A 121,253-nucleotide genomic window follows, 5' to 3' on the forward strand; every position below is an offset into this window, starting at 1 on the left:
GTTCAGTACCCTTGTTCAGTTCATGTTTTGTTTTCTCCAGCAATAAAGTTGAGGTTTTAAGTTACAATTTTGTGTTCGAGTCCTGCATTTGGATCCTCATCTCTGCCTGCCCGCACACAAAGCCCTGACATTTCCAGCATAGAAGCATTCACAGTCATTACACTGTATGTACACTATATGTTGAAAAAAAGAAGAAAAACAGAAAGCCAAATAAGAAATACTTCTAAGCAGTAGAAGGTTGTTGACAGTAGCAAGCTACAGGTCTCTCAATATCTTACTGTTTAACTTTTGTGTTAACTAGATTGACATTATTGAAGTCAAGGTTAAATTTTAGTAATGGTGGTTTCAAAAATAGTTTCAATGCACTGAAAGGTGATCCAGAAGTAGAAGAGTCATCAGTGAATAATGAAACTGGAGATGTCACTTCTAGAGCAGGACATCTGACTTAAGTCTAATGAACCACGTGCCATTCATTCTTCTTAAATATTTATTACAGTAGTTCATTAAAGAAAACCCGAGAGTGCGAGAGAGAGAGAATATGAACTTAAATTAAATAAATGACTCCAATAAGTAAGAAAGGAAACATTCTAAAGTCTCATTGTACTGTCGCCTCTGTCAGTGCGCCCTAGGGTGGCTGTGGCTACAATGTAGCTTGCCATCACCAGTGTGTGAATGTGTGTGTGAATGGGTGGATGACTGGATATGGAAAGCGCTTTGGGGTCCTTAGGGACTAGTAAAGCGCTATACAAATACAGGCCATTTACCATTTTTTGCATCGCACAGTTACTTTTTTTGTGACGCAATTGTGAGTAACTGTGCGTCACAATACAATATTATATGACGTAATTTTTAAAAAGTAGAACGATACAGTCCTTTTGAGTTACAGAGTTGGAACGCTTTTCTTGGTTCCGGTCGTACGGACGTTTTAGAGTGCGACACAAAGGAGTCACGCTTGCACGATATCAACACTGACAGTTGGTACAGGTTTTTGTGTGTTTGCTGTTAAGCAGTGGAGTAAACCATGGAGGTCCTGGGAGGACAGTTTAGCGACATGACCCCACTGGAGCTGGCGGCTCCTGTCAACACTGTAGCTGTGAGTATGAAGACCGGAAAGGACCGAAAGTCTAGCAGCACGAGCACAGAGATGCTAACGCTAGCGTGGAGGTTGTTAGCTCATATAGATGCAGAGTGAAGGGGAACGACCTGTGTCCCAGTTTGTTGTTTCTGATAGATATTGTTTCTAGTGTACAATTTGGAGAAAGTGCATAAGTATGGACACAGTTCGAATAGTTTTCGCGTTATGAATAAAAACGGACTTGTTGTTTATTTGCTCGTTTTCCCTTTTTAACAGGAAAAATGGAAGTTGTTACCAGCCTTCCTGAAGGTAACAGAACACAACAGCCCTTACACACTTTTACTAAATTTTAATGCTGCTTGATTAAAATATGTTTAAAGTATGGTAGAAACTATAATAGTGTGCTGTCATGTTTATAAAAACAGTTTGAGGTGAGCTGAGCTCTGTGAGATGGTGCGTTACCCTGCTGGAAGCAGCCATACTGTGGTTAGCACTAATGCTTAGCAAGCCTTGGTGTTTAAATGGTGCTTAGTCAACTGGGGACCGAAGTGTGAGAAGATAATGTCCCCCAACCCATTTATACCACCACAACCAGCAGCCCCATGCTTTCATGATTTTCACACCAAATTCTGAAATCAAAACTCATTAGACCAGAAAACCTTTTTCCAATCTTATATTGCTGAGTCTGTGCAAAATGTAGCCTCAGTTTCGTGTAGTGGTGTAGTAGTAATTTGACTTACTGTTTCCTTCCTATCACTCCAAAGCAGTCAGACAATAACAAGGACATCTTTATTTAAATAGTACAGGTCATTACATAGAATAGAATTCAACTTTATTGTCACTGGTCAAAGGAGCTTGCAAAGAAAAGCGTCTGGACTTCTTTAAGTTGCTTGAAGACGTTTCACCTCTCATCCGAGAAGCTTCTTCAGTTCTAAGGTCAAATGGTGGAGAGTCCCAGATATAAACCTAGTGGGAGTAACCCCCCACAGAGGGACAAAAGGACCCCCTGATGATACTCTAATCGCCTGAGCCAAGGTGTGAAACTGGGCGTGGGTCCCAATCAGCCAGGGTTTCGGGTGAGCTCATTGTGAAACCTGGCCCCACCTTATCATGCGAATTCCTGAGGTCAGATGGCCCAGGATGTGAGTGGGCGTTAAGGCGCCTGGGAAGGGATCTCAAAACTGGATTATATAAACTGGATTGTGAATTGGCTGTTTGGTCTCTCCAAACAGCCACTTCACAAGCGCATGGCACAACACAGAAGAGCCACCTCCACAGGACAAGACTCAGCAGTCCATCTGCATCTTAAGGATAAAGGACACTCTTTCAAGGATACCAATGTTCACATTTTGGACAGAGAGGACAGATGGTCTGAAAGAGGAGTGAAAGAGGAGTGAAAGAAGCCATCTATGTCCACTGTGAGCGACCATCTTTGAACAGAGGCGGGGGTTTACGACACCAACTCTCTGCCATCTATAATCCAGTTTTGAGATCCCTTCCCAGACGCCTTAACGCCCACTCACATTGGGCCATCTGACCTCAGGAATTCGCATGATAAGGTGGGGCCAGGTTTCACAATGAACACACCCGAAACTCTGGCCGATTGGGACCCACGCCCAGTTTCCCACCTTGGCTCAGGCGATTAGAGTATCATCAGGGGGTCCTTTTGTCCCTCTGTGGGGGGTTACTCCCACTAGGTTTATATCTGGGACTCTCCACCATTTGACCTTAGAACTGAAGAAGCTTCTTGGATGAGAGGTAAAACGTCTTCAAGCAACTTAAAGAAGTCCAGACGCTTTTCTTTGCAAGCTCCTTTGACTACGATGACCTGGATGACTGAGAAATTATCGTATTTTACAGAATGATTATTTATACAGAATTACATGACAGCTGAAAAAAACCCTTTGTAGGTTTATGATGTCTTAAGGCATTAGAAACAATAAAATAAAACAACAGCATCTATTAGCTGTGGGCCTGTGTGGCTAAAAAGGTTTTGAGTCTGTTTTTCAATGTACACTGAGATGTAACTGATCTTAGGTCAGCAGCGTGCTCCAAGGAACAGAGCCAGAATATCTGAAAGTACCCTCAACACACTAAGATATGATTTTGAGAACAGATCTGAAACTGATGACCTGAGATGTCTGTACTGGGTACCAAATCATCAAAAGCTTTGTGATTTCTGTGTACCTGTAAGGATTCCAAGGCTAGATTTTAAATGAGTAAGGGAAATCCAACTGATGATTTGGGGAGTCCTGAAACTAGAGCACTGCAATAAACTAACCTTCCTTGACGTCCAATTTCTCAGTCAGTTTGAGATAGGGATTTTCTAACCTTTTTTTAAGTTACATAAAGCAGTTTTGGTAAGCTTATTGATGTGGTTATTTGGTCATTTTTCTTCTGATTCCTTAGCAAGATATTTTTGGCCAAAGAAAAACATTTAGTAAAAAGTGAAACATTTGAGTCCAGTATGGCCATGAAATAATGAAATATTGCCATAATGACCAAATATACCGCATACAGCGTGTCTTGTTCTTTTACCCTGTTAAAGTTTTAAGTCATGGACCTTCTTTAAATTACTTTTTTTTTTGGTCATCAAATATCAAAGTATCCTCCTGTGTAATGATGAGAGAACAGTTGGTGGGTCTACATCTGTGTGAGTAATATTATTTGGGAGAGTAAACATGTATATCACGTTGTGTGTTTTGCAGGTGAAAGGTTTGGTAAAGCAGCACATCGACTCATTCAACTATTTCATTAATGTAGAGGTAAAACACGAGCATGTCTTTGTCCGTTGCTGCTTTTTCATGTACATTTGGATTTTGAGCATCGATGTCTCATTTGTTCTGCTTCTAGATCAAAAAAATTATGAAGGCAAATGAGAAAATCACAAGTGATGCTGATCCAATGTGGTACCTCAAGTAAGTCACTGTGTGCATCTACCATCACTGACTTTAACACTGCAGACATGCACAACAAGTTGTTTTTTTTATTTTTATTTATTTTTATTAAAAGAGGAAATAATGGATTTTTAAATATTTGCAGATACCTCAATATCTATGTTGGCATGCCGGATGTGGAAGAAAGTTTCAATGTGACCAGACCAGTCTCTCCCCACGAGGTGAGAGTAGTCTGTGTTTCTGCTGTTAAGTATGAACCATTGTTTACTGTGCTTTAATTAAAGTTGAATAAAGCTTTAGAGTAATCAAATACACAGCTTTAAATTAGTTAAAATAAGTAAATTAAATAAATAAATAAATAAATAAATAAATATATATATATTTATTTTGCACATTAATTCTCTACACTTTGGACAGATAATCACACATTAAATACAGAGGGAACATGTGTCACTCAGGCATCTCTAGACTCAGTTGGCATTTAGTTGTAGCCCTCATAGAGGTATTTCTTAATTAATTATTTTTGTTACTTATATTTGAATGCCTACACCTCCAATACTTTCCTTTAAAGATGATGAGATATAGCTGAGAGTCATCTGTTTCATCCCAAAGTGTCGTCTCAGAGATATGACCTACTCTGCGCCCATCACGGTGGATATAGAGTACACCCGTGGCAGTCAGAGGATAATTCGCAATGCGCTGCCCATCGGAAGGTATCTTTTTTTTTTTTCCCCCTCCCCTGATACAGACATATTTATGTTACATCTATATCAAATCTACAAATTTAAAACCTCTCCAGCAAAGCTCAGTAAGCCAACAAGTGCTAAAAAAAGATTTAGCTTTTGTGATTTTTAAGCTTTGTTTGCTGATAAACTGACCTCCTTCACTCATTTGTGCTGACGCATTCTGCTTTATAACAACACTGAAGCAATATTCATATTTTATTAATGAAGATAACTCTGCTTTTCTCAGGATGCCCATCATGCTGCGAAGCTCGAATTGCGTTCTCACGGGAAAGACGCCCATGGAGTTTTCAAAACTCAACGAATGTCCCCTGGATCCAGGCACGTAACCATAGCACTCTCATTTTAACTCTTTCCCCCTGAAGGGCCTCACCTGAACCCTTAATGATGAGTTTTGGCATCTCAGTATATATATATCAGTAAAATGTTTGATGACCATTTAGGGCTCTAGAGTGCGACTAATTTGGTCGCAAATATGACCAAATTTTTCAGTGGTGTGACTAAAAAAAATATTTAGTCGCACCAGTGCGACCAACTGTTCGGGTAACAAAAAAAAAATCGGCAACTCTCCGTGTGGTCAACAACAGACACACAGTATGCCCCTATCGTGGACTAAACCAATCAGAGATAGTCAGGGGCGGGACCTCTCTGATTGGCCGTGGTCCAGTTGAAAGTGCAGGTGGAAGTGGGAGGTGAGTAGCTTGAATAAAACGATATCGATTCATTAAATCCTGAATCGACTTTTAAATAGAACTGTGTTTTGCCAGAAACGCCAGATTCTCCGATTAAAGCCCACAAAACTAATTCAACAACCACCAAACAGCAAATGAGAGCAGGTACATGGATTCCACACAAAGACGTAAACACAGAGCGGACTCGACGCATCAGAATCAGCTTTCTCTTTCTTGGCTTTCTCACCTGATGGCCCGAACACGGACACACTGTCGGAGCTCACCGATTCTGATGCGTTGGGTCCGCTCTGTGTTTACGTCTTTTTGCGCTGATTCTGAGCTGCAGGTTTTGTTTTGAACCGAGCCAGCAGCAAAAGAAGCAGCAAACTACGCTTCACATTTGATAAATGTCGTCATGAATTCCCTCTTTTCACTTAAATGACCTCGGACAAGAAAGCCTAATTTCTGCTGTTCAATACTGAAGAAACTAAAACTTTTTAAAATTATGCAAAATTGCAGAATATTTTTAAGGTTATCTGCTATAAAAATCCAGGCAGAAAAATCTCCTTCATGTTTTTCTGTTTTATTCTCAGTTACTTTGACACAAAGGCATCTGCTGTGATGTTCACAATTCTGATGAAGTCTCACATGTATCAGTACTGATAAATGATCAGAATTATAATATTTCTGACTGTCTGAGGCTAAATTGAATCAAATCAGGACTTTGAGAACCAGAATCGAATGGATTATAGAAATCAGTGATGATACCCAGCCCTAGTGAGTAGCCTAGGCCTGACAGAATAATAATAATACATTTTATTTAAAAATGGCGCCTTTCAAAGCACCCAAGGACACTGTACAACAGATAAAAACACAAAAACTGGAAATATACACAATGATAAGAATAACAGATAAAAGTTAAGAGCATACAGAGGTTTAAACATAAGCAATTTTAAACAGATGAGATTTGAGGGTGGACTTAAAAAGAGGGAATGAACTAATATTTCTGAGGTCAGGGGGTAAGGAATTCCAAAGTCAAGGGGCAGAGCAACTAAAAGCCCTGCCCCCCAATGTAATCAGACGAGCGGAAGGAACAGAGAGAGAAAGAGAAGATGAAGATCTGAGGCACCAGGATGGGAAGTTCATCTGTACTAAATCGGAGAGGTATGGTGGAGAGAGAGAATGAACAGCCTTAAATGTATAAAGGATTATTTTAAAATGGATGCGAAATTTAACCGGGAGCCAGTGTAGCTGCTTCAGGATTGGGGAGATGTGGTGGGTAGAGGAAGTCCTAGTAATAATACGGGCAGCAGAATTCTGGACACGTTGGAGCTTGTTAATGGATTTTTGTGTAAGGCCAAATAATCGTGAGTTACAGTAATCAATTCGAGAGATAACAAGATTATGGACGAGAATGGCAGTGGCATGAGGAGTGAGGAAAGGGCGGAGGCGATTGATATTACAGAGTTGAAAATATGCTGCACGTGTGACATTATTGATATGTGAATTAAAAGATAATGTGCTATCAAGAATGACACCCAAGCTTTTCACAGAGAAAGAGATAGGGACCAACGAATTATTGATAGTGAGAGAGAAATTGTTAATTCTGGATAGCAATCGTTTAGTGCCGACCAGGAGAAGTTCTGATTTATTGCTGTTGAGTTTAAGAAAGTTGGAGGAGAACCAGGAATTGAGTTCAGCTAAGCAGAGGGTGAGGGAGGGTGGAGGAAGAGTAGAATCGGGTTTGGTAGAGAGGTAAAGCTGGGTGTCATCGGCATAGCAGTGGAACTGAATGTTATATTTACGAAAAATATGTCAGAGTGGAAGAAGGTAAATGATGAAAGGAAGGGGCCCGAGGACAGATCCCTGGGGCACCTCAGTAGATAGAGGAGAAGGCTGAGAAGTGAAGGATTTTAATTGAATGAACTGAGTGCGGTCAGACAGGTATAAATGGTAAATGGCCTGTATTTGTATAGCGCTTTACTAGTCCCTAAGGACCCCAAAGCGCTTTACACAACCTGTCATCCACCCATTCACACACACATTCACACACTGGTGATGGCAAGCTACATTGTAGCCACAGCCACCCTGGGGCGCACTGACAGAGGCGAGGCTGCCGGACGCTGGCGCCACCGGGCCCTCTGACCACCACCAGTAGGTAACGGGTGAAGTGTCTCGCCCAAGGACACAACGACCGAGACTGTCCAAGCCGGGGCTCGAACCGGCAACCTTCCGATTACAAGGCAAACTCCCAACTCTTGAGCCACGATCGCCCCTTAAAGGTATGATTTAAACCAGGCTAATGGAGTATGAGAGAGACCAATAGAAGCTAATCTGCTAAGAAGAATGGTGTCAAAGGCTGCACTCAGATCAAGGAGAATAAGGATGGAGAAGAGACCAGAATCAGCTGCCATAAGAAGATCGTTTGTTATTTTTATAAGAGCAGTTTCGGTGCTATGCAGAGGACGGAAACCAGACTGGAACTGTTCGTAAAGGTTATTATCAGTAAGGTGTAGATGGACTTGTGAAGCAACTATTTTTTTCAAGAATTTTTGAGAGGAATGGTAGATGGGGTTAGGGGTTAGGGCTGTACAGGCAGTGATCACCCTCACTAATGTCTGATGCACATTCAGAAAAGTTGTACTATAAGCAGGTCTGAAATATGACAGAAACGGCTCATTACTGAAAAGTTTCAAGGAGTAAAGAATTAAAACTTCCTTTACACACTCTGAGAGTAATTAAGTAAAAGAAAATGACTTGTCATCAGGTTCTCCAGTTAAATTGATCCGTGTCCCTTGTTTTGTTTTGTTTTCTCCACAGGGGGTTATTTCATTGTAAAAGGTCAGGAGAAAGTCATTCTGATCCAAGAACAGCTGTCCAAGAACCGAATCATTGTGGAGCAGGACAGGAAGGGTGCAGTTGGAGCATCAGTTACCAGGTACTGTAACAACCTATCCATTAGCAGCTGTTCATCCATGATTTTAAAGTCGCCTTCTTGGCAGACATGTAAAGAAAAAATCAGCTGTTTCTTTTCAGTAGCTGTCTTGTTTGACCATCTTAACCTTTTCCTTTTATTGGCTTCTTCTTTGCGATTCTGCCCAGAAGCGCAGAAGTGTGGAGACGACTCAACAGCGTGGGTGCTGTGACTGGTGCTTGGTGGAAACCATAAAGTGAAGCTGCTAATTTAAGACCTGTGAAACTCTGATATATTCGTGGTCATTCCAGTTCATCAAATCTAAAAGGAAAAAATTTCCACCAGGACTGTGATCATCAGTCTTTCTTGAATTAATTCCAGGGAAAGATGCACTAATTACTAGGAATTATGCAACATTATCCTTGGAATGTTTTAGGGGAAATCCCTGGTATCTCAGGAGTGTAGCTTATGATAACATAGACTGATGGATGCTTAAAGGTCAGAAAATATTTGAGTGTCCTGTCTGTGATAGCAGATGTTGGAGGCCACGATTCTGCAGACTGGCACTTAGTTTACAGATTCTCGTACACAAGGTTCGTGGCATTATTTAAGTATGATTTAAAATAAAAGTTTAAATCACGGCAATTGTTTTATAGACATTAAAGCTTTAATAAGGAACAGCACTGTTTTATCTGGCTGTAGTGTCCTATTTCAAATCTCAGATGGTCACGTGGGAGACATTTGATGACCTGACACTGAATGACCCTTACACCCTTGCTCAGTTGCGCACTCGGTTCTCCAACTTTGCACTTCTCTTTTCTAAATGAAAAGAATACATCACTGTAGATGTTGGCTGGAGTTAAATATAAACCTTTGTTTTTTGTTTTGTTGTTGTTGTTTTTAAGATTATGCAAGAAGTAGATCTATGTATAGCTTAAGCTTTTAGTCTTATATTAGTGGATCCATCTAATTTCTGACTCATTTTCCAATTTGGGGTTGTGTTGGAGCCGGCTGTCATAGGGTGAGCTCTGCTCAGGTTCCCAGATCAGCAGAGAAAACCATTCACACCTTTGACCAGTTAATTATCACCAGTTAAGTTTTTGGACTGTGGGAGGAAGTCTGAGTATGCAGAGAGACCTCACACAGTTATAAGGTGAACATGCAAAAGAACAAGAACCTGACACTAAACATGCTCGTGTTTGCTCTGCTCTTTGTGTCCTCTCCAGCTCCACTCATGAAAAGAAAAGCAGAACTAATATTATTGTTAAACAAGGCCGTTTCTACTTGAGACACAACACGCTGTCAGAGGATGCCCCCATTGCAATCATATTTAAGGTAGGGGTGATTTTTTTTTTTTTTTTCTCTTTATGAGTCTGCTGAAATAAGTCCAGTAGGTGGTGCTATAGCACAGGTAAATGGTCAGAGATGAAGATGTTTGTGATGTTATTGCCTTACAGATTGAAGCAAAGACTTGAGTGTTTCCAAACTCTGTCTTTGTTTTTGCTACAGCTTGAAGTTGTTCCAAAGCTTAAGTTACATATATAGAGAAGTGTTTTTATATGAGATCGTGAATAGTTTTAGAACTCTAGTTTCATTAGTTGCTCGACTGATTACATTTCTTACACCACCTCAGAATGAAAATGTTAGCTGACAGCTGGTATCATGAACTTCTTTGCCCTCTGAGGAGAGACCTCTTCAAACATGTTACCTTATGATGCTGCATGCTCGCTGTGTTTTCACTGCACATGTTTGCCGGGTAACGTCTTCCCCAGCCCTCCCTCTGTTTGGCAGCGGCTGCAGAGACGATCTGGAATCAGTTCCCACAGCTTCACATTTCCATAAGCAAATGTCAGGCAACATTATGACTCCCTCCTCACCTCACCCCTCCCTGTGAACACTCCCTGTCTCATGTACTCCCCCTTCCCGGTTAAGCTTTTATCTAAATATAACAAGATTTTTATTTTTTGTAGTTGTACAAATATTTTACACACACCGTTTACATGTCATCCACACAGGGGATGGGTGTGGAGAGTGACCAGGAGATAGTTCAGATGATCGGCACAGAGGAGAGTGTCATGGCCAGCTTCGCCCCGAGCCTGGAGGAGTGCCAGAAAGCGCAAATCTTCACACAGACTCAGGTATTTTATCAATCCAAGAGAACCAGAGCAGGCCGGTGTTATTTCAAGCTTAAACAAACACTCTGGTCAGTTTAGCCCCATTTACTCGATGTTAGATTGAAGCTTTAATTATCTTTGAATTTTGATTTCCAAAGACAATATACTGGTAATATAAGGGAAAAAAGTAATATTACAAAACTGAAGGAGCACTAAAAAGCACTGAAAGTACAGTGCTAATGTTTATGCTATAAAAGAACTACAGTTCTAAGGGTTATAAGACTTGAACTTCACCACCACTAACAAGAGAGATGTCGTAACATGCATGGGATGTACATCTTGGTTAAATCTGTGCTGTAGGTATGCTGTAACCGTAGACTATTCTCTCACCTTAACCTTAGCACAGACATGGTCCTAGCACCACCAAAGATGACCAATTGGTCACGTAGCCCAGAACCTCAGCCTGTTGTTTGTTCCCGGCTGGTTTTTGTAAATAAGCTCCCCACCTTCATATTTACAGATGTGACAAGTTAAAATCACCCAATAAAAATAAACTGTTGTTGAAAACGACACCTTTTCATGCACATCTAGAGTGGAAGTTAATTTTCTGACTGTTTATTAAACAGAAATGTTCCTCGTGCTCAAGTGAATGAAATCCTGATTCAAAAAACTGTTTAGAAAATAATAATTTTTGGGTGAGAGCACGTAAAAGTCAGTGTGAATTGCTTGGCATCTCTAATGTGCGATCATTAGCTGCGGATGTGTGCAGAGCAGGATGTTGTTTCTGTTTCTATTGGCTGTCTGCTGTCAGAAGGTATTTTCTTTGTCTCTTTGAGATCAGATGACGAAGGTTTTGTCTTACCAGCCAGTTAAGTAATGCTTTTCATGGGGATTTCATGAGGCCCACGTGTTTTTCTTTGACATCGACAGATGAATGCAATCGGCCAATTTGTTTTTCATAAAGATTATGTTGTTAGAGGAACCGCTGATGCATTGATGAGTCCACATTTGCTTCCTAGCAACCGGTCGCCACAGCTCTCGTGTTCCTCTGTCTGCCAGCCTCCGTGATGTCTTTTCATGGTATTCATTGGGTCATTGTATTGTGCACAATGAGGCCTAAATCTATATAATTAAAGGCAGATAAGGCTTAAGAAACATTGTTATCAGATTATGATAAATAATCTGGCAAAACCAAATTTGACTGTCATCTTCTTTTCTTTTTTTGAATCCGGACACTGTTGATTACATCTGATTTCTTTTTTTAAAATTTCTCTAAATTAAACAGATTTTTTTTTTTTACCTTTACCTTAAAGAAATATTAACAATAATTATTTTTATTTTTTATGCAGTTTTGAGGGCAAGTTGGGTGGTCCATCCTTATTAACCTTTGACCTTTGCTATAATTCTGTTGAGGACTCCAGCTGGGCGCTTACTCAGGTGTGGGTGATGTGCACATTGTTCCCTTTGTGGTTCACTTGACCTACCAAGAGTCTGATACACGATTCTCCGTTCTCTGTTTAAAAATTCAGAATGTTGATCTTTTACACAAAATATCTCCTCGAGACTGTAACATTAATTTATATTAATATTAGTGCTGTCAATAGATTAAAAAAAATTAACTAACTAATCTCACAATTTTCTGTTATTAATTGCGATTAATCTCAATTACTTTATTAATAGCCTGGCTCCAATTACATTTTTTTATTCTTTATATTTTAAGTAATTATCGTTGTTCACCGAAGTCCAGTGGTCTCCGGTGAGAGCGACATTCCTTACTTGCACAAGCTTGCTGGACTGCTGAGCCCTCTGGTCCCCATACAAAGTGTGCAGTCTCGACACAATGGTTCCTCTCGAGGGCAGATTGTAACACTCATCTCCTGATGCAGCACGAATGACTTCTCTCAGTCCATCATCTTCTACTATGCTAACTGGTCGGCAGTTTTTAGCTATCCAAACAACCAAGGAATTGGTTACCTTTTCTCTCACATTTTTTGTTATTCGTCCACAAGCACCATACTCCTGAAGCGTAGACTGGCGAGGTCCCGTAGAGGTGGATTCAGTTGGGTGTTTTGCTCTCAGGTGATACGCCAGTGATGAACTGCTTCTGTGGTACTTGAATTCAGCGTTGCAAATTGTGCATCTTACTCTCGTTTTGTCCAACAAGCCATCAGGCAACTTCTTAAAGAGAAACTTTCCACCCAAAAGTCCGCCCTCGTCCATGCTTGCGTGTGTTAGCTAGTGTTAGCTAGATAGTAGCATGGTGTCACTTCTTCTTCTTCTTCTAATCATTTCTGTCAGGCCAAACGCCAGCATAGCACACTGTTGCCCCCTCCTCCAGAGGTGCTCATGAATTTAAAGGTCTTAGATTACAGGAAATTAATAAAAAAACAAAATCAGCGTTAAATTTTTTTAATGCATTAAACATTTCGCGTTGATCTTAACAATTAACGCGATAATTTTGACAGCACTAATTAATATTTATTTATATTTGTTGTTTTGGACATTTTTGTTGGTTGGAAAATTAACTGATTCTCATGGTGCGTTCCTTGTCTGACTGACAGTTGATGTAACATATACACACAGCTTTATTAGGAACACCTGCTCAACTGCTTGTTAACACAATATGGCAACAAATCAGTGAATTTAGGTTTTTAGACTTGTTCAGAATGGCTGGCTGAAGTTCAAACTGAGGATCAGAATGGGGATGAAAGTTGATTTAAGTTCCTTTGAACATGCCATGGTTGCTGGTGCCTGATGGGCTGATCTGAGTATTTCAGAAAATGCTGATCTGCTGGGATTTCTCCACACAACCATCTGTATGTATCTGAAACAATCCAGTCAGCCGCAGTTCAAGCGGCTGACTTGAACTTCTTCAAGCTGGTAGGTAGCAGTACTCAAATAACCATTCTTTATACCTAAGGTACCAGAAGAGTATGAGTGCTGCGAACTACAGCAGCTGAAGACCACACCTACTGTCAGCCAAGAACAGGAAACTAAGGCTACAGTTCACATAAGAGTCATTAGAACTCGACAATAGAAGATTAGAAAAATGTTGCCTCATTAGGCTCTCTTCCACAGTGTGTCCTTGTCCTCCTCCTGTCTTCCTCACCCCCAAATTAGTCATGTTGGTAAAAATATTTATGTTCCTCAAAAGGTTGAATCAAATGTTGTTTGGCTGCTCTGTTTCAGGCCCTGAGGTATCTTGGGAATAAAGTGCGCAGACAGCGGATGTGGGGAGGCCCCAAGAAAACAAAGATGGAAGAGGCCAGAGAGCTGTTAGCATCTCTCATTCTCACACATGTGCCTGTATGTAAACAGAATGCTCATCACGATAACTGGCATTCACACTAAAAGGTTACTCGAGAAAATGTAAAGACTGTATAACTTGTGTCCAGGTGAAAGAGTTTAACTTTCGGGCTAAGTGTATTTACCTGGCCGTGATGGTCCGGCGGGTGATCCTGGCTCAAGGGGACAACAAGGTGGATGACAGAGATTACTATGGCAACAAACGTCTTGAGCTGGCTGGACAGGTAAGCTTCTGTGCATCTGTCATCCTTGAGGTTTTAATGCACTGCCTTTATTTAATGCTGCATTCAGTTCTGTTTTTGTTCTTTGACTTTAAAACCAAATGAGCCAGAGTTCAGTTCAGACTATAAAGTTTTATTTAAATGATTATTGATTTTTTTTTTTCATGTTTGTGAGCTGAAAGGTGTTTACTTCCTTTTCTTTACTCATAAAACAACTAGAAACAAAACATGCCTGATGCTTATTAATACCATACGAGCAGAAACACACCAACACTCTCGTGCTTCAGTGTGAAGGGATCACAGCACTACACCAGAGGACAGCGCCGGCTCCAGGCCTGATCTCTCACCTGCACCTTTGTTCCTGCCACCTTCTTTTAATAAGACTCTCATTATTTTCCCTCAGCTTTGTTTTTCCCTGTTTTGTTTTTGAACCCCCCTCCTTTCCCCCACTAGTATTTCAGCCTGGCTTTGTCGGGAGAGAGATATGCGGTGGCACCAAAATCCTGAGGCTGTGGAAGCATGGGGATTTTTCAGCACCGTGACAATAGAAATGCTGCCTTGACTGGAGCGATTGAGCTAATCCGCAGGCCCGGCTCTGATAATGTAATTACTGCTGTCTTAAGGCCTTTAATTTCCCCCCCCCCAACCTGCTCTGTATAAGGAGCAGGAGATGGAGGGATCGAGGGAGGGGGGAGCACAGAGCCCTGTTTCAATAAGGGGCTTACATACTAACAACGCCAGCAATCTCCTCACTCTCCAATTATGGTTCCCTGACATTCAACTAATTGGCCTGGCTGCGCAATGGAAGCTTAATTTCTTTATTAATTTCAAGCAGTGCTGCCTGTTTGTTTGGATGTATGCTAATGCACAGGTTGGGTGGGGGTTGTAAGAGAAGTTGCCTCCTGTAGACCGGACAGAGGACCACAGGGACCTGGCTTACTTGTGAGCTGGCACACCTGGCTATTACATCTGGCAGTAGATGCACGTGAACTGACACTGCGTGCCAGGAGACCTGAGATTTAAAAAAGCAAACAAAAAACATCTGCATTTTTTTGCTTCTTTTTAGCTCCTGTCTCTGCTGTTTGAAGATCTCTTTAAGAAGTTTAATGCCGAATTGAAGAAAATCGCAGACCAGATCATCCCCAAGCAGAGAGCAGCTCAGTTTGATGTGGTCAAGCACATGCGGCAGGATCAGATCACCAACGGCATGGTCAATGCGATATCCACGGTGAGAAAGTCATGGCTGCTATAGCTCAGGAGGTCGTTCCATCTCAAACAACATTTTGGAAAGTTTTCTGCTCAACCGTCTGCATGTTGCATCAAAATTTTATGGTCCAAAATTTTTGCGTATATAATGAGAATTTTAGCTTCATATGTCAGACACTTTTAAGATACATAATTTTAGAAAAGGTTCATCGCTGTCAAACCTTTTTTAATGTTTATTTATTTTTATGTTTAAATATAAATAGCTGAAAACTATTAAAGATAAAATCTTGACATTTTCCAAGTTACAGATCCTCTAATTTGCCTGCATCCAAAAATGTCTGTTCATTGGCTAGTTAAAGTTTAAAGAACAAAAAATCCCATATTTGAGTATGCACTAATAAAAACAAACAATAAAAACCTTTAAATAGGCTATTAGTGATCATTTTAAAATGATATATAGTTAAATTTCACAGCACTGTAATACAAAACAAGTGTACATGAAATTCTTTGTCACAAAAATGGACCAAATTCATTTTCATTCATCTTTTATTTTGGGTTGATCAAATATTGAACATAAAAAACTAAAATATCAGTATTAATGGTGTCCTGGTCGGCTGAGCTGTATTGCTTGCTGGCTGGACTCTCTTTAAAGTCAGTATCTGACATCAAACAGCTTGCAAAACAGTCTTGATGGATAAATAGAGCTGCAGGCCAAAAGAAACAGACGTGCAGGGGAAATGTTCATTTAACATATCAAAATGTTTATTACATTTATTAAAGATCCTTATGATAGCTAAAAAAAAAACAAAACAATCAAAAACTATCAGGCGTACCGACATCATCAACCGTAGTGCCTCCAATTAAGTAGAGGTTCAGTTTGTGTTCCTATGTGAGTGTTAACTTAAAATTTTCTCATGCTGTACTTGTAATAGAAGAATAAAGTGGTCACTGATCAAACAAAAATTAGAAAGCAGGAGTTACTTAGATGGAGATTTATAGATTTATATTAAAACAACATTAAGAGTGAAATCCTGCTTCCGCTTTCAGAATTTAAGCCAGAAATGTCTCTTTCTTAATTTGGAGTCATTGCATGAATTTTTGTAATATTAAAATGAAACATGCACCACTTATGAATAGTTGCTAATACTGGCACACTCTAGCTTCCATTTCTGGATGCTTATCAGTCATTAAAATGCATTAATGAGCAATAAAGTGTTGTGTACTAAGTAATATTTACTATGCAGTATGTAATTATTGGTGTTGATGTTTTCTTGCAACAGGGTAACTGGTCTCTGAAGAGATTCAAGATGGACCGTCAGGGAGTCACCCAGGTCCTGTCTCGTCTCTCCTACATTTCAGCTCTCGGCATGATGACCAGGATCTCCTCCCAGTTTGAGAAGACGAGGAAAGTCAGCGGACCGCGCTCCCTGCAGCCGTCACAGTGGGGAATGCTGTGTCCATCTGACACCCCTGAGGGCGAGGTGAGTGTGCTGCGGCAGCCACACCTGATGGCCCAGGAGGTTTCTCAAAGGCTAATATGCTGTGGCACATGTACTGCTATATATAGGAATCATGGTCAGCAATTTCTTTCTCACTTTAATGAGTTATTCTCATGTTATAACACTCCCTGTGATGGTTAGACAATGATCTACCTCTAAATGGGGATTGGAGGGGAGGTTACTGACACTGAGACTCTTAGAAAAACTCTTGTCTCTGTGTTTTTATGTATTTCCACAAGGATAATATTGGATTATATATGTGTATCTGTAGGCCTGTGGTCTGGTGAAGAACTTGGCTCTGATGACGCACATCACCACCGACATGGAGGACGGTCCCATCATCAAGCTGGCCTTCAACCTCGGGGTGGAAGATGTGAACCTGTTGTGTGGAGAGGAGCTCTCCTACCCGAGCGTGTTTCTCGTCTTCCTCAATGGTAAACCTCCTCCTCCGCAGTGGAGCCTAATTAATAAATAAACACAGAGAGAATTAACACCGGAGGCTTTTGCTTTAGATCGTTTGAAAAGAAAGTCTTAATCCTCCCTGTTTTGAATGTGTTGCTTATGAACATGAAGGGAAAAATATTCTGTTTAGTTTACAGAAGGTAATTTTGCATTTCACTGTGAGGCTGATAATTCATTCATTTCACGACAGCAGCAGGTATTATTCTTGAGTCAAAACTTGGCCCCTTAATTACTGTATATGTTTGTCTCGCCACTGATAACTGTCAAATTATATTAGCTGCCATACCATTTAATTAGTTGGTAGCAGCAGGTGTCAAAGCCCTTCAGATTGTGTTCAGTGCAAATGTGTCCTCACACAGAGGCAGAGCACAGTGTCTCCTCTGTTCTCCAGTCATTTGTCTGTCAGACTTGATATGAACACACCCCTACAGGCAGTTAGAGCTCCGTTTCTTCCAGAGTAAGCTGCGGTGTCTTACAAATGCCGCCTTCACTCCTCCTTTGCATTTAAAGTTTGAATTTTAACCAAAATCAGCTGATGAATAATTTGTCGTGGCTTTTTTGTGTAAAAATCCCATAAATGTCCTGTTTTAGCCTCTTAGATGTCAAATGTGTCCATGTTTCTTGTTTTATATAATGGAGCTCTTCAGACAGGTGTTTATTGTACTGTGGCCATTGTTATATGGTTTACTATTCTTTGGCATTTTACTGATAATTTGACTAACTGAGAAAACAACTGGTAAATTATTGGATAAGCAAAATCCATGTGTTTATTAATGTGAACTCTAAATGTTAAACAAATGTGATGCAGCAGGTTAAACAGCTTCACACACAAACAACCAAGCAGTGATGCAATCAAGAACAATCCTACTGTCCCTAATGTGAACTGCAATATCTGTCAAAACTATGTCAAAAGATGTTGTTATTGAACAGTCTCTAATGCATAAACTACATTTAACAGTGCACTCTTTTTAGCGGGTTTACATCCAGCAAACATCTCTGCTGTGAGGGCAAAACCTTCACTCATCACAGCCACACACCTACAGACGCTACCTGGCTCGTCAGAGAGTGAAATGTAGCTCCTCAATGATGCTGGCAACTTTTCTGTCTCTACGCTGTGACAATAGTGTTGTATGCATTGTGATCCATCAGATGTTTTCAACATTGACAAACGTGCTACAAGTGACTGTGACATGAATTTGAAATAATGAAGTGAAAAAGTCACATAAAATAATCAAAGGAAGATCAATATAATGTGTTCTTCTTATCAAAGGGTTTTGTAACATCAATAAATTAAAAAAATTGGTCTTAGCCTGTTTTGGCGTGCTGTATCACAATTGCGTAACAATTGTTTGGTTGCTCTTAAAGATTACTGAATACGCAAAGTCAGAATGTGTTTAGCTCAGCACATCAGTCTTCTAACCCAAAAATATGTTTAATATTTAATGTCTATCCTCTTTATCTGTATCATGTCCACAGGTAACATCCTCGGTGTGATCCGAGACCATCAGAAGCTGATCAACACTTTCAGGTTGATGCGCAGGGCGGGTTTCATCAATGAGTTTGTGTCCATTTCCACAAACCTGAGCGACCGCTGCGTCTACATCTCATCTGATGGAGGACGACTCTGCAGGTGCGGAAGTTTAGAAAAAATAGCATAATGTGGAAATAAATGTTTGCTGAAGATCGTTACACACCAGTGTGTTTGCTTAGCGTAACATTGAGTTCTTTAGTTGTAAGAATGTTTTTCACACAGCTTTGTTTTGTTGTGTTTCCCTCTGCAGACCATACATCATCGTAAAGAAGGGAGTTCCAATGGTGAAAAACAAGCACATCGAAGACCTGTCTCAGGGCTACAGGTGAGGGTAGGAGTGCAGAGAGTGACTGCTGTTATTAAAGAAGCAGCTCTTTAAGTTACTGTTTTGTTTTTTAAACTCGCCACTTTGGCTTATTTGCTAACTTAATAAACATCAATTATACAACTGCTTGAAAAACAAAAGCCACTGGTTAGTATCGTGCATATTTGTGAAATTATGAGTGTATCCTCACACCACAATCACACCATACAGGCACTTCCCAAACAGTAGATTTTTATTAATAGTTTCTGTACTTTACTTCAGAACTTTTGAGGATTTCCTACATGAAGGCCTGGTGGAGTATCTGGATGTCAACGAGGAGAACGACTGTCAGATTGCCCTTTATGAATACATGATTAACAAGTCAGTGGCACATGATAAGCTGATTTCAGTAAAATGAAAAGATCATTCAGGTTTATGTCAAGTAAGTTATACCTGTTTTTTTGGGTTTTTTTAAACCTCTCTAGAGACACAACACACTTGGAGATCGAGCCCTTCACACTGCTCGGGGTGTGTGCCGGCCTCATTCCCTACCCCCACCACAACCAGTCACCCAGGAACACATACCAGTGTGCTATGGGCAAGCAGGCAATGGGTAAGAGTGGGCTGAGCAGCTAGCACACAGGTCATCAAACTGCAAGGATCTCGAATCCTTTCTCAAACATCCTCCCCACAGCTGCATGTGCACACACAAACACGGCCTCTTACAGTAATTTAATCTTACATGAACACATGAACAGTGTTCCTAAGCCTCCTAAATCTGCCGGTTCAGAGTTTGCACTTTTATTTGCACAAGTTAAAATCATACAAAAGGGCATTAGAATAACAAATGGTATAGATACAAGCAGCCTGCTGGTTCGTCTCCCCCAAAACTCCACTCCTGCACCACTTCTTGTCAGAATGCATTTGTATGTGTGATTAAGTGTCTCATGTGTGTGTGTGAGTGTGTGAGCATGAACATCAAACATGGGGAGCTTGCGTAGGTTTTCTTTTGTGCTGTGTGTGCAGAGGCCCTTTCCCTGCCAGTCACCCAGAGTGTCATTAGCAATTCATTGTGTCTGCTCTGGCTGTGCTCGGGGGGTCAGTGTGCTCAGCTGCAAAAGACCACTGAGTGTGCACCCGGAGCTCCTTGGTAACCAGAACTTCCCCAAACGGCCCTGCTAACATTCATAAGGACTGCGGTCGCCCCCACCCCTCCACTTTACCTTCATCCGTTCCTTCCTCCCCGCCCTCCCAGTCTTTACAAAAACACTGACTGGAACTATATTTGGCCCAATATTCTCTGCCTTGTCTATTTTGTATGGACGGCTCTCATACATGTGCAAATCTGGCTGTGTGGCCCGGCCCTGTTATCACACGCAGTTTAATTGTGAAGCAGTATCATCTGACAAGTGTCAAAACCACACGGAGGCCAGACTTTAGGCCATAATATAAGAGAGGTCTAATCAGGAGGAAGTAACATCTATAATCCTCTAAAAATGGATTTATTGACAATTTTATATATTTTCTTATAGATGCCCTAAATCACTAGATTACAGACACACAGTGAGTTACATATAAGTTTTTATTAAAAATTCAGTTCTTTTTTTTAAAATTCGTGATTCTTCTCTCCAGGGACTATCGGCTACAACCAGAGAAACCGCATCGACACCCTGATGTACCTGCTGGCCTATCCTCAAAGGCCGATGGTCAAAACAAAAACCATTGAGCTGATTGATTTTGAGAAGCTGCCGGCTGGTCAGAACGCCACCGTGGCTGTGATGAGCTACAGTGGCTATGATATTGAGGACGCTCTGGTCCTCAACAAAGCCTCACTGGACAGAGGTGTGAGATCTGTCCAACTTAAAGAATTGCATAGTCGTTTTTAAGCAACAAAATACCAGAATAAGAGGTAGAAAATCTAATGTAACAGTAAATGTGTCTCCAAACAGGATTTGGACGGTGCCTTGTCTACAAAAATACAAAATGCATACTGCGGCGTTACACCAATCAGACTTTCGACAAGGTGATGGGCCCCATGTTGGATGCTGCAACACGAAAACCCATCTGGAGGCACAGCATCCTGGATGCTGATGGTATCTGCTCCCCTGGTGAGTACCAGCAGGACTGGAGCAAATCCAGCATGGTTCGCTGCTCCTTAACAGCCTCTTCTGTGGCATTCATTTTATGAGCATTATCTGTGTCATTAATAGTGGTCAGGAGTTTGTTTTTACTGATGTTTCACTCAGAGAGAAGTGAAGCCTATTTTGCAATATTTACACACACACACCACTTCTTACATATCTCCATAGTTTTTCATCGATTGGAACAGTTAGAAATGTGTTATCAATATTATTAGTATGAAGAAGAAGAAAATAGGATCATACAGTACAAGTGTGGATTAATCAGGCATCTCACGTATGCCTGATTACAAGCCAGTCCATTTCATGCATGCACAGTAGCGCAGGAAAATAGTTGCTCACACACTCGCTGTGGCCATTATTGAGCTCTTCACTGTGAGTGAACACACAGTTCCCAGAGTAAATCCTGGTGGAACCACCACAAAATCGTTTTTTACAACAAACCAAATCTGGCACCTAAATCACCCTCACCAAGCTCAATATGGACATTTTAAAGGAGTTAACAAAGAGAAAGTGCCTAAAGCTGAAGCTGTCCAGAGCTTATAGCCGGCCTGCAGCCATGAGATGCATTGTAAGCCTCGGTATGAGCAAAGTATCAAAGCAGTTACAAAAAAAATTGTAGAGACAAGTGAAAAGAAACGAAGGTCCTGTTGTCTGGTGACATTATAAACATGCTGAAAAATGATGTAAGTAACTGACGTTTGTTTTGTAATGTAAATCTGTTGCATCTGCTTTTGTTTCGTTATTATGTAAAGGTGGGTGTACAGAAACTTATTTTCAATTAATCATTTGTACCTCATGTGGCAGACCCCTTTAAAAGCATCCTGTGACTTACTGCTTTTATTATGAAAATAATATTTAAGATTCAAAAAGTTGATTTTTGTTTGTATATCCTGTATTAGCAACAGAGCCCAACTTATATAAAGCTCCTATTTGCTGATATATTAATTTTCATTTGTCAGGCAATAAATTAACAGTAAAGAAGAAACAGAAAAAAACACCCTTCAACCATGTTATCGGTGTTGACTTTGCATAGTTTGTCCACTAGAGGGCACTCTGCTACTTCCCTGTTGGCAACATGCTACAAACAAAACAGCCAGTTGATCTGAGCAGAGTCAGATGGATAATGAATAAGTAAAACAAACTTATTTTTAAACCTGCATTGTAACATTATGTTGGTAAGGACACATAAGTTACTGCACATAACAAGTATGAGTATTGCTATCTGATTTTTAAGTCTGCAAATTTCAGTATCAATTCCAGTATTGGTCGGGCTCTAGCGTGCGGATCGCTTCTCAGTCGGATCCACTCCTCGTTCATCATATTTAGTTTTAAAAAAATAGCACAGGAGACCACAAACCTTGGGGGGGGGGCATGGACATCAAAGAGCTTGTTTCTATCTTTCATATACAGTTTATGGTTTTAGTAGCGATTCAAAGTCATTACCAGAACAGTAGAGACATTTTTGAAGAAAGCAGATGTAAACAAAGCTAGCAAAAACAAAACGGGTAACAAGCAATTTAAAACTGTGTTAAATACAGTTTTAAATTGAGAGCCCACATGTGAGAGCCCACATGTGTGAGCTCAAATAAGTCTGAAAACAAACTTATTTGTTTTCGTTCTTTTGCTTTTGGTCAAAGATTTGACGTTAGCACAAGTTAAAGAGAACTTAATGGCCTTTAGTCTATGTAGGCCAGTCTGTCTAAGACTCTTTGATGTGTTTTGTGTGCTTCAGGTGAGAGAGTGGAGAACAAGCAGGTGCTGGTGAACAAATCTATGCCGACTGTCACGCAGACACCACTGGAGGGCAGTACCCAGCCAGGCCAGCCCCAGTACAGAGACGTGCCCATCAGGTGAGTCAGCTCCCAGCACCACGCCCACACACATCACTGTGGAACTATTTTTTTCAGCTCTTACATCTATGTAGAGGGAAAAACGGGACTCAGTTTGAATTCTCTTGTTTTCAGTTATAAGGGGTCAACGGACTCGTACATTGAAAAGGTCTTGATCTCGTCCAATGCTGAAGACGCCTTCCTCATCAAGATCCTCCTGAGGCAGACCAGGAGACCTGAAATAGGCGACAAATTCAGCAGTCGACACGGACAGAAAGGTGCCGACCCCATGACAGCCACAATGCCTGCTCTGTGAGACCAGAGCCTAAAGATTTTGAGCTCAAAGCTGGAGGGAGAGTACAGAGGGTTAGGGTTTTCAACCTGTTGCGAGAGATTTGTAAATGCCTGGACAAAAAGAGGAAAATCTTTCACTGTGCTTGAGCATTTGTTGAGTCAAGTCCCACTAGCTGCTGTTCTGTCACTGCCCCCCTGTTCTCATCTTTCAAGAGCCTTTTCAATTAATTGGCTCTTTGTCCTGTGCCAGACTATGCAAATTTATTACACCCCAGCAGTATTCTGGTGCTACTGGGGGGAAAAAAGTGTTTATAGCCTCTATTGTTTTGCAGCGCCTCCCCTATAGAGGGCTAGTATGATGTTTTAATCAAAAAGCTAACTGGCGCCATGCATAATTTACTCTCTTCATTAACATGGTGGGCACTGGGCGGTCAGCTCGGGATGGGACAATGTCTTCTGTCTCAGATAGTGACAAGGAGAGAGGTCAGTGTGGGGTTAGCTGGAGGAGTTTTGGATGGAGACACCCAGATGTGCAGCTGATGTGGAGCTAGTTTTAATCACAATTGCCTCAAAGAGGAAAAGTAAACCTTTTTATCTACATTTTTGCTTCACTGTGGTCATCTCTCTGTAAAAACAACCATTTATTTCTTCTCTGATGAGTAATTTGAAAGGAACAAACTCATTATTTCTTCATCAATATATAAAAGTGTTTAATTAGAAGTGAATTTGGCTGCAGTGATGGATCTCCCAGCTTCTCATGACTACTCTCATAAGTCCTGGTCAGCAGAGCAGAATAAGTTAATTATTTACCGGTCACACACACATACACAGCTGTGTAGGTGGGGGAGGCGGCGGACGGGCTGTTAGTAGTAGGGGCCTATTGTGTGAGCCGCCACTGTGGAGCTGTATGAGCTGTGATGGAGGGCTCTGGACCCTTGCTGTTGTCTTGCCTTTCTCTGCTGATTTCATGCCTCTTTTATCATTTACTTTCACACAAAACAAACAACACCCAAGGATGTCTGCTGTTGGTAGTGTCTCTGTGGTGCTTTCCACCGTTTTCCAACTTCATTCTTCCTCCTCTCACTCCTCTTTTGGAGTACTTTTAACCTGATAATCAGCCTTTTTCTTAATGCCTTTTCTCTCTTTATGCTTTCTTCTGGCCCTGCCTTACCCGCCTTTTCTCTTTTCTTTTCACCTTCTTCCTGCCGTTGGATGACTTTCCTGTTAATCGCCGTACTTGTTCCTAGTCAACATCCTGTTGCAACATCCTGTAAGGCATCAGCAGTCAGCTGCGTCGCTGACTGGTCGGCTAATAGTGAATTTTTCCCACGTGCACTGATTCGTTTTCTCCTCTCGAGTTGATCCCCTCCACTTCCTCTGACTTGAACTGAAAATCATGGGTGTGTAATCCCAGTCTCCCTGTCCAGCTAAGCACCTTTCTCCACTTCCTGCTCTCCTTCACTTCACTCCTTTTTCCTTTTTTTCTTCGTTTTTTCATTTGCAAATGGACCTACAATCTGTTTACCATGGCCAAGGAAGAGTGCTTCGGCCCCTCAGTAAACATTTGCACTCACACTTAAACTCCTGGCTACCAGGGGTGCTTGTCCCCCCACATCATGCGAGTCAAAAGAGGTCCCTGTCTGTCCACATGAGTATGGAAATGTCATGCTCTGCCAGTGGTCCACACAGAGCCCCCACAGCACAAACACTATTAAGTTTGCTGAACTGGTGCTTGCAGTTAAGTCAGAAAGTCAGATTTTTTTGTCCTTAAAACCACATTAAAACTGCAGCCTACTTTTAAAACTTATCACTTTTATTTAACATTTTCTATTCAAAATATTATAAAAAGCCTATTACACATTCTGTGCAGCCAAAGTGATGTGTTAACACTAGGGATGGGTACCGGTGTCGGTTCTGACATAAACGGTAGTAACCAGACCGAAAAGCAGCGCACATTTCGGTGCTTTTTTTTCCTGAGCTGTGATACACTTCTAGCCAATCATTTTACGTTTCCGAGGATAGTAGGCGGGTCCAGGTACGTGCGTTCTTTTAGAGCAGAGCTACAGATTAAAAATGCCCAAGGTGAAGCGGTCAAAAGTCTGGCTATACTTCACAGCAAAAGATGCAAACTCAGCAGCCTGCAACAAGTGCTTTAAGCTGATACTGTGATACTGTCAAAGGAGGTAACACCTCAAATCCGATGAAACACCTGGCGACGCATAGCGTTTTCTTTTTAAAAGCCGAGAAATGCGCCGTATTTGATAGCTTGCTGCGAGACCTCACACCGAGCACATCTACTGCGGGTGTGGTGCCTGTTATCGGACCCAGATTTAGCAACATCCCCAAAAACCCGAAGAGGAGAGTCCTGGCCCCTAGCTCTGCCAGTGTAGCAGAAATGATGAGGATGATGATGCAGCAGCAGCCGTTCTTCTCTGCGTGAGTAGCTTAATGTTGTTCGTGTGTAATTTACGTTGAGTAGGCTAACCACGTTATTACATTAATGCATGTAAGGTGAACTAGCAAACATCATCATAGCTACATGCAGCTGTCTTCTTGTTTGATGGCAGATACTCCCTTCACCCTGGCCAAAAAGGCTAAAATGACCAAAGAAAAAGTGGAAAACTGCTGAACATGAGAGGTTTTTGGACAAAGTTTGTGTTTTTTCCATTGTTTAAGCACTGCTTCCAGCCAAGAGTGATACCATATATGCCCCATAGCTGCAGAAAAGGCTAACATTGTTATCTTTTTACAAAAAACCAGCTGAACATGAGAGGTTTTTGGACCAATTTTGTGTTCTCCATTCTTTAAGCACCGGTTTGAGCACCGTTTAAGCACCGGCACCGTTTCAAAAGTACCGATTTGGCACCGGTATCGGATAAAACCTAAACGATACCCATCCCTAGTTAACACTGCTGTAAAGTTAAAGTACAGCCTCGGATCCTCACATGTGGGAAGCTGATTGGTTTTCTCTTTGCCATATGTGTGCATTAATGTTTTTTGTGTGTGTGTTTGTGTGTTTCAGGTGTTTGTGGCCTCATCGTCCCACAGGAGGACATGCCGTTCTGTGACACAGGGATCTGTCCAGATATCATCATGAACCCTCATGGATATCCCTCCAGAATGACGGTGCGACACTTCACAGCTGTGGAAACTCAAATTCTGCAACATTTTTCTCTGTTGATTCATATGCCAAGTATTTTTTGCATTTTTTTCCATTGTTTTGTTCAGAAATAAACCAAAGGGGAAGAAATTTAAAAAATTAAACAGTAAACAACCATAATGTCAAAAAACGGTGTGAAATATAATCTGCAGATAACGAAACGGTTGCTAAACAGTTGATTAAACGATTATTTTCTCAAAAGTTTTAAAAGACCCCAAAGGCAAAAAAGTGATACCTTTAAACATCTTGGAAGATCCAATCATTAATGATCAACCCATTCGCTGGAGCTAGAACTTATAATATATTATTCATGGTATTTTTAGGGCTATTAATTCATCACTGGCTTTGTCATTTCTGCTCCGATGTTGTAACATTTGTCAGGGAGGTTAAGTTTTCTTTTCTCTTGGTGAAAAGCTGGTTATTTGCCGTCTAATTTGAGGACGTGCTTCTGGTTTTTATTTGTGGGTTGTTGTTTTTTTTGTTTTTGTTCTTTTTGCTACGACTGGAGTCTGAGTCACGTAGGATGCTGTGGCTGTCGCTCTTTATAGGTTTGTGCCGGCTCTCCTGAGACAAAACCCTCATTATCCCCACTCCTCTTCTCTCTGGGTTATCATTGGCTTCCAGAGCACACGTCCATTGACGCCGTTAAGCAGCAATCTCACTGTTCACAAACAGATATTTGTTGCTGCGGAGACAGCTGCCAGTGAGGCCACCGCCTGTAGCGGTGTGTGTGGAAGTTTTATAAAACGTGGCCAGTACATGTGAACTGTAGGATGGTGATGAATGTGAATGACATGAGACTTGGCTCTGTTTCATACACTGTAAAAACCTGAATGATCTTTACTGCTGCTCACTCTGGTTTCCATGGAAAAGGCTCAGAAATGCTTGGCTCCAGAGGATGTTTCTGTGGCCTGGGAGTGATATGAGAGTAGGTGTTTCCCTTTGTGTGTCGGGGTCAGGGGTCCTCAGAGTGCGATCTTAGTGGAATTGTTGAACTCAGCCATCCTTGGACTGCTGTCACCAACCCTGAGGAGTACATGTGTAATCTAATCTCACCCTTAATATACACATTTAGTGCCAGGAGAGGATGTAAAGCACAAAAAGATTTGTGTAATGAACAGAGCTGCTGTTCTTTTCCTGAACTTCGTCAGGTGGGAAAGTTGATTGAACTCTTGGCTGGGAAGGCGGGGGTCCTGGATGGGCGCTTCCACTATGGCACAGCCTTCGGAGGCAGCAAGGTGAAGGATGTGTGTGAGGATCTCATCCGTTATGGATACAACTACCAGGGCAAAGACTACGTCACTTCAGGCATCACTGGGTAATTAATAGAGGATGTTTTAGGTTAATAGCCACACACAACACAATGCTGCTACACAAGTGTTTGCATTGCTACTCATGACTGTTTACAAGTCTTATTTCTCTTAATGCTGTGAAAAATTTCTCAGAGTGATGTTAACATTTTCTCACCACAATATTAGTTCTTAACTCATTCACTGCCAGGGTTTTTGAGCATTTTTACTCATTTTTGAAGAGCCACAGAAAACTGTGTGTTATGATCATATAAATGCTGAACCTACCAAAATGAAGAACAGACTCTCTTCTTTCATCCAAAAAAAAAAAGCTTGTTTCTACCATTTTCCATTCTTTAGTAATCAGCTGTAGAAGAGAGGTGGGTTCCACCAAAAATGCCTGTTTTGACCAAAAAAAGGGAGAAAACGAGCTTTTTGTGAAAAATACATTTCAAGCAGTCTGATATTCACTGACAAGCTGCCCGAGGTTGTATTCTAGCCCCTCCCATTGGAAAACGTAATTGACGTCTATAGACGTCAATGGCAGTGAATGAGTTAAACAGTAGCTTGAATGTTTTCATTATGCAGAAATTGCATATTGGCATAGTGGCCTCGTTAGTGCCTGTCCATCCGGCACCAGCTGTGTATAAACAGTACATTTAATTTCTGTGTAAAATCTGCCGTCTGAAGGCAAGGATCACGTGTACAAATCTTTCATTGTTAGTATTTCTTTATTCAAATTTATGGACCAGCAGTCCAAAAAGAAGGCAGATTTTTGTTGGAATCATCTCATGCTCTGCTTATCCACTATTTTATTACAAAAAATGATAGATTTTATATGCTTATGTAATGTATGTGTTAGCCTGATGTGCACACAATTCCTGACCCCTGCTTTTCCCTCAGAGAACCTCTGGAGGCTTATATCTACTTTGGACCTGTGTATTACCAGAAACTGAAGCACATGGTTCTTGACAAGATGCACGCCAGAGCCCGAGGCCCCAGAGCCGTTCTCACCAGGTAGTTTCTCATCTGTGGTGACGTTGAGATTCGATTAGTGCCTATAAGTGTTGAATTAAATTCTCCGTATCCAACTGTCCTGATAACAGGCAGCCCACGGAGGGTCGCTCCAGAGATGGAGGTCTGCGTTTGGGTGAGATGGAACGTGACTGTCTGATCGGCTACGGAGCGAGCATGTTGCTCCTGGAGCGCCTCATGATTTCCAGCGACGCTTTCGAGGTGGACGTGTGTGGGCAGTGCGGGCTGTTGGGATACTCTGGGTGGTAAGCTGTTTCTGCTGGTGAAACATGTTAGGGGGCATCACAAGATCTGGTGCACATTGATACGAACTGAAAGAAGGGGAAATATTTAAGTTTACACAGTGACTAAAAAAGCTTGGTAGCTGTGTAATCCGGGTGGTCCATAAACGTCTGTTCTGTTTCCGTGTTTCAGGTGTCATTACTGTAAGTCGTCCTGCCACGTCTCCTCCCTGCGTATCCCCTACGCCTGCAAACTCCTCTTCCAGGAGCTGCAGTCCATGAATATCATCCCTCGACTCAAGCTGTCACGCTACAACGAGTGAGCAGGACAGAGACGGGACGTGTGAGTCACAGGTTTAGAGCAAGAGTTATAAGTTGATTTGTGAATGTTTGATCGAGCGACAAACAAGCAGAAAGAAGCTGAAACAGGACTATTTTTGTTGTTGGTTAAAATCTGAAAACTTTTTTCCTGTTTCTTTTTTTTAATGTTTCTTTTTTCTCTGTTTGTGTACATAATAAATAAGTTGATGTTTTTTCTTTAACTTTGACTTCTTTCATTACAAATATCAAAAGGTTGCCCTTTGAGGGCAAAATCTCCAGGATGTCACCAACTTTAAATTGTTTGTCCTGAAACATGTTTTGACCGCAAGATCTTTTGAACATCCTGACCTGGGTCATATTTCCCCACTTTTTTTTTCTGTCTGCTTTTCTCCTGTCTAATAAATGTTAAGTAGGATTTTGAAGCTGGAAACTTTGAGATCGGCTGTAGCAGTGCAGTGTGAAGAAAACATACCCTAGAGTCAAAGAGGTCCCATAATAACTTCTTTTCAGTAGATTCACTCTTCACTGCTGATTTAATCACTTAAATTCAAAAAGATAAAAGCAGGTGCGTGCAGCTACATGCCAGATATCCAACCCAAGGACGCTATAAAGCTAAATGGTAGAATTAAGTGAGTGAATCTAATCAGTATCGTCACCTTAAATATAAACTGATCTTTGTTACCCACGAACAGTGTCCTGTATGGCTGTAAACTTTGTCACTTACTGCAAATTAACCAGTGTAACCTGCCCCAGCGTTTTCATGCAACCTTTGAATAACATGAAATTAGCACACGCATTTGTTTTTCAAGGTCTTTCTCAAAGATATCATTCAAAAGCACATCATGTATAGATCCACTATCAGATAAATATACGAAATAATAGGACAGTACATTTGAGATTTAGTTTTCTAGTGTATAAAATATCAGCAGTCGTCCCCTTTGTGCTAACTTCTTTCTCAAGTCTTTCTCTACATTTCTTGACACCAGTTTAGTTCAGAAACCGTTTCTGTGTTTTCTGATATTTGCTGAGCCGTTTGAAAAGTATTTGACCCAACACGTAAAAAAGCATTACTTCTCTAATGCTGAATTACTGTGACTGCAACTTTACACCTGCACCGTGAACACATGTGTGTGTGTAAGGGGGCCATGGGATGTCATTGTTTTTTATTACCTGAATTAACAAATTCTGTTGTGTTATGCTTTAACCTGCCTTAACTTTAAAATTAATTAACTAGGAATCAACTAAAACTAGATGTGAAAACATTTTAGTTACCTAAAATAAAAAACTTAGTTATTTGTTTTTCAAAACTTTAATGAAACAATGTTGTGAAATTAGGAGATTAACTGAAAAAAAACCCCAAAACAACAAATTTAGATGACAATTTTGTATATGTTAGTTTTGTGAGATTTATTCTCACAGCTTGTCTGATGAGGCTTTGATGGATGTATTTATTGAGGCTTCAGATGTCTACAACACTGTGAGACTTTTTTTCCGTAAATCTTACCTCTGGTATATGTCATAAATACGATACTTAGGACAAAAACTACCCTGAAAATAATTTTTAATAACTGCTTATTTTTAGTTGTAAACAATAAAATCTGAACTGAAATGAGCAAACCCGCTCAGGAAACGAAATCAAACTAAACTGGATTAAAATGAAAAACACAATTAAAAACTCCTTAGAAAATTCAAAGTAATAATAATAATATTATTATAAAGTTGCTCTGTGGGAATCGTACTGAGTCTGAGAATTACCTGCCCAGGTGGCGGCCATGCAAACTCAAAACACATTAAAAATGCAACAACAAAAAATACAACGTCAGTAACATGTTATACTATACACAAACACCCTTACCTAGTGTTGCTTTAAAGATAAAGAAAGGGCTGTTTTCTGCAAGTGGTGACCACCATCCTGTCAAATCATAAAGAATCTGTAATAAAACAGAGAGATGCCTGAAATAAAAGTGAATGCACTGCATCACTGTAAATAATGTTTTCGTTATGAATTTAACCCAAGAAGTAATGAAAACAAAATAGTGTGCATTTAACACTTTGTGCATTTATACTGAGGTGTGTTGTCAAGTCTTTTTTTTTTATTTGGGAAGGAGTTAAAGTACAATTTTAAGACATGTATTAACCTTTTAGAATTTACAGGTGTGAATAGTGATTACTCACAAAGCATCAGCTGATGCTTGTGTTAGTTAAACGTATAAATGAGAATCAGAGCACAGTTTTATAGTTATCAATGCAGAAATCCTGATGATTTAAAGCCTTTTCGTAGAAAGAGCAAATAGTTTGTGCTCTGATATCAGTGCATCTTTATGCAGCTGATACACGCACAGAAAATGAGCATTCAAATGTTCTAGAATTCATCTCATGGAACAAGAAGTATCTTTTTATTATTATATATAATCAGCAGTGTACAGTTAATTTTTTCACATTTTTAACTGATTTTTGGAAGATTAATTTTGTTTGATCACAATCAAAAACACGAGTGACTGAAGTCTCTCGGTAGAGAGAGCAGGATGTCTCCTGTTTGAATTCAATACGAGTGGACAGCTGGATGCTCGATGCAGCAGCTTTGTTGACGTTACCAGGGAGAGAGCAGCTTTAAGTCATATGATTTCCTCTTTAAAGTGAAGCCCTAATGCCACCAACTTGTCGTATGTGGCGTAACCACATACCCCCTACTCCCACGTGCACACACAACTCTATTGGGGCCTTTTCACTAAACAAAGCAGAGCACATCCGTTTGTGCGGGCAGAGTGTGTGAGAATGGGATTGGTGGAAAAGGGCTCTTTTTTAGTGGCTGCACCTGTCCTATTTTACGAGGCACTAATAAGCAGATAACAGTCACTAGGCTGGGAAAAAATGAGTGAGAGCCATTGAAATTAGGCTGAAATTAATTAGGTCCTCCTCTGAAGTCCTGACTTTGTGGGCCAGCATCTAGAGCTTTGAGAGTTGAGTCAAAAATTAGATTTCCCTGACCTTTCACCCAATCCAGCAGCTCTTTCCTTCCTGTTTGAGCCCGATTTGATGCTCACCCCTGTCCTAACTAAGCGTGGCCCTGTGTCCGTCACCCTGTCCTGTGCGTCGCTGAGTGTCAGCAGTGGTGTCCACGCCTGCGCACTGCGAGTGAAAGTCCTTCTTTGCGCTCCATGGTGTGGTGAGTAATTCAGCCATAATCCGCCTTTCTCCTCTCCCCTCTTCTTTCCCCTCTCCTCTCCCCCTCTCCTGCGGTTCCATTCATATTCTAATCACAGCTTTCCCTTCTCCAGCTCTCAGGCACTCCATCAGAGCCCTCCCAGCCTCGGGTTTTGCACTTTTACTTCCCCCCCTTTGTGACCGTTCCCTCTTCTCAGAGGCATACCAAAAATAAGGTTGCAAAAAAAAAAAGAGGTGAGAACTCCACCAAAACATTCACACTGGTGCAGTTTCATCATTTATGGATGTGTGTTGCGCCGCAGCTCTGGAAAAGTTACCACAATAGTGCTTTGGGTGGTTTGAATGAGGAGCAGCACAAATGCAGGCAACAAGTGTGTGAGGGATGTGAAGTGGGAGTTAAAACCAGAAGGAAAGGCAAGAGTGGTGGTTGTGTAGAGATGTATGTTTATTCGGAGCTCGGGGGTGTATAAAAACGTATTAAATGCCATAATGGAAGACGGGGAGGCCACAGTGTTAGGACTGCGTAGATCTAAGCCTCTTTTTTTTTTTTTTTTTCTCTTTTTTTTTTCGTTGGGAGGGAGCTTTTCTTATTCAAAACAGCCCCACAAAAGACTTCCAGTGAGCCTTGCCACATCCCCATCTGACTTGGGGCCATTCATCAGCCCTCCAAGCCTATCAATGACATGTCCCCATCAGGGCTCCTATAAAATCAGCCCCTTTCCCATGAAACATCAGCAAACATTTTGACGGGTCTGGCTTTCCCCCCGCTGGATTTCTGGAGTCTCTACCCCCCCGCCCCACACCCTCACCCCCTTCCTTTCCACCCTCATTCCCACCTCCCCTCCTCTCCTCCGCCAACACCACCCCTCTCTTGGGCGAACCTCAGATCCTCAACATCTCCTGTGACGGGCAGCGGTCACGGAAACACAGAGCTAGACGAGGGGAGAGCCACTGAGGAGGGAGAAACGTGCGCTAAGCCATTTTCTTGGAGGAGTCAGTGTCGTTGATGGGAAGAGGATGCATTGCGGGCTGCTGGAGGAGCCTGACATGGATTCCACAGGTCAGTCCTGTTAAACTCTGCCTGCCTTGGATATGTTGAGGAAACCCAGCTTCTATTCACATTGTATGAGTTTTCTGCTGCGCTTATGCAAGTCTGGAACTTTCTCTGCAGGCATTCGGGTGAACTGTCCGGATGCTCATTAGCTTTTTAAATTTCTGAAATTACTTACGAGGGAGTGTTTTCGGTCACACTCGCTTACGGGAAGATGCAGGAGACACTTGATTAGAGAAAAGCAGGAAATGGACCTTCAGTCTCCACAATTGGTTTCTTGCTGTTATTTTTTAAAGTCAAACTAGAGAACTTGTAATTATGAGAGCAGCATTTAAAAACACAAGTGTACATCACAGTGCACCTGCTTTTTAAAAAGGTTATTTACTAGGTACAAAACTGCTAAAGCAAGACATTTTTTCAGCTTTGAAACAGGTTTTTACTAAGAATTTATCACCAAATTAATTTTCTTATGGTAAGAAACTGAGTTTCTTATGGTAAAACTGAGTCCTCTCTGCAACGTTAATGACAAATCTAATTATACACACTTTCAGGCAATTTGGTTTGTTTTTTTTATGTGAGTCCTTAATTGTCATTTAGCATAGTTTTCAGGATGATGCAGTTTAGTCCCAAATGTGTGCTCATAAATGAGTGAACATCCATTTTCACTTGTTGATCAAATTTAATCCAATTATTTAGATCCCCAACTTATCTGTTCTTGTGGCAAATGAAGCTTGAGATCCGAGCCTCTGTGGAGAATTAGCTCCACTTCAGAAGATTCTCTTTTTCATTTCCAGGGTTTTTTTTTAAGCTAGAGAAAGAAGCCAGTGCAGACGGGAACTGATGAGACACGATGAGGACCTGGAAATGATGTAATTTCTGTGTGATGCTATTTACCATCTGTCAGTGCTACAGTGTTATAACACTGTTAAAGAGTAAGCTATAAATATTTACGTACCAAAAAATCTTTCTCCTCTGGAGTTTTTAGTTGTTGTTTTTTTCTAGACAGGATTTTAAGAGCAGTCACTCCTTTTTTTTTTTTTTTTTTTTTTTTCTCTAGACAGGACGTGCTGAAGATTGAAGTATCCACTCTTCATCGAATCTTAACTTTTAAAAGTTTTTATTATCTTCCTCGATGCCGTGCTCAGACAGCACCAGCAGCTGGTGCTGTGAATGTTGTCACTTGCAAATGAAAAAAGGTTCAATAACTTTAATGTGGAAGGATTTCCATTTGTTGCAGAGCCTAAAAGTTTGGTTTAGTTTTGCATAAATATGTCGGTGACTTTTTCCTGATCACATCTTCGTTTTTATGCTTATAATTCAGATTCTCTGTTTACGACATGCAGTTTAGCTCTAAACTTCCTGGTAGAGAAAAAGCTGTAGCTTAAAATCCAAGCAATTTTTACACCGAATTAAAGTAAAAGAATTTTGTGAATGCCTCTCATAAAAATAGTTAAAGAATTCGATTTTTTTCCACTCTACTCGGCTGTTTCTATATGAAAGCCTTGGTGTTTTGCTGCTGCTCGCTCACAGAAAGCACACCAGTTGAGCTATTTCTAAGTAGAAATTAAAACAGGACAATGGCTTCTATTCCCCCAGACTGCTTCAGTAATGTGCACAGGCTCTTTTAAGCAAGTGTGTATGCTCGTAGTCTCCTGAGAACAATGCTGGATTCCTGCCGTCCTGGTGAAAACATGTCAAATAGAGCCAGGGCTGCGCTGCTGCCCATACAATCGATTGTTGTCAGCTCACCCTGTCACATTAGCGACATTTAAAGTGTCCTGTATAGCCAGTGATTTGCAGTGTTTATGCAAATACAGCTTTGGCTCTGTTCCACTGCAGGATGACATTAGTCACTTCACAAAAAGGGATTTTTAAATATGTGGGTTTTCTTTAGTTAAATTAAAAGTTAATTTAAAAAACAAAGAACAAAACTGAATGAAAATGTAAACTAAACATTTTTTTAAAACTTATTTGTCATTTTTTAATTTTTTAAAGTCATTTCTAAGAGCTGATCTTTGGTCTTTTTTATAGAGAGCTGGATTGAAAGATGCCTTAATGAGAGTGAGAGTAAGCGATACTCCAGCCACACGTCTCTGGGGAACATGTCCAATGATGAACGTAAGCAGGACCGACTGTACTTGCACTGAATCCTCTGTCTGCACGTAGCTTTTAAACCTCAGAAAATGTCATTTAGCCAGAGAAGAAATGATAAGTGTATGTTTGTGCCACACTTCTGTCATTTTGCTGTAATTACTTAATTAAGCCCTACGTGTGCTGTTTATTCCAGATGAAGAAAAAGAAAATAACAGAGCCTCGAAACCACATTCGACACCGGCTACGCTGGAATGGTAAGTTATTAAAAAAAATTTTCTTTTATCATTTAAAGAGAAAAGCTGCAACATGTCAAAACACAACAGCCTATTTAAAATATTAAATATATTCTCAAATTAATGTAAAACTGATGTAACCAGTCCTTTAAATCAACCACTCACAAAAGAGTCTGTTTTATTCTTTTTAAAAATTAAATAATGTGCACATCAGAGCACTTTTTTTCATTGTTTTAATCCTGTGTTGTCTTCATCCTGCAGATTCTGTTATTATTTTCAGTAAATTTGATTGATTTAGTTAATTTAAATTGTCTTAAATGTCACCCGTACACACAGATGATAAGTTTCTCTGCACATTTTAGGGAAATTTACTTTATATCTGCTAGGGAGCAACAAATAATTGCACCTGCAGCCTCAACATGCACCACAATTCATTCATATCATGTATATATACATGGAATACCAACTCCAATTGTGACAAGTCTGTTTAAAATTAGAGAATTAAAAGAGAATAATTTTATACATCAAATATCCTGTAATAATAATGAACTTTTTTTTTTTACTTTTCAAAGTGAGTCTCTTTTTATTTTGTGTCATAAGTAAATTGTTGATTTAAACAGAAGAAAATCAGTCTAAAAATGTTATAATATATACTGTATGCTCTATTAGGAAATTATCAGCAAATAGTTCTTATGCAGCTAAGTAGGTAGGGTGTTGAATCAAGAGTAAATAATCTGTCCAGCATTAGTTATGCTTGTATATTTGTAATTAAAGAACAATTTTTTAACCTAAAATAATATATTGGGTCACGTGACTGATCACAGTTTGATTGTCAGAAGACTTAAATGTAGCTGTTTTACCGAAAAGCAGTAAAAATGGATCCAATTCAAAAAACAGTTTCTAAGTAAATGAACATTTATCTTAGTTCTTACTCAGCTTCACTGAAACAGACAATCAGCCAATGCAGAGGTCTACATGCAGTACCCAGACACATACAGTACGGTATGGCATATTACCCAGCATTAAAGTGCATTTAAGAGGTAATTATTTGGAGTAATAAATGAGGTCTCAGAAGCTTGGAAAACCATGGGAAACATTAATGTTTCAGGCTAATAATGAAACTTTTGTTCTGTAAATAATAATAAAAGTAATTGCAGCAGTTTCAGGATTTAACGTGTAGTTCAACCGTTTGAAAGGTCAAATTTACTTGTACTTAATCAGTCTGTTGCGTCTTAATGGTGTTTTTTTTATACAAAGTGGAAATAGTGCTTTCTTCTTCTGATTGTTGTTAATGAGTTACAGACATCACATTTAAGCGATTTGTTTGACGGCTGCACCAAAAACAGGATTTCTTAGGGACAGTTTTTACAAACGTGAAAAAAAAATCAGGCTGACATTGTTACCGACATTCATACCACATTCATACCGCTCTTTTTGCTTAATTCCTGCGTCCTCTGTAAACACATAGAAGATTAGCAATTAAGTGCTAATCTTATTGGTTAATTTAAAAATCTTTTCTAGATTAAAGAGAATAATACAGGGGCTGTGAAAAATTCCACTGCAATATAAAAGTGAACTAAAAAAAGGTGAACTACAAACAGAAAACAATAAAAACTACTAATTGTGATGCTGGTGTACCTCAAGGCTTAGTTTTAGGTCGTTTTGTATTTATCGTATTACCTTTTTCTTAAGTTGTTAGATTTACACAAATAATATGAGGGATGAAATGTAAAAATGCACATGAGTTGTGATGTGCATTTCTTAAAAATGAGTGACTCATTCAGATATTTGAGTTCGGAAAAGCAACGCTGAAGTATTGAAGTCATTGCTTTGTTGAGCCACTGGGGGCAGAATACTTGAAACCATCTCTGAAATGCTAATTACGTCAGAAGTGTTCATGTCTCCTGTGTTGGCAAACAGTTAAGAGCACAAATGCTGCTTGTGTAAATAAGGGCAAATATTTCAATGTGAATCATTTAGAAATTATGACGTGCTCATTGTCGACGATCAAAGATTGATGAAATATGACGTCCAGTATTGGGAACACTGATAAACAGCTGTTCTGCTTTAATGTGAATTTGTCCACTGCAGCTGTTAGTGAGACGAGGTTGCAGGAAAAATGGATGTTGCAACTCCCGAGGGAGTAGCTGTTGTCTTTGTTGATGCGTTGTCATGTCTTGCATGACAACCCAATGCATGGCTGTTCCGTGAAACAGTTAGCTCTGCTGGGATGCAACAGACAGTTTGCTTTATAATAAACACTGCTACAGTGTTGTTACACTGGAAGTAAGATAATGATTACCATGATGTAGCTCTTTAATTTATATTGTGTCTTACTTCTTTCTTCTCATCTTTGAACTGAATTTGAGGCGGTACCCTAATGGCATATCTGCTTTAATCTGTCCTCTTAATAACATAAACTCTAACATCGTGCAGTTTAATATCAGATCACGGTAATTTTTAAACGCCCTGTTCGTCATAAAACCATACACGAGCTTCCAAATGTCCACCTGACATTTCCCCCTTTGTTATTCACAGGCTAGAAGAAAACTACGAGATAGCCGAAGGTGTGTGCATCCCCCGAAGTGCCCTCTATATGCATTACCTAGACTTCAGCGAAAAGCACGACACGCAGCCTGTGAACGCAGCCAGCTTTGGAAAGGTGAAATGCAAACTTGAGTAGTGATGAAGATCAGACAGTGTGGAGAGTCAACAGTCACATCTATTGTAGCTTGGGAGGAGTGTTTAATTTGTGAAATGCCTTTTCACAATTATTACTACTTTCTTTTAGTTTTTAGTGTTTTTAATATTCAGGTACGAAGTTAAAACTTATAGCTGATGTTGCAGATGCACCACAAATCGAGGCGGTCTTCTGCTCAGTCAGCCGCGAGCGTTACGCTGGGGCCGTTGCACGCCTGGGTCGGTTTTTGTGCGGCTGTGTTGAAGTTATATCAGATCAAAACTCAGTGTGAAGCAAAGCTCTCGCTGAACACATAATCTAGAGCCAAAGGAGATGTGCTTTGGTCTGTTCCCACAACCCCAAGAAGTTCCTCAGCCTTCCTACCCCCAGCCATCCCCTGTACCCTGGACTCCAGCCCCAACCCCCAACCCGGGCCTACCCCCGCCCCTCCACAGCTCCTGTCGGAAGATATTGAAAAAGAGAAGGGGCCTGGATTAATGTGTAATTAAAGGAAATTTGGAAGGGTGAGATGTTGCGGAATGTTAGATCAGTGGCTGGAGCAGTGTGGGGTGTCCTTTAGGAAGGCTTCATTGATTCAGGACAAAAAAACGAGAGAGGGCCCGGACTGCCTCCCTGTCTGCTCATTTATCAAGCGGGGCCTGACAGAAACTTCACAGCTTGGCCTCTTTTTTCATCCCACACAATGGAGAGCTACACTGTTTGCTAAAGTTTCTGCACCAGGAGCTGGACCGAGGAGCCAATCTCTTTGGACAAAAAAAAGAGAGAAAGAGAAAGAGAGAGGAAAGGTGGAAAGGAGGGAGTGGAAAAGGTAAAGAGGGAGAGAAGGAGTCAGGATGGGTGGGTGGAAAGATGCAGGGAGGCTGTAGATATGGGGGTAAGGGAGGGGGAGTAATACCCATGGATGTCATAAATACATAGACTCTGGAAGCTTTTCTTCTGCACGGCGCTCCCTGTGGATATGACTGCAAGACCAACTTTATTAAACACTCTCTCACCAAGAGCTAAAAATGAAGTGCAGCGTATTCTGTTGACTTCTGCGTGCTGTAAAGCCATATTGTACAATAATAACAAGTAAAATGCACACACCTGCGACATAAGGTGCTTCCTTATGTCGCCTCTTTACACCATCTTTTCTTTTTCTTTTGGTTTTATCCAACGCAGACAAAAACACATAAATATTTTGAATCTATACTTGCTAACAGTATTTCTCTCACAATAAACAGATCATAAGGCAGCAGTTTCCAGCACTGACTACCAGACGACTGGGAACAAGAGGGCAGTCAAAGTAAGATGTTTCAGGGTTTTTATGTTAGAGAAGCTGAGTCAGTTCCTCAGCTTAAAAACATTTAACCCTTGTATGGTGTTCGGGTCTGTGAGACCCGTGTTCAGTTTTTTTCAAAAGAAAAATTAAACAATTAATTATTTTTTCACGTGTAAATGTGTTGTGTCTTTCCACTCACTCCACTTGATTATAACTGATTTATTTATAACATTTTATATAAAAGAAAAACGAGAAGCACATTAATTCATAAATGTGATCTAACAAAGGTAAAGGGAAAAAATTAACCATGTTTGCTGTTCATATGTCTTGTAATTGGGATGAAGTAAACATCTGTTGAGTAATTTAACATAAAATTGTTTGATAGTGTTAATTTGGAAAGCCAAAACTCTAGCGGGTCCACCAGACCCATGAACACTGGCTGAGTAACAAAAATACGAACACCACACAAGGGTTAAAAACCACATGTTTAGACTGCATTTTGTGCTTTGCTGACATCAGTGCGCCCCAGGGTGGCTGCGGCTACAATGTAGCTGCCATCACCAGTGTGTGAATGGGTGGATGACTGGATATGTAAAGCGCTTTGGGGTCCTTAGGGACTAGTAAAGCGCTATATAAATACAGGCCATTTACCATTTATCTTATGTTCCTGTAGTTTTCCTTTTTAAAAAATATTTTTTTGTCATGTTCTTCCTGCACAACAACCTGTAATGATTTGTTCACATGCTTTTTTAAATTAGTGGATATATTTATTTGTAAATTGTCTTTGAAAAGCAATATGAAAGAACTTATTGCTTTTCTGATAACGTACTTTTGGAAATATTCACCTAAAAAATAAAAAAACAAAAGACATGTATTCAAAAAGCAAAATTAAAATTAATCAATAAAAAAAATTAAATCACACTTTGAGTATTATTATTATTTTGTAAATAACATTTATTTAAAAAAAGACATTAGAATTTTCAAACAATATTTTATTTTATTATATATCAGCCAAGTGATCCTCAAACGTCCTTGCCATTGATCTGTCCGTCGTCTCTGCTCCTCAGGTATCACTACTATGGAATAGCGGTGAAGGAGACCTCCCAGTATTATGATGTGATGTACTCCAAAAAGGGAGCGGCGTGGGTGAACGAGACGGGGAAGAAAGAGGCCACGAAGCAGACAGTGGCGTATTCACCGCGCTCCAAACTGGGGACGCTCCTGCCAGAGTTTCCAAATGTCAAAGACCTAAATTTGCCTGCCAGCCTGCCAGAAGAAAGGGTAAACAGGAGTTTTAAAAGTCCATCCTTCCAGCGCCCCCCTCAGCCCCCTCCTCCCTTCGCCGTTGCTTGCCATCTCACCAGCTCTGCGCCCCCTCTGGCTCTTTTATCTGCCCCGGGAGCTTCAGTGGGTTTGCGTTTAGAGAAGGACCTTGAGGATTTATATGCTGGCTCCTCTCTAACTCTTAATCTTTTGGAGGAGATAATAAGATCTAGCTGTGGACAAAAGGACAGGCACTAGCTGTCCGGCTTTTAAAGGGGGGCCATGATTTTAAATGGTTTGTGTTTTGCTGATCTCTAAAGCTCGTTTTATATTACTCCGCTCAAGCCTAGGCCTGTAACATCTATTTATTGGCTCCCATGCTTTGTTCAAGATTTATCTTCTTGTTTTTGCAGCATTTTTTTTTCCCAAAGAGAAAAAAAAGCTATTAAGTTTGTTATGCAATTAGATTAATACCCTGCTGTTGCCCACAGGTGTCAACCTTCATCATGATGTACAGAACACACTGTCAGAGGATACTGGACACCGTTATTCGGGCCAACTTTGATGAGGCGAGTCCTTTTCTGTTTAAAATGACCACTTTAAAGTCTGTTTGAGCACATTCGGTGTTTGCCGCTTGTATGTTTGTAATATCACGTCGTGTGCAACGGCCACAGGTCCAGAGCTTCCTGCTGCACTTCTGGCAGGGCATGCCGCCCCACATGCTTCCTGTCCTCGGCTCCCCCACGGTGGTGAACATCGTCGGTGTCTGTGACTCCATCCTCTACAAGGCCATCTCAGGGGTGCTGATGCCCACCGTCCTGCAAGCACTGCCTGATAGGTGAGAGTGTCCCTCTACTGCAGCTCAGAGTTCACAGTAATATCCTGATTTAACCTCTCTTTTTGTGGTTTTAATATCTTGTGCACAGCTTATGCAGCTACACTTTTACAGTGTGTGTCTTGTAGGGTCACGTCATTCCATCTCCGATGATTTGCAGGCACATCTTCAGTTTTAAAGTTATCAGCTGTTTGGAAACACAATTAATTTATTTACCGTGATGTGTAAAGGCGGGGTGGCTCGTTTTCTAAAGCTTCAAAGTTTCAAGTAAAGTCTCATCTGGAAGACAAAACAAGAAAGACGTGCTGAAAAAATTAAATTTGAGTCTTTTGTGAAAAAACAAATTGAACAGTCTTACTGAGGATCAGTGCTCAATCCTGAGCTCCGAAATGGTTTTGAACTCATGGTCTGCTCTTTATGTTTCGTTTTTATGGCTCTAACAGTTAATTAGTTCTTTAGTTGTGACCCTTATTAAATAAAATCACGTGTTTTGTCTCAGGTACTAAATGTGCTTCATTTTCTCCTCATCTGCACAGTTTAACTCAGGTCATTCGAAAATTTGCCAAACAGCTCGATGAGTGGCTTAAAATAGCACTTCATGACCTTCCAGAAAACCTGAGGAATATCAAATTTGAACGTAAGCATAAAATATGCCAAAGTGATTGTTTGCTTCTTAAGCACGTATGGATTTTATAGGGTAACTTCTCAGGGATTTATTGTATTTTCTTCTCCTTTTGTATTTCAGTATCGAGGAGATTTTCGCAGATCCTAAAGCGGCAAACATCACTAAACCATCTATGTCAGGTGCCTATCGTGGTCTGAATGTTTTTAATAAAATCCATATGAAAGAACAAAGCTGATAAGGGATGTGGGTATGCTTAGATTTGTCATATTGTTGACTTATCTGTCCCAAGGCATCGCGGACTGTGATAAACAGCGCCGACATCACCTTTCAAATGCTAGAGGACTGGAGGAACGTGGACTTGAACAGCATCACCAAGCAGACACTTTACACCATGGAGGACTCGCAGGAGGAGCACAGGCAGCTTATTATCCACTGTAAGTCGCCCTGACTCACCCGGACGGGCACTTTACTATGACGTGAACGACTCGCCGAGGGACGGTCATTCCCACGGCCGGCAGAGTCAGAGCGTTAATGACGGAGAGCAAAAGGTTAAACAAGTTCAATCTGCTCTCAAACACCCTGCGGAGCATTTCCAATTCCCTGCACCCTCGCGCCTCTGCATTGGCCCGGAAGGGGTCAGAGGTCACACATACGTAGAAGCTGCTGTGTGAAGGTGAAGGTGCTGTTTGTGTTCTATGTAACGCTCCCTTCTCTCACAGTGTATCAGGAGTTTGATCGTCTGCTGGAGGAGCAGTCGCCGATCGAGGCTTACATCGAGTGGCTGGACTCGATGGTGGATCGCTGCGTCGTCAAGGTCAGACAGCTAACAGGCATTATCCCCTGTTTTTGTGTGGTTGTTTAGACACTTCAGTGTAAGCTGCACAGGTGAAAAGTGCATATTTTTTTATAATCCTCCCCTCACTGAGACACCTGTGGCTGAAAGCCCTCTTCCCTCTCTTCCCTGCAACTCTCTCTTAAACCGAGTCACTTAGGTTGCGATCCTCCCAGTTAATGATGTCTTCAAGCTTCCCATTTGCGTCCATTATGTGCCAGATATTGCCTTGTAAAATTTCCGTCTCCCCGGCAACGTCTTGGACTGCTCAGACAATAGTTCAATGGGAAGGCGTGTCCCCGGGGGCAAATTAAATAGTTGACTTGTTGACATGTTTTTCGTTCCTGAGGGTTAAGCCCCAATACGGACCCGGAGGTTAATTCTACCCCGGCGTCCCCACCCTTCCCCCCTCTTTTCTCATGGAAATGTTCTCTCTAGGTGGCGGGGAAGAGGCCCGGGAGCCTGAAGAAGGTGGCCCAGCAGTTCCTGCTTATGTGGTCGTGTTTTGGTACCAGAGTCATCCGGGATATGACCCTGCACAGCGCGCCCAGCTTCGGTGAGCTCCTCCTGCTTTTCATGCAACAGAAAACACACAGCGTTGACAGTCGTTTTATTTACTGTGTCATCCATGTAAACTGCTGAAAATGGCTCCACTAATAATATCTTTAGTGAAATTTGAGGGTTTTTTAAGTATAAGTTTAGAGTTTCCCTCACTTGCTCATGATTTTCACATTTAAAAGCTAATATGAGCCAAATCAAACTGATATAAAGAGATGAAATGTCTCTTAATTGGGGCTAAATGCTCATTTAATGATTCCTCTGCTTGCTTAGCTTCGACTTTGAGACGAGGAGAGAGTAGGCACGAGTGAAATGGCTGCTGCTTTAACAGCTTACTGTTTGTGGTAAGCGACAAGCAGTAAAAATTAAAGAAAAGAAAATGGCTTTTCTCTCCCCTCCTCTGTCCCTGTCTGTGAATATCAAAGACACAGCTGGTTGCAGTGTTTTGATAAAGCAGGTCTCTGTGCACAAACAGCTAATTAACAAAGGTCGCCCCTCCCCTCTCCCCGATGCGTTTGCCTGTCTTTTCCCATTTTATGACCGGTCAGTGTTACACCCGGCTCCCCTCAATGGCCACAAGTGTTTATTATGCACACGGCGGCGGCAGAAGCGGCCGGCACAATGACACAATTGTGACACTCCCTCACATGCTCATCTTTCGTGCGACCCCCGGGGTCAGCTGACATATTTCTGGCACTGACTCGGTACACGGAAACAAGCGCGCTCGCTCCTTTTTAATAACAGCGGCCCTCCTGTCATGCCTGCAGGATGTGATGTCATCATCTCAATGGTTGTAATCAGTTACATGCTGGACAGATGTTTGTTTGGTTTCAGCGACTCACTGGAACTGTGCCACTCTAACTCCAGATAAATGCTTCTACTGTCTGATTGGGCTTTCTTGTATACGTCTGCAGGCTCCTTCCACCTGATCCATCTCATGTTTGACGACTATGTGCTTTACCTGCTGGAGTCCCTGCACTGCCAGGAGAGAGCCAACGACCTCATGAGGGCCATGAAAGGCGAGGGCAGCACAGGTGAGCGCTCCAGCTGTAGGTGCAGGTGGTAACCAGCAGCACAGCTGTTTGGTAAGGTGACTACATCAGTGGACATTTCCAAAACCCTGAACTTAACTTTGACTGATTGGATGATCCATAACCCTTGATGGCAAAAATCTTCCTTCAGCTAAATGATAGAAAAGCTGAAGTTGGCTTACTTTCCTCCGATTCCAATCCCTACAAATACCCAAACAAAGGCACGTTTTTATATACAGATCTCTGACTTTTAACAATCAGATCAGTGGTGTTTTTAGTTTATGCCACACCTACATCACCTCTCAGTGATGCACCTCTGCAACTTCCTCTGTAAAGGATCGTCCAATTTCACTTTTCCTCGATTGCAGATGCTTCAAAACACAGTTGGTGCACATAAAAGACAGCACGTCGCTCCTGTTTTAGCTCAGTTTCTACCTCCGAAACACAGAGTTGATTTTAAATGGTTTTCATTTGGTTTTAAAGCCCTCCAGGTCGGGCCTTTGCTGTTCTTGTCCCCAGGCTCTGCAGTAGTCTGCCATCCCACATAAATCCTCTCCAACCAACGTTTTCATGATTTTTTTATTGTTGTTTCTAATATCAGGTTTAAGTTACAGGTGTTTAATTTTACACTATTTGATTTATTTCTCATATTTTGGTCATTAGTGTCATTTTTTTGCCTGGAAAACACTCTGGTTCTTTTAAATGTTCTACATAAATACAATTAACTTGAATTTAAAAAATCTGTTGAATATCTGTTAAATGAAAAAAGAACTGTTTTATTTATTTATTATTCTTAACTTCCAGCATAATTGATTTGTTTTATGTGAGAGCCACTTTTGGGTCATTTATTATGTATTATACTTTTTTTTAAACAAATGAGAATAAATTAATTTAACACTTGTTAGTCAACACTCAACATTATTATCAAGTAATATAAGGAAGCTTGTTTTCACAACTGGAAAAAAAGAAATTGTTATCATCCATAAGTAAAAATTTCCATCTGTTATCTCAAAAATTTTGACTTATTCTCAAGTTTGACTCTAGAAGTTGAACTTGAAATTTTGACATAGCTTTGCCTGGAAACCTTAGACATACGTTTGCGCGTACCCAGGGAGATTTGCACCCTAAATGTTGTGGTGACTGTCCAGAAAAGCCTCCGAAACACCCGCAGAGGTAGTTTATTCTTACCTGTCCAGGAATTCACTGTTGTAAGGTGTTCCTGTTCATTTCTCTCAATTTTAAATGTTTTTTTTTAATCTTATATATTATAGAATAAAATGTATACACTTGTTTGCAGTGACCTTGTATTGATGAATCTTTTAGAATGAGCCTGTTTTCTGCCACACAAAAAGACTTTGTTGTCTAACTGAAGATTTGTTCTGGCTCTTTAACATAGCATCCCTCTTTGCATTAAACTGTCTAACCGCCTGTTTCCTCCCGACACCTTCAGCAGAGAGAGAGGAGGAATTTACGCTGACAGAAACCGCCCCTGCCTCGCCGTCTCCGGGATCCTACTCTCCCGCTCGGTCAGTCCACTCTGTGGGCGTCTCCTCGGCCAGCTCCCCCACAGCAGCCGTGTCCCCGGAGTACACCGGAGTACCTGCCACGACAGGTGAGACAGGACTCGCGTACAAAAAGCCCAGAATAAGCAGAGTTTAACGTAGTTCCTCTGCGCCAAAGCGTCTGTCTCTGTGTCTATATATGTGTCTACCAGGCGCTGTTCAGTCATATACCTGGTCCCTTACATACACAGTGACAACAGCAGGCGGAGCCGCTCCAGAGGCCGGGCAGCAGCTGTCCTGTATGAGGAGCAGCGCTCCCGTACCCCCTCCATCTTCTGCCCACAGGATGCCAGTCTACAGGGAGGAGCATGGGTGATTACAAAACTATTGAGCATTGCAGTATTAAAATACATTCTCAATTTATTTTTTGGATTCATTATATTTACTAAATTTCAACTGTTTAACTCCATTTTAGGTACACTGGTAGCTACAACTATGGCAGTTACGCCAACCAGCATCCTCACTCCATCCAGAGCCAGTACCCGAGTTTGGCCCACGAGCCGACGATCCCAGCCCCGCTGCACTACTCCGCCTACCACCGTACATCTGCACAGGTCAGGCTCTGATGCTCAGGAATGGGGTGTGGTAGCAGATCAGATGAATTCAGGTTTTATATTAATCTAAGGACCTGTTAATGCTAAATAATAAAAGTATTAGGTTTTAATAATGAAAGAAAATAAATGAAACACTTGGGAAGACATTTGTTAGATTCCAAAGATTAAAAAAAACCCTCTGACTGTTGGATGATCTGAAATCCTGGATTGCATCTATGCAGTGATAGGACACTTTTAGACTTTCACAGCGTGGAGGTAAAACTATGATTTAAACTGTATAAAGTAACTCAAGTAAGTAGCTAAGTAAGTCATAAGTATCAGTATGAAAATACTGGGGTTTAATACCTTGTGTGATGCCTAACTGCTACTTAAACTTTATGCATTATATGAGGCTGATACTACGTGTTAAAAAATATGTAGCATCTGATAAACTAAATGTGAGGATGAACTGACTGAGTTGTCCTTTTAGGGGAATAAATAGATTTAAATATGATGCTATTTTAAAAAAAAAAGAAAAAGAAAAGAAAGGTTATTAGAATGAGATTGAGCCGCTGATGTTACCGAGTGAGTTTTACTCTTTTGGTGGCAATTTCCTGTCAAGGGTCCTCCAGCCTCTGCTGCCTTTATAGAGGGAGGAGATCAGCTGGGCCTCAGCGCTCGCAGTGTTTCTAAAAGTCCCTGAATCACCCTCTCCACACAGCGGAAGCAGACAGTGAAAGGTGGCTCGGCCGGGGCCAAGGGGGGGGCCTTGCTCTGTTACTTCTCTTTCCAGCTCTCAATAGTCTCTTCATCTGTCTGAGCCAGTGGCCACGGAGCAGGGCAAGGGGGCGTTTATTAAAATATTGTTATTCAATGGTCTCTTTTCTGCTTGTGAACAAGAGGCAGCTGAGCCGCCTGTTCTGCACTGACTGTCTTTTTCCATGCCGTGATCCCTCATAATGGCTTCGACTGTCGTGTTTATATTTAGTTAAAAAAAGGGGAAAGGGTCTACTTCCACATTTTTTTTTTTTTTAGCCCCGTCTGAGCTTAAATAGGGCACAATGCCTGCACTTTGTCACTGCGAGAGGTTGGACATGGAGCTGAAACGGTCTGAAAACTTTGCCGGATCCCCATCTGTCCAAAATATTTTTGTCAACAGGCAGATTTGGTCTGTTTGAGGTCAGTCACCACAGGCAACAGATCACACACATGCACGCACACACAAGGAGGGAGAGAGAAAAAGCACTTTTTTGGGTGAAACCCTCATTTTCTTAAGTGGCTTAATTTTCTATTTTGACCACTGTGCCACAACTTGTGAAGCAATTTCCCATGACAGGAAATTACCAGCAGCAGGGTCAGTTCAAACCCAATATTTTATGCTTAATACAGCATCAAATGAGATATCGGCCGGGTCGTGGTCACCTTTCAGGACCACGAGACCTGTGGAAAAGGGAATTTTAAGGTTCGTATCACTCTGGCAGCGCAAAGAGGGCAGCATTTAAATGACTTGCTGTCAGGAAGAGAGTTAGATCAGGTATCCTAACATAAAGGATGGAAAAAGATAAAATCCACGCAACAGCTCCTCTAATGCTCGCCATCACTTGGGGTTGACTGATATAGTTTACCAGTTAGAAGATTGGTGGTCTTCTTCGGGCCTTGGACAAGATACCAAACCCTGAGTTGCCCCTGATGGTTCCAGCGAAGAGTGACTAACTAGAAAAAAGCACTTTGAATAGCAGTCAAAGCCGAACAGCACCATAGAAGTACTGCTCCATCTTCTACTTAACTTATCCCCCTCCTTTTCCTCTCCACAGTACCAGCTCAACAGCCAGATGTCCCGAATGGAGCCGTGCCTGATGGGCAGCACTCCTCGGTTGCACCCCACGCCTGTTGCCCCCCGGTGGCCAGATGTGTCACCAGGTAACAGCTGTTACACCAGCCCGCCTATGCATTCGTCCCGCTATGCCACCTCTGGGGATATGTACTCACCTCTGGGCCCACGCAGGAACTCAGAGTACGAACACTCGCAACATTTCCCCGGCTTTGCCTACATCAACGGGGAGGCCACCACCGGCTGGGCCAAATAGCCTTAAATCTGAGAGCTGTGAACACTTTCCAATCAAGCGCATGAAAAAAAAAAAGGGAACGGAGAGTAAAATGCGCCAGCGTAAGGTAAAACGAATCACGGCGTGGATGTTCTGACAATTTTAAAACACGCATTACATCAATCACATCCAATGATTGGCTGCAACTTGTGGGGAGGTTTATTAAAGTTTCTTCAGCAGTCGACAGAAGAAAAACAAAATAAGATTGCAGCAAAATCATTATGAGAGTGCAATGCTGCTGCCAAGCTGTGCCTTCGATTTAAGGAATGTACACCTCTGCCAGAGTTTCCCTCATCCACGAGGTCGGGCGCACACACGGTCCCACCAACCCGCCCGCCCCTCCGTCAGTGATGTCCAGCGACTGACGGCTCTGCGTGCTCTAAGCTGTACAATCTCAGTCTCCTCTTGTTGCTCAGCAGTATCCTGTCGTGAGCCCTCTGCAGCAGATGCTTGCACTGCAGCTCGATGATGATGATGGACTGCACTGCCTTAACGTTCTCCTGGGATACTTAACATCACAGGTGACCGATACAAACTCAAGAAAGACCTTGGTTAAGGTTTCTTCATCTTGGATACTTTTTAAAAAAAAATGATGAACAATGTGACTTAGAAAGAAAAAGTGTATTCTGTCGCAAGCCTTTTTGCTGTTTTTCTGTGACTATATATCTATACACACACACACACAAACACACACATATATATAAATATATATATATAGTATGTATTTTCTGTAACTTTGTAACATGGTGTATCCTTTATTTTCGATGTTACAATTGGTACTTTGTTCTCTGTTTTGTATCGCTAGTAAAGACGCATTAACCTAGGGTTGTGTGTTCTATATAATGCACTCAAAGCTACTGAGGACCTATTACCCTATGGGTATTTATAAAAAGGGAAAAATATCAAAGTGTACAGTAACATGAAGTCTAGTCACTTTTCTGTAAATAAAAGCACTGGAAACCATCCGTGGTGACTGTTAGACTATCACAGTTAAAACTGGTGTGTATGTGTGAAATATGTTGACACATAAATTTAAAACCATGAGACATTCTTGTCAAATGTCTTTTTTTTTTTTTTTTTTTTTTAATCTCTTTTTTTCTGGAGGGAAGGGGGGTGGGGGGTGTCAATGCATTGTGGTACCTACTGAACGATCACAGCATCAGCGCTGGAGTAAAGTCTCGAGTTAGCCTCTTTCTAAACTGTTTTACATCGTATTCATTTAAATTAAATCATCTCCTGCCCAAATACATTAATCTTGTAACTGCTATTGTGTTGTTTTTGAAATTCCCTCATTCCTCTTTATCCATATGTCACATTTCTAATCCGTGTGCTGCTGCAGAAGTAGAAATGTTTCCTGAATTGGATTTTCCTTCTCGCTGTCCATGCACCGACACAGTGGGGGGCTGGGCGAGTAGCAGAAAGGCCACACTGCAGAATGGGTTACATTTCTAAGGACTGAATGTCCCTGCTGTGCTGGGGTCATTGCACTTCAGTCCCGTAACCTTTGACCTCTGACCCCTGTCCAGTTTGTATTTATTAGGGCGTAGATCCTCTGTGTTATATCTGATTCCCAACAAGAAACTTTGAATAAAGAAAACTTCTTTAAAGACACAAAAACAAAAACCACCAAATATAAATATATAAATATATAAATATATATATATCATCAATTTAATCAGCTGACCTGAGTGTCAATATCAATATCCGCTGGAAATTTCAGACTGAGATCTGTGATCCTATCAGCTGTGAGAAATGTGCTGCCACAGGAGGTTTCATCTTTGATATCACCAAAGCACCACTTACACAGTTATTATAGCAACCACATCCCGTTTTGTTTTTAGAAATACATGAAAATTAGTTCCTTGCATAAACCACATTAGACTTCTTATGCAGTCCAACAGTTTGTGTGAAACTCAATCGGGAATACTGTATTATAATTAGAAAAAAAACAGCTAATGAGGAGAGAGTCTATGGAGCCGATGCTGGAGACAAGGCATGCTTTAAACTGAGGTGCACAGTCTCAAAGCAACACAGACTACACATAATAATAATGAAATATAATTTTAAAAAGTGAAACAAACACAGTTGCCAGGCACTTTACTGAGTACGCCTGTTCAACTGCTTGTTAAATGCCTGGTTGTTGGTGCCAGAAAGCGCTGGTAAGAGTATTTCAGAAACAGATTATCTGCTGGGAAAACCACACAACCATCTCTTAGGTGTGGAGAAAATGGTCCAAAAGTTTGAAAATAACGATCAGCAGTTCTCTGAGTGAAAATGTTTTGATTGCATCAGAGGTCAGACTGCTTCAAGTTACATGAAAGCAACAGTAACTCAAATAAACACTCTTTTAAATCAGGGTATGCAGAAAAGCATCTTCTGCATACGAGGGGCAGCAGAAGACCACTGATGCCACTCCTGTAAGCTACAAACAGGAAACTGAGACTACAGATGACATGGGCTCACAAAATTTGGATGATAGAGGACTGAAAAAAAATGTTGGCTCATCTGATGAGTCTTGATTTCTGCAGCAAAATATGGATGGTAGCATCAGACTTTGGTGTATTCAACATGAAAGCATGGATCTATCCTGCCTTGGATCAGTGTTTCGGGTAGCTGGCGATGTAATGGTGTAAGGCACACTTTAGACCCTTTAGTGCCAGCTATCATATGTGGGTATTGTCACTTATCCGTTATGACCACAGTCTATCTATTGATGTTACAGTTAGACCTAAAATTAAAATAAAATAACTGAGATGACTTTGTGAACTGAAAAAATATTTTAAAAATTAATTGATTGCAACCCTGATGAGGTACTGATGAACATGTTTCACTGATGAGCAGTAAAACCAATAAAATTAATCTAAAACAAGAAAAACTACTTTGGAAACTAAAATTAAATAAAATTAATAATATCAAAACCCGAAAATGACCAAAATGAGAACGAATTTTTCCTCGTTATTATTTCGATGGGAGAAAACATGACTTGAAAATAAAATGTCAGAGACAGAGTCCGGTTTTATGGGGGTTTATTGGTCAGTAAACTGATATTTTTCCAGATCCGACACACTTTGATTGATCAAAATTTGTTTTCACAAATTCCAAATGAATTTAAGAATTTCACGGGGTTTTTTTTAGGTTTTTTTTTTAGTTTTTCCAGTTTTCTAAATGTTTATTAAAGTTACTTGGATTCATTCATTCTACACGTCTTTGTTTATACGCAAAATACACGTCATGTATCCTGCCAGATAAACTGCGGCTCTCCCTATGACACATTTTGCCATCATCGGACTGTTTACTGGAATATGTGAATAGATAAAGTGGGAGCAGGTCTCTGCTGCAGCTGATGGAGGCAGTCAGGGGAGTTTCCCTGTTGACAGTAGCAGCCCTGAAACAAGTTAGCCTGTCATCCAGCTAGCTGTGGCTGCACATCACTCACCGGTAACTCTCCGAGCTTTTCAGGTAGCCCCCATGGATCTGAATAATATTTTATCTCAGCTTGAAACTGCCAGCGAAGAGGACATCGAGAAGCTCTTGCAGCAATATAATGTAGAGGTGAGTCGCGCGTTTGCTCGTTTTTCTTCAACCAAAACAAACGCCCGTGCTAACGTTAGCTAGCCACCTAGCCAGACAGCTAGCTCTGGGTGACATGAACATCTTTCTGGGCTGCTGAGCCGAAATGTTTGGCTCCGTCAAATGAAACTTGGTTTCGCATTAGCAGAGAAAAAAGAACACACACATTGAGCGAAGCAAAAGTATGCAATATGGCCTTATTTACAGCGCAAAGAGTAGAGCTAAAAATGCTAATCATGCATCATCCGTGAAAACTTTGCATGTTTCTCTGAGGTTTCCAACTTTAAATCCGTTTCATAGCTTCTAATATGTGATAGTGCACGCTTGACACGAGTCGATCTTGTTTGCTGTCGACACTGAGCATCCTTTCTGTTGCAGAACACCCAAACCTTCACTTTTGACCCAAAGGAGGAAACCCTGCGGAGTGTGAGTACCATCTAGCCCAGCAGCTTCTTATTACATGAAATGTGTGATAGTGACGGTGTGTGTGTGTCTCTGTGCGTCCTTGCAGAAGCTGTGCCACGGTGTGCTCACAGTCCTCGGGAGACAGGTGCAGCCCAGCTGTCAGAAGACATGCTTGGAGACCCTCCGCATCATGTCCAGAGATAAGCGTGTCCTGGCTCCTGTAGCCACCAAGGAAGGCATGTTGACCCTGGCAGGGATGGCGAGGCTGCGGGCTGGAGAGGAACAGGATGCTGACAAGAAAAGCTCTCAGGAACAGACACTGTCAGAGGAGAACAAGAGGGTGGTGGTGGAGGCCCTAAAGTGCCTTTGCAACGTTGTATATAACAGCCCTGCGGCTCAGCAGGTCTGCGTGGATGTGCAGCTGGTTCGTGGTCTGTGTGCCAGCCTGGCCACGGCCCGTACGTGGTCCCATGAGGTGGGCCTGTTCACACTGCGCCTTCTCTTCCTGCTGTCTGCCCTCCAACCTGCCGTGAGGGGGCTTTTGAGGAGAGAGTGGCATGCTGTTAGACTGCTGACAGAGGTGTTGGAGCACACGCTGGATGTGCGCTGGGTTGGTCCGTATGAAGCTGCCCGTCCAGATCCGCAAGCTGTGTCCATGCCTGCAGAGAATAATGAGCGAGCGATGGAAGCACTCAAAGCCATGTTCAACCTCACACTGTCTGAAACTGGTGGTGAGGTGAGTATGCGGTGGTTATACAAAACAATGTTACAGTAAAGGCTCACTCGGTGCTAATCGTTTGTGACTAATTGCACTACAGTCTTAATCTGAACTACAAAGATCATATATGCTGTTCCCAAGAGCAGCCAAATTGCATCTGTCATGAACTGCTGGTTCTCAGGAAGTCGCTCTTCCTCTCAGTGATTTACTGTGAGTGTGTAACCACATTAACTCAGAGTAAAAAAAAAAAAAAAAAAAAAAAATCAGTAAGAATGGCTTTTATGCAAAGCTCCTCTGGTAGCTTTGCATGATTCTCAGTCAGAATAATCCTTATTTATCTCAGGTGCAGCACTACAACAGAGAATGTGTTCATTCACTGTGTGAAACAAGCTGCCCATCCGTTATGCCTGATTTAGACCTTTGCAGGAAATCTATACCATAACTTAAGAAGTAACTGGAAACCCCTTTTAACCCAGTGCTATTGGCCAGTTAAGCCCCGTCGAATCCTCCTGTGCATTCCCAGCTTATTTTTGCCACAGTTTTTGACATTATCAATGAGAGAATAATGGTCATCAACTCGGTATAAGCAATAATAATCATAGCATAAATATAATTACTCACAAAGTTTAGCAGATTCCTGTAAGGAGACTACGAAACTATAAAAATGGATGTGAGGGAATATGCGAAGAAGTGGAAAAACCTGAAGGATAAATATGTTTGCCTCTGTAAAAAAATCTCCCCAAAAACTGATCACAGCTATGAAACATTGTTACATGATCACAGTCTAAAACGGCCCTTAAAGACCATAGTTCTAAAATTGCACAGCAATGTTAAGTCAATATGTTTTCTGATGATTTTGCCCTGACCTTCAAATAAATTTGAGCTGGAATAATATTATATATTAAAGATGTTAACGCCTGATAAAAATCTTATTGGCTTTAAAAGTGAAGCCTATCAGAAAAAGTTTGAGGCTGCCACTTTGACCATCATTAAGGAAAATTTGTCCTGCTGTGTTTAGACCAGTCTGAAGTTAGGCTCATTGCTCCTTTATTACAAAATCAGTAAGTCCTTCCACCCACACACACACAGGCCACTCAGTATGAACATGACTTGAAAAAAGGATGATACTTGGTACACATGCTTTTCATTCATGATGTACTTATTGTATGATAATTTTTGCATCTGATTCACTGTCAAACTTGGTCGTCTTCTCTGAGGAGGCATTTCAAAGGAGAAACGCGACTGCAAAGGCAGCACCTGAGGCAGTGTAAGTCCTGCTGACGCTACGTTTAGTTTTAAGATTCCCATTTGGCCCTGCTCTCCTCTTAGAAATCCAAACTTCCTCTTCCTCAGTCTCACCACAGCCTCTCTGCTCCTGTCACTATTAGACCAGTAACAACTCCTCGCGTACTCCTGAGTTCTCAGGTTACTTTTTGTTGTTAAACTAGTTTTTTACTTTCAGCCTAGATACTTGCAGCTCTGCGCTGAGCTGAGAATCACCCCATTCTCATATTCAAAATATCATCAGCAAAAGTACCAACACAGCAATTTCTTACTTATTTTCTTGATGTATTGGTGTCAATCTTGATATTTATATTTAGGCACTTTTAACTGCCCTCCCTAATTTGTCACTTAGTGACGTGAATAAAAGTTAATTAAGGAAATAAAGAAGAAACTTGCGGGAGCTAAATGGTAGATGGTGCTGATAGGAGGGAGAAACAAATGAAAATGACACACATAGTGACCCCTTCATGCCTTTTTATTTTATTCCTACTCAGTTACACAATGGCAGCATATCCCGGTAGTTATAGCAGTAGCTACTTTAATATTAGAATAAAAATAGCCACTTTATTCCGTACCACTGATGCGTACTTGCACGGATGATTGATTAACTGAAGGTTTTAGCCTTTGCTTCCAGCCTCATGCCCTTGTAGCGTAGGTATTTTTACCGTACTGCTTTGCTGTGCATAAACAAAACCCCTGGTTGGACTCGGTGTTTTTGTGTGCTCGGCTCGACAGGAAGACGATCACCAGCTCCGGCTCATTGCTGCCATCCTGCGTCATCTCCTGATGCTGAAGACCGAGACCGAGGAGAAAACGGAGGAAGCACACAGGTGGGAATCTGTTCCTCGCTGATCTTCATATGTTAATAATTTATTGTAGCGGACTGCACCTTCGTATTTGATTTAAACCAATATACTTGTTTGGACCTCTTAAACACAAAGAGGCTCAGTCCCTTTGTGTATCCGTGTCCTGTAGCTTTCATGTGTGAATGAGTTATAGCCTCAGACATGACTTGAAAGTGATTTACATAGAAAAGCAGACTGCATCGCCGTGTCTGTGTAGGAAAATCACCTTGTGAGATTTGCGTGTGTCGATAGCAAAGTGCTGTGTAGTTGTATTTTATATTATCTATGAGCTTTTTTCTGTCATTGTGCGACAGCAGTGTTTCTCATGGTAATTTCACACAAGAATGCCAAGAATGTGTGGTCTTAGCCTGAAATTTAAACAGTGTCATGTAAAAGTGAGTGATGATCCTCTTGACCTGTCAGATTGGTGGCTGAATCAGTCGTGGGAGGTTGACCCATTGACCGACCCAGCTGTAATTTGAATGCAGTGTAACACAGAGCTAATTTGAATAGAAAAGGGTAGCACGAAGGAGAGAGTTAGTTTTAAGCCAAGCTGGCAGGCGTTTTAAAGTTTGTTAGTCGGATGATCGTCAGACTAACACATAAATATTTTCAAATGTAGAGTGTTTTGGTGCTACGCGTTTATGACTGACGGACTTCTGGTATCAGACTCAGTAATTCCTACATCTGTGCTCCCTGGTTACGCCATAAAACTGTTGTCTTTTTAAACTAACCGGCTCAAGGATCACCTCATTTCCAGAACTACTCTTACTATTTTTTTTTCTTTTATTCCTACTTTTATCTCTTTGGGTACCAGTAATTGTAAGTATTGCTAACTTGAGAAAAATAAAGTATTTTAGATGATCTCTGGTGAATCTCTAGTTTAGGAGGTGTAGATGTTAAAATGCAAACTTACCACATGACAGAGACACGATTTGTCATATTTTTATTCCATGTGCTCTTTTTGAGCTCCTAGTGATTTTTCTCTCCTTCTGGTCTCAAACTGGAAAGCATTAATAACAACAAATGCGAAGAAAGCAGAAACGTATCAGAAAACAAACAGGAAAAAACTCCTTTATCTGTCTATTGCTGTTCCTCCTGGGTATAGGTCAGATTTGAGTGAAACTTGATTACAAAGATCACTAAACGATGCTTCAACCAAATTATCATTTTTGCTGTTCCATTTTACCAGCATAACCTTTCTGGAGACGACTTACAATCTCGCCAATCGCTTGCTCCTGATACACTGAACAATATTCAGTTTCAACAAATTGGCAAAGACAGTTTACTCCAATTCAATTCAAATCAACTTTATTTATATCGTGCCAAATCACAACAGCTGCTCTATATTGTAAGGTAAAGACGCCACAATAGTAGAGAGAATACCCCAATCACTTGGCGACAGTGGGAAGAAAAAACTTCCTTTTAACAGGAAGAAACCGTTGGCAGAACCAGGCTCAGGGAGGTGCAGGCATCTGCTGTGACCGGTTGGGTGTGAAGGGACGGAGAGAGGACAAAAAACAGACTGTGGAAGAGAGCGAGATATAATAACTAACGATTAAATGCAGAGTGGTGTATAAACAGAGTGCAAAGAGGTGTGAGAAGATGAAATGCATCATGGGAAGCTTCCGGCTGCCTAGGTCTATTCCCATTTAACTAGCGGAGGGTTCATACTCATCTGGACCAGCCCTCACTAGAAGCTTTGTCAAAAAGGAAATGTTTAAGCCCAATCTGAAAGTCGTGACATAAGATTCACACGTTTAAGAAGAAAGAACTTTAGAAAGTACCAAATGATAGGAAAGGTTGAACTATTGCATTGCTATGCATTTCACTTATATATCATTAGACTGTGATGATTTCATTGGTGGGGATTAAGACGGAAGGGGTCCTGTGGGTTAACAGTGCCATGACATGCGGGTGCACTCACATATTTTCATGGTTTCTGCTGAGCATGTCGTCTTAATTCTCCCGAACTCTGACACATTCATTTGGTAGTGAACTACAGTGACCTGTCCCAGATGTTGTTATTTAATACAGCCAATGAGTGAGAAGAAAACATGTCACTTTCTTTGTGTGCTTTGCACCTGTGAATTGTGGTGAATCCTGAGCAAAACCTGGTATGTCTTTTCAAAAGTGTTTTAACCTTTTTGTATTTCGATTTTATTCTCCAAATACCCTAAAACCTCTGGATAATTAAAAAAATATAATGTTTTTAAATGTTTGCAGCCATGCCGTGAACCTGCTGAACAACCTGCCCGTGTCCTATCTGGATGTTTTAATTGACGTCCCCGTGCAGGGAGGGCAGGAGAAATATGCCGGAAAAAACATGGACGCGATCGAGGTGTTGCTGGACTTCATGGAGAAAAGAATCGACAAGGTAAAATTCAACTTCTGTCACGATGACGATGACGCGAGAATAACGGTTTAGCATCCATAAAGGTGTTCTAACGCCACCTGGATGTTTTTGTTTTTATTTATGATTAGAAGGAGAAGAAAGCCTGAATAAAGGTCATGTCCCTCAGGTTCTCCTCTGTTATTCAGTGTCTCCGTCATCTTATTTCTATTAGCTGCGTGCTTGTGTGTTAAGGATATCTATCCAGCCCCTGAGTTTGTGGAGACAGTGAAGTTTTTGTGGTCTGTCACTCCAAGCAGGGGTCCAATTACAAAGAGGGTTTGACTCCAGTACTCAGCCTTTTGACTGAAGGATCCAGACACCACAGGGAGATCCGCAGATATATCAAAGCTCAGGTAATCACGGTTTGTGGGCTCAGCTTTAGAGGCGTGTTAAAATAGAAATATTGATGCACTATTAAGCCTTATATCCTTTTTTTTTTTTTTGTTTTGTTTTTTTAAGGTACTTCCCCCACTGAAAGATGTGAAGAGCAGGCCAGAGATTGGCACCACCATCAGAAACAAGCTGGTTCGCCTCATGACACATGTGGACATGGGCGTGAAGCAGACAGCTGCAGAGTTCCTGTTCGTCCTCTGCAAAGAAAGCGGTGAGTGATTTAAAATGGAGAAGAAGGGGACGAAAAATGTGGCCTTTTCGGTTGAGTGCAGTTTATGAGAATAATTACCTTAACACATCAGGATTTATGTGTAGCAATACCACCTTTTAGTAAATGTGTTGTCTTGCAGTGGACAACCTGTTGAAGTACACGGGGTACGGAAACGCAGCAGGACTTCTTGCGGCTCGAGGACTTCTTGGAGGAGGGAGAGGAGAGACTCAGTACTCTGATGATGAGGACTCAGACACAGAAGAATACAAATCTGCCAAACCTTTGTGAGTCCTCCACACTGGGATTACAATAAGGTGTCACATATTTAACTGTTGTGTGTACTACATTTGTGCTGCACCGATTCAAAAACTGCTGGTCTAGTAGCTGATGTTGATCCTCCCTCTCTCTTTTAAAAAAAAAAAAAATTATTTCCTTTTATTCTCGTGGAACAAACTCCAGTAATTTAATCCCAGATATAACAAATAGCTGCCATTAGTTGAATTCACTTTGCAGCTATACATTCAGCGTTCTCATCTATTTCTTTTTTTCAGCATCAACCCCATCACCGGTCACGTCGAGGAGCCGATGCCGAACCCCGTCGAAGAGATGACCGAGGAGCAGAAGGAGTACGAAGCCGAGAAGCTGGCCAACATGTTCGACAAGTTGTCAAGGTAATAAACTAGAGAGCTCGCTAACTAGTAGTGAGGCATGCTTCAAAATCTACAATGTGCTGTTTACAACACTTAGAAAAGTACCAGAGGATTTTCAGTTGCAAAGTTTTTGGACCGAAAACAGCTGTGTGTGTTCTGACTTCACCGCAGTTTCTGATGGACTGAAAAAGGTTTAGAGGTCATTTCATGCTCTGCCTCAAAGCGCAAATATATAAAGCAATCTGCTGTCTGGGAATTTGCTTTTTCATATTTTAGATTAGCTTTGGATGCATGAATGTGTTTAAAAAAAAGTCTGTGTAAAATGGAAAATTCAGTATGATAGATGCCTCAGAAGTCTTGTCGAAATATTTTTTTTCTTTTACCACGCCTGCTCAAAATATAAATACACAGTTTCCCGAGCAAAGGGTCGTGCTGTGTTTGTGTTGACCTTTCCTCAGCGAGCGCAGAGGCCAACGTTAGTTTGCACAGCGCCTGCACAAAAGTAACACTGAGCCCGCTCCCTGCCAACCGAGTCATCGTTGGAAGAATCTCTTGCCTTTTAGGTGTAGCTTCAATTAGGACTGGACTTTGTGCACGCCGCGTCATTCAGCCGGTGTAAATGGGGGAGCTGCTGCCACAACGCACCAGCGGCATCATTACCTCCGCTCCTTAATTATCACCTAATTGGCTCACACAGTCGACTTGTCGTTTCCCTGTTCCTTTATTCTGGTTTTTAATAACACACGTCCTGACTTTATTCTTCTTTTTATTTGACAAGCAAGCCGGTGGTCAGACAAGGAGTGGACTGAGACAGAAGCACAGCTAGACAAAGCTATTTGGGTGGAACGTGGATCAAGAGACGTAGGTGGATAAATGCGCAGGCATAAGAAAGCCGTCCTCGCCTTTGTTGAGCCAAAAGAGGGCGTTGAGCTGTAATGAGGCACGTGCACCCAGAAGAGGAAGATTCCTTTCCGAGGCCGCATCCCCTTTCTTCTCTTCCTCTGCAATGAAGGAGAGGTGGTCCCTTGATGCCGACTCTAAGGAGATCGGTCAGGTCCTTGCAAGAATGTGCCCCTCTAACTGTTTAACTGGTGCTCCAATTAGCACATACTCTGCACCCCCACCCCACCCCTTACACCTGCCAGACTCCCCCCGCCCAGCCCTCTGTCACTCCCGAGGAGGAAGGAAGACATTTTTCGCCCTCTCTAATTGGAAGAGATGATGCCACATGTTTTTGTTTGTTTTGTCACGCTGGTCTGTATTGTAAATGAGCCAGTGATACCGGGTCACGAGATTCTGGTTCTCTTTAAAGAACTTTAACCTTTAAGAATTAAATGATATTTAATTCTAGGAATCAGAAGGAATTACATGGCCATTTGTGTTTGAGTCTGTCAAATCTTTTGACCGATAATTCTCTGATAAATCATCTCGGAGGGAGTGGTGACACACGGTGCAGGTATAATTGGATTAGGGTGAAGGGGCAGCCGTGGCTTTGAGGAGATTAGGCTGAGTACTGATCCTGTAATTAAACTGCCACTGCAAAGGAGGGGAGGGAGGATGGCCAGACAGGGGCGAGTGTCCATGAAAGGAGGGGAGGGAGTTGTTGAGTGAGGGTCCTTGAGTTGTGTATGCAGAACGTGCAGACGCATGCAATTGAAAAGCCCTTTTTAAAAAGAAAAATGTTCTTCCAGCTTTCCTTTAGCATCCATCCAGCACGTCATATCTGATATCTACTTCTTTGTGTCCGCAGGCAGCACGTGATTCGACCGATGGGCGTCAAACCCGACGGGACGTTGGCACCTTTGGAAGAAACTCTCTGCAGTCCACCTGAGGAAAACTCGGACTCAGACTCGGACTAGTGCTGCTGAATATCTCAGCCACGTTTTCCAGACTAAGCCCGATGGGCCCCACCCCCAACAAATCTCGAGCTGTGATTATTGAAGGTGGGTTCTGTAGCTGGGCTTGAATTTGTGCCTCCATCCTGAATGAGCTGCTGCTGAGTGTAGAGCTGTGTCCAAAAACTTCAGGTGCTGGATGGGAAAGTCCCATTTATCACCTCGGGGGCTGTAACTGGGACAAGTGGTAGTGATTAACAGAAAGCTGAACAAATGGTGATGGTGAAAAATAAAATATTTATGTGTAAGTTTATATCAGGCTTTTATTGCGCTTTGCAGGGCAATCAGCTCCTCTTTGGTTTTTCTTAGTGATATTGACTGACGGCCACTTAAATGCAAATAAAGTGTTATTTTGCAATCATGGACTGGACTCTTAGCAAAATCTTAGCCTCTTTTTTTTTTTCAAATAGGACAGGCACTTGCTGTAATAAATGAAATCAAACCAGTCCTGAAGTAGAACGCAGCTAAACATTTCACAGCAGGCTCCAGAGGCTGTCTCGCGCTGAAGCGGAGTCGTGCGTGGCAGGAAGACTGCCGAGGAGGAGTTCACAGTTACTGCTGCATCTTTTGCTTTAGTGCTCCCTGTGGGGAAAGAATATACTTTCTGCTGAGTTTTGCTTCTTGCTGGAAACACTGTTTTGTTTAAAGTGTAGTTTTGGGTGTGAATAAACATTCCTTCACTTCTCTTTTTTAAAAATATATACATATAAAAAATATATGACTAGAAGGTGCACAATTTTAACACGAATCATAGTAAACACTGTTAGCGGTAAAGCTGCTGGTACTGCTGGAGCACAGGACTGATGTGTTTGTGGACGGTTTAAACCTGCAGCTCACTTTGTGTAATCAGTTTTTACCATGGACAAAAGACAAATGTTAGTGGTAGTTCACTTTTTTCTCTCTGGTACTCGATGACGTTATGGAGAAAAGAAAACAAGTTTCATTAAATTTAAGACTTGAGGCAATGCAGCATTCTCCACAGGTCGATGGTGGTTTTTGCCTGTTCGGGCTCTTGACAATGAAATGTGTGAACTACGATGATTGTTTTCTAATCTCTGTTCCTTTTGTCATCTGCATGATGTTGAATCAAAAAAAAGAAACCTATGAAAATGTTGTTTATTTGACACTAAATGTGTGACTTTATATAAACAAAGTAATATATTTTCTGTGTCTTGGTATAATTTAATTCTATGCAGATCTCACATGCTTGGCCGGTTATACCCATAATTTAACTGCTTGTTACATCAGCGTTTCTCATTGTTAATCAAATTTGTGCAAGTTGACTTTACTCTTTTCGATTTGCCAAAGTTGGTTATCATTTGCTGGGTTTCTCATGTCTGTATTTTTCCCCGCATCGCTGTAGATTTGTTTTGTGCTCACTTGTAAACAATTATTCCACCACATTCAAGTTTTCTGTTCGTGTTTTTCTAAGTGGAAAGCATTTATGAACTGGCATCATATCATTTCCACAAAAGTTAATAGACTGAAGAATAAATGTCTTTTTTTGGACAAAGTGCAAATTACACAATACTTTTATTAAATACGCTCTCAAAGACAGTGTTATACTGATTATAAAACATTAACACATTACACTGACTTAAAACACCTTAAAATTAATATTTTTGATACAAGGCTCGAATGTCTACTAGTGTTCTTGATGGGTGCTGTTTGAACTTGATTAACCTTTTGACGCGTTCATATAACCATGATACAAACATCACATACTGGCTCTTAGATGAAGAGGTAAGACTCTAATCTGATTAGAGGTTACAGTTAACAGAACAGTCTGCCATGTGAACTATGGATAGTGGAAACTTCAAAATCCTTCAAGTGTCGTAATATTTAGTTGCTTAGGGTGGACGATGCAGAGCTCTTGCTGTCTGTCTCAGAATCTGTCTCCTCGCCACCGCTGCCTGCTGCTCTCTGAGCTCCTGGTATGGACCTGGATGTCTCCGTCCTGCCTTGAGGCTCTGCTGTTGCTCTGATCGGACATGTCTGTGATGGCGGACTGCTTACCAACGCTGGGATGGTCTGCAGAAAGAAATGAAAACCACTGAGTGCCACAGGACTGTGTAACAATCATTCTGCAGCTTTTTTCCTTTTTAACTGAGACATGTATGACCTGTGAGAGCTTTTAGAACCCACCAGTGTTTCCTGGTTCCTCATCAGCTCTTCGATCTCGTTGTTCCAGCCGAGCATTTCGGCAAACTTCCGCACAGTATCCTCCAGGTTTCCTAGCTCCATGTGGTCCCCTCGCCGGAGCGGGACCTTCTCAAAGGGACCCACAGCATGTCGGTTCAGGAGGAGACGTGGCACAGTGGAGCGCACCGTGTTCACCAAGCTGGCAAATGGCTCAATCTGAAACATTTTATTTAACATTTAATGGAATGTGCCTTTACACAAACAACCTGTTTTTACTATGATATCATATTAAATTTTAATGTTTACCTGCAAAGACGTGCCCATAATGATGAGCAGGTCAGCTTTTGGGAAATCTTTAGTGTGCAGGAAATACTTCTGAGGAAGGTCCTCTCCGAAAAACACAACATCCGGTTTGACCGTTGCGGCACAAAATGTGCATATGGGGACGTTGTCATTCATTATCGCCCGCTGTTAGACAAAAAACACGCAGGAAAGATTAACGTGGCATCAAGCGCATGGGATTCATATATAATATAAAGAGGCATACGAACCTTGGCCTCCTCAGCGGGGTAAGGAGTGTAGCACAGGTGACACGAAGCAGTGGCAAAACTTCCATGAGCTTCTACGAGTTTTTCATCAGGGATGCCACACACTGAAGGTTTTCAAATATGATCACATTAGGAGCGAAACAGGAGCATTAATGCAAACAATCTGAGTTTGTCCTATTTGACTTTTATTAAAGTCAGACAATAATGAGGGGGAATAAAAATCTTACTCTAGCTCCCTCAAGACAAATCTTAACATCAGGCGTGCTGACTGAAATCTTTTACATAACAAGATATTCCACATAGTGAGGGTTTATAATTATTGTTAATTAATTGTATTTTTGGTGGGTTTTTAGGGGGATATCTAAAAGCTGTTTTTTTAAGCACAGTGTTGCATTTTGCCCAGATGTCTCTGTGGATTTCTGCTTCTAAACTTCTTTAAAAAACAAAAAAAGAAACTAATTATAACATTGATTTTAACTGCTAAATATACTTTTAGGCCAAGGAATTCAATAACAGCAACAAATTAGCTTGAACCGACTATGACACAGGAGAACGGAGAACAGGCAGCCAGCTTTGGGTCCTGCAGAGCAGCTGTCACCAGTACCTTTGTTTGAATATGAACTCTCAAAATGTGCTGCTTTAGAGCAGTGACGGACTGAGTTCTCACCTTCTTCTGCATTCAGCTACAGAAAAGATGCCATTGCAGTTGAGGGTTGTCTTAATGTTGATACGCTGCTTGTAAAGAGAAAGCCAGTGTTGATGGCGTTTCTTCGATCGCTTATATAAAATCATCCACAGAGCACAGATAACATCACTTGCTGTACGGGGGAAACCTGTTTTTCCTGCACTGGATTCCTTGGCCTTGAAAAAGTAGATTTAGCTAAACTCAATTTTTTTTTTAGCTGCAGCCACTTTGTAAAACCCGAGATAGCCGCTACATTGACAAATCCCCCACCAAAAAGGTAAATTAAATTACACATCTTCTCTGACTAATGCACTGAAGAACTCACAGATAGCGAAGTACACTGAAAAATGAAAGCTACCAAACAGCAGTGGACAGGGAGCCCCTTCAAAGACACCTTATTGTTAAATCGTCAAACAACAACCCTTTACAATTCATCCCTGCTGGCAGATGCTTCAATAAAAAAAGGCAGCCAAATCTTCCAATCCTGTAGCTGGGTTTTTCAAAAAGTCACATTAATGGTAATGAGGCATCTCGAGCTTAAGTCAATGCACAAACCACTGGGCAGCTTCAAAACAACACTGATGCTGTAGCCCAACTGTTTCTCACTCACATTTCTCCAGCCCGTCGATGTTCTGGGTGTACAATCGGAGCAGGAGGCCTTTGTGATGAAGCATGCGGATGAAGTAGTGTATGTAGTTTGGACGATGGCTGCCAGGATACAGAGCCTTAGCCAAGGAGAAGAACGGCTGCGGGTCATTGGAGAAGTAGTCGATGTTGAAAATGGCTTCTGGGTATGGGATGTTATACTTTTCCAAGTTTGCGTAAAGACCTGTTCCTGGAGTCCTGAAAAATTGGTACATTGGTACATTCTGAAACACTGATTTTCTGAGGTTCAAGTAATGCAGATAAAAGTGAGCCAGTGGTGGATTGCTTCTTATGGACAAGAAGGTTGAGCTGCTACACAGCTTTCACAGTGAAAATCTGCAGATTGGTGAGGTTTTAGACACCAACCTAAAGTCTGGGATCCCACTTGCTGTGCTGATTCCTGCTCCAGCCACCACCACTACGTTCTTACAGCGGCCGAGCTTCACCAGCCGAGCCACAGATGCCAGGCCTCCCTGGGATGATGACTTAACAGCGGGCGAAGATGGAGCAGTCTGATCAGATCTTGGTGCAGAGGGCTGAGGTGCCGGCACAGAATCACTGCTGGCTTTGGGAACCTTTCCTTTACTGGAGAAAAAGACAGTGTGTGCTTTACTTTGCAGCTTTCATTATTTCTTTTTATAGTCTCGTGTCACATGGACCACACCAACATTACTTTAGACAGTTATCAGTCAGGCCATACCGCCAAGGAGGTATAATCTGCCCCAAATTCATTATGTTTCCGCTCATTGTTGCAGGACTCTCTTCAGCACTGTGAGTCCTAAACTCCTCATGAAGTCCGTGTGTCATTTTTGTTTCATAAAACAGTGCTGAACTTCAGTAAGTGCATGTGATGCAAACACTGGCTGTTAAATCTTTCACCTGGTGGCTCAAATAATAGAGCAGTATGTAATAGTAATGCAGTGACTTCACAGCTAGTGAATGGTCCTACATCCTGCATGTTCTACTCAAAGACCACAGGCACCTCAACCAAAAGGAATCTCAAACAGATCTGTGATCTTCAGCACAAATCCAGCATCCATCAATATTTTATTACAATTATACCTGTCTGAGAAGGCCAGCACGCCTCAGAATGTTAACACTAGGGCTGGGTCATATTATAACGTTCACGGTAATACCGGTATAATGTTAGGCGACGATAGGAAAATGAAATATCGCGATAGAATATGAGTAAAACGCGCACGCGCAGTGCCTTTGTTTTCATACGCACATGGCCGATTGTTGAGTGAAACAGATGAACCAGAATTGGTTTGTAAAAATGGTGCAACTTCCGTGATGTGGAACTGGTTTGGTGTTTGTCCGTCAGATACACAACAAAGCACATTTTTTGCAGAACATGCAAGCGGCCGTCGTTATTGTCGTATTTGTCGGACTAAGATGCTCTTAAATCTGGGAGTAATCTGGGTCCTAAACTCCGTACTTTCAGGTCAAGCAAACACTGCAGCATCACTGAGAGTTAAACTGTCTAAATTCTTTCATCTTTAATAAAACGATCAGCATTGCTGCTTTACCAGGTGTAACTATGAAGTTTAACTTCCAGGCATCCATGAAAACAAAACTAACGGAGTTAGAAGTTAGCAGGAAGCTAGCGGAAGTAAGCTCGCTAGTTTCGCTAGTTGCCTAAGCATGATATTGCATGTTCTGACTGAGAGATTTCTGGAAAAATTCAAAGGTACAGCTCTGCTATCACTTCCAACATAAATGAAGACAAACTACACAGCAGTGAGGTTTGTAGGGTTACTGAAGTTGGGCTAGCTGGTATATAATGATGTGCTACGTTATCGCTAGCGACACAGCTATGTTAGCATAACATAAACAGTGAAGCTGGAGGACGAACACTAACACTTTTCCACTTATAAAAGTTAACGTGAAGGTTCCTCATGGTTAGAGACAAATGCAATCGCATGGCAGGATGCTGTAACAACAACATGGGAATAGAGCAGCTGCCAGAGAATTCAACATTAATGAATCAATGGTAGAGAAGTGGAGGAAGCAAGAAGAATGAGTTTAATAAAGTTTGATTTATCTGACTGCTTTGTTTCGCGTAATGTGCCTTATAATCCTGTGCACCTCATGGTCCGAAAAATACGTACTGCACACTGCAGTTTAATGTTGCAAAGCACCTCTTTTTAACTTCAGTGAATATTATACATGGTTATGCTCAGTATATGTCAGCCCATTTCTACTGGAAATGCCTTTTGGTTAAACTTTCAGCAAGGAATTTGCATTTGCACTGTTACATTTTTATAAAGCTTTAATGTACATAAAAACCAGCTTCTTGTTTAAGTGAAAATAAATGGAAGGTTGTCTTTTTGCGCTAGTAATGTTGTGGAGTTGTATTTTGTCTCGCATCAATTATATCGTCGGTTATATCGTTATCGCAAATTTTCAAATATATATCGTGATAAATATTTTTGGCCATATCGCCCTGCTCTAGTTAACACATCTTTAAATGACAAAATATTCATAATTTCATCTCTGTCACGTTTCCCAAATGTTAACCAACAGTAAAACCCACAGAATCAAACAAAAGGATTTAAAACTGAGTGTAAAGAAACCAAGACTCAAGACATTTTGGTGGGCGTGGGCTGAAGCATACTTTTAAAAATAATAATTAGTTCATAGGCAACCATTTCACTGCTAGACAAAAATACTTGATATGAACACTTCTGTACATAATGATGATGATCATGCTTCAGTTTTAAAGCATATTAAGGCCACACTGCTGCAACACTTGCACTCCAATTTCTTGATCATATTATGTTTTTAAAACCTGATTATTTTTATTTAGTGCTCATAGCATAGTGACATTTCTATGTATATATTAGTAAATGAGGGCCATTGTCTTGATGTTTCCTGATGTTCCTGTGGAAAAATGGCTTGAGAGAGCCAAAAGTTCTCCAAGACACTGAACATTTTCCTATTAATTAATACACTGCTGTACTGGACTTGTGTGATGTTAAGTGGTTTTCTTTATACAGGATCACTGTTACATGTCCTTACCCTGTAAACAAAGCATCCTGTCCACTCACACTCATCTGACTGAGGTTCTGAGCCAATGCCGAATCAGTTTGCTTCCTCCTTTGTTTTCCATACAGGCTCGGCCCGGAGTCCGGGGGCTCTATGTGGTTGGTGTGCCTGGCCTGAGAGCTGCGGGTTATCCTGGTGACTGAAGCTTGGGAGGTCTTTTTATCCCAGCTGGACCTGGACCTGTTCATTCCAACACCTGTTGGCGAAAACAATACACAAATTAAACTTCAGTGACTGTTCATGAGCTGTAATTCAAATTTCTTCCCTCTGTCTTATTTGTATGAGATTTGTCTGTGTACTGATAGCACAATGGACATTTTTTTTTAAAGAGGCAATTCATAAGCTTGTTTTTTTTTTCCAATGCACGTTTTCCTTTCAATTCACATCTTTTTCTGCTAATTAGTTATGAATGTGTATTCTCTGATTTTCCTTCCTTCTCCTCCCATATTTAAAAAGCTGTTACACTCAAATCATAGGGGCATCCTTTTCTCTTCAGTTCCTCTACACACTGAGAAGCTGAAATGTTTTAAAACTGTCAACTCTTGAACAAAAGGTAATGACTGCAATATATTTACCCCCCCAGCAGCTATGCCAATACAACCCACAGCTGTGGCAGCTTTACTGTTCAGTCAAAGCAGAGAGAGGAGCTGCGAGGTGGGGGGTGAGAGTTAAAAAGAGGGGGAGCAGAGGTGAAAGAGAAGCGTAGGTTGACTGTGTGTCAACAAACCCAGCTGGGAGAGAAAAGAGGATGCCCCCTAACAGCCCCCACAAATGGGCAGACAGGGGTGAGGGGGTGTTCAGAGATAAATGATACAGAAGCAGGATTCAATAAAAGGTAGCAGAGGAGAAGAAGAGGACAGAAGGGAGGAGGGGGCTTCTCCTCAAAGCTATTCTAGGCCTTCAAAGAACTTCCACGAGGAATGACCACAGAGAGGTTGTGAACAAGAAAACAAAAGATGTACAACCCATAAAACAAGTCCATTTCAGAAAGCAATGGGAGCAGCAGGGAGATACGATGCACCCTCCTCCAGAAGCTCTTTATCACCCTCCAGAGGTGAGAGGAGAAGAGACACCTCTGCAGGACACTACTTTGCTAAAACTACTTTAACATTTAAAGGCTTGAAGCAAAAAATAAACAATAAAAATTGAGAAAAAAAAATGCAACTTTTTTCCCCTCTTAAAATAATGCATTAGTGATAAAGAACATGTTAAAGTTCACATTCATCAACCTGCTTTATATTTTAGACACATTCTTTCCCTCCATAAAAGACTGAAGCTCCCACATTACCTAAAGAACTATTAAAAACAGCAGGAGGCCGAGGGTCTTGGCTTTGTCTGGCCCCCTCTCAAAAAGACACTGCTGAGTACAGGCAATATATCACCAGCCCAATTATTAAGATCTCGCACAGACCGTGTTGTGTTGCAGCACTCAACTCAACAACATGATATTAACTCTTGTAGCAGAATCACATCTGGAGATGCTGCACAAACTGCTGTAGTGAATCTTAAGTTGAGCAAATGACTCTGACCTCTAAACTTCAGAAACAACTCTGCCACAAAAGGTCCACAAAGTCATTTTTTATGACATCACCACCACCACCATCACGCTGACTTTGACTTAAATGTTGATTTTAATTTCCCCCCCCCCAAATCTAGCAAAAAGTCTAAACGTTCCACAGATGCCGTTATCACTCTTTAATGACAAATAAATCCCTGAATAAATGACAAAAGGCTTAAAACGGATTTGAGTGCCCCCTTCTCTTTGCTTGGCCTTTCACTCTGCTTGTTCTCACTCTCCCTAGTTGAAAATCTGAGCCCAGAGAGTCCCACTACCAGACCACCAGGCCTGTAGCTGCTCATATGAGGGTTACAGTCATCTAACTAGAAAGTGCATTTTCTGAAGAAACTGCAGTGTGAATGCTTGAATCTGAATGTATGCACTGAAATGAATTAATTGCTGAATTTTGAGTTAAAAATATTGAATGAAATTAAAAAAAAAACAAAAAAAAAAACAACCAAATTTAACCTGAAAACAAAGGTGCTGAACTGCTAAAAGCTGAAGGTTACACAGAAGCAGAAGTTGGAAAAAAGCTGAAAATGTTTTAAATGTAAATTAGAAAACCCTAAGAAATGAGAAAAGAACATTTAGAGTCAGAAAACATCTGAATGAATATTAAAAGTTCATATTCTTTGAATCACTGAATGAAGAAAATGTGATCCCTCCACTTTGATCCACACAGTTTAAAAAGTTTAAATGTCTGAGCTTTGAAAGACACTGTGTTGGAAAGAGAACAATAATGGCGACGTTTTGAGGGTAAAATGATGGCTTTAACACTGTGGACACAGCAGCAGTTGAAAGAGAAGTGCTTAAGATGAATCTTGGTACAGTGGCAGGCAGAGCTCGTTAAGCAGGCAGGTGTGAGCCTGGTTGCTATAGTGACTGCACCCAATGGCTCCATACACACGTACACAGACATGCGCCTCACTTTTGCTCCTTAAAATGAACAGAAAAGTCAGGCCGAAACAAATCGTTCCCAAATGAAAAGTATAGGTCGTATTGACAAAATTCTTTCACTGTGAGCGACAGCAATGTCTAGTCTACCAAATTCTCAGTTTTCATGCCTGTGGAGTTTATTATATGGACGTGGTGACAGTGGAAAGACACCATGCTCTTCTGATTTTCAAACGAACCTTCTGAGCCATTTTAACATTAGAGTCTATGGAAGAGTTGGAGGGAGGAGGCTGTGCATTGGTGACATTTATGAGAGAACCGTAACACCTAGGACAATAGTAAACACATTGGATGAAAGAGGACAGCCATGGCTACGTTTTGAGGGTAAAATCATACCTGTAGAGCAAACGCTGCGGACACAGCAGCAGTTTTAAAAAAGATTTTAAGATTAATTTTTTTGCTCCTCTCACTCTAGCAGTTGAGCTGCCTCACTCTAGCCCCAACATTCCGTCCCATACACACCCATTATAAACTCTGAAACGGGTGAAAAAACATCATGAAACTTAAACTGGAACTGAAGAAAAAGTATAATAGATATTGAAAAGATAAATGCAAGTTGAATAGTTGAATGTCTTGTCTTCGTTTTAAAGTTTGAATGGTGGCTCTATGTCAATGTATGTGGAAGTAGTAAGAGTTTAAAAATGAGTAAGTTGAATGAGGATTTGAAGGGTCTCCCCATTGAAATACATTATAAATTTTTGTTGAATAAAGTTGAATAAAATTAAAAATATAAATGTTAAAAATATGAAAAATGGAAGCAGTGTTGTCCAAAAGAATAGGAATCTAACGGTGTTGGAATGGTTTTTCTAAGTTGAACGGTTTTGAAGGAGTAGGATTACAAAAAACGTACGGAATACAGAATAAAATATAATAATAACTAGAAAGTGCATTTTCTGAAGAAACTGCAGTGTGAATGCTTGAATCTGAATGTATGCACTGAAATGAATTAATTGCTGAATTTTGAGTTAAAAATATTGAATGAGATTAAAAAAAAACAAAAAAAAAAACGAATTTAACCTGAAAACAAAGGTGCTGAACTGCTAAAAGCTGAAGGTTACACAGAAGAAGGAGTTGGAAAAAAACTGAAAATGTTTTAAATGTAAATTAGAAAACCCTAAGAAATGAGAAAAGAACATTTAGAGTCAGAAAACATCTGAAAGAATATTAAAAGGTCATATTCTTTGAATCACTGAATGACTCAAATGTTATCCCTCCACTTTGATCCACACAGTTTAAAAAGTTTAAGCTTTGAAAGACACAGTGTTGGGAAGAGAACAATGATGGTGACGTTTTGAGGGTAAAATGATGGCTGTAACACTGTGGACACAGCAGCAGTTAAAAGAGAAGTGTTTAAGATGAATCTTGGCACAGAGTGAGAGAGAGCTCGTTAAGCAGGCAGGTGTGAGCCTGGTTGCTATAGTGACCGCACCCAATGGCTCCATACACACGGCACAGACATGCGCCTCACTTTTGCTGCTTAAAATGAACAGAAAAGTCAGGCCGAAACAAATCGTTCCCATATGAAAAGTACAAGTCGTATTGACGAAATTCTTTCACCGTGAGCGACAGCAGCTTCTAGTCTACTGAATTCTCAGTTTTCATGCCTGTGGAGTTTATTATATGGACGTGGTGACAGTGTAAAGACACCATGCTCTTCTGATTTTCAAACGAACCTTCTGAGCCATTTTAACATTAGAGTCTATGGAAGAGTTGGAGGGAGGAGGCTGTGCATTGGTGACATTTATGAAAGAACCATAACACCTAGGCCAATAGTAAACACATTGGATGAAAGAGGACAGCGATGGCTACGTTTTGAGGGTAAAATCATACCTGTAGAGCAAACGCTGCAGACACAGCAGCAGTTTTAAAAAAGATTTTAAGATTAATTTTTTTGCTCCTCTCACTCTAGCAGTTGAGCTGCCTCACTCTAGCCCCAACATTCCGTCCCATACACACCCATTATAAACTCTGAAACGGGTGAAAAAACATCATGAAACTTAAACTGGAACTGAAGAAAAAGTATAATAGATATTGAAAAGATAAATACAAGTTGAATAGTTGAATGTCTTGTCTTCGTTTTAAAGTTTGAATGGTGGCTCTATGTCAATGTATGTGGAAGTAGTAAGAGTTTAAAAATGAGTAAGTTGAATGAGAATTTGAAGGGTCTCCCCATTGAAATACATGGGAAATTTTTGTTGAATAAAGTTGAATAAAATTAAAAATATAAATGTTAAAAATGAGAAAAATACAAGCAATCATGTCCAAAAGAATAGGAATCTAATGGTGTTTGAATGGTTTTTCTAAGTTGAACGGTTTTGAAGGAGTAGGCTTTCAAAAAACGTACGGAATAGATAATAAAATATAAGAATAAAGATTAGAAGAACAATACTGTGAATGCTTTTCAAGCATTCACACTAATAATAACTAGAAAGTGCATTTTCTGAAGAAACTGCAGTGTGAATGCTTGAATCTGAATGTATGCATTGAAATGAAATAATTACTGAATTTAAGTTAAAAATTTTGAATGAGATAAAAAAAAAAAACCCGAATTTAACCTGAAAACAAAAGTGCTGAACTGCTAAAAGCTGAAGGTTACACAGAAGAAGAAGTTGGAAAAAAGCTGAAAATGTTTTAATTGTAAATTAGAAAAACCTAAGAAATGAGAAAAGAACATTTAGAGTCAGAAAACATCTGAAAGAATATTAAAAGGTCATATTCTTTGAATCACTGAATGACTCAAATGTGATCCCTCCACTTGGACCCACACAGTTTAAAAAGTTTACATCTCTGAGCTTTGAAAGACAAGATGTTGGAAAAAGAACAACGATGGCGACGTTTTGAGGGTAAAATGATGGCTGTAACACTGTGGACACAGCAGCAGTTGAAAGAGAAGTGTTTAAGATGAATTTTGGCAGAGTGGCAGAGAGAGCTCGTTAAGCAGGCAGGTGTGAGCCTGGTTGCTATAGTGACCGCACCCAATGGCTCCATACACACGGACACAGACATGCACCTCACTTTTGCTGCTTAAAATGAACAGAAAAGTCAGGCCCAAACAAATCGCTCCCAAATGAAAAGTAAAAGTCGTATTGACAAAATTCTTTCACTGTGAGCGACAGCAATGTCTAGTCTACCAAATTCTCAGTTTTCATGTCTGTGGAGTTTATTATATGGACGTGGTGACAGTGGAAAGACACCATGCTCTTCTGATTTTCAAACGAACCTTCTGAGCCATTTTAACATTAGAGTCTATGGAAGAGTTGGAGGGAGGAGGCTGTGCATTGGTGACATTTATGAAAGAACCATAACACCTAGTACAATAGTAAACACATTGGATGAAAGAGGACAGCCATGGCTACGTTTTGAGGGTAAAATCATACCTGTAGAGCAAACGCTGCGGACACAGCAGCAGTTTTAAAAAAGATTTTAAGATTATTTTTTTTGCTCCTCTCACTCTAGCAGTTGAGCTGCCTCACTCTAGCCCCAACATTCCGTCCCATACACACCCATTATAAACTCTGAAACGGGTGAAAAAACATCATGAAACTTAAACTGGAACTGAAGAAAAAGTATAATAGATATTGAAAAGATAAATGCAAGTTGAATAGTTGAATGTCTTGTCTTCGTTTTAAAGTTTGAATGGTGGCTCTATGTCAATGTATGTGGAAGTAGTAAGAGTTTAAAAATGAGTAAGTTGAATGAGGATTTGAAGGGTCTCCCCATTGAAATACATTATAAATTTTTGTTGAATAAAGTTGAATAAAATTAAAAATATAAATGTTAAAAATATGAAAAATGGAAGCAGTGTTGTCCAAAAGAATAGGAATCTAACGGTGTTGGAATGGTTTTTCTAAGTTGAACGGTTTTGAAGGAGTAGGATTACAAAAAACGTACGGAATACAGAATAAAATATAATAATAATAATAAAGATTACAACAACAATACTGTGAATGCTTTTCAAGCATTCACACTAATTAGGTTTGAGGACACCTCACTGATCACCACGAAACCCCCCTAAAAGAAAGTTAGGCTGATTGATAATCCTTTTAACATATAAGAGACTGAGAGCAAAGGCCAAATGCCAACCAAGAAGTTTGTATAAAGGGAACAAAGGCAACAGCATCCCCACGATATTTACTGATCAGTAGGTAAACAAGTTCTACCTAAATACTGTGTTAAAAAGGAACACAAATAGAGATAAATCAAAGGAATAGTAGAGTAATTTATATTTTAAAAATAAAAAACAGCAAACATTTCCATAAGGAACAGGATTAAGAGTGTTAGTTTCGTGTTTAGTTTTGACATTCACAGTGCAATAATGTTAAAGCTGCTTAGGTATGTTTTTATGATTACATCATCGTAATGGTGCTGCAGTTTATCCATTTTCTGTGAGCGGTGCAACTGAAACTTCAAAGAAAGGCTCAGGTGTCCTTTTGATTAAATTTAGGTATGTTTAATGAGGGGCTTCCCCCTGCAGCCCCGGCATTTAACCCTCCACTTGCAGCAGAGTTGACAACTGCCGACTCTGAACTCTGCCCCCTCCCCAAGCAGACACAGCAGCCTGGTCTCCATGGAAACCACTTCATTACTTAATTGGAGAGGCAGCAGCTATATGTCCTCCCACCCCACCTGCTCACTAATGACATATCACTCTATGTAGCATCTTTGTTGGACTCTCAATTGACACAAAGCAGCAAGTCCTAATTTGTGCTGCTATATTGTTTGCATGTAGAGAGGAAGGTGGGCGGTGGAGAGCTAAATTTGCCCAGCAGGTCGATGGCTGAATAATGACTCTTGCCTTGCTGCTCCTCTGAAGACGCACTCGCCTTAAATTAAGAACCAATGAGCTATCAATACAAGCTTATAGCTTGTACCGAACAACCTACATTCTCTTTAAAGTCACTGCATCACTTTAAAATTCAAATGACATTATTTTCACAATAGTGAAGCTTAGTAATAAGAAACACTTTCTAATTAAACAGTTTAATTCTACATTATTTTCACTCCATATGAGAAAAAATAATAATTTCAATAATTTGAAATATGTCCAAAAATGTTTGAAAAACAACGTGTGGTCACTTGAAGGTGAATCTATGAAAATGCCAAAGACAACACAATTTGACAGACATAATTTTATTTATTTATTTTTTTTCCAAACAAGGTGAGTCACAACAGGAAACCGGATAAGTGAAGAACCAGAGAAGAAGTGGCTAGAATAAACATGATCTACAACAGTTACACAGCATCTGAAAGCTGTGTCTTTAAGAAATAGGGAAAAAGAAAAATCCAGCAGACTTTACACAGGACCTGAGATGTACACCTCTCACCTTAGTTGATTCATCTACTGTTCACTGAAGTCTCACAGAAATATTCTCAGAAAGGATAGCTGTCTAGAATCTATTCTTAAGGAAGGGAAACAGGGAGAAAACGCTGAGGTAGCCAAATTACACAAGAACTGCACTGAAAATCAGTGGCAACAGGTCTTAATTAATGTAAATTTGAAATTTCTGATTAAAATTGTCGTCAATATGTTTGAAGAACCTAAAGAGAGAGGTACAACTGTGTGTCTACAGTCATCTGTAAAACATGGTGGAGGCTCTGTTAGTGCTGTGTTACACACAGTGAGGGTACACTGTCACCTGCTGGCACTTCTCAAGCATTACACACAAACTAACCACAAACTAGGACTGTGCAAGCACCAAATTTCTATCTCAGTTAGAAATTTGGCTTCAGTTAATTATTAAAAACAAAACAATGCAAAAACAGTGACAAAAACTACCAAGATTCTTGCCATAACAGAGAAGCCCAACCATAAAAATGAATGAAGAAACCGTGATTGTGGATAAATGTTAGACCCCCAAGTAAAGGCGGACACATATGGCACCAACAACATAGGGATAATTTCAGCTACACTGTGGTAAGTGCATTGTATTGACTACAAACCTCTGTATTCTCCAAGCTACATCAGTATAAACTGATATAGTTTGTACCAGTGGGCTAGTTTGGATCTGCTGTGGTTTTATACATTTAAACAATTTTAGGGTGCAGACTAACACCTGCACCAAGTGCAAACATTACTGGGGTTTTTTTTTTGTTGGTTTTTTTTAAATATTTCACTGGAGAAAACAAACAAAAAAACAAAGCACTTTGGGTAAACAGTCAAGGGTCATATGAGCATCACTTTCCCCTACATTTAGATATACATGAATCTGTTCTGTGTCAAAATCATTTCTGGCAGTCACATTTTTAACTCATGGCTATGAAAACACTGATGTTTGTGTGTTTTATAGAATAGTTTGGTGATATCACAATGATCCAACAACTTCAGATTCTGAGGAAGTTCTCCTAGTCCAGGGGTGGGCAACTCCAGGCCTCGAGGGCCGGTGTCCCTGTAGGTTTTAGATGTGTCGTTAATCCAACACAGCTGAAGCCTGTCCTAGTCCATGAATGCAAAGGATCCACTGATCCAGACACCCTTCTGTGTTTTTTTATTTTTTTATTTCAAAGCCCAAATACTTGTAAGTGTTAAAATGACTATATTAGATATTTACTTTTGAAACACAGGAAATGGATGTATAAGATGAGCCTGGTGTCAAAAATGATATGATCCTTGAAAATTGACCCAGAAATATGTTTTTAAACGTTTAACAGAAAAATTCTAGTCCAAATTTGTTTATGAAACATATTTAAAATAACAAAGTTGACCAGTGTTGCACATGAAGCAGATAGTTACACAATAAAGAAAGATGCACCACGCACACATGCCCACACTTATCAGTAATTAACACAAAAATGCAAGAGACAATACATCAGCTTAAATATCTAAGCTTTCACGCAGACTTTAAAGTCAAAGAATAAACATGAGTTTGAAGGCATACTAAAGGTGGGAGCCAGTTTAACATGAGGTGGGGGGCAACTTATTCAACAATTTAGGGACTATAGCTGAGAAAGTTAGACTTCCCCTCCCTGTTCTTAAGGCTAGTGTTTATAGCTGGTTAGCAGATCTTAGGGCCCTTGCAAATCAAGTTTGCAGATGACACCACCGTTATTGGACTCATCTCGGACGGGGATGAGTCTGCCTACAGGAGGGAGGTTGAACGTCTGGTGTCCTGGTGCAGCCACAACAACCTGGTGCTGAATGCCCAGAAGACAGTGGAGAATATTGTGGACTTCAGGAAGCACACAGCCCCACTCCCCCCCCCAATCATCCTGACTGACACCCCCATCACCTCTGTGGACTCATTCCGCTTCCTGGGTACCACCATCACCCAGGACCTGAAGTGGGAGCCCACCATCACCTCCGTCATCAAGAAAGCCCAGCAGAGGATGTACTTCCTGAGGCAGCTGAAGAAATTCAACCTGCCAACACGGACGATGATGCAATTCTACACTGCAATCATCGAGTCCATCCTCACCTCCTCCATCACCGTGTGGTACGCTGGAGCCACTATCAGGGACAAACAGAGACTGCAGCGTGTTGTGCGCTCTGCTGAGAAGGTGATTGGCTGCAGACTCCCATCTCTGCAGGACCTGTACACCTCCAGGACACTGGGGCGTGCACTCTGATCACAGCTGACCCTTCACACCCTGGACAGTCTGTTTGACCTGCTCCCCTCAGGCAGGAGGCTCCGGTCCATTCGCACCAGAACCTCTCGCCACAAGAACAGTTTCTTCCCCTCTGCTGTTGGACTCATGAACAATAACCATATGACTGTTCCCACCACTAACACATGACCCTACGCTGTGTTCACTGCATCATTCCATGTTTGGCACTGATCACCACCTGCACTCATGTATATATCTATCTACGTAGCACTTTTAATTCTTATTTTCATTTTCATGTCTATTTTAGCGTAATTTATGACAGTATGTTTGCACTGAAGCACCGCAGCAATTTCCTAATGTTGTAAACCTGCTCAACATTTGGCAATAAAACCCTTTCTGATTCTGATTCTGATTGGAGGCACATAAGGTGTTAAGAGATAAGCAATATATGGTGGGTTCAACGCAAAAAATAAATCTTAAAATCAATCCTAAGATGCAGGGGAAGCTACTGAAGAGAGGCCAGATCAGAGGAATAAGTTGCATCTTATGCTTTCTGTTAAGAAGGTGAACAGCAGCATTTTGGACCAACTAAAGGTGTGAAAGGGAGGCCTGATTTACACGAACAACAGTTGAGCTGTAATAAAAGCACATATAACATCCAGGGTGCCAATGCTTATTTCGGTTTCTCTGTCACAGGTGTTGATTTGCTTTTTCTGGACAAACCCCGATGTATTTTGAATGCTTGTAGCTCAGAAAATCTTTACACTGTCACTAAAATGATGGGTGAGACATGTTAGCGTGAAACTTTCCACATTTTGGAAGCAGACATCTAGATAGGCCTACCACTTTCTCAGAGAGGAAAATCAGCCCTTTCTTCGACTTAGCATAAGTGCAAACTACGTCAGATCACACTGAAAATGTGGGGTTTTAATTCACTTGAAGGGCCCATGGACTCGTTTCATGAAACTGTATGTGGATCCATTTAGTAAAAAAAAAAAAAAAAAAAAAAAGCTTTCCCTAAAATCAATTTGACGTCATTTCGCTTCATTCTGCAGGAAACCATGGGAATTGATATTAAAAGATGGAAGTGCAGTGGTAGCACTAACAGTAATGCCACTGAAAGGTTATAAGAGGGCTTTCATTTCATTTGCATGTCATTAGCTACCTGTGTCTTTCCAGACGGCAGAGGTTCTGAATGACGAGCAGACGACGACGACACACTGCAGACTTTTGTTGAGCCACTCGTGATGTTTTACATCCAAAAAAATAAACAAAAACTTTCGAGCTTCCCGTAAAATGTTAAAGCGTAGCCCTCCAGCTGCGGCAGCCAAACAAACAGCTGTTTAAACTGTATTAAGGGTGTCTCCTTCTTCTCAAAGCCATACAGTGAGGTTGCACGCAGCCTGAACGGGAAGTTTTTACAGAGCGAGATGTCACTCTGCTGCCGTTTCCGGGTACTAAATTACTGTGTACGAATACAGGCGGGAAACTAAACAGGAGTCACGTGACACCACGTTTCCGGTAAAATCCTATTCAAATTAATAGTAGGTCTAAAAGTCACCCAGCGATACATTTTGGATGTTCAAAGAGGTGTTTGTAATCTTTTTGGAGGCTGTAGCTTGATTTGTTGATATCATACAGAGAGATGTTTCCTTTATTTAGCCTGTGCTCACAAACATGTGACAAGACCAGTAAAGACACAAGCAAAAAAAAAAAATTGGCCCTGATTAAACCCCCATATTATAGTACTGTAATAGTTAAAAGAAATTAAAAAAAAAGAAATTAATTTAAAAAATGAACCAAAACTAAACATTTTGTAAATATAAAAACTATCATGATTGACTACAACAGTAGTTTCTCTTTGCCAACATAGAAAGGCTGTGTTTGACAGCACTCATTGGATTGATCGATACGCAGAAAAATGGGAAAGTCCAAGGAACTCAATTAAGATCTAAGAAGGAGAATTATAGATTTATACAAGTTGGGAAAGTCTCTTGGAGCCATTTCTAAACAGATTACAAGATCATTAATTCAAGATCAACAATTTAAACATCTTGTTCTGGCAAGACAAGGCCAGGACAAGATATTCAGATCTGTCATCTGTTTGTAATGTCTGGAAAAGAGCCAAACTGTTACCCTCAGACGACCGGAAAAGTTTAGGAACAACCCAGCAGCCACCGAGGCTCAAACCTGCCATGACCTGGAAACTGCTGAAACATCAATGTCCTCTGCCCACAATTAAGTGAATTTTTGCATCACTATGGAACAAGATTGTGTCAGTCAAGAAACAATCCCCTGCTCTAGAATCAACATCTTCAAGCTTGACTGAAATTTACAGCTGTCCATGCTGTCCAGCTGTCCTCTGAAGAAAAGTTTTATGGTCAGACAAGGAAAAATCTGAGCTCTTTGGCCACAATGACAAGAGGAATGTTTAGTGGAGTAAAGGTGAGGCTTTTAAATCTGCAAAGTCTGTACCAGCTGTCAAGCATAGTGGTGGTAGCATGTTGTTTGCAGCTATTTTGCTACCAGGGGTACTGGTACATTACAGAAAATGGACAGAATAATAAAGGAGAACTCCCTTTAAATTCTTCAAGTTTACCTCAAATCAACAGCTTGATAGTTGAAACTTGGACAAAATTGGGTGTTTCAAATGGACAATGATCACAAAGACACATCAAAACTGGTTTTGGAGTGGAAAATGCAGGCAAACATTAAGCTGCTATAAACATCTTTCCAAACCTTTCCAAACCATAACTCTATTGAAAATGTGCAGACTACACCTGAAAGTTAGGTCCATGTATCAAACCAACAAATTTCAATTAACTACCAAGCGTGAAATGAAGAGTGAACAAATATCCAACGGAAGCTGTAACCAAAGCTTTTTGATGGCTACCAAAAGCATCTGGTCAAGGTGCAACTTGCTAAAGGAGATTTAACCAAGTATTAGTGAAGGTCTATGAATATGCAAGCCTGTATGTGTACTTTTGACCAAGTGTGGATTAGACTACTCCAGGGGTACGCAACTCCAGGCCTCGAGTCCTGCAGGTTTTAGATGTGTCCTTGATCCAACACAGCTGATTTAAATGGCTAAATTACCTCCCCAAAATGTCTTGACATTCTCCAGAGGCCTGGGAATGACCATTTGATTCAGGTGTGTTGAAACGGGGTGATGTCTAAAATCTGCAGGGCACACGAGGCCTGGAGTTGCCTACCCCTGGACTACTCTTATCTTAATGTTGTGATAAATGTTTGGATAACTTTCACAAACTCTGTGACAAGATTTAAAATACAGGACCTATACCCTTATTCACTTCAGTTCGGTTGATACTAAGTTTTTAATGTGTATATTTCTAAAATTAATAGCTTATTATCATATTTCATACCACCTTTCACCTTTAACAAATTTCCCACGTGTGGGACTAATAAAGGTTATCTTATCTTATCTTATGCCTTTACGCACAGAGGTTGCATTTGTTTTCAGGTGAGACGTGATCATCTATTTAAGACAGACGATCTCTGGTAAACCTAAACATGTACGTCACTTCCGCCTCGAAGGGAGGAGGCGGTCTCGAGGTATTTATGTCCGTGTCCCATCCCACCAAAGTCTGGTTGTGTTTTGAGGCTGCGTATTATTTAAACCCATTGTTTCTACTACATATAAATGTATATTTCGAAATACGGTGTTCCCAATCATATCCAAAATAAAAACATTTTTTAAATGTGAAAACAACCCCCTGTACACTTCTTAACCGTTTAGATATAATCGGAAAACACTGTTTAGGTTCTTAAACGTAAGGGCCTCACTGCATTATGAAATTATGCTAATTAATTTCGGAAACATGTCAAAAAGTGGACTAAAATTATAAACAGGAACAGTCTAATTTTAGATCCAGTATTTGTGAGCCGTGTGTTTTTCTCACACGGAGAAGCAGCTGGGGATCCATCTGCAAACAGTGCGTAAGTCTGTTTTTTTATGGGTGGAGACTGAGGTCCTCCTCCTCCAAAAAAAAAGAGTCAGACAGACAACACAAGCTCGCTTCGCCATCAGCAGCTTCATTGTTGAGGATTTTGGTCCTTTTAGAAATAACTGTGGTCATTTTTTTTTTAAAGAACACAGCCTTCCCCAAAAGTGGGTCGCTCTCTTTGCTAGCTGTACGCTCGCGCAAGGTAAGTGTTGGGTTAGCTGTTTGGGATTCAGTTTGTTTGATGACAGTCAGCCATGAAAACTTCAGCAGAAGCACGAGCGTCACTTTTGAAAAGAAAAAAAGGAAAAGGAAAACACCTCAGCCATATTTCCTTAAAACAACTCCCGAGCGAAAACACCGCAGACCCTTACTTTATACGGGACGGCTAGTTTAGAAATGACGACGGACTGTCGACTATTAGCGGGAGAAAGCTGCTGAAAGTGGCGTTTCCCTGGGGAGAGATGTGACGTTTGAGCTAGAAGATTCTACAAGATAACATTAATCAGCGCGTGACGTTCAGGCTCCGCGTATAAGTCACACAACTATGACGGTTATAAAGGTTAGTAATACAAGTTAGCGTACTCTTCGAGTACTGACTGGAAGTTACTGTCGCATTTTGCACGTAGAGCTCGATCTGTTTGAACCCTATACAGAGTTGTTTCCACGACAGCTTTCAACCGTTATCCGTCGTTATGTTTACAACCCATTTAAAGAAGATGTCTTTTGAGCAGGTTTTTATAAGTTCTTAATGGTCTGTTTTTGAAATGGCCCTTTATTTATTATGTTTGTTGTTTTGGCCAACGTCTGTTCTGAAATAGGCTTGTGCAGACATGAAAATGCTTTAAATAGTTGTGCACAAATTAACTAACGAATTCAACAATAGAATTGGAGTGATTTGGAGTGAAGGTGTACACAGTTCATATTTTATCTCTTTGTGCTTTTTTTTTTTTAACCTGCTCTGTGAGAAACACCTGAACAGGTCCGCCTTGTTTTAAGGATACGGAGCACGCCCAAAGCAAGCTCCTTTATTTTCTGTACACATTGTGCATCCAGCAGCCAGTTATTTACACTGACGTTGTAAGTTAAAGCTGTCTTTGTAGGCTGTCTTACATACATACATATTTTATTTGGAAGAAAGGCTTTCAGTAAGCTCAAAACATTGTCACAGACGTCAAAACTTACACCAACGTGTTTGTGGTGGAGCAGTTTTGCACTATGTACTTTGTTGTTCATAATGTTAAGGACATAAACTGAAAATACAGCAACTTATCACATTCAGCATTACAGCTAAACGTGCTTCAACATGCACGGAAACACTTCAGTCAGTAACAAGATAACTTTCAATAGTTTCAGTGGGATTTTCAAGTTAAGGCAGTCTCTGTTTAGCTGTAGTTCAGTACACTTCATATCTGCGTTGCTGTGTGACATGTTGGTAATTGTGTCACTTATTTTCCCAGAGAGATGAGTCAGGCAGAGCAGGCGCCTTCGGACATGCCTGCATGCCATGAAGATGAGCCAGCAGCTGCAGGTAAGTATAGCGGGACACCTCCTTTGACGTATGCTAACACGTCTTTTAAGCTTAGCATAGTAGCACACTGTTTGGTTAAAGATGTACACGTGGGGGAAATTATATGTAATTAGGACCGTTTTTACCACAGTGATTAGCTGTTTCTCCAGGAATCAGCTATTAAGGGCACTGTAATTTTATTAAAATTTGATTAGCGGGTGTTCACAGGGTAGCCTGTATACAACAAAGAGATTTTAACTGCTCTGTTTGAAATCCTCATGTCCTTTTGCTACAGTTTGTCAAAACTGGGAAATGTTATAATTAAATATCCCGTATGAAGGGGGAAAGTCGTAATGGCTGTTCCACACCGCCAACATGTTTTCTATAATAGCATTGCTGTACTGGGCAACAGTGTTGTCTACATTTATACTCTTGTTGGTGCGTCACCATTACTCTGCCAAAGTCCAACTCTTTGTATTGGACTTTTATCTAATAAATCTTGAACAGCGGTTACTTTTACAGAAACACAGGTAGGGCTGTGCGATATCATTGATATTGTCGGCAATAACAGTGGTACAAATTTTTAAAATAGATAAAAATATCATGTTACGATATATTTTCTATGTTTCTTGGTACTCGCAAAGAGACTAGCCAGGGATGCGTGAGAGCAAGAGCTTCCTTTTAGCCTCCAGTGACAATTTAGTACCTAGGAAGGGAGGTACTCCAACCGCCTCTAAAATATCACAGTACTTTGCAAAATATGCAAGAAACCAGTTTCTGCTAAAGCTGGCAACAACAAACTTCTTTCACCACTTGAGGCAAAAACACACCGTTGAGTTCAGCCAGATTATGAAAGAGGAGATGCTAACACCTGTGGATGTGTGACCCAAATGTCAACATATGACTCCACTGAGCCTTGCTAGTTGCACTTCATATGACAGGAAAAGAAATCAGTAGATGGAAATTACTGATGTTGTTACATGGTGAAATAGCAGGTTTTGAAACAGCTGGTTCATCCCACGTATAGAAAATACTTCAGTTTTCATTTATTTTTTTATCATGTGACATATTTGTGCAGGTCCTAAAGAGTTATAAGGTTACATTACTTTAGTATTTGTTTGTTATTATTAGCTATTTGCTTTGAATTTCCAGTGAAAAGCACAACCTAGGCTAATTTTGGGCTAAAACTTGTCTTCTGCTCTGTCACTGAATACAATGTCGTGTCACTGCTATAGTGCTGCTGCTGCTGCTTGTGCCAACTTGTTTCAGTAGATTTACATTTTAAATTAGGAAGTGTGTCATTAACTATAATAGCTCGTTGGAAAAGAAGAATGGAAAATGCCTTTTATTTACTTATACTTATAAATTCTGCTGGATGTAAGCGTCAGTAAAATGTTCACCTTTCTTTTTCTTTTCTTTTTTAAAATTTCATCAGAAATTTTATTGCAATTTTTACCCCAAGTAGGACTGGTACTTGGGGTAGAATGGAACTGTTATACTCTTAACTGAGCACTCAAGGCACTTTTCACTGAAAGACACACACACACACTTATACTGCATTTTTTGTCACATGCCTTCAAGAGCTTTTGTAACAGTCACACACGTGCAAGCGCACGCACGCACGCAAAGACATGCACAAGCACACGCACAGAGACTCCAGCAGATGCATTGGGGCAATTTGGGGCTCAGTTTCTTGCCCAGGGCCACATCAGCATATGGACTGGAGGAACTGGATAACCTGCTTTATCTCCTGAGGCCCAACCACCAGTTACAATATCATTATGGCTGTTGATTAGATTGTAATTTGAAGGTTTCAGCCTGAGCATGATAGTTTTAATTTTATATATATATATATATATATATATATATATATATATATATATCACGAGCAGTCACCTCAAGGCACTTTATATTTTTAGGCAGAGGAATCTACAGTAATACAGGAAAAAAACCCAGCAATCAAATGACCTCCTCTGAGCAGACACTTGACAACAGTGGGAAGGAAAAACTCCCTTTTAAGAGGACGAAACTCCTTCCTCAGCCATCTGGTGCAATTTAGGGCTGCCACGATTAGTCGACTAGTCACGATTACGTCAACTATCAAAATCGTCAACGACTGATGTCATTTGAAGCTTTGTAAGATCACAAAAGACGCAGGAATAAGTAGTAGGATTTAAGAGTGTAATAACGGACTGAAACAGAAGCACTGCATGTACAAGGATGCCAGCTGCCGTTAAACCCCGAAGAAGAAGAAGCTGTGTCCCAGAATTCATAGCGCAGCCCAGCTCAGTTTCCAACAATGGCGGCAGCTACTTAGTTTTAATATTACTCTTATTATTCTTTCTGGGTCACAAAATAAACGTTTAACATATTTTCAAGCGAGGATGTAGCTGTGTAAACCTCAAATATCTGCTCAGTTCATCAAGACACCACATATTTTCAAAAGCGCTCCGACGTTTTCGGAGACATCTGTTACCCACTAGCTCGATAGCTAGCCGGGGTTACAGGCTCACTACTCAGGTTAAACATACATAAGTCACTTAGATAACTTAAAAATGTTATTGTTTGGCTTTTTTAGTATTTTATTTGTTCCTGAGATTAAAGTTATAGTTTTTACACAGCTGAATAAACGTCAAGCAGACAGCTGGTTATCAGAAGTGTGAGACACTCGAGAATATACTCCGGTGTCCTGTTATATTTTAGATAGCAAGGAGTTTATTAAACTTCACCGAAACAATCTGCAAATTTCATAAAAATTTAATAAACTATCTTGTCTTTATTTTTAGTTAGCAGTCTTTCGCTACTCAGGTTAAATATATGGAAGTCACTTAGATAAGTTAAAAATCTTATTGTTTGGCTTTTATCAGTATTTTATTTGTTCCTGAGTAAATCGGTTTGGCTGAGATTAAAGTTATAGTTTTTACACAGCTGAATAAACGTCAAGCAGACAGCTGATTATCAGAAGTGTGAGATGCTCGAGAATATACTCCGGTGTCCTGTTATACTTTAGATAGCAAGGAGCAGACTGCTGAGTTTATTAAACTTCACCGAACAATCTGCAAATTTAATTAAAATTTAATAAACTATCATCTTGTCTTTATTTTTAGTTAGCACATATCTTAAACACTTAAAGCTGTAAACTAATGATAGTTATATAAGAGCAAATGCATGCTGGTGCAATAAGCTGTACGTTTTACGTCCAATGGATGCATGATCTGATTAGTCGACTAATCAGTGACTAGTCGACTATCAAAATAATCGTTTGTGGCAGCCCTAGTGCAATTATGTCACAAATAATTTAGATTTATATGTGAAGCAAGAATTGTTGCTGTGGGTGAAGTGTTATTTTGTATAATATAGTTCAGGATGGCTCAGAGGATTTAAAAAAAAAAAAAAATGTAAGATGATATTTTTGATGTTTCTAATCAGACAACAAGGACCATCCAGTGGCTCAGCCGGGCATGTTCGGCAGATTGGCGGGGGGCTTATACGGTGCCACCAAGGGAGCTTTGGGAGCAACAGTAGGCGGTGTGACCTGGATAGGAGGAAAGGGTCTGGACCTCACCAAAACTGCTGTCACCTCCGTAGTCGCCGTGCCTGTGATGGGAGTAGGACTGGTTAAAGGGGGAGTGTGTGCTGTTGCTGGAGGAGTAACTGCTGTCGGCTCCGCAGTAGCCAGCAAAGTTCCTATAGGGGGAGGCAAAAAGAAGGACAAGTCTGACTGATGCAGAGACGCTCAGCTGAGTGGTAACGCTGGCACGGCGTTTCACCTGATTCAGCACTGTTGAGCAGGAAAAGAGCAACGTGGGACTCAGAAGTTCAGTGTGCACGTTTTGCTGTTGGTTTTGTTTTGTTTAGTTTCATGTGTGTGTTTGTTGGTAAAACCTACATCCATAAAATTAAATGGCTTTTTTTGTATAGAGCGGCATAATAAACACTCCACTGCTGCTGTTAAATGCAAACACCAGACCTTTCGGCTGTGCCAATAAAATGTTCGTATGATGTTCAGTGATGGTCCGCTACACTGCTTCCATTAGTAACTTTTGTACGGGAGGAAAACCAGCACTTATGAAGTCAAATTTACTTGCAAGACAATCAGCGATCTGTGATGATGTGTTTATTCATATTTTACTGTTAACTGGCAAACACTGTTACTTTATGTGGAAATTCTTAGGTTTCCTTCATGTCCTTTCATTTACTCAGTTGTTCACAAATCAGAAGGTATGTCTAATCAAAGATATATCAGACCTGTAAAAGTCATTGCTGGTTGTTGATATTTCATTGGTGGGTTTTTGACTGATGTCTTTTTTTCTGTATTTTTCAGCTTAGTGAAATGTTTTGTGCTGTCATACCGATCCTGATTTATTATAATAAATACAGCATTACAGTCTAAAATTCAGAGCTTGTTAATTGCAATGAAACCTTTTCCTGTTTCATACATTCACTACTTCTGTTATTTAAACATTTTTCCACACACTGTCTGCAGTCCAGTAAAGTTTTCATCAGTGCTTTGTTTGTTTTTTGTTTGTTACTTTGTTTACTGCTGTGTGGTAAAACTCTGACAGCTGGATTTCTTGGAATTACATTCTCAGTTTCAAGTGTACATTTTAAGCTGAAAACCTGTGAAAGTGCATACCTTTGAGCTCCAGTTAAGTAGCTTTCAGGCTTTGTATCATGGAGAACTGAGGTTCCACAGCTTTTGTATGATCAGTGTTACAGATTGTTAGAAGCCTTTTCAAACATGGCAAATATATACTTAGAATTTGTTTTTGTAATAAAATATCTGAAAGTCATTTGTTTTCTGTTTTCTCTGTTACTAAATAAGATTTAATATATGTAAGACCAAATTATTGCATTTACTAGCGTTACACTATTAATACATTTGTGATTTAAATTCAGAACTGCACCAGCATCTCTGAACATTCATCAATATATTTTGTAAAATTCATGTCACAGTTTAAAGCAGCCTTATTCCTTCATGTTTTTGTTGTAGTCTACTAATGTTACTTTAAATACAGGGCTTTAACATTTATTTTATTTTTCTTCTACCAGTATTTGTTCGTGTTTTTTTTTTTTGTTTGTTTTTTTTTTTTGTTTTTTTTTAAGCACACTGAAAAGGCACAATTTTTATTATTTATTTTTCAGTTTATAACATACACTTCAGTAACTATACTTTGCTAGTATTGGGTTGGACCCACTGTTGTCATCAGAACTGCTGTTTCATAAGGTAAATTCAATGAGGTGCTGAAAATTACTCCAGGATTTTGGTCCGTATTAACATGATAACATGACGGAGTTACTGCTGATTTGTCAGCTGCACATACATGTGTGACAGTCTCCCATTCAACCACATCCAAAAGGTGCTTTACTGGATTGAGCACCTTAGAATCTCTCACCTTATTATCTTATCCTACTGGCATCTGAATGTTACAGCAGACATCAAATCTCTCTCTTCATAATTTTTCCATGTAGTCACTGGATTTTTCCAACCATTTTCTGTAAACCTGAGAGATATTTGTGTCCAAGTAAGTCAGCAGTTTCTGAAATACTCTGACGAGCGTGTTTAGAACCATCAACTATGCCACATTCGAAGTTTCTTAAATAATCTGTCTTCTCCATTGTGATGATCAGTTTGAACTTGAGCAGACCACCTTGACCACTTGCACCTGCCTAAATGCATTGAGTGGCTGTCATGCCATTGGCTGATTCGATTTTTTCATTAGCGAGTAGTTAAACAGGTATACCTCACAAAGTGACTGGTGAGTGTGTATTACGCTAATCTTTCTGAAGATTTTAAACTTTCTGCACAATTTTCACCTTAGTTTATAATTTGGAACATAAATTACGTTGCAAATTTATTTAATTTCTGTTTACTTTTGATCTCCCCAGTCCTGTCCGTCTGGTCTCTATGTGTTCTGCCTCCATGTTGCCACGTTCATCTGTGTCTCCCCAATCTGTCATGTCTCAGGATCTGTTGTTTAGCTTTTGGTTTTTGTCACCTGTTTACCAGTTATAATGCTGTGATTGTGAGTTTAGTTCTGCATTCTGAGTCCATATACCTGCTTACAGATTTGCTGTGAACCAATATCTAATATCTTGTTTTTTTGTTTTTGTTTGTTTTTGTTTGTTTGATAACAAACACCTTCCCAAAATCATTTTGGGAAGGTGTCTGTTATCTGTTAATCTTTTCTAAATATTTTCTTAAAATAAAGGGATGTGGTTGGGGAAAGATGACTTTTTGTATTTTATGTAGGATTCATTATAAAGGCATGACTTGGGTACTACAGAAATTGGTTCTCCTTTTTAGGAATGTCACTGGTAAAAAAGGTATAGTACAAGCAAAAAACAAACTAATTTGCATCATGTTGGAGCCAATACTTCTTTAATATAAATCTCAATGACATCATTAGACATATTTCTTCCTACAGCACACTTGAATTCTTTTCTCCTACATTATAATCTAATTTCCACTTCATACTACTAATAACCGTTTCATGTTGCAGATTTTTTTTTAACTTGTTGTTCTCAGCAAAGTTCTTGAGGTCAAGCTGTTAACTGCTCGGGAGAAGTCATGATCAGTGGCCCAGAGGAAACCACAGTCTTTGGTTCATTCGTCTTTTGGTCTTCAGCCTCGACATCTCTCCCTACACATGGAAATAGAAACATGATCAGATTGAAGGTCATTTTGCATTTGAATCTTAGAGACTATGAATTTATATCTTACTTGTCCTGTGGCATGCTGGCTCACAGCTGACAAACTGTCCGCTAACACACACGGCTGTGCTACAGTGAATGTACAGCTGAAGGAATAAGGATAAGCGTGTTGGTTAAAAGGGAAAAATATTTAGTTAGTGCAGAAACACTGCTCAAACTGATGTACTAATTACCTTTTCATGCAGTGGGTCCATTCCCTTCTGGTCCTTTACTGAGGAACCCACAAAGGTGAACATTTTGAAAACGAAACGCCGGTAATGACTGGGGAAGTCCAGGCCAGAGTTAGCACTCACTGGTACCAGTGAGGACAAGTAATTATCATCCCGGTATGGACATCTGGATGGAGTGCATGGAGAACAATTTTATTTAAGAGAACACTAGCCAACAGTTTTTTTGTCTTCAGCAATACCAGCTACGGGTAAGATCGATTATAAATAATATACTGTGTGTCCACTACAGACGAACCTTTCAGCTTATTAGATTATTGGATGATTTATCAAAACCATGTCTTTATTTCATTCCCAAATATTAATACAATTATTTTCTTCAAAAATCTAGCATTAAATACATTTTGATTAAAATTCTACATGTTGTCACAAACAGGACTGAGCACACTGGTATCTTATTTACCCGTCTATCAGAATGTCCCACTGGGGGAAGGAGTGAGGGAAAGGGCTTGTGGTTACCCAACAGCGACCAAGAGTCAAGACAAGCATCGGATCTGTCTTTTTGAGAAGCTGAACCTCCACGTACACAGGGTCCCTCAGGACTTTGGTCACAGGGTAGTCTGCTTCCGTATAGAACGAAGTATAGGCCACATCCACTGTGAGAGCAGACACGTCAATTATTATTACAAGATTTTACATTATCTTGCAAACGAATGGACTCTTTTAAGTTGGAATACACTTACATTCATTACAACCCTTTGTAAGGCATCGTCCATTGGCCAACCTCAAGACTACATTAATGGGTCCCATAGCAGAAACTGGCAGAGGGGGATTTTGTAACGGTAGGATTTCTACAATCACAGTTTCAACATCGGTGCCGATGTACCTACACTGGAAGATGAAGCTGAAAAAGAAAGTGATATCATGCTACACAGTCCAAAACTTTAATATAATGTCAGGACACTCTAAAATGTTTACTTACTGAAAGTGACTGTCTCGGGTAATAGATCCACGAGGCCCAACCCCCACCTGATATGAGGAAGTCATTCTGTTCTCATAGATTATTACACCAGGCTCCTCCTGCAAAAGGTTAAACGTGGTTGGTAAGATAACAATATTTACAAATATACCCTGCCTGACTGGTGGAAAAGTAGGAGAATACACTGTTTTACCATAAAGGTAGTGCCACAGGTAGTAACAGGAAACTGATATATGGCAAAGGCTGAATTGGAGTCAACATATGAACAGCCAGGACCACCTGTTGCCAGCGAGGTTGTCTGGAGGTCAAGGTGGGGTAGAGTAACATCTTTGGCGACAACAACAACAAATTGGGCATCCCGAGTGCACTGGACAGTCACTGGTGATAAAAAAAAAGTTGGCAGATAAAGGATTTGATGTTGCTGACAAACTGTAAACAACATAAAGATTAAGAACACCACTTTTACTTGAATATTTTTAGTGTAATCAGACTTCAAGGTTTTGTTGACAACAGCTTTGGATCAATTAATATAAGCCATTTATTAGATAAAACAAACCAAAGAAACCTCACCTGCCTTTCCAAAGTAGCACTGATTGCCATCAAAACAGCATTTTATGGATTCACACTGAGCACCTGAAATACCAGTAGTTCCGCATGGGACTCTCACACTTCTTTCCACATCACAGCTCTGAGCAGGTGGCAGCGTCGGAGGCAACTTTTGATTCTGTGGGACTTTTGGTTTTTGGGGAAAGTAATCATCGGATACTTGAGGAAAAGGTATGGCTTGCCCTGGAGGTGGTCGAGGTTGCTGGGGATTTTGTGGTATAGGAGGGATGTGCGGTGGAGGTGGAGGCGGAGGTTGTTTCTTGGGATTCTGCCACGGAGGAGGCTGATATGGCGGTGGAGGAGGAGGTCGAGGCTGTTGAGGATCTTGCGGTGGAGGAGGTCGGTATATTGGAGGGATCTGAGGGTTCTGGGGCTTTGGAAGAGGAGGAGGCTGGAATGGTGGAACTTGAGGGTTCTGGGGTTTCTGCCATGGAGGAGGCTGATATGGCGGAGGTGGAGGAGGAGGTCGAGGCTGTTGAGGATCTTGCGGTGGAGGAGGTCGGTATGGTGGAGGGATCTGAGGGTTCTGGGGCTTTGGAAGAGGAGGAGGCGGAAATGGTGGAACTTGGGGGTCCTGGGGTTTCTGCCATGGAGGAGGATTGTATGGCGGAGGTGGAGGAGGAGGTCGAGGCTGTTGAGGATCTTGCGGTGGAGGAGGGCGGTATGGTGGAGGGATCTGAGGGTTCTGGGGCTTTGGAAGAGGAGGAGGCGGAAATGGTGGAACTTTGGGGTCCTGGGGTTTCTGCCACGGAGGAGGACGGTACAGTGGAACTTGAGGGTCCTGGGGTTTCTGCCACGGAGGAGGCGCGAATGGTGGAACGTATTGAGCCTCCACCTCTGTCCCAGCTAAAGAGCCTAGCCAAGCTAGTGCCATGAAAAATTTGGCACTCCAGAACTTTGCCATGGTTTCTCAGCTGTCTGATCTGGACACTTCCAAAGTGCACAGTTTCAGTCAGCTGTACCATTTATTTGCTACCAACCCTAAAGTTTTTTTTTTTCTTATAAACCCACCTCCTCGGGCAAAAAAACCACCAATCAGAGCTTAGCAACTTTCGACAGTCAGAAACATTTAAATATCTGTTGACAAATCCAAAATCTGGGTCACACAAACCTTTTAAAGGTCTTCATAGCCTCAAATTGTATCTGTCACCAAATGTTTTTAAAACTAACACTGCATGGATCCAAACTGATAGCATGTCAGTGCAGCCTGATTTCGCAGTGACAGTTAAGTCCATAAATATTTGGAGAGAGGCTACTTTTTTTCTAATTTTGGTTCTGTACATTAACGCAATGAATTTTAAATTTAACAACTCAGATGCAGTCAAATGGTAGACTTTCAGCTTTAATTCGCTGGGTTGAACAAAAAAGACTGCATAAAAATTTGAGGAACTAAAGCATTTTTAACACAATCCCGTCATTTCTGGGACTCAAAACTATTTGGACAAATGAAATAACTGAAAATAAAATGTTTATTTCTGGTTTCAGGCAATGACAACCTGAATTCTTGAACTCATGGACATCACCAGATGCTGGTTTTCCATCTTTTTAATGCTCTGCCAGGCCTTTACTGCAGCAGCTTTCAGTTGCTGTTTGTTTGCAGGCCTTCCTGTCTGAAGTTTCATCTTCAACACGTGAAATGCGTGATCACTTGGGTTGAGATCAGGTGACTGAGTGTGTCATTCAAGAATATTTCACTTCATTGCTTTAATAAACTCCTGGGTTGCTTTGGCTGTATGTTTTGGGTCATTGTCCATCTGTATTATGAAAAGCCCCCAATCAGTTTGACTGTGTTTAGCTGGATTTGGGCAGACACTATCTTTGAAAACTTTAGAATTCATTTGGCTGCTTCTGCCCTTTGCCATATCATCAACAAACACTAGTGTCCCAGTGCCATCACACTGACTCCAGTATGTTTTACAGGTTATGTGGTATGCTTTGGATCATTAGCTGTTTCACACCTTCTCCATATGTACTTCTTAACTGGGTGAATGTGGCTCATAAGACAGACTGGGTCGTCTACCAATCGGAAAGTCTGTGGTTTGTGCCCCAAACTTCCTCATTCTGCATGTTGAAGCATCCTTGGACAAGATACTGAACCCTGAGTTGCCCCCAGTACATCCACTGGAGTGTGTTTGTTAAACAAGGTTCTTATCTATAGAAAACAAGGACTTTGCCATGGTTTGATCCCAGTTTTACCCAAAGAGCTCTAAAGTGAATGATTTATATTTGCTGCTACATTTACATGTAGGCATGAGATCTCAAAAGCCCCTTCCTATGTTGTATCAGCCTCCTACTCTTCATTTTCTTTTGGTTATGTGTAATATAATTTTGAGAAACTTGATAAGAAGTTGTATTGGTGGGAAAGGAGATGAAACTACAATAAAAGATCAGTGTGCTGGTCACAGTTTGAGATTAAAGAGTTTATTTACAGGTCCAACTCTGGGTCACAGAGACCTTTTTAGGGTCTGCGTGGCCTCAAGTTTTATTTGCCAGCAAATGTTCATTTTGCCAGAACGCAATAATCCGGACATCTCACATTTGACCTTGTCAGCTGTTTATCTTACTCCTCTAACAGTTGAACATTTACACAACATCGACATGTGAAGACAGGCAAACACAGTGGATATATGCACAGAATCTTAAGCTAAGCCAAATGTAATGCCAAACTACACATAAGATTAGTCAAATAATAGATTCTTATTTTGAATGCAAAAGATTAGTTAAAAACTATTCCCCCCCCCCCAAAAAAAAAAATTTCTTAAGATGCTAAATATTTTTTTCACAGTAAGCAATCTTTACAGATGAAAACTATGTTTGACTTGAACACAGCAGCTGAGGTTGAATAGTTTGTTTTCATACTTAGTAACAGTGAAATGACCTAGAAGTGGTAGATGAAATGAGAGCCAGTTTTTAAATGTAAAGGAGCAGTATTTCCCAGTACTTTCTTTCTTATCTTCTTCACCATACTGGACCAGCCTCCATTAGAGGAGAAAAAGGAGATAATGTTGACCCAGATTAAGCCTAGCTCACATAAAATGTGCAAGAGTTTTCAATCATCAGTCTCTAGTTTTACACGCTGGTGAGTTTAAGCAAATTTTCTGTGGGATCTTTTTGATTGCACCGTCTCTCATTCACCAGTCAAATCAGTCTGCACTGCTTTACTCTGAGTCTGCCTGAGTGCGACCATTTCCTTCTGAAATGCAAAGGTCTCTAACTTTACACTACAATGTAAAGCTTGTTTATCAGTTGCGGCCATGTGGCCAAAATTCAAATTCATGATTCCTCTGATTAAGTTATAACACTAGTTAAACCTGCTGCAAATGATAACAGGTTTATCCAGTGGAGGAGACGAGGACTGACAGCACTGTGTCTGTTGGGGACACATTTAAAAAATTGCCTGATAGATACAAACTAGCTCGTCAGGATTTCTATTTCAGGACCTCCAACTTAAACATCACTTTGACAAGAATGTTAAAGGACGCATATTAAATATATCAGATAATACTGAGACATTCATTTAAGCATTTATTTCTGAAATGTATAAAAGCACAAGTGGATAATTATAGAGGATCATTATTAATTTGAGGGGCCGTTCAATAAATTATATGAAGACTAAATGTGAATTGGCAATTGCAGTCACCTCTATAATGGACATCTATAATAAATATCAAAACAACTACAACAGCCATATATGTGGAGTGATTTTCATTGAAAAATTGTGTAGGTTTTTTTTTTCCTAACTCCAAAAAACTAAAGTCTGGACAGCTCAGATGGTTTCTGGAGCTGTCTGATCCTTAAACTATTCTGGGACAGTGTGCAGTATAGTGAGGGAGTTTCTGTGCTACAGTTCTAAATTAATTTATTTAAAATTTATTTAGATATATTTATGGTAGCAAGAAAGAAGCTGATAATAAGGCACTGACTTTGCAAAGAACCTCCTGTCTGGATTTAGAATGTAACCATTTTAAAAGTGTGTTTGGTGCTTATAGTACGAAACCTCTGCTAAAACCTAAAAACAGGACAAACCGCTTCATGTCATAGCTACATGTGACCATATCGTGGAGCTATTTGCTGTGTTTCTGCTGGCCTACAGTCATTTTCAAGTCAAACGCACCACATAACTGTGCAGTTTTGTTGTTTAGAAAATCTACACTCTTTAACACATATATACAACTAAATTGGCCCAGTTTATTATTATTTTGTTTTTCAGATATAGCAACCGCGGTCGTTTGTATGCCCACTGGATGTGGAGCATGAATAACCAAGAGAAATATATTGAGTGAAACTAAGCTGAAGGATGTGACCTTTTTAGTGAAAAAGAGCGATAAAAACAGAAAGAGAAACAGCTGTTTGTTGGTCCTTGGTATTAACGACCTGGGTTCTGATGCATTTCATAACATTTAGTAAGTTCAGTGCTGTCATTTATCTCGTTTTCTATTTACACCGAATTCTGTATTTTACCAAGATTCACAAACCTAAAATAGTCTCGTTGTATACCACACAAACCATGCGATATTTATGAAATACAATGTTTAATTCACTAATATGCCAGCATCATTATATAATTAATAAGAAGTGTTTGTTTCACGACTTGCACCGGACACCGGGAGTCCTTTGAAATGAATTAACTAAACTGGCAACACCTTCAGTACCAGCAACAGTTCAAGAAGGGTAAAAGACTCCATACCACTCACACTTAGCCTTTTTAATAACAAAATGTAATTATTGTAAAGTTAAATAGCTGAAATAAAAACAAATATACGTATATTAAAAATATATTTATTTATTTAGTCAGACGACTTTGTATTTTTATTTTTCAGTTAACAAAGGCTCGGCTGAGCTGAAGTGAACAGTTGTTGCGTTTTATTGTGGCTTTTCCCTTTAAGACGCCAGAGGCCTACATTTCCCATAATTCCACGCTCCATAACACTCATTAAATCAAGTGAGTCCACGCGACAGCGACAGCAGCATCCGAGGAGATGATCCGGTCAGGCTCCGGTAACACACTCAGCAAACGGTGAAGTGTTTTTACCGGCGGAGATGTCTCTGTCGTCCACGGGGAGCCCGGACACGACCAGCCGGAGGAGGAGGCCGGCTGAACACGCGCAAGGTGAGCGGCACGAGCTCATTATTTAGCGTCTTATAACTTTATTTGTTATGTGTCGCTAACAGCACCGTTATTACACTCCCCATTTTAACTGTCTCCGCTTTATTTCTGTCTGCGTAGGCTTTGTTTACACTGATATTTACAGGAGCTCATTATGGAGTTATTGCACGGTTGTGCTCTCAACTAATCAATGATAGCGCTCAACTAATTAACATATATTTCAGTTAATTTTTAGATTAATATAGACCTATAAATGTCATAAATAGTGCCCTCCTGTCCAGTGTCTTTATATGTACCTGACAAACGTTCCTGAAAGCCAAATATTACAACAGCCAATGTCCAGTTTTCACGCCATAGAGGCTTACACAAAGAAATAGAAAAGATATTAATTCATTACTGCATATTTAAACAATTCTTCCATTCTTACTCAAGCTTCTCTGTCACTTAAAGATAACAGCATTTTTAGTTACTTGTATTTGATTTCACAGGAACAAGGGTGATTTCTTTCTTAAAAGGCATTCTCAGTGTTCTCAAATACTCATGCACACTAAAGAACAAAATCACGATAGTGTATCGAGGTGATGCTGTGTGTGTGCACAGTCACTAACACCATCATATAACACTGCAGCTGCTGTATTTGCAGACACACTTAAGGAAGCCAACAAAAAAGCAGAACCAGGATAACAAAACAAGACTACCTAAAAGTGTGTGAGCCAATTTGAGCTGTTGAAAAAGGGAAGTCAGGACCGATGTGCCCACATTGCCTTTGATGCATCTGGTTTGTTATGTATCCATTCATTCATCAATCTTCTGTATCTTTCTGAATGGCTGCAGGCGCTTTCCTTGCTTTAATTGCTGTCACAAGTCTGGTTTCACTGTAACAAATCTAGCTACTTTAATCAGGTCAAGTTAAGATAGATAGAAAGCCTTTTATGCCCCTCAGGAGATCTATGTACACGTCTCATCATGTCATTGAATAATAATAATAATGAAAAATTTAAGAGATGAGGCGTTTTGTGTGCAGCTTTTGAAGGGACATAGAGGGAAGGCAAATCAGAATCTCCTCATCTACACTGACAGGTTTACAAAGCCCCTGTTTGTATGGCATGAGGGGGTCACTTAATGGTTGAGTTAGTAGGAAAATGATGACAGTCACATGATATTTCATTTGAATTCACCAGAATCACCAAGGCCAATATTTAAAGCAACAGATGAGGGGATATCTTGCAAAGAATTGTCTTCCAATCCTCCTGTACTCTGTGGTCCTGGAGGACGAGACAAGGGAAGTAGAACTAAATACAAAGCATATGAGGCAAGAGACCATCAAAATAAAACAAGAAGTAACTAACACTGAGAAAAAAGACAAACACATGGAGACAGGAGTGAAAGAACAGAATGGGGAACACAAAAGGCAAGTAACCTATTGCCAACAAAAGCTAAGCAAAGGACTCAAGGTGTAGAATAACCAACAGCTCATAAGAACAAGGGGCACATAAAGTCTAATCATTAAAAGACTAAAGAGCTCAAACATAAATCCCTTTTAAAAAGCAAAAAGAAATCATGAAACCACAAAAACCTCAAAACCTGGCGTCCACTGTGACACAGTGTATCTGATTCTATATGCACATCATACTTTTTGACCCAGATGCAATATGTGCAAGTGGGGAGCAAGATACTTAAAAACTGGCCTTCTCTGATTACTGTTTTAACCAGTGTGTGAATGTGTGTGTGAATGGGTGGATGACTGGATATGTAAAGCGCTTTGGGGTCCTTAGGGACTAGTAAAGCGCTATATAAATACAGGCCATTTACTTTGGAGAATCGATTGAGAGTCATGCTATTTTGATTTTTCTTCATGTGATGATTTTCTTGCTGAAGTCTTTTACAGAGTTGGGGTTACGGTGATTAGTGATTTTTGAAACAGTTTCCATGTGATGTCTTTATTTGTCTTATCAGTTCATAGGAGCGAGTGTTGGAATAGTTTGGCACAGCTTAACTGTTCGTGACATGCTGCGTTATTCTGCTTGAAACAGCCATCAGTGATGGGTGCTGAGGGGTCCTGAGTTTGTACTGAACCATTAATACACAGCAGGATGGATCCATAGTTTTCATGTTATTTACTCCAAATTCTAACTGTACCTGAATGTTCGCAAGAATTACAAATTGTAATTCTGCTTAGCTCAGATGTAACGAGTGGTTCTTTGAGATAATGTTGCCTTTCTGCATTCTCCTGTGATCTCTGGGCAGTGGATGTTTTTTTCAGACCATTCTCTATAAATCTGGAGATGGTTGTGGGTGAAAATCTGAAATACCATGAGTTGCTGAAATTGCTTTTTTCCCAGATTGCTCACTTCCAAATTCCAAATTGTTGTGATTCCGTGCTATAAAAATACAATTGAAATTAAATTGTCTGATTATTCTAAAAGTCATTGTAAATTCACTGCTGTGCCACAACAATATATTTGATTAAAACCTGATTGAACACAAAATGCTGCCTATTACCATATATTATGGGATGTCCTTTTCAGGCCCATGGACACCTGGCAAAAACAGCTCATGCTAAGTTCCAGTCTGGGTCTTTTTAAGGATGGCACTTGGTGTATGAATGCTGTCTTTGACATCTTTCAGTTTTTGTTTCTTTGGTGTTACAGATTCTTCAAGCGAGCATGATCCTCTGTTAGGTTACAGTAATGAACAGGCCCATGATCGACTGTGTGGCGCTCAGCACGCAGACTCCTCCACTTCATCTTCACAACACTCCTTATATTCTGCAACAAAATGCACTGCTGCATGTGCATGTGCATGTGAGTGTAGTTTACCAGTCTTTATATCCATATTCAGCTCTCCTGTTAAGAGATATTTGCAGCCATTTCTTGGTTATTTTCTCATTGTAGGTCCGAGCCATCATGCATGCGAAGACAGCTGGGAGGAAAGCCAAAATAAGAAAACCATCAGAGCCGAGAATGAAGTGGAAGCCAACAAACTGGTCAACAATTACAGAGTAAGAAACTGGAAGAGTTTTGCACAGGAAAAGAAAGTGAGCCGAGTTGAGGACACTGGAGTAATTGCTGTCTGTGTGTGCGTTTTTATCAGTTTGGGTTTAGAAAGTGGAAGAGCCACGTGACGGAGCGGCCGTTTGAAGGCCGGTCAGATGTTGTGAAAGAACTATACTCTGAGCTGAATGTCATAAAACCGCATTCAGGTCCAGGTATGTTTTGTTAATGTTTTTGTTTTATGTAAAGTTTGTGTTGATGCATGATATCAGTCTGTTAAATCTCGTGCATTATTTGTCATGTTCATTGAAGTTGAGCACAAAGATAATTGCTGAGAAACACTACAGCTAAATTACTGTAATGAAAGGGTAAATGTATTTAAAAAATGTATTTAAAAACTAAAATGTTTTCTTGTCCCTACGTCTCGGTTTAGAATAAGAGAAATAATAATAGTGATAGATTTGAAAGTTTGATGTCATAAATCGGCTGTGTGCAGGCAGGAGAGGACCCAAACGCAGACTCAATTGAGGCGAAACGTGAACTCAAAATGCAGCTTTATTGCAGAGAATTTAAAAAAGTGATAGAAAACTATACTGGGAACATAACTAGGAACACAGTGAAACACACGCAACTATGAGGGAGATCACGACACAGAACTGAGGGAGACGCTGACATAAATACACAGAAGGAAAACGAGGGAAGTGAGAACGCACGGGGAACACAACTAGACAAGAAAACATGGGACCTTCACAATAAAATACGAATCGAAGGAACATGACGCAAGAGTGGAGGAGAGGGAGCGAAGAAACATGAGGTAGAGAGAGGAGACATAACGAGCTGGGGAAACATAGAATAAACATGATGGAATAAAACACAAGGAGGGGAAACAAGGCACAAGCAACCACACAAAGACACAGAGGGAGACACAGAGGGCAAAAGCACGAAAATAAACGAAATAAACAAAAGCTAAACAGAATAACCAAGGTACTATAGAATAAACCCTTAACAAAGTGGACTTAAACATAATACAAAATGAGAAAAACACAAGAAACCTCAAAATGCTGGGTCAAATGACCCAGGATCATGACATTTGATCAAAGATTCAAGTCAGATTTAATATTGTAAAATAGCATCATTCTCCTTGGAAAAAGTGAGGAGTGAGTCAGAGGGAGTAAGACAGTTGTTACCATTTAACCAATTTACACACATTTTTTGTGCCTCGTTTTAGTTTTTAGTTGAGAAAATCTTTTATGAATGTTACTTTTAAAAAACCTTTGAAACCATCTTTGATATGAATTAGTTGTAGAAGATAAAACTGGCTGTCAAGTTCTTTTGAACACATTACATGTAACAACAATGAAGAAACTGATAAGACTTACAAATCCTTACCTGAACTAAATCTGATGACAATAGAATTTTTTGTTATTATATTTTGAGGCTTTAGTAACATTGTTAATAAAAAAGTGTCTGATAATAATAATCTGGAAGTGAAATCTGTCTATTTATTCTGTTCTTTTTTGCATTAATTAATGAAATTTAAGTTAAATTATATTCATAAATCCTAAAAGCGTAAAGATATTTCTGCTGAAACACTTCTTTCATTCTCTGTGTCCTTCTGCTGTCAGGTCATTTCATCACATGTGGAAACCTAGCCTACGTGCTCCTGTTTGGTTGGTGGGTTTCTCTGGCATATTTCCTGGTTGGCACACTGATGTTCATCACTGTTACTGGGGTACCGTATGGTAGGTGAGGTAATAGATAATGATAATAATTGATCATCTGCAATTCCCTTTGTTCTTCACTCTGTTTCTGTCTTCAGGTAAACTGTGCTGGAAGCTGTGCTGCTACTTCCTGTGGCCGTTTGGCAACCCAATCCACGAGGTGCTGTTTGGGTTGAGTTAATATTCCTGCTGTTGTCTGTGGTTCTTTTCATTTAGCCGGCATCAGACTGATTCACAGTAAATCCGGTAGTTTCTTCATTGACTCGTGGTCATTAAAGCAGAAGTCGTGTTTTTCTGAATGATGTCACAAGTCTGCAACAGTGCATTTGCAACAACTTGTTATGGCGACACGTTCAGGGTGCAAGGGCGACTTTGAACACCCTCAGTGAGTTCCCTCAGTGTGTCCCTAACGCCTCCTTCCTCTGACTTGTTATTCTGTTTTATGTCCCTGTCCTCCATTGCTTCTTTGTATCTTTGTCTCCGTGTTTAGTTTTTGTTTTGGTACTTCCTGTTTGAAGGTTTGTTTTCTGTTGTTTATGGATTAGTTTTACTCCTGGTCTAGACGTTTTCACAGCTCAAACTACATATCTCTCAGACTTATACTTTGATTTATCCCTTTGATTAAGAATAAAGTTACTATTAGCAAAATAAGAGTTTCAATTATCACTCCAAAAATGAAAGTGAAGATTGTGAAAAGACTGGATTTTAACCCTTTTCACCCTCTCTCAGATGTAATGAGAGGTAAACCAGGAAACTTCGATCTCTCTCTGTCCCACTTTTCTCGACAGTCCCCTTAATTTTCCTGATAATCTTCACTTGTATGGGATTGTGCTTGTTATCCTCCTGTTCGTTATTCCTTAATCCCCCCTCTCTCTCCTTCTCTTAGTCTGTGTCACAGCATCTGTATTTGTTCCTCATACACAGAGAGGTGTACTGTGAAGTGAGATTAATGGCTCAACGAGCTTAAAGTCAAAGTTTTCTGTGTCATGAAACTGTCTTTATATATTACCTGCTTAAATCAGCATGGTAGCGTATGCCGAACACATAACCTGGGCCCTATACTACGAATTCATTCAGCATTCCCAGGGTATCTTTCTGTTATCTGGATTTACTTACCCTAAAATTGGAAATCAGGATAAACAGTCACATGAAGCTGGTCATCAGTTTGTTACGTTAACCCAGGCTTTCTCCTGCGCATTCACATAAAAGGGTGTTGGCAGCATCTGACCAATCAAAAAGAGGGTGTTTTAAGGGTCATTTGACTCTTCTCTCCTCCACAGAAAATGATCCCTATGACATCTATTTTGAAATATTATCAAATGGTGACTAAAAAACTATGAACAACGTAGAATATCTAATAGTAAAACTGAAAAAAAAGAACAAGAGATGATGCTTAATTGTTAATCTGGTGATTTAATGCACAGCATGGAAAAATAAGCTTTTTAATTGCAGTTAATTGGTCAGTAGGCAGTAATTTTATGCCATGTTTCCACTGACTCTTTCATTTACAGCATGTTTTAAGTCAGGCTTGGCCAACTCCAGGCCTCGAGGGCCAGTGTTCCTGCAGGTTTTAGATCTTACCCTGGGTCAACACACCTGAATCAAATGATTAGTTTATTACCAGGCCTCTGGAGAACTTCAAGACATGTTGAGGAGATAATAGCCATTGAAATCAGCAGTGATGGATCAAGGACACATCTAAAACCTGCAGGACACCGGCCCTTCGGCCTGGGTTTGGACACCACTGTTTTAAGTACATTGTAGAATCTTTGCTGCAGGAATACCTTAAATGTGTGCATGTTGTTAAGTTGTACCTTAATAAAACCACTGAATAGACCTGAAGCATGAAGCATGATTGTAAAAGACATCTTTTTGGTTGTGTTCCTCCAGATGGGAAATACACTGAGGCGATGCTGTGAGCGCGCACCAGACTGTGAATGCAGTATGGAGGCGGAAGAAGATAACTCACCATTTCTGCTGCCATCACCCACAGAGGTGCCAGTCCCAGAGATGCCAGACCGACCTCTGCGCACTCCTTACTGGGTAAATGTTCACACTTAAAAACATATATATAGATACCGGAAATTCACAAGTAAGACTTTGGCATTTAGTGCAGAGGGTGTTGCTTGCTGTAATTTGCAGTACTGGGTTATAGAAGTAAAACTGACCTAGCACTGAATACATTGCATGTTTAGCAGATTTTTTGCTGCAAGTGTAACATATCGTTATACAATGTGCCCTTCTTGTTGTACAGCGTCGTTTTGCCACCTATGTGTGGCTGCTGCTGGGATATCCTCCTCTGGTGGTCGTTCACTCTCTGGCGTGCTTCATCTCCTGGATCCTGGTCTTCACCATTCCAGTTTTCAAGATGAACGCACGAACTCTGGGCGTCATCCTCCTGCTGCCTCCTGAGGATGTGTCTATCTCTGCTGGCTCACAGAGGAAGGTACAGGTGACACGTAGTGTTTATTGGTCACTGCATAGTCCTGGGGAGTTCCTAATGCACCATTTTCTTTGGTTTTCTTCACTTTTAGCATCAGGGCTATGAGACCAGAGCGCTACTGTGTTGCTACCACGCTGCCAACTGGTACTACTACAAGTACACGATTGATGGGATTAATGTGTTTGCTGCCAGTATCCTTTTACACATAAAATGTGTGTGTTTCCTTCTGTGATATAAAGACCTGTTATTATCCTTGACTCCTGTCTCAGACCTCCTCCCTCTAGTGATAGTTGCCCTGGTAACTGGATATATTGACAGAGAAAACAAGTACGCCAGCTCCGATGTCAAATTCACCATAGCAGTTGGCTCCATCATACCTCTGTCATATTACATTGGCATGGGAATTGCCAGGTAAGTATTTTTCATTAACCATTAACACCTCGAGAAGCAGAACAGAGTCTCTGATTTTTATATTTCGTTTTTGCATTTGCAGCATTTCAGCTCAGAGTAACTTTGCTGTGGGCGCTGTGGTCAACGCCACCTTTGGTTCCATCACAGAACTGACCTTTTACATCACAGCCCTGCTCAGAGGTCACCAGAAAGCTAACACCTGTCTGGAGGAGGTTGTTAAGGCTGCGCTGACTGGGACACTGCTTGGATGTATCCTCTTTATTCCTGTGAGTCAAGCTTCATCTTGTTTAGCTTGCTTAGGTTTGTTAGTTGGTTAGTTAGTAGGTAAGACTTACCTACAGCCTTTTGGCACTGCACTGCTGTGCACAACAACATGAATGGCTAATATGTTGGAAAGTCTACCTGTACAAAAAAAGAAAAAATGCTAGTACGTCAGTTTTTAAGTAACACAGTTAGTGCCAGCACCAGTATACTTTATATATATTTTCAAGGCGTAGGTTTGAGAAATGTGTTAAATAAGCATGTATGAGTGAGACGTCATGTTTTGTTTGCTTTTCAGGGCATTTGCATGATAATTGGAGGTCTCCGTCACAGTGAGCAAAGGTTCAACAGCCGTTCTGCCGGAGTGAGCTGCGCGCTGCTTTTCATCTCTATAGGAGGCACGTATTTGAAAATCAGCACACGCAGAAGGCTGCAGAAGCAGTTCAGACTGCCACATGAAAATATGTGAATAGCATGTATGTGCCACAATCAGAAAACAAATGTTTATGCCTGCGATAGTTTTATTTCATTGTTTTTGTTAGTAAGTAACACCCGCAGCAGATGTCGGCCATTATAATCTCTGGATATTAAATAATCAAATGCAAATACCATCGAACTGGTGCCCTTAAAACACCGAATACAAGCTAAGTCTAAGAGGATTGTCTTCATGAATCAAGTCAGCTGAAAGCAGCACGAACAGTTTGTTTTTATTCTCCCCAGAAACATCTTATAGTTTAAAAACATTACAAACAGTGTTAAACACTCACTTCCCTCCTCTGAATGTTATTGGCAGGTGTGTTCGCACCCACGCTCTTCTCTAAGGCTTATGGGAACTTGGTGTGTGACTCCTGTACCAACTCTACCGGGGCAAACAGCACAAGCAACAGCAGCGGGCCGTTTGTCTGCCACAACTGCCACTATGACCTGGTAGGTATCATTAGCCAGGAGGACACCCTGTCCGTATGCACTGTACTGCACATGTACAATGTTTTTATTGTTGTTGTTGTTGTTTTCAACAGAGCAATGGTACACTGTTTCACAACCATGTCCAGTAAGTTATTTTTCAAATTTATCTACTAATAAAAATTTGTTTTAGAACTGCACAGTTAATTTTCAAGAACTTGCTTGGACCCCCTTTTTCCTTCAGTTCAATAGGGAGAAATCATTTGTAAGAACTGAAAAAGATTTTTGAGATACAGAATTAATTTAAGCCATTTGGCAATTAGACTCCGATGTCCCATCATAGCAGAACAAAGCCCAGCAGTGAGGAATTATGAGAGGACACCTGGAGGATAGGTGAAGATGAAGATGAAGGCTTAGATATTGAGCTGGATATGGTGAGGAAGTGGCCTGTAGGAATGAGACCCAAAAAAACAGAATGACAAAAAAGGATGCAGGCTGGAGAAGGCGAGCAGCAAAATGATTGGACTAAAGCAATGACGTCTGCTTTGAGCGCAGGGAAAATGGAAGCGATGTAAAGAAAGGTTAGCAGCTGAAACACCCGAATGTTGTTGCAGAAATTGAGACTCATTGGACCATGGGAACAACCATAGTGTTGCTAATTACATATTTGAATTAATAAGCAATTAAACGGGTGTACCTATCAAAGTGGCCGGTGAGGTGTTCTAAGCGGATTCTCCAATTTAACGTACCAACTTAACTTTTTATTAAAGTGATCATTGTTGGGTGGTGCAGTGGTGAGCACCGTTACATCACAACAAGAAAGCTCCTGGTTCGGACCTGCTGGCCAGCTGCGGGGCTTCTGAGCATCATCCCTGTGTCTGTGTCTCACAGTTCAAAGACATGCATGTTAGTCCGAGTGGTTATTCTGAATTGGCAAAGGTGTGGTCTGTCTCTCTTTCCCAATGTTACTGGGATTGGCTCCAGCAGTTAAAAGTATAGATGGATATAATTGGGAATTACTTTGACATTGTAATTTGAAAGTGACTATCTGATGTTGCTAAATCTAAATATTCCCTAAATTACTTTTAGGGCTTTTCTCTTTTCCTAGCCATCCATTTTCTTGACCTCTATCCCAGCAGATCCAAGATTAGAGGCAGGGTTCACCATGGATAGGTGCCCACTCTGTCAAGGGACCTAAACCGCAAAACCGTTCAGGCTCCCATCTAAACCTAAAGTCAAATTAGAATAAACAGTTCACCTCTGCAGGACGCGAGGAGAACACGCAATCTCCACACAGACAGTCCTGACCCCACCAGGAGATTCAAACCATGGACCCTTCCACTGTGAGGTAGCAAAGCTAACTGCTGCACCAGTCTAATGAAACAAATCTTCCTGGAGAGGAGTAATTCAATCTGAAGCTGTAGAAACTGTGTCTAAAAACCACACATTAAGGCCTCATTCATCATCATTTTGCTGCACTTGCTGCTCATTAATTGTGCAATGTTTGTTTTTAGGCCTTTGGTGTACACCGTGTGTGCCCTCCTGCCCGTTGCCTACATCATCGGTCTGCTCTTCACTCTGAAGACGCACTCCCACATTTACAACATCCACGTAGGAGAAGTACAGGGTATGAATCACTCTAACGAGTCACACTTAACAGGTCAGCCAAAAATTTCATGTTACATTTTGCTATTTTAGAGAAAAGTGAGCTGTGTTTGATGCTTACTTACAATACTATAATCTCACCAGTGAGTGGCCACCACGGGACGGTGGTCCACTGGTCACGCTGGAGGTCTCTGGTCATCCTCATCTTGGCTACGGTGCTCACGTCTGCTTGTGCCGATCTTGCCACCGAGCACATTCAGCCCATACTAAGCCAACCAAACATCTCTCAGGTAAGTACACGGATCTGAGCACGCTCAGGCTGTTTGTATGTTATAGCTTTAATGTTTTCTTCTCTCCCGGCAGTATTTCATCGGGGTGACCGTTCTGGCTATGGTTCCTGAGATCCCCGAGATTGTTAACGGGATCCAGTTTGCACTCCAGAACAACATCAGTCTCAGGTACATCCCGTCTCATCAATAAGCTACAGGAACAGTTTGAAGAGCATCATTTGTATCTACTTTTCTTTTTTTATTCCAGCCTCGAGGTGGGAAGCTGTATCGCTGTGCAGGTCTGCATGCTACAAATACCAATACTGGTCCTATTTAATGCTTTCTATGTAAGCCTTCATTTTAATCCTTCATTTATTCATATATAAATACAAGTCATTCTGCTGCTTTACAGTGTTTTATAATAGACACAATCTATCTCTGCCTTTCCCAGGATGTGGGATTTGTGTTGATTTTCAGTGACCAGCACCTGTGGGCCAGCATCTTCAGTGTGATCTTGGTCAACTACATCTTCATGGATGGCAAGTGTGATTATTTTCAGGGTAAGTTAAAGTTAGTAAGTTTAAAAGATTTTGGAGCTGAAATTGTGGATAGCTGGCTCTTGTATCATATACAGTGGGATGCAAAAGTTTAGGCAACCTTGTTAATAGTCATTATTTTCCTGTATAAATCTTTGGTTGTTACAATAAAAAATGTCAGTTAAATATAACATATAGGAGACACACACAGTGATATTTCAGAAGTGAAATGAGGTTTATTGGATTGTGTGCAATAATTGTTCAAACAAAATCAGGCAGGCGCATAAATTTGGGCACCACAAAAAAAGAAATGAAATCAATATTTAGTAGATCCTCCTTTTGGAGAAATTACAGCCTCTAAACGCTTCCTGTAGATTCCAATGAGAGTCTGGATTGTGGTTGAAGGTATTTCGGACCATTCCTCTTTACAAAACATCTCTAGTTCATTCAGGTTTGATGGTTTCCGAGCATGGACAGCTCTCTTTAACTCACACCACAGATTTTCAATAATATTCAGGTCTGGGGACTGAGATGGCTACTACAGAACGTTGTACTTGTTCCTCTGCATGAATGCCTTAGTGGATTTTGAGGAGTGTTTCAGGTCGTTGTCTTGTTGAAAGATCCAGCCCCGGCGCAGCTTCAGCTTTGTCACTGATTCCTGGACATTGGTCTCCAGAATCTGCTGATACTGAGTGGAATCCATGTTCCTCCATGCATAACGCCCCTTGTTATGCACAAATAACTCAATCTTAGTTTCATCAGTCCCCAGCACCTTATTCCAGAATGAAGCTGGCTTGTCCAAATGTGCTTTAGCATACCTCAAGCGGCTCTGTTTGTGCTGTGGGCAGAGAAACGGCTTCTTCTGCATCACTCTCGCATACAGTATCTCCTTGTGTAAAGTGCGCCGAATAGTTGAACGATGCACAGTGACTCCATCTGCTGCAAGATGATGTTGTAGCTCTTTGGTGCTGGTCTGTGGGTTGACTCTGACTGTTCTCACCATTCGTCGCTTCGGTCTATCCGAGATTTTTCTTGGTCTGCCACTTCGAGCCTTAACTTCAACTGAGCCTGTGGTCTTCCATTTTCTCAATATGTTCCTAACTGTGAAACAGACGGCTTAAATCTCTGAGACATCTTTCTGTATCCTTCCCCTAAACCATGATGGTGAACAATCTTTGTCTTCAGGTCATTTCAGAGTTGTTTTGAGACCCCATGTTGCTACTCTTCAGAGAAAATTAAAAGAGGAGGGAAACTTACAATTGACCCCCTTAAATACTGTTTCTCATTATTAGATTCACCTTTGTATGTAGGTCAGGGGACACTGAGCTTACCAAGCCAATTTGAGTTCCAATAATTAGTTCTAAAGGTTTTGGAATCAATAAAATGACAACAGTGGCCAAATTTATGCACCTGCCGGATTTTGTTTAAACAATTATTGCACACTTTCTGCAAATCCAATAAACTTCATTTCACTTCTCAAATATCACTGTGTGTCTCTCCTACATGATATATTTAACTGACATTTTTTATTGTAACAACCAACGATTTATACAGGAAAATAAAGACTGTTAATGAGGTTGCCCAAACTTTTGCATCCCACTGTATGTGCATTTAAGAAACAGAATTTTTACAATGTGCTCCCCCTTTGTGAAATACATCACATAAGACTATAAAAGGGGTCCATGCACTGTATTTTTGCATTACTAATGGGTGTTTTGAAATCTAAAACTTTAACCAAAAACAAAAAAACCAGAGTGAGCTGTTTTTCCCCTGAAGGGCGGGAGCATGTAAAAATGTGTAAAATGTAAAAATAAAAACTTTATACTGCCCAGTTTTTTTATGGATGGTCTTAAAACTTCAAAACAATATACTAGGCCTTGGGGGACAGGAGTATCCTAGTTGGCTAAGCTTTTGACCTTGAAAGTTGATCATTGCCAAAAAAATTTAAAGTAACCACATCAAGTCATATGAAATTCGATACGACTCCCTACAACATCCCTACAATAACGGAACAACAGGCTGACATTAGCATATTGTAATAAAAACATCATGGATATAGCCCTTGCCCTTTGGAAGGAGTTTTGCTCTCTAGTTGCTCTTGTTTACTCCTTAGGCATATCTGGGATCTGATACTAATGGCAGCTGAAAGACCTGAATCTTATTTTAGGGTGTTTTGATCCAGTGTGGTTTGGTGTTTTTTTTTCTCCCAGGTACAGCTCTGGTGGTCGTCTACCTCATCCTCCTGGCTCAGTACTACTTTGCTCCATCTCCAGCCGGCTGTTGAACGTTGGATGGGGATTTTTTGCACAAATTGCCGATTTTTTTTTTTGGCAGGTTCTTATCTCGTCAAATTATGCATAAATGTCGATGGGGGAAATCCCAAATGGAACCTTTAATTTTTTTAATCTATTTTATTTCTTTTATTGTAATCATACTTGAGACAAAACTAAAAATTGTAAGCTCAGGATGGTACTTTTGTGACTAGTGCTGTTAAAAAAAAAAAAAAAAAAAGTATATTTTATAAACTGACATAATTAACAGCAATGAGAGATCAACTATTTTTACTGTACAACAGGAGTTTCTGCACTGATCATACTTTAAAGCAACAATTGTGATGAAGTCTGTATATTTTAACTGCAGTAAAATTTTGTGTGTGTGATGTGACATTTTTAAATGAGTCGTGTGAATTATGTTAGAAAGTTTACCCTCTTTTACATCACACAGTGCTTAACAGATTTTATGATTCAAACACAGCCTCAGATGAACGACAACAGCATGAGATATTACACAGTGTCATTATTTAACCAAAGCTACGCCAAAACAGAAGCAGTGTGTGAACAACTACCACACACCCCGTTTGTTCATGCACAGCTCTCAGTCCCGGGACAGGATTTCAGTTGGATGCAAGTCTGGAGTTTGAAATGTCATTGCTACACTTCAATTTGCTGCTGTGCTTCAGATCATTTTGTTGCATTACCCAATTTGGCCACGACTCATCAGTTAGATGGCCTTGTATTCGACTCTAAAATACTTTAATATTCAGAGTTCATGGTCGACTCAATGACTGCACGTGTCCCAAGTCCCGTGGCTGTCAAACCACCATCCCTTGGAGACCCCTAGGGGGTCTTACCACACATTAATCCCTAGCATTTAATTGTGACTGAGTTTTATTGTACAGCACTTTAGTCAACCTGTGTTGTTTTTAAAATATGCTTATAAATAAAACAGACTTACCAAAAGGAGTTCTTCCTTCCCACCATCAAGTACATTTGATTAGCAGCATCTGGCTTGTACTTAGCCTCTTATAGAGGCAGTAAGATGGTACCTAGCTTTAACTGCTTTCTACATTTATTTATTTTTTTTTTTTATTTGTTTTTGTTAAATAAATGACTGTATTATTCTGCCGTTTGTTCATTTTAGGTTGTATTACCCAATTGTAATGTTTCAGATGATGTTTTAAGGTACACACTGATACGCAACACCTTAGACCTGAACGCTCGTGTACTCAATTTTTCAAAAGACTAACTGGAAACCAGGCATGGCAGGCTGTGCCAGCAAAGATTTGTTCTCTATGAACAGGCTATGGGGGGGGGAAAAAAAAAAAAAAAAAAAAAAAAGTCAATACAATGTTTTGAAAAACCAGCTGCCTGCGTTTTTAATTGTTTGTACACAGAAATTACAAAACATATTGCAGCCATATTTGCCTTTTATAAAGACATTCAACTTTTCTCCCAAGAGTTTAAAGTGACATGCACACCATACCGACATGCAACAGATCATTGAGCTTTCATTAACATCAAAAAAATGATGCAAATATTGAACATGTCAATCTGAAGCAACGTCGTTACTAAGTTTGAGCACGCAGTGAAGCAGAATGCTTCAAAATAGAAATGAATAAGGCCATGACATGATTAAAGGAACTGAGGTGTGGCGCAGTGTACAAAAGGGATCGTAGTAGAATAGCCGTCAGATTAACGCAGCTCGAAATCGAATCAGCACAGTTGCAGTTAACGTGAATTCAAATGCTCAATGCAAGGCAAAATGTGTTTTTAAAAAATAAAATAATAATAATAAATTGCATGAAAGCAACTAGGAGAACCACAACAGTATCAAAGATTTACAGTCCACAGTAACTAAAACAAAAAACAAAGCTGCTGGTGTGCCTAAATCTGGTTTCACACTGAACCTGCTGATGTTTCAATGATGAGTGTCTGCACGGCTCATCAGACTGATCACAGTATTTCACATCCTGAGTACACCTTCCACACCTTGTTACTAGTTTGTTAATGTTCCTTGCCAAGTACCAAAGCACAGCATCTCTAAAAAAACAACAATGTTGTAGTAGTAGTAGTAATAATAATAATAATAATATCAACAATGCATGTTGCAGTACAAAAAGTTGAAATGGATTCTTGGCTTTAAAGTGGAAAAAACTGAACGTGACAGAAATGTTGGGTTGGGGTTTCTGGGGAAGTACAGCTACAAGTAGGGTGCAGTTCAAAGATTTCTAATAGAATAAAAACAGCAGCACAGTGATTTAAATAGTAAAAATGGCTTCGTGGGTTTAAAATAACAGACTAGTTAAGCATACATAGCTTGTGAAGAGCACCGACTAAAACCTAGTGGGCGAATAACAAAACAAAACCAAAAAAAAAAAGAAAAAAAAAAAAAAGGGCTACACACTGAGTGAAATAAACTTGACTCTTGCAGACCAATTTGTACACCCCACTTTTTGAAATTCAAAAGGCACTAAATAAATAGATACTCTGGAGCTACGGGCGTTCAAAGCAGGTTTTTCATTTTTTCCCCTCCCCCCCCCCCAAAAAAGAGGAATAAAAATTGAAGAGGCATAAGATATTTCACAGTGATGCCGTGTCACATGTTTTCATCTGATCAGAAGGCCTAATTGTGACCGGCAAGAGGAACATTTTTCAATTTGAACGGTCGAGTTTTAATCGCAGCTCCAAATCAGCACCCTAATCAGTGAGTCTTTGAGGCTGAAATGTGTTACTTAAACTGTGAAAAGCAATCAGAAATACAAGTCTGCTTTTTACTGAGAATCTCGAAACTTTCTATTTAAATGTCAGGGCCTACAAACTGGTGCCTCTGCTGGGTTTGAAGAGGGAACAGCAGGACTGATTGAGGGTAGTGCTGCACAACCTGTTCCACTTCAGGATTGGGAAAAGAAAGAACAGACAAAAAAGTCTTTGCCTCTAAATAAAAGCTAAAACTTCACTACTGTACCAACATTCATTTGGCCTTTTAACAAGTGGTCTTTGGAGTTTATAAAATATCTCTCAGGCTCCACAAGTTTCCACGACCAAAAAACGAAGAAAAACCTGAAGAAGGCAGAAGTGAAAAACAAACAGCATACAGTAATTTCTATTTTCTACACAGTTTCTGATGGATGCGTGCACATATGACACACTGGGAAACTTAAAAAAAAAATAAATTGCACTTTTTTAAAACAACAACCCACACATTTACATCAGACTAATGTAAAAAGGCAAAGTATTTTCATAACTATCTGACATCATCAGGCTTACTTTGTCCTTTCACCCTAAATCGTCAGACATCTTAGAGTCCGTGCTACGCCATCACATACCGCTGCATTCAGTCTTTATTTGAGCCGCTGGATTAACGTGTGCGTCAGTCCCAGGCTGAGCAGCTGGAGGGTGGACAGCTGGGATAAGTGAGGGAAAGTTTTCAGCAGTTTCTCCCAGGTCATTTCCAGCAGGCTGGGAACCACCAGCCACACTTTATACAGAGAGCCAGTCCTTCGATTCCCAGACATGTTGACGACTCCGCCGTGGACGTACATGCAGCCGGCCTAAAGGAAAAGGAACACCAGAGGATGAAATCTGAGTCTACTCTATGACGATTTAGTTTTTGTTCTCTCAGTGTGCGATGGTACTGACCGGAGTGACCGCAGCACAGTGAAAGTAAGCCGGCTCCGGCATGATCGCAGGAAGCTTTGTCCACTGAAAAGTCTGCAGGTTGAGCTTCCAGAGGTCTGACAGGATGCGCTCTCCGTTATAACCCCCACATATAAAAACCTCTGCACATAAAAAGAGGCATGAAGCAGAAACATTTCAGAGAAAGCCCGTTTGATGATGTCGTGTGAAACACTCACCCTCTTTGACCTGTACACAGCTGTGACATCGACGGGCGGCAGGATATCCTGTGAGAAGAAAATGAAATGAATTTGACTTGTGGCAGTCAAAACGCTTTACCGCTGTAAATAAAAGTTGAACATGAGTCAAACCTATTTTTTCTTGGGGTTTTGTCATGATATCCTCCCAGTAGTTTGTCTCCAAATTATAAGCATGAATCTGATGAACACAAATAACCTTAATTTAAAGACAGGACGACAACAAGTTTGCATGCAATGGTGTTTAAGTGCCAGTTACTCTCACCTTGTCTAGTGGATATGATGTCCAGGAAGTCCCGCCTCCAAAAATATATATTCTCTGCCCGTCATGAGCTAGCTCATGTCTATATCTGCAAAATTATTGATTCATTTTCAGAAAATCTGGAGCCACATGTAGAGAATTCACTGTGTGTTTAACAAAGTGTGCCTGCTGCTTTTAGCTGTGTATGAATGACCTAAGGTGACTGACCTCTCCTCAGGTAGGTCTGAGGGCGCGTTATTGGGTTTGATGTGGGTCCACTCCCTGGTGGTCAGGTCCAGCCTGTGCAGGTCGGTGCTGTAAAGGTAGCCCGTCGTCCCTCCAAACACATAAAGGTAGCCATTTATGATGACCATGGCCTGGAAAAGGAGGATAAATGGTTGTAACAGATGGGATGGGACAGAACATTCAAAAGGACCTCATACACAAAAACAGTTACCTGTCCATAGATCTTGTTGGGCTTCTTCCCTCTGCAGCTGAGCAGGTTCCATCGTTTGTACTGAACGTTGCAAACGTGGACGTCGTTGCCGTTGTTTTCACCGAATGGAATCCCGGTGCCACCGAACACAAGCAGGTTGTTCCCATGTAGGACAGCTGGGGAAAGATAACAGCATCAAACTCAGTTTTGTTGATTAGGAGTGAAGTTTGGGAATAAAAAGAAACAACAAAACCCTGAATGTTTTGTACAGGAGTCTTCTGTTATAAAACCTATAGGAAATCTGAGTCAAAGTGTTTTCTAGATCTCATCTCGCATGAATGATGTAAAGTCATGTTGAGCCAGAAAAGAATATTCCTGTCACGAAGAAGCTGCAATCAGTTTTTGGCAAAGTGACTTTTATATATCTTTTATGTATCCAGCCAAAACGTTTCTATGATATTAAAAATGTATATAGGGCAAGAGACAAATAACATAGCATAGCAGTTGTATAAAAACATTAAAGTCGATACAAAGGACTGATTATAATGTAGGTACAAAAAAGCCAAGTCACAAAGATACTTGCAAAACGGGTCATTTCCTTATTTAATACATAACCTTCATAAATCCTGAGACTACACTACAGTTTATTTACCAATAGAAGCAACACACACACCAACACACACACCAACACACCGAGAGAGAAAATGCATAAACATTGGAAATCACTTTGACACAAAACCAGAAAGACATTAAAGTGCAGGGCACGGCAGCCGCCGTCAGGTCATTTTTGGCTCACGTCCGTTAGTGAGACACACTGGCGCACACAAACCAGGCTCAGTGGTTCTCAGGCAGTCTCATCTTGATGCAACACAGTGAATCATCATGCAGACTTCTGTCCTCTGAATACTGTAGTTTTTTGGTTTTTTTTATCCCAGAAGAGACACCTCTGCTAGCTTTGCTTTCTCTGCTAGTGCCACCTAGTGGTGAGGCTACAGATTTCAACCAACTAAATGGCCTTCACTGCACACTTCTGCCTATGCTGTGGAAACATGACAACACAATGTAGTGTGGAGGTGGACCTCCCTCTTATATGGACTAATTATAAAAATAAATCTGAATACATTTATGCCAAAAGGTATGGAAGCCCGTTTCCGCCACTAAAAAAAAAAAAAAAAAAAAAAGGATCCATAACTCAAAATTTCGAGTTATTTTCTCGAAATTTTGAGTTTTTTTCTCGAAATTTCGAGTTATTATCTCGAAATTTCGACATATTAACTCGAAATTTTGAGAAAAGCAACTCGAAATTTCGAGTTAGCGCTGCCAATCAGTAATCTACGTGAATGACGTCATTTCCATGTTACCCGGAAGCTGAAGCCCTCAGCTACAAATGCTACAGCTAAGCTACCGGTATTACATCCAGTCGTGAATGCACAGATTGCTGAGTGTTTTCAGCCTGGCTTCACAAATGATGAAATCCCTGTGTTATTAGCTGAATCACATGGTGTTACTATCAGCAAACATACTTTAATTTGTTGGGATCCGTTTTTGAGTGCGCGGTCCTGCACCATATGCTTCCGGGTAACAAGAAAGCGACCTCATTCACGTATATTTTTGATTGGCAGAGCTAACTCAAAATTTTGAGAAAAGTAACTCGAAATTTCGAGTTATTTTCTCGAAATTTCGAGTTATTATCTCGAAATTTCGAGAAAATAACTCGAAATTTCGAGTTATTGATACTAGCTTTTTTTTTTTTTTTAGTGGCGGAAACGGGCTTCCATAAAAAGGTCCCCCTAAAGTCTACACAACAGTCAACTGTGACTACACAAATAATGAATTACAAACCAAAGAGTTGAGTTTTTGCAGGACTTTGCATCTGTTTGTTGACTAAACAACGATAAAACTTTAGTTATCAGATAAAAGTATGAACTTGAGAAATATCATTTAGAGCAGAATATTTTATTTTTATTGCTAAAAAAAAAGACATTGCTATAAAATGCCAGAATTCACACCTAAATTAACTGAGCTGTAAATTGCAACCAAAAGTCTCACAACTTGCTGAGAAATGCAGGCCAGCTTCTAGCCTCAAATGTGATGCGTCCTAATTTATTTGTGTGAGTTCAAGAAAAAGTGTGCAGGGGTGAATTTAGAGCTGCTTTTCAATAACAGCTAGACTAACCACATGTGCTCAGTGTGTATTGCATAAATGAAGGCAGGGGTGTGCATACAGCCTTTAGAATATGCTGATAAAAATACTGGAATAAGTCAAAAAATATTTTCATCAATCCAGCAGAACCACATCACATCATTTGAATACCATCCATCCATCCATCTTCATCCGCTTCATCCGGGTCGCGGGGGCAGCAGCCTAAGCAAAGAGGCCCAGACCTCCCTCTCCCCAGCCGCCACCTCCAGCTTGTCCCTTATACCAAGGGAATAAAAATAAAAGCAGCATCAGTCCTTACCTGACATAGAAGCCAGCTCCGTGGGCATGTACCCCTCTGTGTGGACCTGCTGCCAGGATGCTGTGGCAAAATGATACCGCCAGAGCTCCCTGAACAGAGGGTAGTCTTCGTTCTCTGAGCCGCCTGCCTCATCAAAGTCTGGGTTGTAGCCTCCAAACACATACAGGTTGGTGCTGTCTGCTACACAGCGGTGTCCACTGCGGGCAGGAGGAATGCAGTGTCCTGTGGGGGGAGGAGGAGTTGTAGACAGACACCATCAGTCTCATCGCCACACACCACCATGTAAATCATCACGCAGACTTCTTTCTCCCCTCTGAATAGTTCTATTAGGAGCAATATAACACTTCTAGCTTTGCTTTACAGGACATTAACTGCAGCTCCTGCACTTTGAATTCTACTGTTTATGAGTTTAGACCGTCCAGTGTGGCGTCTGTGCAGGTTTAGTACCTTCTCTCAGAAACCTGTTGGGGATCCGCAGGTTTGGGCAGGAAGGGGAGAAGATGCGCCGGGCCTGAAACCACCGTGCTCGCTTCTTAGTGGCTGCAAGATATACAGAGAAAAAGACAGATTCATAAACCAATTCTCTCATGTTCTTGTCAGGGGTTGAACTAATTAGCATCTACCGTTTCATTTTAACTTCCAAAGGGACATTTCTTTCCCCTTTTCACTACAGACCAATTACAGGATCTCACAGATTGCTGTGAGCAGCTGGTGTTGTCCACGATCCTTCTGTCATGGAAAAGATTTTCTGGAGCTCCTGGACGATCATTTGATAGCTCCACCGCCGTCACACCTGTTTATTTTACTTCAACCACACTGCAGGCTTTACAAATGTTGAACAACCACAGTCACGTATATTCAGCCAAGCGTCACACTTCCAGCAAACCGAGGCTGATGTTTCTGGGACGATCCCAGTAAAAACCGTAGAAGTATATGAATACAGTCATCGTATACTCCCATAGTTTTTTTTATTTTGTTTTTAAGCCACAGCTATTGTACTTCCTCGGTGAATCAAGATACTCTGTGCACTGCTACACTCAGAGAAATCAGGATTACAGGTGTAACCGCTCTCATTTTCTATTCTTAAGTATGCTTTGTGTAACCGAGAATCCACTTCATGTATGGGAGAGCTTACAGAATATGAAAACCATTGCTGTGCCTTTGTCTTTCATTTCCATTTAAATGGGAACATAAGCAACAATAACACTGAAATATTCAGTGGCTGATTTCTGCTGGCTTCCGTAGCAACGTTAGCAACATTTGGCCTGTGTAGCTGCTGTAGCGATGCAGAATGCACACAAAGCTAGTATGGCTAGCTCACAGACAAAGCCCAGCTAATGCAAATGAGCAGCCAGCTCTGCCCAAAGAGGCAGCGAGCTCTGAGCAGCATTACCAAGTATTTACATTAACTTCTCAGGAAGGCTTGCTGATTGGATCCAGCTGCAGAGCAGTCGCCTGTGTTTACAAACCTGAGTCGCGGATGGAGGGCCTCCACGACAGTTTCTCAAACTTATTGAGCTGACTGAAAGTTTCACCGTGCTCAGGCGAAGACATGATTAACCTGGGACACGCCGACCGAAGAGGCTCACACCCAGACCCGGACAGGAATCCGCCTCAGTACAAACAAACGGCGCGACATGAAACCACCAGCTCTGGCTTCAGAGCAAAATAAAGAAATATGCTAACTCCTCCAACTGTCCACAGCTGCTGCTGTCCGAGACGTCATAGCCACGTGGTCTGAACTAACCAATCAGAGGAGAATAGGACGCTCAAGTGGCGTTCAAGAGTCACATGGAAATGTTTATAGTTTTGTTAAAGGGCCTCGCCGCAATAATCTAGCAATAACAAATAAATAAAAGAGTCGGTAACAACTGACGTGAACGTCAATACCCTTTGTTTTGAATGAATATGGCTTATCATGGTCGCCCCATGATCGGAAGGTCGGCGGTTCGAATCCACTTAACGGCTACCCTGAGGTACCCCTGAGCAAGGTACCGTCCCTACACACTGCTCCCCGGGCGCCTGCTTAGTGGGCTGCCCACTGCTTCACTGAGTGAATGGGTCAAATGCAGAGAAAAACAAGTAATTTCCCCATGGGGATCAATAAAGTATCCATTATTATTATTATTATTATCAGAGATATATGGATAATGACATGTATATGTCAGAGATACAGCTTCTTCCACCAGGCCATCAGACTGCTGAACACGTCATAGACACCTCAGCTTCACTACTGGAACTTTAACATTATGCACTCCATACTGTACAGTAATGCCACTGTTTTGCACATGTCTCAACTCTGTATATTTTTATATATTTTATTTATTGTTTACTCTATTTAATTTGTAAAATATGTGTACACACACACACACACACACACACACACACACACACACACACGTAGAAAAATATTTAGTATACACATCCAGAAATGCATATACTATTATATATTGTACATATATTTATTAGTTTCAGATGTAGCCATTCTTGTATTTTGCTTGTTTACATTATTGTATTTTGCACAACTCTGTTGCTTGTGAAGCTCGCACACAAGAATTTCACTCACATGTGCTGTACCAATGTACCTGCACATGTGATGTGACAATAAAAGTGATTTGATTTGATGTTTGTAGATTTGCATGTTTACCTTATATTATATACTTAATGCACATACTAGCCATTAAAAACAACTGTGATTTTAAACTTGAGGGATTAATAAACGGCTATCAAGTGAAATACAGACTTTTTTTCACAGTAGTGTAATTTTTTTATGTAAATCCCCAGATATTCAGAGGTTCATACGTCATTGGAGAAACTAACATATTTTGGATTTTAGAAATACAGTTTTTAGTTAGATGAAACTCCTGTGTCGGAAATCATTTTTGGACATCGCAAAAAGTCGTCCTTTGGGATGCTCTGATAGGCCTTTACAGCAGCCACCTTCAAATCCTGTTGTCTGTGGGTCTTTCAGTAACTGAAAAGCACGCTCCATTGAGTTGAGATCATGTGACTGACTTTGAGATTGAAGAACGTTTATATCTCGAAGAAACTCTTGCTTTGCTTTTGCAGCATACTCTAGGTCATTATCCATTTGCACCGTGAAGCTTGGTCTGATCGGTTTTGCAGCATTTGGCTGAATCTGAGCAGAAAGCGTAGCCCTGTACACTTCACAATCCTGCTACATTTATCAGCAGTCATGTTATCAA

At 40.6% G+C, this 121,253-nt stretch overlaps 8 protein-coding genes across 13 annotated transcripts; 5 read left to right on the forward strand and 3 right to left on the reverse strand.

Moving 5' to 3' along the window:
- Positions 1-893: 893 nt before the first annotated feature.
- polr3b (polymerase (RNA) III (DNA directed) polypeptide B) lies at positions 894-33,144 on the forward strand. Its single transcript, XM_085281856.1, has 29 exons — positions 894-1,093; positions 1,352-1,384; positions 3,784-3,840; positions 3,929-3,993; positions 4,118-4,193; positions 4,585-4,685; positions 4,945-5,036; positions 8,207-8,324; positions 9,527-9,635; positions 10,316-10,438; positions 13,604-13,720; positions 13,810-13,944; positions 15,008-15,169; positions 16,428-16,628; positions 16,918-17,080; positions 18,585-18,738; positions 18,890-18,964; positions 19,226-19,324; positions 19,429-19,556; positions 20,576-20,785; positions 20,893-21,051; positions 22,817-22,934; positions 23,049-23,191; positions 26,230-26,333; positions 27,519-27,685; positions 28,560-28,673; positions 28,763-28,936; positions 29,106-32,399; positions 32,512-33,144. Exons 1-28 carry the CDS (start codon positions 1,022-1,024, stop codon positions 29,233-29,235), a joined length of 3,399 nt encoding a protein of 1,132 aa, XP_085137982.1. The 5' UTR covers positions 894-1,021; the 3' UTR covers positions 29,236-32,399; positions 32,512-33,144.
- Positions 33,145-33,229: 85 nt separating this feature from the next.
- Positions 33,230-50,128, forward strand: rfx4 (regulatory factor X, 4). Of its 3 annotated transcripts, none has more exons than XM_085281858.1 (18): positions 33,230-33,458; positions 35,481-35,567; positions 35,737-35,797; positions 38,315-38,438; positions 39,701-39,762; positions 40,806-41,019; positions 41,493-41,570; positions 41,676-41,839; positions 42,373-42,473; positions 42,582-42,640; positions 42,751-42,895; positions 43,181-43,275; positions 43,732-43,849; positions 44,766-44,885; positions 46,336-46,494; positions 46,597-46,756; positions 46,860-46,998; positions 48,792-50,128. In XM_085281858.1, the coding sequence occupies exons 1-18, from the start codon at positions 33,416-33,418 to the stop codon at positions 49,062-49,064; spliced, it is 2,202 nt and encodes a 733-aa protein (XP_085137984.1). In that variant the 5' UTR covers positions 33,230-33,415; the 3' UTR covers positions 49,065-50,128. The 3 variants fall into 3 exon arrangements, with proteins under 3 accessions (XP_085137984.1, XP_085137983.1, XP_085137985.1); XM_085281857.1 differs by having other exon boundaries at positions 33,231-33,458; positions 46,333-46,494; XM_085281859.1 differs by having other exon boundaries at positions 33,232-33,458; positions 46,333-46,494; positions 46,636-46,756.
- A 2,207-nt stretch (positions 50,129-52,335) lies between these two features.
- ric8b (RIC8 guanine nucleotide exchange factor B) lies at positions 52,336-62,548 on the forward strand. Of its 2 annotated transcripts, none has more exons than XM_085281860.1 (10): positions 52,336-52,634; positions 53,031-53,078; positions 53,164-53,793; positions 55,795-55,889; positions 58,131-58,281; positions 58,554-58,652; positions 58,759-58,903; positions 59,043-59,187; positions 59,455-59,574; positions 61,304-62,548. In XM_085281860.1, exons 1-10 carry the CDS (start codon positions 52,551-52,553, stop codon positions 61,410-61,412), a joined length of 1,626 nt encoding a protein of 541 aa, XP_085137986.1. In that variant the 5' UTR covers positions 52,336-52,550; the 3' UTR covers positions 61,413-62,548. The 2 variants fall into 2 exon arrangements, with proteins under 2 accessions (XP_085137986.1, XP_085137987.1); XM_085281861.1 differs by having other exon boundaries at positions 52,338-52,634; positions 58,557-58,652.
- Positions 62,549-63,029: 481 nt separating this feature from the next.
- On the reverse strand, positions 63,030-80,026 carry LOC146569514 (NAD-dependent protein deacetylase sirtuin-3). The gene is made up of 8 exons (XM_085281862.1): positions 79,736-80,026; positions 68,490-68,712; positions 65,835-66,053; positions 65,434-65,666; positions 64,142-64,242; positions 63,897-64,058; positions 63,594-63,806; positions 63,030-63,479 (listed from the first exon to the last, which is right to left on the reverse strand). The coding sequence occupies exons 2-8, from the start codon at positions 68,702-68,704 to the stop codon at positions 63,291-63,293; spliced, it is 1,332 nt and encodes a 443-aa protein (XP_085137988.1). The 5' UTR covers positions 68,705-68,712; positions 79,736-80,026; the 3' UTR covers positions 63,030-63,290.
- A 2,516-nt stretch (positions 80,027-82,542) lies between these two features.
- On the forward strand, positions 82,543-88,835 carry tmem263 (transmembrane protein 263). Of its 2 annotated transcripts, none has more exons than XM_085281864.1 (3): positions 82,543-82,737; positions 83,993-84,063; positions 87,472-88,835. In XM_085281864.1, exons 2-3 carry the CDS (start codon positions 83,997-83,999, stop codon positions 87,765-87,767), a joined length of 363 nt encoding a protein of 120 aa, XP_085137990.1. In that variant the 5' UTR covers positions 82,543-82,737; positions 83,993-83,996; the 3' UTR covers positions 87,768-88,835. The 2 variants fall into 2 exon arrangements, with proteins under 2 accessions (XP_085137990.1, XP_085137991.1); XM_085281865.1 differs by lacking the exon at positions 82,543-82,737 and adding an exon at positions 82,771-83,094.
- A 1,572-nt stretch (positions 88,836-90,407) lies between these two features.
- LOC146569516 (zona pellucida sperm-binding protein 4-like) lies at positions 90,408-93,467 on the reverse strand. The gene is made up of 8 exons (XM_085281863.1): positions 92,473-93,467; positions 92,096-92,280; positions 91,906-92,003; positions 91,667-91,827; positions 91,387-91,579; positions 90,930-91,092; positions 90,767-90,842; positions 90,408-90,686 (listed from the first exon to the last, which is right to left on the reverse strand). The coding sequence occupies exons 1-8, from the start codon at positions 93,410-93,412 to the stop codon at positions 90,586-90,588; spliced, it is 1,917 nt and encodes a 638-aa protein (XP_085137989.1). The 5' UTR covers positions 93,413-93,467; the 3' UTR covers positions 90,408-90,585.
- A 4,006-nt stretch (positions 93,468-97,473) lies between these two features.
- On the forward strand, positions 97,474-112,342 carry cax2 (cation/H+ exchanger protein 2). Of its 2 annotated transcripts, none has more exons than XM_085281866.1 (20): positions 97,474-97,618; positions 100,267-100,419; positions 100,510-100,616; positions 100,709-100,823; positions 102,234-102,350; positions 102,428-102,489; positions 104,220-104,372; positions 104,584-104,775; positions 104,864-104,963; positions 105,042-105,183; positions 105,266-105,449; positions 105,743-105,842; positions 106,238-106,371; positions 106,464-106,495; positions 107,862-108,007; positions 108,097-108,242; positions 108,316-108,410; positions 108,490-108,568; positions 108,673-108,781; positions 110,968-112,342. In XM_085281866.1, the coding sequence occupies exons 1-20, from the start codon at positions 97,549-97,551 to the stop codon at positions 111,039-111,041; spliced, it is 2,310 nt and encodes a 769-aa protein (XP_085137992.1). In that variant the 5' UTR covers positions 97,474-97,548; the 3' UTR covers positions 111,042-112,342. The 2 variants fall into 2 exon arrangements, with proteins under 2 accessions (XP_085137992.1, XP_085137993.1); XM_085281867.1 differs by having other exon boundaries at positions 107,862-107,974.
- A 44-nt stretch (positions 112,343-112,386) lies between these two features.
- On the reverse strand, positions 112,387-119,764 carry LOC146569518 (kelch domain-containing protein 10-like). Its single transcript, XM_085281868.1, has 10 exons — positions 119,517-119,764; positions 118,495-118,587; positions 118,048-118,269; positions 115,607-115,761; positions 115,378-115,526; positions 115,174-115,258; positions 115,023-115,089; positions 114,891-114,938; positions 114,676-114,815; positions 112,387-114,587 (listed from the first exon to the last, which is right to left on the reverse strand). Exons 1-10 carry the CDS (start codon positions 119,599-119,601, stop codon positions 114,378-114,380), a joined length of 1,254 nt encoding a protein of 417 aa, XP_085137994.1. The 5' UTR covers positions 119,602-119,764; the 3' UTR covers positions 112,387-114,377.
- Between the last annotated feature and the right edge of the window lie 1,489 nt (positions 119,765-121,253).

Source organism: Mchenga conophoros, linkage group LG7 (assembly GCF_057382185.1).
Source record: "Mchenga conophoros isolate Kocher_MC1m ecotype Shallow Benthic linkage group LG7, M_conophoros_male_GT1.1, whole genome shotgun sequence".
Taxonomy (NCBI): Eukaryota; Metazoa; Chordata; class Actinopteri; order Cichliformes; family Cichlidae; genus Mchenga; species Mchenga conophoros.

Excerpts from the sequence above, each read along its gene's own strand:
- polr3b (XM_085281856.1), top strand. The coding sequence starts at position 1,022 with ATGGAGGTCCTGGGAGGACAGTTTAGCGACATGACCCCACTGGAGCTG. Across the intron at positions 16,629-16,917 it reads CTGACACCCCTGAGGGCGAG|GCCTGTGGTCTGGTGAAGAA; the intron begins GTGAGTGTGCTG and ends GTGTATCTGTAG. Across the intron at positions 28,674-28,762 it reads CCCAGAGCCGTTCTCACCAG|GCAGCCCACGGAGGGTCGCT; the intron begins GTAGTTTCTCAT and ends TCCTGATAACAG.
- rfx4 (XM_085281857.1), top strand. The coding sequence starts at position 33,416 with ATGCATTGCGGGCTGCTGGAGGAGCCTGACATGGATTCCACAG. Across the intron at positions 44,886-46,332 it reads GAAAGGCGAGGGCAGCACAG|CAGAGAGAGAGGAGGAATTT; the intron begins GTGAGCGCTCCA and ends CGACACCTTCAG. Across the intron at positions 46,495-46,596 it reads CGGAGTACCTGCCACGACAG|GCGCTGTTCAGTCATATACC; the intron begins GTGAGACAGGAC and ends TGTGTCTACCAG.
- ric8b (XM_085281860.1), top strand. The coding sequence starts at position 52,551 with ATGGATCTGAATAATATTTTATCTCAGCTTGAAACTGCCAGCGAAGAG. Across the intron at positions 55,890-58,130 it reads AAAACGGAGGAAGCACACAG|CCATGCCGTGAACCTGCTGA; the intron begins GTGGGAATCTGT and ends AAATGTTTGCAG. Across the intron at positions 58,904-59,042 it reads CGTCCTCTGCAAAGAAAGCG|TGGACAACCTGTTGAAGTAC; the intron begins GTGAGTGATTTA and ends GTTGTCTTGCAG.
- LOC146569514 (XM_085281862.1), bottom strand. The coding sequence starts at position 68,704 with ATGAACAGGTCCAGGTCCAGCTGGGATAAAAAGACCTCCCAAGCTTCA. Across the intron at positions 64,059-64,141 it reads ACCCCGCTGAGGAGGCCAAG|CGGGCGATAATGAATGACAA; the intron begins GTTCGTATGCCT and ends TTTGTCTAACAG. Across the intron at positions 63,480-63,593 it reads TGAGGAACCAGGAAACACTG|ACCATCCCAGCGTTGGTAAG; the intron begins GTGGGTTCTAAA and ends TTCTTTCTGCAG.
- tmem263 (XM_085281864.1), top strand. The coding sequence starts at position 83,997 with ATGAGTCAGGCAGAGCAGGCGCCTTCGGACATGCCTGCATGCCATGAA. Across the intron at positions 84,064-87,471 it reads AGATGAGCCAGCAGCTGCAG|ACAACAAGGACCATCCAGTG; the intron begins GTAAGTATAGCG and ends GTTTCTAATCAG.
- LOC146569516 (XM_085281863.1), bottom strand. The coding sequence starts at position 93,412 with ATGGCAAAGTTCTGGAGTGCCAAATTTTTCATGGCACTAGCTTGGCTA. Across the intron at positions 92,281-92,472 it reads GTGCTACTTTGGAAAGGCAG|TGACTGTCCAGTGCACTCGG; the intron begins GTGAGGTTTCTT and ends TTTTATCACCAG. Across the intron at positions 91,828-91,905 it reads ACCCGAGACAGTCACTTTCA|CTTCATCTTCCAGTGTAGGT; the intron begins GTAAGTAAACAT and ends TTTCTTTTTCAG.
- cax2 (XM_085281866.1), top strand. The coding sequence starts at position 97,549 with ATGTCTCTGTCGTCCACGGGGAGCCCGGACACGACCAGCCGGAGGAGG. Across the intron at positions 100,617-100,708 it reads AACTGGTCAACAATTACAGA|TTTGGGTTTAGAAAGTGGAA; the intron begins GTAAGAAACTGG and ends CGTTTTTATCAG. Across the intron at positions 108,243-108,315 it reads GCCAACCAAACATCTCTCAG|TATTTCATCGGGGTGACCGT; the intron begins GTAAGTACACGG and ends CTCTCCCGGCAG.
- LOC146569518 (XM_085281868.1), bottom strand. The coding sequence starts at position 119,601 with ATGTCTTCGCCTGAGCACGGTGAAACTTTCAGTCAGCTCAATAAGTTT. Across the intron at positions 118,588-119,516 it reads GCCCTCCATCCGCGACTCAG|CCACTAAGAAGCGAGCACGG; the intron begins GTTTGTAAACAC and ends TATATCTTGCAG. Across the intron at positions 114,939-115,022 it reads AAAACCCCAAGAAAAAATAG|GATATCCTGCCGCCCGTCGA; the intron begins GTTTGACTCATG and ends TTCTTCTCACAG.